This window comes from Megalops cyprinoides, chromosome 21 (assembly GCF_013368585.1).
Source record: "Megalops cyprinoides isolate fMegCyp1 chromosome 21, fMegCyp1.pri, whole genome shotgun sequence".
In the NCBI taxonomy this organism is placed as follows: Eukaryota; Metazoa; Chordata; class Actinopteri; order Elopiformes; family Megalopidae; genus Megalops; species Megalops cyprinoides.
This window is the reverse complement of record NC_050603.1, coordinates 15325892-15470070: the sequence shown is the minus strand read 5'-3', so window position 1 is coordinate 15470070 and position 144179 is coordinate 15325892. Positions and strand designations below refer to the sequence as shown.

Here is a 144179-nt window from a genome sequence, read left to right as displayed (position 1 = left end):
GAGAAAAAGAGCATTTGAAAACCAAACAGGCTTATAAAAACTTGACCTGGGAGTCTCTGGGAAAACCGGATGAATCGGCCCCTGGCGGGGCAGTGTTCCTCCTCTCATGTGTTCTCCAGAGGTGCAATGCCAGATTCATTTCAACACACGCCACCATGTCACCCATGTCTGTACACTGTTGTAAACCAGCTCAGGCCAGCTGAATGCTGATAGCTCGCAACAAGAGATGAGGCATCATGGCAGCCTTCCTGGTCACAAACAGGAGGACTGGGAAAAGGTTTCAAGATTCACGTTAGCAACATAAACGCACACTGACAGCTCTGGAGTCAAGAGAAAACGTTGAGAAATGTTGAGCTGAAGGGCACCCCGGACTGCCTTCTGAGGAGAAAAAAAAAAAAAAAAACACTAAAGGTTTAACTTTAAAGTAGCACACAGTGTCTATGTCTGTTTGTCTGTAATCAAAGCTAAAATTATTTGACTTTTTTTATTTTTTTATTTCTTTCTGTTTGTTTGTTTTTTGAAATGGTCATTGAGTCTCTGAAAATTAGCCCTGGAAAAATGTTTAGTGACTTAAACCAGACAAAAAACAAACTGATAGTCCTTACAATGCAGATTTTTTTTTTTTTTATATGTAGGTATACTATAATGCTCCATGCAAAAAACAAATATGCGTTGGTGTTTGTTCAAAGGAAGATAGATATCTATACAGTTTATGATAATAAATAGTATCCCTTCCCAAGGCTTTGCTATGAAATGAAACATTTTAATTTACTCCCCTTGTGTAGTACTATCTTCTGGTTTATTACATAAATCCCTTGTTTCTTGCCTATCCCCTCTATTAGAGGGGAGTGAATGATGTTACTATAGGCAGTCAGCGACAAAGGTTAGTCAAGTGTGCAATGTTGATAATAAAGTTTTTCATGACATGAATTCAAAGATTTTGTCAGTCAGAATAATGATTATATGACTTTGTATTGGAATAAAAGATGTGGAGAAAGGATAATACATATGCTTACATGATCCTAGGATACACGGATACAGACCTCTGCATGTCTTTTCTCTCCGGTTAGTGGTAGCATACTAGCACGGCTGCTGCCCTCTAGATGCCAAGTTAGGAGACGCTGTCTTTCACAATGGCAAGCGCTTATCCGACCAGGTCAGATTCATTTCAATGAACATCTTCAAAAGCATCTTTTTATTTCATATTTATAACTGCGACCACAGTGGCTATTGAATGAATGCAACTTGTGAATGCAGATGTACACATTATTTTACTGTTCACATAACATTCTCACTTGTAAAATATTTAAGATCAGATATGGCTGTAAACTGTGTCATACACAAAAATACTTGTCAATAAATACGTTCCAGCAGTCCATTGACACACATTCACACAACTGGAGTGTTATAGCAATCCTGTAAAGTTTCATTTTCTGAGAGTACAAAGAATACAAATCAAAGGTTCAGAAATGAATACTCTCCTCCTGAATGGCATTGTGCATTAAAAGATTATCCGAGCGACACCAACCATGGTGCACCTCCCATGTGAACGGCCCTTTGTAGGCCTTTTAAAGGCTGTTTATTTATTAACGGCTTTGGCTTAGTGTTCATGCATAGCTCCACTCACCAATGCCAATATAATGTGTTTGTATCTAATGTTGTGGGGCAGAGGTGGAGCAGTTCATATGATTTCATGTATATTCATTACTGACAGATGCGCTCAAGGTTGGTGTTATTGTTACCTTTTTTCCTTCTTGTCTTTTTTCCTTCGTTGTCTTTTTTCCCTTCCATCCTTGTTTTGTTTGTGACTGTTGTATATTAAGTTGCTATGTTATGCTTCCTGCTTGTAATGTATTTTAATTTTTAATGTGCTTCCTGCCCAAAGACTGCAGAAGCAAATTAACTACAATTATTGCAATTATTGCAAATTGCAACTAATGTGTTGTGCATGGTCCCTGCTAAATAAGCTAATAAACTAAGGTAAACTAAGCTGAAAAGCCTTCGCTGCAAAAAAGAAATGAAGTGCAAGTTGTAATGTTATCACTGCTGTGACAAAACGTAACAAAACAAAGTAGCATGGGCCATGCATGTCTAACTGAAACTTCAGTTTTACTGGCTTTTTTATAATACTCCATACTGTTACAATTACAACATAAAATTGGACGCATATGATGACTACTGTTCTCTTCTACTTATGAGAACTGTGAAAGTTACTTTCATACAGATCACTTCAAATGAAAATTGTGTACCGGCTTTGAAATTTGCTGAAGCGTGTTGTCTGTGTTTCTGAAAACCAAATGTTATTATATGCCCCTGTCATTGTCTGAACAAAGGGCAAGATCAGAAGAAACCACTGAGTCACCCGCCTTTAAAAAATGACAGACCTACACATTTAGCTGTTTATGATTTGAATTCAGTCTCTCTAAAACACCAAACAATTGCTACAAGGACCGGCCATTTTCATTTTTTAATGGTGAGTGGGTTCGATGTTTGGATCCAATCCTGCCCTAATTTTCACATAGATTTTCTTGATTCAATTCCATGCAAACAAATGGTTGTTTCATACTTCCATGTACCTGTCTATATATGGGGGAAGGCGAGAGTAATCAATCTTCCTCAGCTCGAGGTGGGCTGGAAGTGTTGGTGCATAGCTGCCATGGGATTATAAAACAAGGAAATTGAATGTGATATTTGATTGACATTGACAGCTTCACTGCACTGCATAACTCCCAGTCATTCGAGCTCACACCCGCACACACAGACACACACACACACACACACACACTCACACACACACAGAGCCGCACACCTTACACAGGTGAGGGAACTTCTTAAAGAATATTCTTCTCTTTTAAAATAACTCTCCAAAGACCCTAAATGGCTTCAGCACAAAATGGGTCAAATAGCTTCCCCCTCAAAACTATTGCACGAAACACCACAACACCACCGGGCAAATAAACGTTTATCACATTATCACAAAAACATACTGCTGTGTTCTCTTTTACCTCTATTGTTACAGATGCACCTGTTATCATAATAATCTTCAATGGAGCAATCAAAGAGTAATGGAAGTGCAGCTTTCGTTTGCATAATTGAAATGAAAGAAATGTGGGATTACGTTATGACTATGCAAAATAATATTTGATAATCTGATATTTTTACCTGCAAGCAATCTTAGGTGCTTTCCTTAAAGAAATTTGATCGCAGTAATTAGTAGTTACTACTAATTAATAATTAATAATAATTAGTAGTTACTAGAAATTAGTAATTACTGATCAAAGTAGATATCACACAATGTAATCTCGATTGGAATAAAATCAAACTTCCCACTCCCCATCACCCACAAAATTGATATTAGTAGCCATTCCTAATTATTTTGCGCTTAAGATGGCTAAAAGGGCAAATGAAGACATCGGCCACTGGATACTCCACTCTCCTCTCAGCTGAAATCCTGCCAGGACTGCAAGCCTAATACAAGAACAGCCTCTCCAGCTAAAAGTCCTCAAAAGCCTACTGGTAAGCCGGAGCTCGGGGCAAACAAAATTGATGTCAAACAGAGGGCAATAGCTGTGATTTATAGCGTTAAGAGTGGACTGTGAGCTCCTTGGGGGCCCCCCCACAATTACCCAAATGTGTTGGCTGTTATTTGTCCACCCTTTACAAGTGGCGGCCATGTTTAAGCAGTCTTAACTGCACTTCTTCGGCATGCCTCACCCACCTAAGGGACCATTAATCACTGGCCAGTTTGGAAAATCAAGGAGGCCGACTGACAATGTGATTATAAGGTCAGGGGCTCAACAGACGTGCTTAGCCAATCCCCGGACCCGGATGTGATATATGCTTTTCTTCCTCTCGTCAGGCCATTCATCATCATTCTCAGCGCAGAGGTATAATGGGGCACGCAGGGAGAGTGACTGAATGTTAAACAATGTGCAACGTAAAAAACGAGATATAGAGCTGGGGCCGGCCAAATCCCAGTCCACTTTTAGCTGGGTCATTAATGCCGCCCGGTCCTGTTTGTCCTGTCACTTATACGCCTTTTCCCATCGTGGAGCTGCCACGCTGAAACCTGGCTGGCTCGGTTGGTTTTCCATTGTAGTGCCTGGGCTGTAATATGTCATAGACATTTCCGTAAAAGGACATACTGAGACTATACTATCATACATACGGGGTAAAGGGTTGTCATCATAATTCATGATTATGATTCATAATTCTTAATCCTTCTCTTTTTAATGAATATGGAAGAATTGCTATTGTTTGCCATAACAGAGACCCTTGGCAATTGCAGATATGAGATTTGTTTTGAACATTTGTACCAGGCAGTTGTTACCAGGAGCTGGTTCTATACTGAAGAAGTGCTTGTTTTGTGTTAAGGACAAATCTCTTTTGCACAAGTTATCATGATTGGTTTGGTTCAGTATTTGTTTATTCCTCTTGGATTTTTGGAATATATTCCCTAGAAATGGTGACAGTCTCCTGTGTTTTTTATTATTACTTGGTCAGTAGTTTATGTATGCACAAGTGTACAGCTACCTATTTTTATGATAAATGTTAAGTTTGTGTACTGTAGCTATTGATAGCCACTGCATTCATGCACCAATACAGAAGACCAAGTATGAGTGGGGAAAAAATGCCTGTTACAGGGTAATCTGAATAGATGTCCAATACGTTAAATTAACTGACAGCTACACGTCAACTGACAGCTACATATTTGCAGAATATCAGCAAATTCTTCCTTTACTCTTTCTCAAAAGCTGTGGGGCTAACCAGTGCAATGTCACCAGGCCCTTTTCCAACCCTGGATCTAGTTCTACAGTGGAGACAGGGTAATAGTTATCCATCCTTGACTTTCTTCCTCAGGTTGTGTCAGTTCAGTTGCAGGAGCAAAGCCTGGTGGTGCTGGTCAGTGGTATTCTGGGTAATGAGGTACTCATTCTGATTCAAAGGGATCTGGTGGTCTAAACTGGAATGTGGAAGCCTTGCTTGAATACATCACAAATATTCATATATGAAAATAAGATCAGTTCAGGCAGCAGCTCCAAAGGCTAACGGTATGGCTGACTACATAAGAGAGAGCCTGATATAGGTTTAGAAGAGAGTACATATAAAGCTGATACCGGGTAAACTGTGACTAAGAAATGTAATGATGTGTAATGATTAAGTTACTCACAGACTAAGTAGTGAAAGAAAATAATTATTAGTCCACAAATATAATAGCATTGATAGCCCCTTATTTTATGCATTTTATGATGAAACTGCAATATGCACTTTTGTCATGTTATTGTCTGCCGTGTGATGTGATTCTTTTGAACCAGACAACCCCACTGTCAGTGCTCTCTCCTGAGAGAAAATTCAATTCACTTAACAACAAGCCATTTTATGAAGATTGAACTACCTACTATTAATTCCTCATCATAAGCTTCAGTAGAGCAGAGAATCATGTACATTGAAAGATTATTTTATAATTTGTATTGGACAATTTTGCATAAGTGTCCCCAGGTGAAAAAAATTGCAATATTAATGAAATAAAGGCTATGTTGCACATAAAAAGAAGTCTGGTGGACTATAGAGGTTGGCTTCCACTATGAGACAACTGATTGGTTTACTAATGAACTACAAGCTGATGGTTTTAAGCTTTGTGAGAATATTTCTGCCCAATTCTGTAAATCTTTTCAAGGGCTTATTATTTAAGTGACTCTTTTGTTGCTGTCTTTTGCACAGAAACTGATCACATGCCACCCATTCGCATTGTCTGGACTTCTTATTCATATATTGTTATTTATTATGAATTTCTTATCAATAATAAAAATTTATCAATATATTTTAATTAAATTGTACATTTTTTAAAAAATCAAAATTATTGTCACAGAGCTAGTTGTTGCAACCTAGTCGTTGAATGAATGGGCCGTCCTGATGGTGATACATATAACAGAACTGACTGACAGGACTGGCAGCCGCACATGGGCGCAGTCAATTTGAACTCATGGATAGCAACTGGCATAGCAAAAAGTCACACCAGACTCTCACCTGCTTTACTTTTGCAGCTAGATATTTTACAGCTGTTTTTTTTTTCATTTTCCCTTGTCTTTCATTCTCTATCTCGCTCTGTCCTTGTGCCGGTGAGGCAGTCCTGTGTGAACCATATTCATATTTTGCTTGACTGTCAGTGTTGTAGTATTTGACCAATGAAAACTATTTGATCGATTAATCACTGATGTTCATACACAGGGCAGAATTAATCAGACAATGTTAAAAACTCTGGAAATAGAAACATTTCGGAAATCATTTGGATTTGCAAACTTCAGTGTAAAAACAACCAGTGCTGTTACTGAAATCATAATTGTTGTCAATTACATAGTTGTTGTTCATCATCAAATGCCTTTCTTACATCTCCCATTGTCTTAAATGGATTCTGATCTAGCTCCTGCTGTCATATTGTTGGGGTACGCCCTGAGCTAGCCTTTCCACCACATCTCAGATGGTGTGAGCTTGAAGTAAAACTTCCACCTGCACTGTGCCAACACACTGCTGCGCAAATATTACAATTCCTGTAATTTTGAAAATTCTATAACATTCACTCATCAGCCTCCAATGCTGGGTGTAGCACTAGAGCAACCAGGACAAAAATTGCAAATCCGCCACTGTTGCCACTGTTGTCAGTCTGTTCTGATTGTGCTGACCTCAGATTACCCAAAGCAATTGTGCTGTGCATGCTCACCAACTGTGCTGCAGTTGTGGACCATCAAAACTGGTAGCTTAACACAATACTACAAAAGTAACATACAAATATATACACATACACACACACCAACATACACAGAGACACAAAAGTCCTTGATCCATGATGTTTTATGACATCATAGCTTGGTACCATAAGGACCGTGGTACCTGATTAGATTGGAGTGAAATTGGAAAATGTGTATCTAGAGAGACAGAGAGAGATATTACATTGTAAGAAAATAATAAATACAGATTCTACCACATAAAGGTAACAGTTTTGGTGTCGCATGCCATTGCAATAAAAAGGTGACTCCACTGCAAGCCTTACTGCAAAGGGGACTCTTCAAAGCAAAATCGTTTCCTCGCGCAAAAGAGTCATTGCATTTTTGTCTCTGCTCCACAGAGCATGGAGAAAATTAACTTTCCGCCCACCTCATTTTTCTCCTGAACATGAAATAATGATTTCCTGCCAGTATAATTACAAAGCCAACATCTGATAGAGTCAGCATCCTTCAGGAGGGGAGGGGCCAGGGACCATCCCTGTGTGTGAGCATTAGACCTCATTACCAGCTTGACTGCAAAATTATTACATCTTGTAATGGGGTGGTGAGGTTTATATACAGATTGCCTGGGCTCTCGGTAATATTGTAATTACAGGCTTCATTGATTTGTCACTTATCACAATGTGCAGGGGGGGAGGCACAAAAAAAAAAAAGCACATGCAGACGAAATACCCTTTCATTAAGATGTAACTCTATCAATGGAGGGGACGAGAGAATGGCCCCCTCAACCCAAAGGGCCAAACCGGGCTGTTTGTGCAGGGGGCCCCGTGTATTACAAGGTGACAAATGGGATTTCATTCATTTAACCTCTCCAATCTATTATGGTGAAAATCTATAAACGGGCCATCCGTTTTATGATCCCGGAGTCGACGCATCAATTATCTATAGGCTAACTGATTGTTAAAACACCCATGTGTTAGGGTGAAACCGTTGATTTAATTTGCCTCATGTTGCCTAACAATTCATACCACGGAAAGGAAGGAAGAAAAGGGCACATTCAATGTACTTGAGCTGGAGCTTGAGCTGGGTGTATATGAAAGCTTTATTATATTTCCATTGCAAGCTTACAGTTTACAAAACAAGATTAGGAACTGTTCTACACGGGCATTGAAGTGTAATTGGTCCCAAAATACAGAAATCCACATTTATGTAGAGTTGTAATTTTAGATCAGAACTGCACAATTCATTTTTCCCTTACACTGAAAAATTCACATGCAAAAAACCAGAATGAACAATGATCACAGTAAGACAACTGATCACAAACCAGGAGAAGCAAGGCAGTGAATACGTATTGTGTGAATACGTTCACACAATATAATAAGCCCGTTCATGTTAATTGCATTCCATAAAGCATGAATTCCCTTACTACCCCAGACAGAATAGGAATATTGTTGTGAATTATTGGGTAGGTTGTAATTGTGTAGTTCTGATGGTGATGATGATGACGATGATGATGGTGATGATGATGATAAGGGATTATTATTGTGTATTTCTGAATGGCCATCAACATGATGTTCCCTTCCTTTGTATTTGTTTCCATCTATTCATCAGGTTACCAATGGAAAGGGGTAGTGGAATACATAGCAAAGAGCGGTAGATTGGTAGCTGTGCTCAAATTAGGAAGTGTGTTTCCCTTAAAACCATCAGTTGCCTTTTTTTCCAGATTTTTCACTGTTAGCTGTTTTTCTACTTTTAAATGTACATTGCATTCATTATTCAACTTATTTGTGCAGTAGACATACTACAGCTTAAATTTTACATGTTATCAGTTGCAACTGCTAGATAATTTACTGAAGCAATTCAGGGTAAATTCTTTGCTCAAGGGAACTACAGCAGTTTAACACACAGTCTTCACTGGGGGAGAAATTAGTATTGAAAAACACAAAAACGACTTATACTGCATTATGCAGGTCATCCTTATTTTTAGAGGCCTAGTTATACTGTTACACATTGCTACCTGATAATTAAATATGACTTGCTATTTAAAATAGATGGGGAATAAGCAGTGAGCAGGTGGAAATTGAGTAATAACTTTAAGTGTAAGGAAAAGGAAATCATTGTTTTTATGCACTTCTTGTATGTTGGTATTTGTTGTCAGATTCTAACATTGATATTTACAGTAACATTCAGATTACAGTCCATAGAGCCTGTGAAAATGATGAAATACTGCATATTGTGTCTGTTGCTTCCTTAAACTGTGGAAATACCTTGTGGAAGACCCCCCCACCCACCCACCTACCTACCCAAACGTCAACCATCATTTTGGTCATAATCTTTCCGCCATCTTTGCTGTCCATATGGACACCTACAATTTTCCCAGAATCTGACATATGAGCATGGGCTTCTGTCCTTATGCAAAGACAATCATTTCAGCCCAGCCCATGAGTGAATTCCCCTGTCTCCCACAGTCAATAATCTGGTATTTAAGTAAAACGCTGCACGTTAACCCGGGCCAGCTTGCGGCTCTGCCCCCTCATTGATCAGATAAAAAGCTGAGAGATATTTTATTACAAAATGACACAGACGTTTAAGTGTCCTTTCTGTCGGTAATGGGATCAGAGTGGGCACGGCGTAACAAGGCAACGTGTCTCCCAGAGGAACCATAGAAGAGAATTACTCAGTAGTGGCTTTCGCTGGAATGGGTCCCTGAAAGTGAGCTCCTTTACCCTTGCAGTCAAATTTAATTAGAAAAGGCTGCCAGTCACAGAACTGCCAATACCGACACAGCAGAAATTGTGCCCAGGCCTTTTGCAAGCATTGCTCATTGTTGTGCTGTAGTGATTATGACCTGGCTTTAAATCTTGGGAAAACACCACAATTAGTTTTTACCATTGAAGTCTCAATAACAGGACAAATGAAGATTTTTGAGCATTTGAGTTTCTTCAGTCAGTATCACATGAATGACATCTGATATCTTGTATAAATGTGATCATTTATACATGCAGTATATATGACAGAAAAAAAAATGTTACATTAAAGTAAAGGTTTTGAGTTCACACTGAGAAAGAGACACTTCTTTAGTCTCAGATATCACTGAACAACACTGTTCAGTAGGCTAGTATTGTTTGCTCTATGAAGAAGCTCAGCTGAAGAAGCTGAAAGAGAATCTGAAATTTTATTGAAAATAGTGCAAATGAATAATCAGCTTATATAATCACATGATCCCAGTAAGAAGGCACAGAGGATGATATGCAATCACAGTAAAAAAAAATCATGCTTGTGTCATTGCATGCAGTAAACAGCCTCCCAATATTCCTGTTAATCTATAGCAAGTCTTGATTGATGTGTGTTGTTCATTAATCAATGGAAATAGGAATAAGTGAATCTATAGAGCATGTGGCAGCAGGCTTTGCAAGTTGTCTACAGTTGTCCAAACTATTTTAAAGTCATTAGTGTCAATATCTGTGCATGTGGAGTGAAATGGAATCTGAAACATAAAGAGCGACTTGGGAATTGCAGTCTTGGTGGGCAATCTGCTTCAAAGACCAGGGCTAGGGGGGGAGGATGGGTGCAGGTGCAGTTTTAGGGGCCAGGGCCAGTCAGATGGTGACATCACAGAGAGAAGGAGAGCATCTGGGTAGAGGCCCAACAGCATTTGGGGAATCTGTCCCATAAACAGAGACTTGGGCCATGTGGGTGACTGTCTGCCTGGGGCTCATTTGTGATTTTGGGGTCTGGGCATGGGTGGTCGGATAGTACAATTGAAGGAGAGAGGCCTCCCACCGCACAGTGGAGTTAAAGATGTAGACCAACTCACTTTAGTTTTGCTTTAAGTTTGTATAACAAAATTCACTTTACACAACTCGCATAACATTTTGAATTTGATGGCAACAGACTTTAATGAAAAATGCTGATGATATGCTTTAGTTTACAAGCTAACAATAAACGAAATGGGAAGTGAATACAGTCTACTGTGTAGACAAGATAAGACGGTGTGAGTGTGTGTATGTGCACACAATATTATAAATGTTCATTTGCCTGGTGGTGTAATGCTGTCTTGTGCAGTAGTGTGTGTGCGCATGTGTGTGTGTGTCCGTAGAGGGTGACAGGGTCTTCGAGGTGTAGGCCAGCTGGACGGTCAGATTGCAAGAGTGAGGGTGAAACGAGACGAGACTCGGAACGCCTGACACAGCTGTCATCACCCAGGGAAGTCACCCTGATGCCTGACACTGAGGGTGACATATGTGCCAAAGGAAAGGGTGGGGGGTGGGGGGGGGGGGGGGGGGGGGCAGGGTGCTGCCACCGCCCATTACTCCTTTACATTATTGATTATGATCTGACCCAACGGCACCGACAGCTGCCGCGACCCCGGCCTCCGTCCCCCTGCTTGGTTAAAGCCAGCCCTTCCGCAGACGCATTCTTTCAGCCCAAGTCAAAACTGTTATGGCAAACGAAATCTGTAATGCTCAGCACTCCTTAACTAAAGAGGAAGACACTGTTTAAAAGAATGAGGTGTGCCTGATATATGCTTGCCAAGCAAGGCTAGTGCAAGTCATTTTTACACTTTTCCCCCTCTGACATACATCAAAAGGAGTCTGGATCCAGTGTGGATTTAGCAAAGACTATGTAATATTGTATTAATTATCATTTTCATTTCATCATTTCATAACTTGAATGGATACACTTATGTTCTATTGTGCTGCAAGTCACTCTGGATAAGAGCATCTGCTAAATGCATGTAATATGATGTAATGTAATGTACTTTTCACTGTTTTGTAAAAGCACACCGGCTTTTAAAATTGATTAAAATGTCTAAGTATCTACCTAAACAACGAGTTTGTTAAAGCATTTCTGTAGGAAATGTGTATGTAAGTAGTCAATCAAAGTATGTACTACTTGTATAGATAGTTTGCTATATACTGATAGCTGACAATGTATACTTTATATACCTTTTAAATCAGACTCAAGAGTATTCAATAATAACTTCAGACATAACATAACACACTTCGCCGGAGCTATTATTTAAATTCTGACAAAAGTGTCTGAGAAATGGGTGTGTCTGATCATAATGAATTAAAAGATGCATTCATTCTAATCCATCATTCATATCATATTTTTTTTAAAAAAAGGGTTGTCTCTCTTTGTCTGCAGCCAGCGTGAGCCAGACAGCTGGTGGGCAGCTGACTCCCGTTTCGGGCTCGGAGATGACACGCATGTCACCGAGCCTCTGTTCCAGCTGCAGTGCGTGTGACCAGGGGGCCGGCGGTACAGTCATTGTCCGGGCCGGACGGAAAATGTACAATGTATTCAGTCCAACAGCTTACAAAGCCCTGTTCGCTCTGAGAAACAAGTTTATGCAAGTACAGCGTGCCATTTTCTTTTAGTTTCTCATACAATGGTTTCCTTTAGTTTTCATGACAATACCAGCGCTGTACAATACAAAGAAGTGAGAAAGGTATCCAGAGTAATCCCAGAAAAAGACAAAACTGTTAAAGCTGAATGATGAAAGGTGAGTCTGTGCTGATTTAAACAGAAATAGGTGAAAAGAGCAGACAAAGGAAACCCCTAGATCCTTCTTCTTCTTCATCCTATTATTATTATTATTATTATTATTGATTAAATAATTAAAATTGGAACAAAAAAGTTGATCTCTAAAGCCCTCCTGTGTTTAATAAACTCAGGAAAGAAACAGTCTCTCATAGTATTTTCAATAACAATAACAACCAGCAGGTGGCACCTGTTCAACTCAGAAAACTGTGGCTCTCTTGTGAAATATTTATGACCACTTCTGGATCCAGAAATTGTCACCTAAGTGAGTGAGGGCTGAGACCATTCTCCCCTGCATAATGCATTCTCACCTGAAGTTTAGAAAATAGAACAGAACAAGAGTTTGTTGTCATCACCACAATTTCTAAATATAGCAACACAACAAGAACAATGAAAACAGCAACAACAATAATAATCATCATCATAATCTTTACCATCACATACAGTAAATTTTAGGTCAACTGCTATTTCTTTTTGGATCCAAAGTATTTTCCAGCTTTGTCCCTTTTTAAACCCACAGTCATCATGGTTTTAAGTATGCTTGGTATCAAATTTAGCAAATGATCCTTATTATATTCATTCATTTAGAAATCCTTGTGCATGCTCTGTGTGAAATGTCTGTAGGACAATGCGTGGCGTAGTGGTATGGTATGTCAAGAGTTTCTCTGGGAGCCACAAAAGAACTCTGGCTTAGATCTCAGTTCTTTGTAAATTATTGAATTACTGTTACCTGCACAAGCTCTTTCTGAATAATTAACCAAATTTAATGCTACCTCAATGCACCACTGTCTATACCATATTTAGTCACATCACAGCTGTTTGAGTTAATACATTTTACGTAGGTTAAAATAAGCATTTTATATGTATTACATTAAAGCGCCTAAGTCCCGTTGTATATTTAGAGCATGGCCTTTAAACACTCTTTTCATCAGTGAGTTTCATGCTACCAATGCATTGATAACCAATTAAAAGTAATTTGTCAGTAATAATCTCAAGTGTATACATATTGATTGATTATCAATTCAAAGTAATTTACCAGTCGATGTTTATCCCCAGTACATATAGATTAACTGTAATTTTAAAATCTATATAGATTTCCATCCGTCTGGGTGTGTTTTTCATAGTGACACCGCGCTGTCTCCCCCAACTGTTCAGATGTCAGGATCTTGGGGACACGACTGTATATATATATATATATATATATATATATATATATATACATATATATATATATATCACACTGTATATATATATATATCTCACATTTGTGTGTGTGTGTGTGTGTGTGTGTGTGTGTGTGTGTGTATAGGTCACAATATTTTCTCCAAAACTGTGAGTACCAAAGGCATAGTCAATACACCAAATTATGGAATTGGGGAACTCATCTCTCATCATCATGTAATTGATTCTCTGCAAATTGCATGATCACATTCAATTTAATTTAGTGTACCTATTCCATGAAATGCACTGTGCAGAGACGGCCTCATGAATGTAATATCATTTGCAATCAGCATATTTTAGAAGAAGAAGACCAGCTTTAAACAGAAGGGGATATTGCAGTTAAGTGAAGTGTAGCCTCTGTGAATGTCAGTGTTAGTTTGGTGCCCCACAGCAAAGCATGGAACATAGAAAGCCACGTTAGCATTGTGCCTGTAGCCCTGTGCATTGCTCCACTATATAATGAGCTCTAATTAACATTGTCTGAAACAAGATATATTTATCAGTTACATTGACCCAACCTCTCCCTCTCTGAATGTAAATTCTCTCCACACAAAATACAAGCAACACATGCTGTAGGATTTATGTAACCTCCAGTAAGTATAAATGAGTATTAGCACAGCAAAACAGCACTTAGACTCTGAATCTCTTCCTGGATTTTGTGATACAAGATGGAGCACATCTGTTGTCCCCTTAAAAACTATGTTTGATTGTGAAGGCACAAGCCTGTCATTGACTTGCTCCCATTTATTACAGATTTTTATTTTGCCACCACACAGTATGATGGAAATGTCAAGAAGCTCATGATCAAGTATTAAACACAATTTAACATCAAGCTGAGCACTATGAACACTTTTTTCAATGGACAGTATGCATACCATTCTGACTTATCTCACCATATCAACAAATAACGTTCTCAGGGGTCGCTGTAACATTAGGGCAACATAATGAAAACGTTCCGAGAGGGTTACGCTTTAACTGGGAATCTCGAATCCTCGGGTTGCATATGCTTCGGGGGAAAGCAGTTATGATGTAAAATAGAGCAGCAGACCACTTTAAAAAGTAAAGGGGGTTAAAACGTTTTTCAGTCAATAAATGTCCCTCAGGAGATATGAGTGGGTATGGCAGAATAATGCATGGCTGGTGAGGATTTAATGAACTGGAAAGGATGAGAGGGGGACTACAGCTCGCGTCCCTGAGATCCTGACATCCGTACAGTCGGGGGAGACAGCTCTGCGTTACCCTCTGTGGTGTCACCGTGGAAAACAAACCCAGACGGATGGAAATAAACTCAGATAAAAGGTTATCTTTCCTACCAAAAGACAAGTCCATCAGAAATCCCTGATTTCAAACAAAGTGACAAACCCAGTTCAGTTTTCAGATAATAGCTCAAACCTGATTAAACTATCCTGAAGCCTAACTGAAATGAAGGCAGCAAACGTGTCGGCTCCCATTCCACCAATTATGAACCAAGGACGACAAAGCCAGAACCGTTTCCCTTCATGTTTCCGGTGCATTCCCTTTCAGAGCAACGCTCTTGACTGCCCCTGACCACTGACAGGTCCAGCCAATCAGGGGAGACTAAGAGGTACCAAATTTCTTTAACAAAATGGTGAATAATTTACTGGTTAAGAAAACACATTGCTGTCTCTGGAGAAATGCCTGCTCCAATGTTGCTGAATGTACGTAGTATTGATCTGTCCTCAGATTAGCAAGGTAAAATATGCCCCTGTTTCTTGCAATCAATGTAAAATACCCATTCGCTTGAAACTGTCACACATTACTACACAGCATTCTGTCTACTACTCACACAGTATTTAAACTCTCGATTTATTGAGGTGATTCATTAAACTGAAACTCCTGTAACAGAAACAAACAAGTTTTTTTTTTTTTTTGCCTCCACCAGGTTCTCGTTATGATAGTGGAAAAGCCCCTTTGTGGTTCCCCGGAAACAACACAGTGAAACAATGCCTAGAGAGTAAGGCAGCACATCCAGAACCTCAGCTCCAGCTCCAGACTCTGCATCTCAGTCATAAAAAATCCCCAGAATTGAGCTGGGCTTCACCCATCTGATGCCATTTCCCCTCCTTCTGCATTGCCACAGGGTGCTCATGATGTCACAGAATTGGCTGCGTCTCAGTGAGGAGATGGGCTAAGAATGCCTTTTACAGCCTCACGGTGTCATGATGCCCTTTGACCTCTACGTACAGATCAGTGGTCATAATGTAACTCCCATAATGTAACTCCATGTGTCTCTGTAAGAAGCTGATTATTTTACTTTATCAATGTCGTCATGATGATGATGATGATGATGATTCCCTGCTGCAGCACTGCTGCTGTACCCTTGGGCGAGGGACCTTAACTCACAATTTCCTCGGTAAAGATCCAGCTGTATAACTGGATAACGTTATTGTAACCTATGTAAGTCACTCTGGATAAGAGTGTCTGCTGAATGAAAATAATGTAGTGTAATTTGTGTCTACCCACCAAAATAAAGACTGCTGAACCCTAGTGAAACTGAAATAGCCTCTTAAAAAATTATCTCTTCTCAATAAGCCTGTTCCACCGTATGTCATATCATTGATTTGAAGATATGTTTTAAACGCATGCACTGGTGCATCCATTGTTGGCTGGGTCCCAGTGAGGGCTGCACCAGTGTGTCAGAGTGTGCTTTCAGACTGACTGATTTATTCACAGCCTAACCTCCACCCCCATTTCTCTTACTGTTTTATCGAACAAAATGTACAAAAACAAAAACATCCATTCAATCAATTGAGCCATCTGAGGTCAATTGCTGCTGTTTGTTACTTGATGAGAGGATTGTTTCTCATAGGTGCAGCTAGCTACAGCCATTAGAATGTGTGTTCTGTTGGAATGGTTCAACACTAAAGTGTCTGAGAATGTAAGCTATCCAGTTAGGTCTTTCCTGTGACTGTTATCCTTTTGTAACCTATAATGATTAAGGTTTCTCCAAATTTGCATGACAAGCATCACTGCAGTCTCAAAACAATTTAACAGTTGGATAGCTATTGAGCTAAACCAGAATAAAATGACATAAATAACCTAATAATCACTTAAATGCGAGCATGTATTGCTGCTAATGTTCCTATCATCAGTTCTCTCAATAGCTATCAAACTATGGAAAATATTTTACTGAGTCTGCAGAGTCACCTAGACTAGAACTTTCAAATGTTCAAATGTCCAAATTATTGTTCAGATGTTCATGAAGACATCACAGTTTCTTTCACGAGTGTTTCTCACTTTTTGGTAGCTTGTATAAAATGCAATTAATAAAACATATAGCTAGCTAACAGAAAGAACCATTGTACTAAACAAGCCTTGCCTTGAGGTCAGATTTTAAACTGCCTGCTAATGATCTCATCCATTGCAAAAAATTAAAAATGCTGCTGCAGAGTTATATTGTTGATTGACAACTTGCGTGACCAATTGGATTTTCATAAGCTATTTCTTCACTGAGTTTTTTAATTAGGGATGGCAAATTAGGTGAGAACAAATAGATGTGCTGGCAATATACTGATCTAAAGTTAGTGGTTAAATTCTGGTAGCATGGTTTAATCTGTCTCTTGATCATGGTGGTTTCATATGTGATTGAATTTTATGCCTCAGTCATAGGATGTGATTCCCAACAGGAACAGAGTTGTGTGTGATTTGATGAACCTCAATTCCAATTTAGCCTCCAACCAATAGCTCAACAACTTAATTTCCTTTGGTGCAATTTTAGCCAGCCATTGGCTAATGAGCTACACCTGTCCAATTAGGCCTGCTTAAATACAGGTGTGTTTCTAATAGATCCTGTGTGTTTATGCTGGGTTCAAACAGAATGGCTGCTGATATTTTGGCTGTGTTTTGGCACATTTTTTGTATGAATTGTAAAATAGTCATAGGTTTTAAAACGTATTGTCAATCTAAATGTGGAAACTAGACATGGAAAAAAGACGAGTGTGACAGTTCTTGTGTGGGCTTCCATGTGATACACTGAATTTCATGTGTGTGTTGTTTTTTTTGTGTCTGTGTGCGTGTGCGTGTGTGTGTGTGTGTGTGTGTGTGTGTGTGGGGGGGGGGGGGGTTATTTAGTAGTACTTTGGGTTGTCACCTTGGGACTCCTCTCCTCTTTTTTTATTTTATTTTTCTCTGAGAGCAGTTTGAGAAAATCTCAACAGACCTTTGATACAATTACTGTGGCTTCCCCTCTCCATCTAGCCCTCTCCTGGCCCAGCTACTCCGAACCTGAGGGAATACTGTGGTCCATCTAGCGGGAGACTTGGTCGGCCAGGCGTTAAATGCAGGGCCTCTTCGCACACTTTCCACTGCACAGACTGCACCGGGGGGACCTGCGTTGTGCCTTTTCACACACCCTCCCTCCCCGGTCAAGGGGCTCCTGTGCCCCAGAAAGAAGTGCGGCAAAAAGCAGTGTAGGACCTGGCCTACGGTGGCCTTCCACTCAGACAGAGCACCTGTTCTGCCTGGTGCTTTTGGTGATGAGGTGGGGGGAGGGGGGGTGACTATAAGGGAATGTGCTTTCGCTTCATGGATTTAGAACAGTATTGTCATGGGAATCCCCCTCTGAGGGGAAAGCTGCAAAAGGTGAAAACCATGAAGGAGAGAGAAATTATGTCCAACTTTTTTTCCCCCAATCTGTTTTCATTTTCTAAAACCAGTTTTTATTCTTTTACAAAATAATTCACTTTTAATACAGTACCTTTTTGTTTAGTGACTATCCAGTTTGGCTGCATTTGGCATCTGGCAAATTCTACGATAAAAACTGGGGTCCTTGATCAAAGTTATTTTATCAAACAAAGGTGTAGTGGTGTTGACAGTGTGGTAGAGTGACAAGGAAAAGGGCTTGTAACCAAAAGGTTGCCAGTTCATTTTTCCAGCTTGCCACTGCTGTAGGACTCTTGGTCAAGGAACACAACCAGAATAGCCCAAGCAGGTTTTCAGCTGTATAAATGAATAACTTCAAAATGATAAACTATATAGATAGCTCTGGATGACAGCATCTGCTAAGCAACCGTAGTGTAACATATGTTGAAAAGCTTACGTGCTGATGTAATCTTTGCTGTGTGAATGAAATGCTTGCATAAAAATGTGATGTTTCAATACTTTGCAAGGGTCATCTGAATTATACCCATGAACTCCATCAGTAATTCAGTTCAAAGCTAAAGATTCGGAGAGGACGCATCTGCAGTCTGTTGAGACCACAGATTCCATTACAGCGCTATCTTATACATTGCTCAAAGGCTGAATAGACACAGGTAATTGCCTGCATATATCTAACAAGGACATTTGAGGGTGTTGTGTCCCACAAAATGCTACATAGATCTTTACATAATCCGCATGGCTCATCACTCACTGTGCCCACCACAGCAGCCTATCCACATCAGATAGATATCAGCCCATCAGCGACAACAGGGCCTTATGTCAAATGAGGCAGTGGCAATGGTCAGCCTCCAGGTGCCACTCAGCAGGTAGGACCAGGTCTCAAACACTGCGTACCCACCCAAACATGGTGCCTCGTGACTGCTCATCAGACACCAGCCCATGGAGCAAGCCACGGCCGTCAAAAAGTATCAGCCAGAAACCTACCCTCATCAAGCCCCTTACGCATGCAACCGACCTCACGGCATTTCCTCAGAAATGTCTATCTGCCGTAAAATCATAATCCCTCTCTGCTCATTTCCGTCCCTGTTTTTACCTTTAAAAAGGGGCAGGAACACCGAAAAGTCATTATTTTCACCCCACTTCAATATTCAACAATGTATTTATGTATTAATATGTATGTAGCGGAGCCGGAGTGCGTTAGGCCATGATTACCTTTCTGAAGCAGCCCTGCCACTTACGATCATTTATTCATAATGCAAGGGCGGAAACACAAATGCACCTTATTGTCTCGTCTCTGCATCTTATTTTACCCATGAAACGGCAAATGGGCCTCCCCCTAATGAAAGAGCCTTGTTGATATCGCGGAGGGCTGGGTCGGCCGATGCGGACGGGCGCAGCCTGTGGAAAGGCAATCACAAGTCCCTTCAATCACAGAGGAAGGAAACAAGGATCCTTCGGAGCATTTCGTACCTGAGAGTATCAGAACTATACAATTTTAATACCTGCTTAACATGCAGATGCTTTCCCCTGCCTCTCGGCTTTCCTTATTCCCGCATAAAAAAGGTGGGTAAAACCGGACCGTCTCTGGCAGCTCCGAGCATGACATGCTTTCTTTCCCCCGAGACGGACGTCTCCATACTTTTTGAAGAAGATTGCATCAGAAAGCCGAAATCGTTCTCATAATGAGACTGAAATCTCTTCCTCTCCCTTTTTTTTTTCTTTTTTTTTTTAGCAGTACTCATGCACATGACCCAGTTGGAGAAAAGAAATGCTAATGCATAGTTGTTGCTTGGACTATATAACTTGAAAGAAGTGCATGACCCTGTGAAAGGTTATCGAAACTGCATAGTGATCCACGTGTCCATGACTGCCCCTCTGGGTGCCATGCAGAGGGTATTGGGTGGTACAGTGTTACAGCGTTCTGCAGTACTGTGCGTACCAAGTTCCTTCATACCCATATCATTGGCTTGTAATAATCGCGCATGTACTTGACAAAGCCACTTAATCCGGCACAAAGTATAGGAATGCTCTACAGATGTTTCTACACTGTGGTCCTTGTGCACCATGCCCTCTGTAGCACTTAACACAGCTACTCCTACACACATACACATCCTCATGCCTCCCCACTCACACCTTGCATGCTCTTATTTCTCTTCCGTCCCTGGGTGTCTGCCTGTCTGTAGCGAAGGGCGAGAGCAGTCACCCCACCCGGCCTCAAACCCGGGTCTACGGGGTACTAAACATGCGACTTTGACCATGACGCCAAAGAGCCAGGTTCATTGGTATGGCAGGCAGAGCGCATACTCACCTGTAGTGACGGCACTCCATCACACTGTCTGTGTGTCTTTCTGTCTCTCACTTTCTAACCCGCTGCAAGAGCTGTAATATTTTCATCTCTGCCCATTAGTTGGAAAACTGAGCTGTAGTCTGCTGTGTGAACAGTTGTCTCTCACCACTCTCTGTCACTATTTGTGCAGTAATCAAGGCCGGGCTGAACCCAGATCAGTCTTGAGACATTTGCGGTGGTGAGTCAACCATTTTCTGAAAACAGGCAAAGACTTGGGGTGAAGTCATTATTCCTATCGTTTTCTTATTTAAAGCGTTAAACGTGCAGCCATTTATCTAGTTTTCTAGGTTGTACTGGAATTTCCTTTTTTCTCTCAACTATAAATTTTACAATGTTTGATAATCAACACTAAACATATTTATTCTCCTGGTAAACTTTTTGTTGAGATGCATAAATGTATGTATGTATACATAGTCTACATCTGCTACAAAAACATATGTAAGTATGTATACTAATATAATTGAAAGAGAAAAATATGTGTTAAATTATTATTAGTATATCATGCATATAATAAGACATTATATAAAAATATATACTGATAAAACAATATTATACTGTAGTGAGGCCACTTCCATGTGCACGACCAGTGTAATTTGACTATGGAAACGAACATAAAGCAGCCCAGCAGTAAGTTGGTGGCAGAACAACGCTCTTCTTGGAGGAAGAATCGTGCTCCTTGTTCTCTGTCCAGCCAGGCAGACATCTATCGGCAAACCCAGCTCCTTGCAGAAGCATAATAAGATACCAGTTGCATCGAGCTTTGTGCAGAGTAAATAGATGCATACCGTGTAGGAGTAACAGACTACAACAGCATAGGCACAGGATTGGAAACCACTCCTTTTAGGCACTGTCCACTGGTTTCTATCTATTGTCATATGTCTGAGGACCACCTCAGTTAAGAATCTATTCAGGGTTAATGCACTGATCTTATCTATCAATAATGCATGTTAAGTGAATTGCAACACTGTGGAACAAAAAAAAATATATATAAATGCCGCTTTGGATCTAAACATCACTTAAGTATCTCCTGCCTTGAGGGATACACATTGATCCTTTGGGGAAGGAATTGTTTCTTGATGTTACAATCACTTTGATCTTTTTAGAATTTAACTTTTTCAGCTACCAGAATTCAAATTAAATTTGTTACCCTGAAATATGAGTGAAATGCACATTTTCCCTAATGCTTTGCAGAATGGGAATATTTCATTACCAAGCGTTTGCTAATCTGCGTCCATTTGAGGACACTGATATAAAATATAAAAACAAGAAAGCAACTAGCACTACCTTGCAGTTCCTCAAAGGTTCATGAAAACAGAATGGTAAGGATGAAAACTTTAGCAAGACTTTGAGGACGACTGATTGGGGAGAGGAAAAAAAAATACTGTTAACCCCGATGTGTTTCCAAGTTGCATGATATCAGGGTTACCTGGCACTGATGTTACCGTGATGAAGGCTTCTAGCCAAACATGTATGAAAATACTTATTTAACTCTTTCACTTCTACCGTCCTCCAACTGTTGCTGACCATTATCCCTTTGGCAATGAAAACGTATTCATCAGCACAGGTTTACTTCAGTTCATTTCATCCACAAGCCTCTCAGCTGAAGTTTTCATTTCAATAGCCCAATGAACAATATGTATCACTTTTACCTATGTGCAGACATCCAAAACATTAATCAATGCAAGTTTAGAATGCTGTATATGAAAACATTGTGCAATACAGGCTAAAGAAAGAAGAGGACTTTTATATCCCTGTGGGGCAAACTTTTATCAAGCAGCAAGACAATTCACAGTCCAAAACATTCCAAAGCTAAACATATGAATTAAGATTAAACAAAATTTAAAAAAAAAAACATTACATCCATATTTAATGTCCAATTTTAGCTTTTATCTGTCATTACCATTGTATTTCGCAACAGAATGTGTTCACGTGAAACTAGTTTCAAATTGTGTTCATGGAGTCAGTGATACTCAACACCTCCATCAGATTATTTAAAAACGAATTGTATTTAATTACATTTAAGGATAAAGCAGTGGTCAAAAAAATATTATGATATTTTAAACAAAATTATAAATTACTTTGATAGCAGGCACATAAAATCCATGATTTCTTCAAGCCCTGTTTTTCTTGATTTTCTTGTTTATCCATCTCTAAAGCAAATTCATAAAACTATTGTGTGACTGTGTAAGGAGTGACAAAAAGTAAATAAATAAATGCATAAATAAATAAATAAACAGTAAATAAAATCCTCAGTCAAGAGACAAAAATGTTGATGAACTTGAAGTGAAATGTAAACCAAAAAAAAAAAAAAAAACCAAAATAAGTTATCTAAGGAAATCAATGGCAATAAGAAGGTATCCAACAAAGTGTGTATGTGAACATGTGTGAAAATTTAAGACAAAGATTAGCCAAAACTTCCATGAATCTTTCATTGTTTGGAAATTAAAAATAATTTGGGTAAAAATAGTAATAATTAATCAAATAAATACTGATTTTGTAAAGCAACATTAACTTGAATCCACTGAATAACTGGGCCTGTGAAAATTGCCTTAATTGGAACTAAGAAACTGAATCACTGAATTTGACTAAATTTGACTGTAAGGCCAACAGACCCAAAATATGTCAAAATGAATTGCAAGAGTTAGAAAAGATTAGAAAAACGTGTTGGATTAATTGGGAGAAGACAAGTGCAAAATCAATTTTCTAAGCTTTGTGGCCTATCTGACAGTACCTTCTGTTGGGTACACAGTCATTGTACAGGAGAGACATTATATGTAGTGATGGCTCTTTCCACTGATATTGATTTGTGTGTTTGTGTGTGTGTGTGTGTGTATGTGCATATTATTATTTACATACACAATCAAGGTCACATCTCATTTATGACCCCAAAGACTTAAAAAACAGAAGAAACCTAAATTAATTTGAACAATTTCCCTCTCTATTACTTACTGGTACATATGTGCCCATTTGTTTGGTCAGTTAACTTTTACTGGTCCTAAATTGTCAACAACATGTAACATACAAGTTAAATTAGTTGAGGGGGGGGGCAAATCCTTTAATTTGTCAGTGAAAGTCGTTACAGTATGCATGGGCCAACGTTTTGTTGGATGATCTCTAGATGGGCCTCCTCATCAATCACCCTCAATCGTGTCAAAGTGGGCAACCTCGTCTCGTGCGGGGCAGTCTTCCAGCTGAGAGGAGAGGGAATACATCATCATTAATTTGCGGGTGACCCTGGGGCTGTTCACACGTCTGAAGCCAGAATTCTCCCTACAAGTCAGCCTGACAAAGACGCCTATCATCAACCAGACGAAGTCAGCGCTAGTTCATTACATACATTACAGACTCGATTGACTTCCGATGACATTTGACGTTTTAGCTTTAATTACTTTTACACCCATTTATACCTCGTGCTGCAGTTTCATAGACCCTAGAGACTCTCCTGTGACACATAAATTGAGTTCAGCAACTAAATAAACCCTTGCTGGACGATACCTCTGTGTAACTTTATTTATTTCTAATGTATTTGTGCCTGTTAAGGGTCCAACTGTAAAAACAACATGCTCTCAGTTACCCTCTGAAATGGGCATGACGCTGCATGTTTTACACGTGTTTTCATTTTTTAAGTTGTAGGCCTGCAACTTTAAAAGGCTGGTTTATATAGTTACGAAACTGTGAAACCTTCCTCCAGTTCCCAATAACATCTCTTTTTTCTCCCCGATTTACGCACGTTGAAGTAACACTCCAGTCATTTTGAGTGAGATTCATCTGACGTCAGAGATGCTTTAAAACACCGTGTGTCTAAGAAAATGTGGTTAATAGCACCTTTTTCTAAAGCAATATATGTAGCCTAACCTGTTATGAACATCAATGTCTTTCATATGGAACAAAAAAAAACTAAATAATTGCGCACATATCAATGATTAAACGGTACTTTTTTCCTTTTGAAAATCGCTGGGGAAGCAACTGATGGAATTAAACATGGGACTCTCTTTCGTCCTATAAGGATCTGGGAGCCTGTTCTTACCAATCAATTGGCAGGCAACAGTAAAACACAGGAAGGTGGCAGTAGAGCGGAGACCTGCGGTCTCGCATTATTTCTGGATATCGGGATCTCTCGACAATGTCATATCCGCAGCTGGGATATCATTACTCGTCTGCACCCCAGGTAAGACTGGCTTTATTGATTGTCAAATGGTTTATATCGTATTAATTTTGGGAATGTGCATTATAGAGTGCACAGTACTTCAAGGCAAGTTCAAAAGTAGAGAGAACGATATCCGCAAAATATCTTTACTGTACATATGATTTTAATAAGAGTAAGTTTGCCCTTCCGCTTTCTAGCAAAGATAACCCGCAAGATGTAGATTACGAATTTTTACCTTGATGTGGATTTTCAAGATTAGTTACTAAGAATTTGTTTCATGTTTATCAGATCATAAATCATACCGTCAACGTGTTCCCTTTAAACGTGCGAGTCGTTGCAAAGAGGAATTACATATGAAGCTATGTTTAACTCTTTACGTCAACATAGAATCTCTTTTGTGCCATTGTTTCATGTGTACTGTATTATCCACCTTTTCAAGATAAAAAAAAAGCTATCCATGTAGATTTTTTTGCATCCATTACAAATTTCACCACGAATATTAAGGACAATGTGTTATTTTGTGTCCTCGTCAGTTCCTAATGGCCACCAATTCTTTGACGACTTGCTACGAATCAAGTGGCAGAACTCTTGCGGACACCGGGGTAGTTGCCTCGTCCCAAACGCCGGTGTATTGTCCTGTTTACGAGAGTCGTCTACTCGCAACCGCCAGACACGAGCTGAACCCTGCAGCCACTATGGGCGTCTATGGGAATCCGTACCCCAGCAGCCAGTGCTATGGAAACTATGTTACCTATGGCGCCGACGCATCTGCTTTTTATTCCCTGGTAAGCATTACCTGTTAGTTTTCTTGATAATGGAACAAGGGCTTTTTAGAGGCTACACCCCGATAAGGCGCTGATAAATGTTCTCAGTGTGAGTGATAAACTAATTTGGATGGACTTTAACGGCAATTATATGTATGCCATTATATTTTGGAAGCAAGTTGACATATTAATATTGGCTGGGATACAGCTTACATCCGACTGCATCAAATACAAATTTATTATGAAGTAATATAACGAATACCATCGGAATTTTGAGGGGTATTTTGAATCAAAATGAATGAGTCAAAATGAATGTGAGAAAATCATGTTATTGGATTAATCTGGTGTCTTTCCAGTAATACACTTTTTTCCTTTTGATTGTGTTCATAAAGTGTTCTAGGGCACACGCAAACACATCCTTCCAACACATGAAAAATTGGATGCACTGTGATTTTCGTTTTTTATTTATCCTAGCTGAAATAAATAAAAACACCCGGAAAGTCTCTAAAACTGACATTGCGATTTTATGCATTTATGCATCTATTTTGAGTGCTTTGAGTGAATCACCTTCCCCTATATGTCACTTGATGCAACTTATCCATTGGGCAACTTATCCATTAAACACCAACGCATTTAACTGTCTTTAATCGCATTTTAAGATGGCTGTTCTGAAAGCTTCAAAAGCGCTGGTTGCTGTATTAAGTGACAATCAATACAAATTAGTGCACGGGACAAAACGCCGTTCATTATTTCCATGGCCTCACTCTATATGTGGTCTTTTACAGAGTGCATTTGACACGAAGGATGGAACAGCGCCTGCGCATGCGGGGATCACACAATCTACGGCTTACTATCCCTATGAAGCTACCTTGGGGCAATATCAGTATGACAGGTATGGATTGATAAAATAACTATCTCACATCATATCTGATACAGATACCATTTTTCAGGTAGGATCAATATCAAAAATGAGTAGTATGTGCAAATGTCAAAACATACCAAAAGTCCTTAAAAAGGTATAAACAATTTAAAGAATATACAAATATGTACAGTACTCTTGTAAACACCTTAACAAATGTAATGACTTTTCATTGACTTTTTTTTCTTGTATCTTACGAGTTTATAGCAACACGGCTTGGTCATCATTATTTTTGAGGCCTGCTGTTTTGAGATGGTATCCTATACGTATAAAATTAGTAATCACAATGTAGCAATGTAACTCTTTGTGTCATTTTTGTTTTGCATTGAAAACTTTAATAAGGTTATTCACTCGGACCATATACTGAGCTGATAGGCTCGGAAACTATTGTCTAAAGAAATATAAATGGAATATTTTTTGATGTTCCTCAGTTTGAGCTCAATATTACATATGAATACTTCACATAAATTGTTGTAAATGAAGAAATTGCAAATGACAGTCTTCCTCAGCTTGACATTAAAATTGTGAATAAGCCTGAAACATTATTATTATAAATACGATGATAGATACCTTTCAAACAGACACTGCTTTCTGCACACATCACCAATTTAATGGCTCTGTTTGATTTTCGAGGACACTTACTAGTAAATATCATTAATAAACACTACATTCCATTCAAGTCAGTTTCCAGCGAATGACGGAAGAAGTCATAAATGTACAGAGTAATAAAACCCAAGACAACAGAAGCTAAGCATTCAAAGTGCACATCACAGTGCGATGATGGTACTGTCTTATTACAATCGTTACTGTATCTTCGATAACGTCTGATTCATCAAATTGATCTCAACATTACTGTTTGCATTGTTAGATACGGGTCTATGGATGGAGGAACACGGAGAAAAAACGCCACCCGCGAAACAACAAGTACTTTAAAAGCCTGGCTGCAGGAGCACAAGAAAAACCCCTATCCCACCAAAGGAGAAAAAATCATGCTGGCTATCATCACTAAGATGACCCTCACGCAGGTCTCCACCTGGTTCGCCAATGCCAGACGGAGACTCAAAAAGGAGAACAAGATGACGTGGCCTCCGCGCACCAAAAGTTCTGAAGAGAAGAGTTATGACGACGCGGACGAAGAGGGTTCTGAAGAACAACCAATTAAAAGCGAAATGAAAGACCATGGTTTGTTGTAGCTACCTGTCATTATATTCATCGAAACGAACACCTCCCTCTGTTTTGTGTTTAAAGCGATTTATAAGCACTTATGTCGCCCTGAGTATGTATATTACCCAGAGGCCTGTTGTTACATTGAAGAAACACGTACGTCCACATTACAATGCTATTCATTGTTGAGTGATTAAGTGTTCCCCAACGATTTGCTAATTTAAGCAGTGGCTGTTATTTGTCTGTAGCTATGCATAGCTTCTACAGCAATGATTAAATTCGCGCTTCATCTTGTTTATCTTAAGATGTCGCATTCACCTGAACGCAGATTTTACTGAAAACGTGACCACTTATATTGTGTAACCTTTCTTTTCAGATGACCGATGTAAGAAAGACAAAGATCCGCAGTTAAGTGATCTAGAGGATATCGATTCGATTGAGTCGGAGAGCTCTGAATGCGATCTGAAGTCACGCTTTCATATGAACACCCATATGTGGACGGCGGATTGTCGGAATGACCACTCCAAAGAAACACCTTTGAATATTTCCGTGCCAGTTTCTCTTGGATGTGACGAGGAGTTGTCCAAGAGCTGCCTGAGAGCGGCTCCGGAGGATTGTGAACACAGTGGGACCAAGGGCAGGCCAGCAAAAGCCTTCTACCAACAAGGTCACCAAATATCAGAAAACAAACCAAAAATATGGTCGCTTGCGCAAACCGCTACGTCTTTGAACCAAGCCGAGTATCCTTCGTGCATGCACAAAAGTCAGCTGACTGTACCCGCCTCTCCAGGTTTTTCGTCTCCTGTGGTGACGGACAGACAACAGGACTCACCCGTTGCTACCCTTCGAAACTGGGTGGACGGGGTTTTCCACGACCCCCTCTTTCGACACAACACTTTGAATCAGGCACTGGCCAACACTACCGTGCCTTGGGCCGCGACCAAAGGTGCCATACTGGAGACAAGTGCCCTTGGGCGTTCAGTTGGAAACAGCGGAATCAAGGAGCACATAACTAATTTACAGCATAAAGACTCAGAGAAAGACAACATGGCATTCCCTAAAACGGGAAACAAAACGTTCTGCTCTTAACAAGCCAAAATTTCACCTCACACAGCGCTGGACATGGCCACGAGATGTACTGTTGTATTCTGTACTATGTATTGTAACATGACTCACTAATGTTGGAGCACACGTTACTGCGTCTACAGCTTATCATCAGATACCAATGCCGCCAAGTTAAACTGGCATTTCACTCTTGAGACTCTTAGTCAGGGTCAACGTGAAGGGTATTACTTTCTTTTTCAAACGCACGTAAAATTTACATAGAGGTTTAAATGAAAGTTTACAACTGTGGGAAGGCATGTTTTTTTTTTCTTTGAAGCTCTGTCACATGTTGCCAATGACAAAGTGCGTATCACTGCTGTAAAATATCACACGAATGCACAAGTTTCCTAAAATTGGAAGGACGTGTCTATAATTTGTACGCTGAAATAAATTGGAACTTTTGGGAAAAACGTCTGCTGTGTGATTGCGTTGCACGAATTCGGTGTCCTTGGTGCTGAAATGTCCGGGGCCATTAGGGGGATTACTTCATCAATAGAAGCTCCGTCATATGTACATGGGGGTAAAGCAAAGATTTTCTGGTAATTTTCTTAAATTAATTGAACTGTCTAACATATTGGACTTGGTTTGGGAAGGAGTGACATTTGCCTTCAAAAGTGGCGTGATGTTGACCAGGCCTTCAGGTTTAAAAAGTTCTGGAGGGTTAACTGAATCATTACCATTTATGAATATTCGCAACATTATTCTCTTCCACATCAATGATAAGTAGTCGTAAATAGTTGTGCATCTGAGTGTCGGTTTTTGATCTTGCATGTTCAGATGCACAATTTTACGCAATCAACAGAGAAATCATTACGTCTCTGTGGGAAATGTTTCATATGCACATGCTAATTTTTTTTCAAACAGTGACGAGTAATCACTGTCATGAATTAATGGCGAGAAAGTAAATATATTCAAGATAGAAGAGTAGCATAATATCATCTTATTATGCGCACTGGAAACGACTTGCAATTGGCCTGGATACTTCAATCATATTTCATGCCACTATATTCATTTTTATATACATCCATGATATTATTATTGAAATGTCTAAACCCCCTCACGCCAGCAACTGTCAAAACGCTAAGACAGGCTCCCCAGTACCTGAAATGTACATCAGGCAAGATCATTGGAAGCGAAATTTTGACACGGACCCCTCAATTTCCAAAGGCTCTTGAGTTAGGGAGACTGTTTCAGATGAGCCACGTCTTTAGCTGAAAAGGGCAACGGGTCTCAAAATTGTTACCAATAAAAGGGCAAAAATTAGCCGTCACGAGTGCAGTATTTGACAGTAATGGCGAAAAGTCTACTCTCCAGGGAGAAAGGTTTCCGGGAGAGGCAAAGCGCTGATGAATTTTAATATGGCAGCCAAAAGAATCAGATATCGTCAGAGGAATTAATACAAAACACGCGATTGTTGAATATAAGCAAACTAAATAGCCACTGAAACAACTTAAAGTTGTACAGTGTGTATGACCATGATATGGAAAATGAGATCAGAAATCTGACAAGGCTTGACTTTCAAGCCTTGACGAAATTAAAACGTTAAAATGTTCTGCCTTAAACAAATCTGCGTTCAGAGTTTTATAATGTTGGATGTAGTATGTAGCCTAGTTGAAAGCCGATACGAAAACGAAAATATAGGCCTATGTGTAGCATATCTGTTGCTGAAATGCTAAAGACATGTAGCTGCCATGAGAACCTAAAATTGTTTCACTTTTTCAGGTGTGGGAGAGGTTTTTTGCTTGTGTTGTACTCTACCTCAGTTTTAAGCCGCTTTGGATAAAAGCGTCTGCCAAATTAATAAATGTAAACGTGAATGTAACACTGAAAGAAACGGCAATGCCTTCTGGTTTTATTAAACACTAAACAGATATAAAAGGATCATAGACAACGATAGACTAACATGAGGTAAAGGTTGATCGTTCCTTATAGTGTGATGGATAACTACATGCACTCGATAACATCTGGATAGCCTTATCTATGGGAAGTGGCATTAACAAAACTAGTCTAAAACTGGATCCACCGGCAAGTAACATTACAGATCGACTGCAAACACACATAAGCCGATTGAAAATGAAGTAAACGTGGTTGGAAGAAGTGGGGAGGGAGAGAGAGAGCGAGCAAGCGAGAGAGTTACTAAATTACTTAGATGGGGGGAAGGGGGGGGACTTTAAACAGGAAAAAATAATTCAGCCATGACAAATTCAAACACACAGAGGAGGGCATGTTAAATTAACAGCGCTTTTTACATTGAGCCCAAATAAAACTGTAATCAGTGAGGCGTTACTTTTCATTAAGTGAATTTGACAGGGCCGACAAGGGACCAGGCCGAGGAAATAAACTACGCTCAAACCGGGAGTCATGAGATAATTCCTCAAGCTCCATTAACAATGCTTAGCCGCGGGAAATGGGCCCCTAAAAACATCTACAAATCTAAAAGCTTTATCGACCTGGTCGTCTTTTAATGACGGTTCTGCTTTTTTGACTTAAGGGAAGGAAACGTCCCGTAGAGGTAATAGCCTTCGACACAACACCTTTAAAGTGGAAAGCAGAGCAGCAGAGACTTTTAAACGTTACCTTAAGGTCTCTATTTAAGTTGTCAGGATGTCGAGACATCTCAAGAATTATTTCAAATAAAAATGTAGCCCCTCTGGAGAATATAGACAAAATATTTTCTGTTTGATTTTGTTACATAAGCAATATGGCTAGTATCGATTGGAAAAAAAAAAACTTTATATAGTGGAAAAATTCTCGGTGTTAAAAGTAATAGATGTCATATTCTGTGCATAGTATTGGGTACTACGACCATGTATTCATACAAAATGTATTTCCTGTCTGCTTATATGAGGTGGGGGTCCCCCTTAGAAAAACAGCAATTAATGCGGTATTTATGATGAAACTGGAGAGGGACCACTTAAAAAGGAACGGTGTCATCCCTGTAAATAAATGACCGAAGGGTTGGTTTTCTAGAAGGAGAGAATTTTTAAAGATTTATTTATTTATTTATTGGTTGGAACAATTATTTATTCCTCCCTTTCAACATGGGAAGAGGTGAATTAGTTAATGTTCAAACGTCCTGTTATTGCATGCATTGATGAGACGGAGTTATCCGTTAATATTAGAAAGGTTTTAATCCTGTAACAGCAGCAGACTACACATATAAAACTCACGGGCCGTCTTGCACAAGAGATTTTTACATGATTTTGCATGTCTACCGAACTAACAGAGATGCTAGTAACCCTAACAAACCAGAGTATTGTAAATGATACATAGTACTGTTAGAATGTCAAGTTACACATAACTTAATCACAACATCGTGGATAGCGTTGTTATATGATTTTTACTTGTTTTATATATTATTTATTCCAGCTACCACAATCGCGCGAGGCCATGTTCTGCCAGCACGTCCGAAATGAAAAGTCAAAGAAAAAAGAGAAAAAAAGGAAAACATCCATAGACATAAAGAAAGCGGGGAAAAAAAAAGTTAGAGTCTGGGATGTAGGGAACGTTAAGTTTTAATAAGAACTGAGGAGAAATCTGCCAGTGCCTTGAATGAACAATTTCTTGCTAAATAATTTAAGATAAATTCATACGAGAAATAAATTCTCATTCAACTTTATAAATAAGTTACGTTTAAGAATATAAATAACGCACGTGGCTTTCTCTTAAAGTTTACTTTCTCCGGCACATTCCTTAAATAGAAAATGAGAACACGCTTTGTAGCAATGGATAATTGTAGTGAGCAGTAAATCAACAACAACAACAACAACAACAATAATAATAATAATAATAATAATAATAATAATAATAATAATAATAATACATGTAGATGAGAGAACCTTTTGTCACCTCTTTTTAAATGAATGCAATGGGCACACATTGATTTTCATCTAGTTATCATTCAGTTATTTCTGTGAATCAACTACATTGTTAAATCACTGAAAACATACAAGAGACAAACATTGCCTAACCTTCTTGGCGATCTGAAACACGTATAAATGCATTCTGTTAGGGTGATATAATGGACAGAAATTCAAGAAAAAGAGGGCACTATAGGTTAGACTTTTTTCATATCTGTAGAATTTGTGATGCATCCCATATGTGTTCTATTTTGTGCCATTGAAGTGCAGGTACTATTTGTACACATATGTAACTGCATGCATCATATTTAAAATGGCAGTACAGAAAACCTTTCCATCAAAATGAACCCATACAATATCTATATATCAGATTTTTGGATTCTTTTTTTTCCACTGCTATTTTTCTTCACCAAGTTGCATAAAAATTACAATTTGATTATACAGGTTCGTAACGTCAGATTAATACTAAGAGAATGACTCATGAACACCAACAAAAATATCCCTCTTGCTGACAAATGATTATCTAAACTCCCATACCTTTATTTGCTCTGAGGTGACTGTGGATATAGCTGTGCAGATATGAGCTGCCTTTTGCAAAGTGGAGTTAACGGAATGAGTGCCATCTGTCTGCACTCGGAGCTGCGTGGGACATCCTGACCGGGCCCTGCCCAGTTCCACACACTATAAACCCTATCTGTGCAGGCCACTGAAACTTCCACTAGTGTCCCAGAAGAGGTCAAAGCCTTTAAAGTGTACTTCCACTCAATTCACTGCGAATGTTGTACTTGTAAACAATTTGACCCAGAAAAATCAGTTAAACAAAAGTATGAAATGAAACCAAGCCAAATTGATGCATCCCTAATATAAGATAATGAGACTCATGGCAAGGTAAAAACCTCAGATGGAAGAATATAAAGAAACTTTAGAGGCAAGATTCAAGACCATATTCAAGTGCTAGCTATATAATAGAATGATGGTCATGATGATGACAACGATGATGGTGGTAATGATGATTATAATTTGTAGTCATCAACAGCAACAACAGAAACAGCATCAAAAATAATACAGAATAAATGAATGCATTTATTTCTTGGCTGTATTGTTTTCAAATGAAATTTGCGATCATCAAAGTCTAAAAATACCCAGAGTTGCCGAGCAAAGCCTGACGCAGTTACACCGAAGAGGGACCTGAGTTGTTTTAATAATGATACTGTATAGCAGTTATAGCGGTTATGTGCCAGAGGCAGCATTTTGCAGGGACTTTGGAAGGGTTCTAGCTTGACTGTTTCAACTGTCATCTTAGCAGTAGGCCACCTCACTATTGTACAATTCAAACTACTGAAATAGTTTGACAAAAGCTCTCTTTTTCCACTGGCTGAGAGAGTAAAGGTAAAACCCCAGAGACAAACAGCTGCAGATGAACAGGAAAACATTTTGTATTTACTGAGATCATACGTTATTTTCCATATTGTAAAAAAACAACACATTTGGTGAAATCAGAGTAAAACCCCACCCATTGCCTGCACTATTACAACCACTCTGGAAAATATACATACACTAAAGCTCTTTCCCTTTGTTGACTGCTTCAGAGCAGTGGTCCCTTGTGTCAGATAGTTTCCGTGAGTGTTACCCTGCACGGTTACAGTAATTACTGAAGCTCTGACTAGATATTTTAACATGGTTCTAACAACAGAGTTAACACAGAATGCCTCCCTCATTCCTTGTAGTGTAATTATGTCCCGATGTTATGCAAGCACTGGGAAATGTTGACATTGTGTTTGTTTTACTCTGAAGGATATATCTGGCGCTGACAACAAAATCCAGGAATCTAGGGAACTCAAAGCATGACTGCAACGATACTGTAAAAGTGTACCTTGGCATCTTCTGTGGAAAACGACATGCAGTTTGCCTATCGCTCTACATCAAACAGATTTATTTGATTAGGGGTTTAATATGTATATTTAAATTTATGAATGTGGATCATTGACTTATGTATGAATTGGTAAGTTTCATCCAATGAGCCCCCACAAAAGTGCATGACATATTCTATGAAACACTTAAAAATAATTGTAGTTGCATGTGAAGTGCAATATTGGCAAACTTTTTTATGCACTTTGAAAATCAGTGTTGGTAATAAAGCAACACCAACAGTGTAATATCGTGTTATAGTTAAATTTACACTTAGGTTACTCATTAATTATTAATAATTCTCTAAAATTTAAGAGTTTCATGTACTGACAGGGAAATTATATCACAGTTTATCATGCTTGCATTTTGTCTTATTTAATTATGTGCGCTTTAGTGAGCAACAGCTTTGACATATGGTAATCTGGTCCTAGATAAATGCACCTGAAGTAACACGCTTAGATTTAGATAGCTAGTTCATGAATGTTGAACGGTCAAGTGAGGCAGGCTTTGAGAAAACAGGCTTTCTGCTCTATCTGCAGCATATATTGCGAAAACATTGTAGCTTCAGTCTGTCAGTTCACATCTTTGGACTTTTGAGAGGCAGAATATTAAGCTGAGTGATTCTGATGGTAGAGCTACAGCAGGTGCTTCACGACGCTACTCAATCAAGCAAAAAGCTGCCTGGCCCACATTTGGCGTTACATTCTCTCACCTTAAGTGAAGAGGAATTTATTCGATCGAAATTCTGATGAAGTGTCCATGCGTAAACTGTCTTCTTGAAAGATAGCAATTTCTGCTCTAGTGCCCGCTCCTCTCTTGCGTTTGAGGGATCCAGCAAGGGGACAAATGACAACAACAATAACAACATAACAGTTAAAGCGGCATTTTTATGGCTTGGCCCGCAGGCAGGAGTGAGTCACTTCTTCATGCGCCAGGAGGTGGCACGGAGGCAAAGTGGACAGTGCTCAGCTGACTGCCATCTCCTCATTAAGGCACCGACCCCGTTCAGCGCTCCCCCACTCTGCCGCCCTCCTCCTCCAATGCCCCTGTATCATGTCAGGAACACTTACACGCTCCCCACCCATCCGAGCGCGTTAACATTCATGCCAGCCTCCCCCACGTGACCGCGGTCACGCTTCCGTGGACACACGCGGCTCGGCGTGTACCAGGAAAGAAAATGCAATCAGCTGAAAATTAAAGGTCACATCTCCAGTGCCAGACACTTCAGGAAAATGGGGGGTAATTGGTGACCGAGAGAGCTAATATTTTGGCGGGCCTTGAAAGGCGTGATGGGCTGAATATGAGCCGTGAGGTGGGTTATTAAAGTCTCTGAGGTTTTAATGTGTGGCTGGATGGAAGGTAAGGTGAGAAAGAGGGATGAGCTGGCAAAGGAAAATTAATAATGTAATTCATCAGATGCATCCGCTATTATCAAGATAATCCTGAGAAAAATGATGCTAAAGTTGACTTAGATTTTTGATGCGCTCCATTCTTTTATATAGCTTATGTGTAGCCTACTACTTTACACTTACCAGCAATTATAAAGATATTGGTTCATTTGTGTTTTTTTGATGTTATAGTAATAGTAAGGAGGATGAGAAGGATTATGATAGTGACAGATATAACTATAATGGTGGCATGCTTCTAAACTGTATTATCATTTTTGCAGATGATAATGATCATCACCGCATCTGATTTAGCTCATGGTGCATCAGACAAATGCAATTAAAATATTTTGTTTTCACAAAAAAGGTTGACTATAACATGACAATGAAAGCAGGCTGCACATGCCCGCAAACACCAGGGAAGCCACATTTCCGTGTTTGCAATGTTTAATATGATTCTTACCGAGTGTTCATATTTGGAGGATGCCGGAATTGACAATGGCAAAATAAGGCTAGTGATATTAAAACTGGTAAAAACCTTCCTATCAGGTTATGGCTACTGTTTTTGGCTAGACATGCTCTGGCCACAGGCAGCCACATTGGCTGCTGTGTTGGTTTACATTGGTACAAAACTAACCCATGTTTAATCTTCTTATCTCAGTCATTCTCAATATAGCAATATTTACTTTAATCGAGCTAAAGAGAATATATATCTCTCTTTCTCATCTCTTTCTCCCCCAGATCCTGTCACCGTAACAGTTAAAGCGGTGACTTTATGGCTGGGCTGTGCGCAGAGTGAGCTAGCTCTTTATGCAGGTTGGCGAGGTGGAGTCGTCTGATGAAGCTCATGCACATGGCCGGACACAGGGGCCTGCAGGAGCGCGGGTGGAAAATGACACGTCGTTATCCACTTGTATCCTCACAGAGCAGGGACTTGGAATTGGCCATATGTCTGGGTTTTCACCAATTAAGCCACCCTGGCCACTGGTAGGGTTTGTGTGTTGTCCCCGTTGGGGCTGCAACGCTTACTGTGATACGGGCTGTGACACGGACCATTGTCTAATGAAGAGTTTCTCAAACCTTGCCGTGGGGGCGCGCCGAGTAAACCGCCTTTTCCCCCAACTGAGCTCTTTATTAGCTGGGCTTGATTGAGCCGTTGATTGGGAACTGATCAAGGTTTGACATCACTCGACAGGAATCTGCAGTTGCTCCTTTTCAAGAGAAAAGTGCAGTTGGTGGGGATGTTTGTTCTTGCAAAGAGACACAAACATAGGTTATTTATTTATCTGAGGTCATCAATTTCACCCTGTGAAGCATCGGTTTGGACGTTGGGTAAAACACTGCTGTTATCATTCACATAAATGCTGCATTACGGTTGTAGTGAGTTCATTATATTCTCTCAAAATCAAGGGGGAAATGCCCCTCCCAACGCCCCCCTAAAGCTAAACCCATGCATATGCATGTTGATAAACTTATACATTAGCCTTCATTTTACTTGATTAAGGTGAGAAATACTTGTGATGAGCCATATTTTCAGATTCAGGCACACCACTGTGACAGCAAACCTAAAGTGAGGCTGAGTGAGAAACACAGGAATGATTAGGCACTTGGGGCTCTGACGTTGGCTGCCCGCTTGCACTCTCCAGTTCAATATGGTGTGCCAGTGATGTTGAAGACAATTTCAATAAAAAAAATCTCATAATTAAGTGCATCTGGGAATCCCAAAAAGGACCCAACACTCAGTGCTGTATATGGGTTGTGCCACACAAACCTATAACTTTGCAGATGGCATGGCTGCTATCCCAATGCGTTTGAAAAGTTTATGTTGTAGTGGTAATGCAGCCCCAAATACTGATTGTCTACAGTGTACTTTGTGATGTTTATCAATGAAGTACTGTTTTTCAAGTTACCAAAACTCCCACATATATTAATCTGTTTCAATGAACCACAACCCCGGGAAACACATACCAATAACATTGTTATAACGTAATTAACCTCTAACAGTAGGTTAGACTACCTTGTTTCTCCAAGATAATTACGGACATTAATTCTAATTGAACCGTGATTTCTTATTCACTGCCTATCAATCACACCGCTAGTTCATGGTGTCAAAATGCTTTTAACATGGACTTTGAAGTTTATGAAATTATAATAATGATCAAAGCTGTCTACTGGAAAAAAAGGAATTCCATTTAATATTAAATGAAAAAATGTTTTCATTTTAACCAACCTGGTTCAGCGAAGCCAGCACATTAAGACACATGGCAAAAACAGGACTATTTTAATATTTAATCAAAATATTTTCTTTTTATTCAAAGCATTTGCAGTGAAAAATTCTTGAACTAGCCTACTGTCTGCGGAGTACATACCTTACATATGCCTAACCGGACAATAGACCTGACAATAAAGTTGATTGTTTTCTTTTAATTACACACACCAAAGATAACCATGCATTGAATTTTATAGACATCAAACTGACACTCGGTGCTTCCCCACAGCCAATTACATCAGCCTGGTTGCTTCTTCCCCCTGAAAACATCCAGCTGGATTCACTGCACGCACCAGTAGGGACCTGGCCTGCTTGTGCGTATGGAGCAATTTTGGCATAGTCAACTCAACAGCGAAAGGAGCTGATAAAATATATATGATCTCCCTCAAACATGAATTGTTCCATCCTAGAATTCCTTTCCAGGCTGAATCCTGTCTGATATATTCCAAAGTTAGCTGCAGAGACCGCAAACTTTATTGTTCTAAACTGTGGGCTGTCATTTTTGTACTGTTCATGCTATGTTTCATGGGGGGCTCTCAAGATACGCTTGCTGCTTAGAAAACAATTAGATTATCATTAAATTCCAGAAGTAAAAGCAGGACAGATAAACAACTCAAGTCAGAGTGTAATCTGTGACTGTGATGCAAGATACTGTACCTATGATGTAGATGTCAAAATCCTCAAAATAACATGCATACGTTTAGATTACGAAATGTAAAACAATTAAATGTCTGGATCTTGGTTTTATTTCTGTTTGATTTCTATAAGACTTGCGTGACTTTATCGGTGATTTCATTTCAGTTGTGTTTTAACGCATGTTGGTATGCAGAGAAGAAGTATGGTTTGCTGGGGGTATATGGTTAAGTAGTTCACATTGTGTGTATAGACTGCACACTGCCATCACAAACAAGATAATTAACTACTGCAGTGGACTGGACAGAGCAGCTGTGTCTGTCAGGTAACTGAGCTGAGATTTCATAGGTGTGAACTCTAAAGGCAGCTGATGCCAAGGCAAGAAGTGTTTGCAACCAACCTGAGGTGCAAGCCATGCATGAAGGTCATTTCAGCAGCTATTGTTGTATACAGTATATTTGCCTAACTTTTCATGGGAAGACGCAAGCCCAACTCACCACAATCTTAGAACTGACAGCATGCTGGCAATATATGCCCCACAGGACAAAGCCAAACATTCAACCTTTGTATTGATTCATTTTTTCCTTGAAATTTACATTTTTAATATAAAATACATTGTTTAACTTCAGTGCTTACTTGTGTTATCGAAAATATACTCATTGTGCAAATTGATTTATAGACAGATAAATATATTGATAATGAACAGGCAGGTTTGAAATAAGTAGTTTGCTAATTAACTACTCCATATTATATGTTCCATTAAGCAGCATTGTGAACTTCTTTGGAAGCATATGCAAAAATATGGTTTGGCTCTCAGTGGCCCTCAATAAGATCAACAGTGACCTCTTTCTTTCAAAATGGGAATAACGTGATTGGAGGATGGGTGCTCCATCCATCCCGTTTAGGGCTATCTATGTGATTAAACTGTAGAACCGAGACATTTCAGTAATTCCTGTGGAATGTGGGGCTGTATTTTCTTATGTGATGGTACAATAGAGTATCAGCTTTCAAAGTCACCCCATTTACAGTCCTTGAGCCATACAGTTGTAGTCTATCAAAGGGCTATCATCAATCATAATACCTGTCACCATGATGTTTTGTTCAATGCACTCATGTTGATTTCATGATATTAAAGCCTGTCACCGTCATATGATTGTGACTGGTATGTTTTCTAGCAAAGTGTGAGGACAACTCTGTCACTCTGGTCCAATGATTCACACTCACGCATCACACATATCACATTTTGTGATTTTTATTAGGCCAGTCATGTTTTAAAGTCTAGGTGAGCACTCTCTTTCTTGAACACGACTTCGAGAGGAAGATTCCTGCCGCTTAGGTTTGCAAACACTGAAACGCTGAAAGTGATGTTTCCTAAATTGGTGAGGGTTCACTTTTTCCCATCTGTCCTAATGCGCTCCCAGGCATCGCTTGTCAGAGTCACGCTGAGCACACCAGACAGGGGAGCATCAACAGTACAATGTATGCGAGTTCTGCAAGGCTGGCGGGGGTCTCTGCCCTGTGGCACCGGTAAGCTGAGCTCCGATTGGGAGCCAGGCTGGCGCGGACTGTTAAGGGTCTGCTGGGCTGGTTTAATAAGGGAGGCCTCATATGAGTTTAAAAACCTGCCATCGGTGATGATGCCAGTCTGTCAAAAGAGGAAAATTCATATTTTTTTTTACCTGATCCAAAGAGCAATAGTGTGCACATTTTCCCCACCTTGTCAATCAGCTGTATTATTATATTTCAGCTTTCAAATAGCTACTTTTTAGTTGTGGGCAGCATGCAAGTGTTGTAAATGACATTCCAGTGTGTGTTCCATATTTTATTCATTTGAACCCCCACCCCAGCCTATCTCCCCCCTCTTTAAAGACCAGGATAGAAGCCTTCCCTTTGTAAGTTATACATAAATACACCAGCGAGCTACTATAACAACAGTAGAGCTTCTAATTGCCTTTTTTCAAATGCACTCTGCACTTAGTACCCGCATCTGACTATGTGGGCATGCAATAAACAACTGATTGCAGTCTGTTATCCAGGCTGTAAGAACTTTTGTGACACCACACAAACTGTCACAAATGAGAATATTTGTGGAAATTTTATTTTGTATAGCTTACAGGAGTGGGTGGGATTTTATCAGGCGCTGGCTAAGGTTAATGCCCAGAGGTTCTTCATACAGTGTTTAAATCAATAATCACTGACACCACTAAAAGCACATCAACTGTCTCCATCTTGAACCCAGTATGGAATAACAAAGGGAAGTTATTCAAATGGATCAGAGTGAATTGTTTTTTTTTTTCTTGTTACATGTGTGTTGGTCTACAGAAAAAAAAAAGAAAAAAAGAAAACTGCCACCGTCTTTTAATAATCACAGCATTCAAACCGCATTAAGATGAATTCATAATCCTTACTGCCACTGGTGCCCAAAAGCCATTTTTTTCCTTTGTGTTTATTTATTGTTATTTTCTGAGTTGGTTGTGATATCCGTTGTTATTTTAGATTGAAACAGTCGTTCAAAACTGAGACTGCAGCCAAAGCATTTCTGAAGTATATCCAATAATGCTATTGATATTAATCTTCAAGGAAGCAAGAACTGTTAAAAAACGAACAAGAGAGAGCCTGTCACCTTGGGCACACAGGGCATATGTGACAGGCATAGAATGAACCCGAGTAGGGCTGGGGGAGGGGGGGGGGCTGTCATGTTCATGAATATTATAATGGTGATGGTCTATTCCATAGGTTCCGTGCCTCACATGGCTCGGCTCACGGGTGCATCGACATGACAAGAGCGTAATGACATTCTATTTGGCTCATCACAAATGCCGAGAAAAGGCTGGCAAAATCTGGCACCGCTAGTGAGCCATTAACCTTTTGTCTGCACATCATTAAATGATCCTATTTCCAGCAGCTCTGAGTCTTGGACTGATTTAGAAAGGGTTTAATGAGCTCGGTGATATTCAAGCTGAAGTAATCCGCAGCTCAGGAACAGATGTTAGGTGTCCATTTGAACAAGGCACTTTACTTCTACTGTGCATGTATAAAAAATCCATCTTTAAAAGAGGTTTATAATGGAAGTGAGCGTATACTGTTTACTTCCAAGTGCCCCGTTATAAGGACAAAAACAAGCAAAAACAACGAAATAATGTAATGAATGTTCAGTCTCTGTAAACTGGAGTCATTTGCTAATCCTTAGTTTTGTGGTCACTTAGTTGTCAGAGGAACTGTCACATATTTGATAGCCACGTGAACATTTTATGCTGAGATTTATCTAAATGGAATGTTAGCCACACCGTAGGTTATTGCACCATGAAAAAGGCAAGTTTTTATGGCAACCCTAATAAAACTATGGCAAAGTTTTATTATGGTTAAATGTTCTTCAATAGGAAACATAGAAAGCCAACATTATTTTTAGAATTAATTGAAAAGTGAAATGTGATTGTCATGTCTATTCACTTTGTACTGTAAATCAAGGCACATCATTTACAGAATGTTTCCTGCTGCCGGCTACATTTTTCATTTGGAGTGCCTTTTTTCTGACATGCTAACTGCTCTTTATGCTTGTGTGTGTACTTGTAGCAGGCTAATTCACTCTGAGTTTGGAGATGATTTCAACATTGTTATGATTTGCTGAAGTGCTATGGCTGAGAGCATGCCAGAAGGCAAAGCATTAAAGTACATCTTTTGCAAATGTGACACCACACCACTACCTTTATCCCACTACTACAAGGATAGAGACAATTGCAATATAGACTACTTTATGAGTTCATATGAGTTAAGGGTATTGTAGTTCCCAACTCAATTTCACTTTCGTTGAGAGTTCAGCTCCAACTGGAAACTTACTTCAAGCCTTTGTATCTCCTCAAAGCCGTGCTTGTTAGCCAATATTCCATATGCTTCCCCAAACCCAGATCGATCTTCACAATGTGACAATGCTGAGATAAGCAAGTGTTCATTTTGTAGCATGAAATGCTACTGATTTCTGTGCTTAGTATATTTATACAGATGCATACCCCAAATTCCACTTTATCTTTTTTCCTCTTGTTCAACTCAACTACTCGTGAACGCCAACTGAACGTGAGGTTCCCCCGCCGTGACAACCTCTCCACCTGTGTGGGTCAATCCTCCGATGCACACACAAGCCAAAGCCACTACTTTTCACACTACAAGTTCCATGTGCAGTAGGAGAGAGACACTGCGCAGAGGGCAAGGCAGATCCCCATCACACTATCCAAGTAACTTGCAGGTGCCTTAGAAAGTCGCAGGATAACCCAGAACGACCCACCCGAACCTCTCCCAGGCAGAGTGAAGCCAATTTGTTCCACCGCTGTGGGCTCCTGCTCTTTGTCAGCAGGTAACGTTAGACCAAACCCCAGCTACAGAGCTCAGCCCGCACTAAGAATAAACGTCTTTACCTTGTGAACCACTCTGGAGTTCATTATTATCAAGTTTTTTCTTCGGTGCATTTTGTACTTCTAAACATGACGATGAAACAACAGATTGAAGAGGAAAAAATAATTTATTATCCAGATGAAGAATCAACTACAGACAAGGTGGACAGAAACAGTGCTTCAGTGGTGATGCTTCTGCTGGAACTGCAGGCCACAGTAACCGCATGTGCCCGTTTTGGTCTCTTTATCCTAAACACAGTAAAGAAAATGCATAAGTTAATGAATTTCAGCCAAATTATATATATATGCCATTACTGACTGAACACACCTTAAGAAAGAGGTGGCTATAGTAGCCATTACTAATACACACCACATCATTCATTTCCATTCTAGAATAGAAAGCAATGGTTTTATTGTTGACATTTGTATTGTGGCATCAGGGGAAAACATACAGCAGCCACAGTGCAACTCTTTACATTTTAAATAGGCTCTACTATACACAGAATCTGATAATGTTCAATGTGCCCCACATATTTTACAATTCAGGGTATACTTTCTGTTTTTATAGAGCTGAATGGCCACGCAATTCTGGCAAATCAATTTTAATGGGAAAAAACAACAAAGACATTTTAAATATTGGTGAAATAAAGTCGCTACGGTCCTCTTCCTTTGGTTTATTCATATAACATTAAAGACATGTTCTTATAAAAAGGTGGGCACACAACATAATGCCTGCTTACACACTTCTATATGTGATGGTCACATCTCATGTAATGCAGTGTCCTTCACCTATAATTGCCTAGCTCCTTTAGACGTATAATTATGCACATCATCCTCAATGACAGCTGTTTCATTAATTTATACTCCAATTAATTTCTTAGATGACACCACTATTTACATGCTGGGTATACAAATATCCAGGGTGGCCAATATTACACATCTATAGAGCCAGATACTAAACTGTGCAAGGAAACTAATACACAGCAGTAAATTCTACAGCACATTTCATGAAAGCTTTACTACCAGATTGATGTAGACTTTGGGATGACCGAGAGCTCCTCCACCTCCATCACATGACACTATCCTGGTCTCCACAGTGCTCACTGGCTCCTCCGCCACCATCTTAATGGCAAAGTTCTCATTCACCTGCAATCAATTGGTCATTCGTCAGAACTACAAAATTACAAGTATCTTGGACTCATGCAAACTGCTACCCATCTGCAACAGCATTAGAATGAATCACTTACAACTAGATGGAACATGTGTCCAATACCTCGTTTCCTAAACCAAGCATATACTTCATCATGTAGTTAGCCAGCTAGGTCAAACATAAACATAAACAAAACACTTCACGTTACCTCTTTTGGTCTGTTCACAAATCTCATTCTCCTCACGTCTTGTTCGTCGTACACCTGCAACGAAGGACAGTATTTATTTAGATTGCTAGTTCGTTCTCAGGGCAAAATATAGTTAGCTGGCTATCTCGCTGGTCAGTTCTGCAATAGGTCACTCCATTCGAATTGATACTCGACTTCCAAAGCCAATTCATGACAACCTTGGATGGATCACCATCATTATATGCATTCTGATTGTCATTTTACGTTTACATGCGTTATTAAGAAAAAAAGAGTTTATTAGTGTTTCCCGTTACTGTAGCTGGCTGGCTAACTAGCTAAACTAGCAACATAACATGGCCTTACGACCTGCAAGTGCGACAGAGCATTTTTCTAACTGATCTGCATATCGTTTACCTGTCCGGTGTGCGTGATCTTCTCACCGGTACTAGACACCTGAGCACCATACTGATGAACAGAAACTGACAACAACCTCAGTGGTGCCAGAAGTGTCCTCGCATTTTTACCGAAGGACAGCAGCCTACCGGCGGGGGCGGCCATTTTTTTCTGAAATCGTAAACCCAGCGTGCATTGCAAAAGACTCCCTTTGACAACAGATTAAACGGCTTCTGGGTCCTAGTGCCTCCATTGTGCCTCCATTTCCCGATGAAGTTAATTAGTAAACCTCCTTCACCACCTTACGCTATTATCAACATTTAAATGTATCTTAACCTACACGATGAAACAGCCACTCAAAATAAGTATTAAAACCATGTAGGTGTATTTTATACTATGAATAAGTGACCGTTATGGACAGGGCCGTACGCGCAAGCACCAGGACCCAGCGGAACGCTTACGTAGCGACGTCGGTGACATTCAAAGGCACCATATGCAGGCTGGAAGCAAGAACGGTTGAATTTTGTCCGTTTTGAAACATTTACGGGTTGTTAGCAAGGTACTCGTCTCGTAATCTTGTGTACTAAATTATCCTCCCAAGGTCTGTGTGAATTTATGTACATTCGACCAGATGTTCTGAAGTGGGTGTTATAACAAGCTAGTAGGCGACACAACTAAGAGGGAAGAATTGGGCCTAGACGTATGCAGATAGCAGGCTGCTACCTCGGCATAAGCTCACTTAACGTTGCTAGCGACTGTGCATTTGTGGCAAGGCTATTTGCTACTTATTTTCAGGTTAGCTTTGCAGTTCATTTAGTTAGATTGTGAATGGCGATCTTAATAAATATTAGTTAACATCTTAGTAGAAGTCAGAAGGGCAATGTTCCATTTTTTTCTGCGTAACATTAAATGGACAACTCGCTAGCAGCCTGGGCTATCACAATGTTTTCTGAGAAGCATCACATTTTATTTGCAGGTTGCGGTAAGAAATATAATGTAGATTTTCTGTTAGTGATTACGCCTTGCACATGTATATCACAGTCTTGTTTGTGCTCGCAGGTGAAGTCACAATGACATCCGTCTTACTGACTGGTTTGGTCAGCACCGTCACACGACAGCTTCGCCACCTGAGAATGTGTACGGCTGGCCATGCATCACCAGCCACAGGTGTATACAGGTGCCTGTCCTCCGTCATAACTACGCAGGCGAGAACGTTCCTGCCACCTGCAATTCACCAACAGACCTGCATGCCATTGCTTGGACAGTGCCACCAGCTTCCATGTGTACAGCCGTTTGCCGGAATGAAAACAAAGACTGCATTAAAAAGACGATGCAAGGACTGTTTCTTTGTGCGCCGAAGGGGACGGTTATTTGTTTTCTGCAAAACCAACCCGAGGCACAAGCAACGGCAAGGATGAACTGGGGGGAGAGATGTCTGTAATTCCGAAAACTGTGTCCTACATTTGATCAGGTTGTTGCACCCCAATAAAATATATCAGAAAGTACAATTTCATGTCTTATTTGCTTATAAAGCAACTTCTGACTATCTGATACGTTTGTGTGTGTGTGTGTGGGGGGGGACCATGTCCATGTATATAAAATGTTAAGACATGTCTGAGTATTTCCTTCTCGAGGTTAAAACCGTCTTGTGGTTCTAGCACAGTGTGAAATTAAGCAGCTAGAAAGTTGTTGAATTTTAATTATCTTACAGAGACAATTTGTCTTCTCTGGAGTTACATTATGAATGACGACAGTACACATCTGTTTTAGAACCATGCTATTAAATCCCTACTTCAGGTAAATGGATCATTATCCCACAGTAACAACATATGTTGGAGCATCTCGCCATTATTATTCACACATATATAATTGCTTTTAACCATGTGGCTTGTGTTGTAGATGTCTGAATTTTTATGCCAGCCAAAATGTAATCAGAAATGAAACTGATGGTGAGAATTAATTTCCTCCCCAAAACATACCAAAGACAAAAAACAGCACACTATTTTCTTCCAAAACAAATGTATTCTGGCAGTGCACACAGGACAAAGCTTCAGTCTCTGGAACATTGTCAGGGCAAATTTGCATCATAGACCCACTTGTAACAGTAGGTTTGAAGCACCTGAATGCAAATGTGTTTCTCAAATTATTAGGTCAGCGCATTTTATTCAAGAATAAAGGCTGAGCTGTTCTTAAGGCTGAAGTTTACATAAGTGAACTGAAACCAAGCCAAATCCACACAGTTTTGTTTAGATATAAATCAGAATCTATTTGCACAATTCAGTGATCCAAGGAGATTACCATAACACCAAAGGATAATGTTACCTGCAGGAGTGCTGTTCATTGAAAATAATCACCACTTAAATTTCTTTCCTTACATTTGCATGTTTGTGAAAATAAGAACAGTTCATCAGCACGGACAGATGGAGTCCCCAGTCACAGATTTTATTTATGAGTGCCAACATCAGTTTGAGTAAAGAACTGCTATTGTAGATTACAGCAGAGCATGTCTGCCTATTTAAATTAGAGAGCTAAGCTAGTGTAATGTGGAGCATGCACTCCATTGTGGGGATGAATTGTTCTGTGCCTTCAGCCTGTTCATTTCACTCTGTATGCCAGGGTAAATTGCCTGTTTTCCTCTGTTTAAATGACAGCTGAATGATACAATTCCAGAATGTCTCATAGGTTCTTTGAGACTTTAAGCTTATTATAAATAAAGCTTATTTTTAAATAATATGCTGTTGTTAATGTTTAATGTTAAACCTGATTAACATTTTATGTACACTCACCTAAACAAATAAAATGTATATATTCCTATTCTTCTCAGTCCTGGTATTGTTGATGTTGTGGTTATTATTGCTGTTAATGTGTTGATTATTTGAAAATGCTAGTGTCTTTGTTTTTTGTGTTTAAATAGCACCACCACATAGCAAAAAAAAAAAAGTAAATTTTGCAGTTGTATTGGATTCTCATCATGGTAGCTCTTTCACTTATACTGTATATAGAAAGGGTATTGACCACAAAATATGCTCAAAGAAAGGTTTGTGGATAGCTTCGTACTCAAATTCATGTTGTGCTCACTCACTGATACAGCGCATTGTAATGCATTTACCTTGGCGAGTACATGGAATGATGTGGTCTTGTTTAGTTATGCCAGATAGAATTGTGTGGGAAGAGGTGAGGGTATAGGAGAGTTCAATAACAATAGCGGGTAAGAGGTGGTAATGCATTAAATATTTATATGGGGCACACCTTTATAGGGTACAATTACATTTGTGAATAACAGTTTCTTTGGCAATGAAAGACTTGCTTTGCACAGAAAGTCCAAGCATCTTGCAAATAAAAGACCTTTGTGAATGAAACGTGAGCCCTGATGGCAGCACAGCATAAATACTTTAATAAACTGCCTTTTGTTCCCGGTACCACACATTTCCAAACGCATGAAATATAGATTCGTGTTTGTAATGGTCCTTCGTGCAGCAGTCTACGGGGACGGCGCTGTTCTCTGGATGAGACGAAGTACATTGGAAGGGTTTCTGTGGGGAATTGAGCGGTACAAAGAAAACACATTTAATGTGACACTCCTGTCCTGATGATCTCCCCGGTTATCTTTCTTTGAACGCCACATGAGCAAACCCGCATAAGTCTTTTGCACTGCTCGCTGAAGCAGGTCTTTCCTTTGCACAAGGAAAATAATCAGCAGTAGGGCTAAGAGTAGCATGATATGCAGATGCCAGTATTTACCGCAGAAAGATTGCCACTGCCAAATTGATGTTATTAACCAATAAAGCAGTGTTACCCACACGAAACCCCTCTTTCCCCAATCCCTCAACCCCACAAGAGCTTGAAAGATTATATAGAGACACTATTTGGATTCTGTCTATCATTTCTTAGGTAACTGATGAATATAATAGATTCAACCATTTCAATATGTTACATAAGATAATCTTACCTGACAGCTACATTTTGAAATAATGTCTATGAATACAGGGTTTTATTTGTTGTGCAGGGTCTTTAAATGAGGAGGAATTCACACTATTCTCTGTGAAACAAGACTTTGCCACAGTCATACTGTATGAAGAGTACTTACTCTTAGATATGTGCAACCATGACCACTCTTGGTTGGACTGGTCCAAATCGGAACATTTTGCAAAATATTCAGCCCACGAAAGCAATTCGGAAGTTATTACCCTATTACTCTGTCTCTGTAGATTTTCTAAAACATTTGAATGGCCCTCTTGATATTTATTCAACTTCTGCCGGGGCTTTGTAATTAAACATGAACATACGCTTTACCTCATTTCGTTTTCCTGCTTATATTCCATTCATTCAATGTAAACTGTGATTGCAAATTAAAAGACTTCAGATTAAAATCATCATGTTTACATCAACAATGGGAGTTCCCTCTAACACAGGCAGTATTGTCACCCACCCCAGACAGGCACAGATGAGAGGAATGTGACATAGCAAGTCCTGCTGCTATCAGGGACGCGCCTGGACTTTTTCACACGGAGGTGCTAACACACAGGATGGTTTCGCTCATGTCCATATCAGGCATTTAGGCAATCTCTGCATATTTCCTATCATGCATCATGAGCGGTCACCAGCTCTTTCATCACCTGACAAGACCTGTGAGCGAAAGAGAGTGAAGGAGCGATCTCCGCTCCAGACTGTTTTCTATCATTGTGGTTATAGTTAGCTGCAAAATTAATTCATTCCACCTGAACCGTTTTGCACCAAACCACATCTAAGCTGAATATGGAATTATGAACATGAAAATTGCTGAATTGGACTGATTGAAATGATGTACAAAAAAGAAGGAAAACCCCTTAGTTCAAATAAAGTGCACAATGCCATTAGATTTAACAGAGGCATAGGTCTAATCAAATTACTGTCTCTCAGGGAATGTTAGAGGCCATAAATACTTAGAGGGCTTAGATCGAGGTCCTGCTTTCAGTTCAGGGCAAATGCATCTACGATATCCCTCTGGTCATTAGAGCCCTTGCCATTTTTTTCCTCAGGTCTTAAGGAGTCTTGGTGCCCACTGGCTCTGCTTTCAACTCGCTGTGGGGCTATGAAACTTTTCAGAAGCTCTTAGGTGCAACATGACTGACAACAGGCCCTGGAGATGGGAAGGAAGTTAATGCGACTGCTGATATCTGGAGCTTTTAAAGATTGTGACGAGACCCCCGAGTGAGGGTGGCAATCCACACAGAGCAGGCTGATAGGGTCTCTATGGCGATAATCTCCTTATCCCCAGAGCGGTGTGTAAACCCTGGATCTGTCTGTCCTGACTCGCCACTGTCAGCAGAGGCACATGGGATGGACAACGGCACACTGAAACATTCCAACTGGCAGTATTAGAGCGTCTCAGCTGCCTCTGACAACGTCGACTGTGGAATTGCCTGAAAAACCGTCACCTTGCGCCATCTAGTGGAGAAAGTGATGCTGTGCCGGATATTCAGCTGACGTTTCTCCTAGGGCAAGAACCAAAAACAGTGGCTGCTTCTGTTAGTGTGGTAGAGAGGATGGTAATGTATATCTGTGGGTGCCCTGTTCCATCTGGTATCTTCACTGCAAAAACCAGGGAACAATAGTGACTGCTGTTTCTAAAAATTGCTTATAATGTACAGTGAGGGATCTGTATTATAACCTAAATATTTCAGTATTTGTTCCAATAGCAGACGATGTGGAATTGTAGGGGTTGGCTGTCTCTCAGATGTAAATACAGATAAAGTTGAAGCAAATATTACATATGTTTTTAAAATACAAATGCATTCAGAATACAAATGCATTTCCTATGCCTCTTCCACATACACAAACGACAATGGAAGTAATCTATAAAATTCTAATATTATTCTTATATGTAACAGATGCAGTAGTACTACCTTCCATCCATCCCCTATCCATCTGTACATACCTGTAAGCTGCAGATTTCATTAATGTAGTGGATTTTGTGAAGAACTTTGGCAAATTTTTTCAAAAATTTTGCCACAAATGCGCCACCCATTGTTAATAGTATGTATTGCACCAAGATTATGATTTTCAGTGTATTGCATTATTATTATTATTATTATTATTATTATTATATTGATCCTTAATAGAGCTGCTGGCAGCGCATTTCATTAATAGGTCTTAACTCATTTATTGAGTAGAAATTGACAGGACTGCATATGTTGATACTACTTTACAGCATTCTTGTCTCAAAAAGCTAGTTTTATAATTTGATTCTCTTAACATTCTTGAATGTATCGTATGGCCGTCAGCCACATAATGTTTTTGCATTTTCAACATGTGTTTTCAATAAATCCATCTGTAGATAAAATGAGAGAATTCAATCACATTGAGATCTTAATCATTGTCACCATGGATTCAATGTTTTACTATTTCAGAAATGACATGTATTTGCTTCATATATGTAAGGCATAATCCATATCATGCCATGTCATATGCATTAATTAATCACTGAAATCGAAGTCCCTTTCTTTCAATTGTCCATTAACACAAAAACTGCAGCTCTCTTTGAATCCCTTGTAATGGATAACCTGAGATTCCAAATAAGTATGGGTCAATAGGCCCCTCTTTATCTGGCTTTGTGGAGCTGAAGTGGGTCTGTGCTCACTGTCAGCTGCCACTGTGACCTGCCATCTCTGCGGAGCTGATAATCTCCTCTTGATCCCCCGCTGTCGTCTGTCTGTGGTTTACCTCACACCATCTCTGCCCTGGCTACTTGCCCCTGCTGTTAACCTTTGAAGAGCCGCTGTTGAGTGAGTTGGGGTGGGGATGGCGCATGCCTCTCTGCTCCCTCACCAGTTTATCTCCTCCCCCGATCACCCTGAGACTGTGATGAGAGTTAAAAAAAAAGTCTTGGAGTCCTGAACCCTCACAATTACAGGTGGTATCTGTAACTCTGAATGGTCTGTTTGTTTAACTTTGAGCGGGGAGACAAGTTTGTCCTTATTCACTGTAACAGTGGTACTGTAGGGGTGGTCCAACACCAAGCAAAACTTCTTAAATCTGTCATGTTAATATTTGTAGAGATTTATTAATTGCTAGTTACCAAGCTAACGTTTATGTGTAATAAAAATAATGGGCCTGTATTTTTTCCCCATTGGCTGAAATAGCATCACATGTACATCCTTATTGGTCGTACGCTTAAGAATATAAAAAGTACACATGTTTTAACACTCGGACTGTCATGTAGAGATGCTATTCAGTCAGGTAGTACTGGCTGTAGTGTTGTAGAAAGCAAACATGATTGGCAATGTGGTGGAGTGCTGATCTTGTAATCAGAGGGTTGCAGGTTTGAATGCACCTGTGGGGCACTGCAGCTGTATTCTTGAGCCAGGTATTCGACATAAAATATATATATTCAATATAAAATACATAAACAAATATATAGGTTGACATATAATAAGATTTCCCCTCTGAAACAGGGCACAAAGATCTCCAAAACTGAAAGAGAATTTTTGCTTTCCTAAAATTCCCAGTGCTTCCTGCCTTAAAATGTCACATGGGGTGATTTAATACTGACATTAGTTACAATCGATGAAGCAGAGCAAATGTTAAAACATGTTGCCCTGAGGCTATACTGAAATTGTACAAGAAAGGGGAAATGGTGTCTGTACTGAAAACATGCAGTGGGGCTCTGTTTCCATTGTGTCTTTAAATTGCATTTTCTTCCATTTTCATTTCAAGTGCTATTGACACTGAGGGTGGGGAAACACTTCACCGGCTCTTCTATACATTAGAAAATAGCACTTCCATTCCTGCCAGCCGCAAATGTCAAGACCTGATCCAGTCTGCCCAAAGGGGCGAGAATAGTTACAGTTCCACAAGTTCCAGAAAGATGTGGACATGTGACTGCTTTGACAAGTTATAATAACAAATGAAGACATTGATAACACATGTAGACACATGTACACACGTGCACACACACACACAACACACAGCACACACACACACACACACACACACGCACACACACACACACAAAGATGTGTATATACAAGTCGTAAAATTCTGAACACTGACACAAGGAACAATACAGAATTCATTGAAATATACTAAAGGTCAATTCAAGTTTTTTTTTACTGTAAAGGATGAGACAAAATAATAAATACAATACAATACAATATAATAATAAATAAAACAAAAAGATTCCACTTTCTGTAAAATGAATGTAAAATATATTTATGAAACTGCATTAGAATTTATGTGTTTTGGTAAAGCCAAAGGTAATTAATGTCTATTTAATTTGATGTTTTCCTTATGAACCTTGATGAAAAATCATAAAATCATTCATTTGTTTAAAATTGAGCAAGAGGGTGTGTGTGTTGTTGGGCTGTATATACCGAAACTGATTACACAAATTACTCTAGCAAATAACTTATGAACAACAATACCTTATTACTCATAGAAGATAATATTTAAAGGCCATGGAGTTATACAGAAAAACACTCATTTACAGCAACTAATTGACATTCCACTAGGTGTCAGGCTTTAGTCACAGCAACTGAAGTGACCACGTGAATCGGTTTTGCACAATAACGCCTGCAACCACAAGGTGGAACTAACCCACTGCAGTTGGGGTTCTACAGCATATCGTTCTCCCTTGGTTTGATGAAGGCATTACCAATCAAATGCAGAGACTGAACAATTGTCACTGTCCATGGTACAGTGAGCATGTCAAATCACATGATCCACTTCAAGGACCAAAAGCCAAGGACCAAATAAATGTGGATACTTGTAAAATGTAAATATTACCTTAAACTCTAAATGTGTAACCCCTTGTCTTGAGAAGAGGTTACACATCAAGCAGTCCTGACACCTACTTTAAGCACTGGTAAAGCAGTGATACATTCCTGCAACATTGCTGTGACATTACAACAGCGGGGCCACAGTGCTACAGTGTCACAGCAATGTAATGTGAGTGTATGTGTTACCTGGAATTGCGCCCTGGAAATTATGCGACATGCACCACATGCTTATAGCTGCTCCGGCACCATGAATAAAACATGCAGCTGCCGTCATCAGACATCAGGTGTCAGACGTCAGACTGCGGAGTATCAATTCCTTCCATCTAAAAAAAAGAAAAAAAAAACACTGTCACCTTGCCCACACTTCCAACTCATGTGACAAAAAGGAGTCTGGCCTCCTGTTGCATCTCCCGTAGAATTCCACATGTATACAGGGACTTCTACCAAGGAAAAAGATCATATATGCCAGTGTTTCTCAATCCTACTCCCGGAGGCCCACTGTCCTGCATATCTTTTATCTGTCCTTGCTCTACCTACCTGACTGAACTCATCAGTGGCACTTTTGATTAGCTGAGCACACCTGATTTATTCAAGAGCATGCACACTAATTTCAATCAGGTGTGTTTGGAGCAAGGATAGATAGAAAATATGCAGGACAGTGGGCCTCCAGGAGTAGGATTGAAAAACACTGATGATATGCTATGTTAAATTTGACATAGCTCTCAATGTGTGTGTGTAACAAGACACAAAGGTTGAGAGTTGCTCATCCTGTAGCTCTTCTGCTATTTTAAACACTGACTTTTTATTTTTAATAAATTTGGTAATATTTAATCACAATTGATTCCTTACTACTAACAGCTTCAGAATATGGGACAACCAGCTGCCTTTCAGGCCAATGCACACTCTTCCCCCCGCACAGCACAATGAACTCAGAGTGTAGCTGTAGCTCATTTATGACACATTTAATCATGGAAATAAATCTGGTTGGGTTTTATTGCACAGACTGTAAAGCACACCAACAGCCAAATCACAGATAAACATTCCTCATGCCAGGCTCTCAAATGTCACATCGATAAATGGCCTTCGCTTGCGCCCAGCATGGGCTAGCTCCTCCTCCTTAGCGAAACGAGCCGAGAGGTTGCACAAGTGACAGTCACACAGTGAATGCTATCAGTGAAGAGGCCACCTGGGGATTTCCTCCTGGGTCATATCATGAGCACTGCGTGTCTACAGTGCTTTCAGGAGAATTTGCAAGGCAAATGAAGGCAGAAAAATGGTCAGCATCAAACCATGCAAGCAATGTGTCCGCTCAGGCCAACAACCTCTATGGCAGTTGGCTCAACACAGCATTCCTGCATCATTCAGAATGAAACACAAGACAATTTTTTAGATATGTTTACCATATATAAAAATGAGTTATGTTTCATAACATAAGTAAAGACATGTAACAGGTGGGATAGAGAGATGATGACCAGAAACCACACATCATATATAAATCACAACATATATAAATAATGAAATTATTTACATAATTATATATTATAACATTCAGTTCTGTTTGTGTTTCACATCTTAAAATAATTCACGCAATAGAAAAATGCTACAGCCATGGCATATCTTTTTTGTACAGACCTGTACATGCAGGCATGAGGGAGATGAGGAAGATGCTTCCATGCATTGCATGGAAACTCCCCCCTGCGCATCATGGCCACGTGAATTCCCTTATGCGAGTAGAGGTCAACAATGAGGAAGTACAATAATACAGTACGTAAGTGGTTGCCATGGAAGCAGAGGCTAAGCAAAGAGCACATTTTCCTCTCTCATCCTCCCCCGCTTTAATGATTTTCTATTTTTGTGATAAACATTTTTTTTGAAGTGCTGTCAGCATTTGGGCATTGAGCAACGTAAGTGTTGATGCTTAGATTGATTGAATGTGTGGTATTGTTAGCACATGAACATACCAACAGCTTTTCTTGGAGCAGATACATGTCATACTTTACTTTGAAATATTGCATTTTATTTAATTCTGCACATGAATGTCAGTAAAAACAAAGCATGTTGATAAATCTATGGAGACATTTGGTTATCACCGTATCACCGTATATAATATACATGTGGTTTGCACTTTGATAACTACTGTCACAATCTGAACTATATCTAAAGTCAAAAACAGCCGCAACTTACAAAAACCTAGGAACACTGTGAATCTGTGAGACCTTACACGTGTGTCCGGAAAAATGGGGGTAATTGGTCTGCTAATTTTAAACAACAACATAGCTAAAATATAAGGTTGTTGCAGCTGCAGCATTGCAATGAAGTGTGAATACCAGGCATCGGTTTTAAATGAGAAGGTGAAATCCGGTCACGTGGAGTAGAGCTCTCCATTTGATTTATGTGTCCCCTGCCAGCAGCAGCGGCCATAAATGTGCACGTATGGTTTCAGGGGACTGTTACCTTCTCACTCTGTTCCTTAAACCATGCATTATCTGCTCCCAAAGCAGGGCATAAATGCCACGTTCACATGCACAAAAGCAGGGTCTCTGCGCCCCTCCAGGTAATACATCAGATGGGGGGAGAAACGAAATGCACTTCGGAGAGTGTGTGCTTGATTGGACCACAAAGGAGGCATTTGCTGTTGATGGCACTGCAGAACCTACAGTCCGTGTTTTGACTGAAGATGACACAGAGGAGGGATTATCTCTAGACATGTTTTTTTTTTTTTAAAGTATCCTCCGGGGCTAATTTTCTCAGGTAGTGCATGTGCTCACATCTAACTTAAGAAATGCAAATTGTCATAAGCGTGGTTCCCTGAGCACCATTGCGCTTTTTCAGGTCACCTCCTGGCTGGTCCACCATTTCAGGAAGCCCTCTTCACAGTTCTCTTCAGGAGAGAGATTTGCTTGAGGTGGTGGCTGAAGATTGCAGAAGAGTGTTTTGTGAGAGAAAAAAAGTCATCCGTCCATTACCACAGCAGGAGACCAATAAGTTACAATATTTACTTTTGTGACTTTGCATTTAATCAGCAATTCATCACATTCTTTCATTTCTTCACTTTTCATTTGGCAAGTACAGTACTGTTATTTGCATACCAAGAAAATCAAATAGATAAATCTCTTTTGTGCATAACTGCAATGTAGATTACTTAATAATCAGATATTGACAATGGCTATCAGCCACTGGACAGCATATTGTGTTTGTGCTAGAAATCAATTGCCTAGAGAGAATACTGAAACCAGGTATTCTTCCAAGCTCTGCATATGGTCCAACAACTCATGCTTTTTAGAAATGCTGAGAATGGACTTTATCAGGACTTGTAAACAAAAAAGAGTTTTGTCACCTTGAAAAATTAAATAAACCAAAGTCACACTGCATAATCATAATGTAACTGAAGATTTCTCAGGTTGTTATAAAGATGATTCCTTTTTTGGTTAGCTTCCTCCTTTACTAAAAGAGAAATCAATTGTGAGATGTAATGCAATATTGACTGACCAAATTGTTGAAAAAACGCATTACCCACATAAAGGTGTTATGTCAACATACAAACCCCAGGTCAATACCCATCTTGTTTGTACAAGTATCTCTGGCCAGATTATCTCACTGAAAAAAGCATGCTCTGGTGCTTCAGTGAGAATACGATTTGCTGTTTTTTTATTGGCTGCATTGATTTTCAGTCTCAGTCTCTGCAATACTGTCTTTAAGATTTAACTGATCTGTCTAGGATTAGAATGAGATGTGTATTCAGATGATATAAACTCAGATTTCTACAAAGTAAAAATATATAGTATATATTAAGAAAAAATCTTAAATTCTTAAAAGATATTTCATATTTCATTTTATAGTATCTTAGTTTCAACTTTTATAAGTAAATTATAATGACTACATCCTTTACACATTCAATGTAGTTAAATGTAAAGTCTTGCATGTGGGAAATAAGAACCTTAGACAAGACTACTTCATGGGCAGAAAAAAAATAGAATGTGCTCAATTTGAAAAAGACTTGGGAGTAATAATTGACCCAAGTTCAACAGGATCTAGGCAGTGTGCTGTAGCAGTAAAAAAAAAAAGCCAACAGGATGTTGGGATATATAGCAAAAAGTAATGATTATAAATCTAAAGTGGTTATATTGAAATTAGACAATACTTTAGTCAGACCTCACTTGGAATATTGTGTGCAGTTCTGTGCACTGCACTATAAGAAAAACGTTGAGGCTTTTGAAAAAGTTCAAAGAATGGCAACTAAATTAGTTCCTGGCATGAAATATAAAAGCTATGAGGAAAGACTCAAGTTACTTAACCTATTTAGACTTAGCGAGAGGAGACTTAGGGGTGATTTAATAGAGGTTTTTAAGTTCCTAAAAGGACTCAATAAGGTTAACTATAATACATTTTTAGATTGAGTTCAGCCTATAGAACAAGGGGACATAAATGGAAACTAGTGAAGAGCAAGTTCCGCACTGATATAAGGAAGTACTGTTTTACACAAAGTGTTATCAATACATGGAATAGGTTGCCAGGTCACGTAGTTGAGGCAGAGACCCTTGCTGTGTTCAAGTCCAGACTTGATGCAGTTTTGGAATCTCTTTAATTGTAATGGCGAGCTTAGTTGGGCCAAACGGCCTGCTCTCATCATAATATGTTCTTATGTTCTTTATCATTTGCACAGAGGTAATTTAAACTTAAACACTAGTCTTCCCCATAAGCCCTATTTATAAACTGACATTAGAATAATTTATGGGCTCCTGTTTCCTGTCCACATTACAAAGCACTTGACAAAGTTATTTCTACAGAGGGAACTGAAAAGCCAAAAAAACACATGCCAATGGGGGGATATCTGGAAGTGTATTCCCTGACCCCAGGAAGGTGGTCAAGAGACTCCTGGAAAACAATGGAAAAGGAAAGAAACGGTGGAAGAGAAACATCAGTGCTAGTACAGGAAAATATTCATCAGTTCTGCTGCACACTCCACTTCGTCTTGTGACAAGTAAATGGCAGCTGTTGCGTTTGCCAAATGGAGAAAAAAACTAGATAGACGTGGACCCTCCCACTTCAGACAACCTACTCATCGAAGTGTTAAAGCAGCTACAGTTTTCTACAAAATTATGAACGCAGAAATTCTTTAAGTATTTATAGATCTTTATAATTGCTTTACAACTACAGTATGACTCTGGTAATTGTATGTGATGTTATTAAGTCATACCTACTACAGAGTATGTCCTTTGCTGGCATAGCCCATGGTCTAGGCTCCAGGGAAATCATACTAGATAGGTTACAGGGCTAGAAATGTGTTGGTTTGTTCCCCCTCCGCAGGGCTGTCTGATAGCGGAGACACAAGTGAATCAAGACTTTTTCTGGATTGTAAGGATAACACTGAGCACAGGGGATGATGCTGCAGTGATATTCAATTCAACAACATTCAATATACCATCCTGCTACAGTCTGCACAGCTCTATATAAAGCTGCCTGTTGAAAGTGCAGATCCCCGATTTGTATTTCTCCGGCAGAGCTTGCCAGATACGTGAGGTCCACATCTGCCGCCAGTGGATTGCGAAGAATGCCTGCTTCAAAGCGCTTAAGTCATATTCCCCAGCTATCTCCTCCCCGGGCTGCATAAATTCAGCACATTTCCTCTGAAAGATATGCCGGTACAAATACCACTGCTGGGAATGAATCAGAGACAGGAGCGAGAATGAGTAAAAGGATCTCACTCCTGCATGTGAAGAAAAGCTTGAAGAACATTTAGCACGCAGATATCTCCTTCTAATATTCATAAATAGCAGACGACATCAGACCAAAAGCTGATAGATGTAAATCTCAGTTATTTCATCAATGATTTCTGCTACTTTATAGAATGACACGTGCTTGCAGTGAGTCAATGCTTTGCGATACACGCATATTTGATGGAGTAGAGTATTTATGCTACAGGCACTATTCCATTCAGATCTATCTGAAGTCAAGCTTCAGTGTTGGTCAATGTATTGCTTCAGTTTGTAATAAGATGGTAATTCATTCATTAAAGTCCACTGGTGCCCTTGACAGTGAATGGCCGGGTCCCAAACACCCCCCTCATTCATTATGTTTGACTCACTTTGAGAGTTGAAAGTGTCACCACTTCCATATTAAGGGCTGTTTCAATACCTTATAATGGAAATATGAGCAAGGTGAGGGGCTTATTTTGGTGTCAGCTGCCCCGCCCGTTCTAGCCAGTCTGCAAATACCCAGGCACTCAGAATCTTGCAATGTCAAAGACAAGACAGAAATGACACAGGAATAAAGGAATATACTTTGTCTAGAGGTTACTGAGTTATTAAATCGCTTACCATTGTCTACTGTGTTATTTGTGTAAGTTGTAATGCATGTACATGGTTTGGAAATGAATTTGTATAAAGATAGGTGCCGAAAGTGGCTGGCGGACAAGCTGCAGACAAAACCCATTTCCACTGTGGATAGACCTTGCTTGTTATGCAAACCCATCAGCCTTAAAATGCAATCATTTAAATGTAAATATCTGCAACCATAGGGGTCGATGAAGCCATCTGCAAGCTGATCTGGTGGAAGCAGCAAATCGCAGAGAAAGCTGCACTAGAATGCAAATGCTATAGCAGCTGCTGACTAAACAGTGAGCTGCAAATCTGTCTGCAAATGGAAAATGTTGCTCTTGGGCTGATGCCGCAAACTGGCAATGTAAAACAAACAAAAAAAAAAGTGTCCCAGACTTTTATACTTTTTGTCCCTCCCTGTCCCCTTCACCATTGTCAACTCAGGTGTGTCAACTCAGGAGTGGGGGCATGGGGGTCTAAATGGTTATAAGAAGCTGTTTATATCCAAGAATGCTGCATAACTGAAATGTTTGAATGTCCACACAACCAAAAACAACCATAAACAATTCAGACATAGTGTAAGGAATGTAGGCACAAATTAAAGGGCGGATCAAATGGCACAGGAAATAGCTGCCTTCTGAATGGAAAGGCACTTATCTCTGACCTCATTTTTGGCAGGACTTGAGAAGCACCCTTATGATAATTCATGTTATTTATTTGTTTTGTGCATCTAAAAAACATCTGATGACAGAAAGGGGGGAGTGTGTAGGAAAGCATTTTGAGCTTTCATAAAAATATGGTTGGTGGAGTAACTCCAATTTTTTTGAAGAATTATGATGGGAGTCCGCAGAATATCACAATCAACCATAAATTTGAATGTCTACTCTCCTTGGAATACTAATATCATTACTTACTTTTCCAAATTCACAAGAGTTGGTTGCCATTTTCAACATGAGAAGCACTTACTTTTTTCTTAAAAGACCTACAGATGACACTTACCCAAGGGGGAGAGATACTGGATGCAGATTATTTTGGTGATGCATAGATAGAGTGCAGGATAGAACACCAGACAAGATAAACACTGCATCTATTTATTTTATTCATGTTTGTGATCACCCTCATTGCTAGAAGCTGGAAAACAGACACAGTCTGATACTCAGGAAATGACATGTCAAAGAGAAATGAACTAGCTTTGAAATATAAAGTTGAAAAATCTTGTTTAATAATAAGACATACATACCATGTGAACATCCCCTAGCTAAATCAATCAGTTTTGAAATGCATTCGAATTTCACATATGCATTTGCATTTTATATTACTCTTCCTACAGATGAGTAACAAATTCCAACACAACTGAGATGGAAATGTCAAGCAGTCAAGTATAACAGCTCTCACCAACCATTTCTACAGACAGTCACCAGTTTCTCTGACAGAAGAGCGATTTTGTTCAGCCAAACACTAGGGGTAAGATGTAAACGTTTTGGACATTTAATTTTACTGGTGCATTTAACGTTATCATTAATTACTACAACTTCCATGTATGATGATAAGTTACAACGTTTTAATTTGCTTCATCGATCCTTCGTTGTTGAGGCTGGCATAGAGATTACAAATTCAATCCAGGAGGTGGCGTTGTTTCCATACATGTCCGCTACAGGTTGCCGCCGGAGATGATGGTTTAATGGTGATTTCGGGGGCCTAGATGTCCTTACTGAAAACATTTCTGGGTGATGCTGTTGGTCTGCCAGTTGACACTCGCGCTTTAAGACGAAAACGGACGTAACAAAGTATGCTTGCATGGATAAAAACGCGAGATTTAGCTTCCCGAGATCTGCGCTCCTGAACGTATTGTCACTTGGAATCATCTGCTGGTTATTGAATCAGGTAATGCAGTCCAGCAAGAACCACTGGCAAAATATCGGGTGACGATAAAAAAAAATAAATAAATAACAGATTACTCAATATGTGTCACTGAACATGGCAGGAATGCAATAACTGTTGTATCGGTGCGATCGTGCTGAGGTTACAATTGAGTGACTAAAATGGACTGTACAGTCATCGAAAAACTTCCATTTTTGTGACTAAAGCTTGACGTCAGTTAATTCATGTACCATTCGTAGGATACATGCTGACAGCTGATATTGAGTACGGTGTGTCTGCCTTCTTCCATCATTTCAACTGAGCAGGGAAAGAACTAGTTTTCTGTTGCTTATTTGCTGTAGCCGTCCGATGGCCATGCATCTATTATCAGTCCATGGTACTGTACAGTATCAAGCAGCCGCTCACCTCTAGTGATGTCAGCGTGGAGAGCAGAGAACGCATGCGTGGTTGAGGAACATTAGTGGATCCTGTTTGTCTTCAGCCCAACGCATCCAACGCGGACCATTTTAGCGTTAGCGGAAAACTATCGCCGAATTCAAATCGCTGGATGATCCTCGCTTGATCACACCAGTTCTCGCCGACAAAACGGCTGGAGAACGACCAAACAGAAAATTGCGCAAAGAGAGAATAATTGCGCGGTGGAGACAGCAGTAAACCGCCACAGCTTGTGTTCTGTTCCCCTTTCTTTTTTACTACTAAATTTCCTCGGGTGTGAAGATGAGGTTGACCAACAGCAGACGGTGCTCAACTGTGGATGGGGATGGGAAGGAGCTGGCTCCCCCGTTTAGAAACCCCTTTGTGCATGACTTGCGATTCACCCCGCTACAGAAAGTCAAGGTAAGCACACAACTCCTTTAGATTAACATAATGCGCGCAAAGACCTAGCTATCGACATTTCCCCGTTACAAATGTGTTACCACTTCGCTAACTAGCTAGTCAGCCTTGAAGCTGCGTATGGACAGTATAATTCTGAAGTGAGTTCTCTAAAAACAGCCAGCTTTCTTATAATGGATTGAATCAAAGCTAAACAGTCATTCGTAACATTCTTTGTCATCGTATGTTATATAGGCTTGCTAGTTAATTTGCGAATTAGTTGGCTGGCACAGCTACTGTGTTGCACAGCTTCATAGATAACGGGAATCGCAGCCACTACCTAGCTAGGAACATGGTCGCTTGGGCCTTCGGTGCTTAATATCCAAGCTAGCCAGCCAGCTACGTGCGCTAAACGCCATGTGGATTAGACAAGATGTGCATACAAACAGTATGCTTGGTGTAAAGTAGCACAATTTCGATGTCAAAATGGCCATAGCTGTGTCTCGCCACAGAAACGCATCAAGGCAGATCGCTTGCCCTAAACGGGACGCTCGGTAATGCTGTTGTGAGGGCAACGTGTGTTACAGGAGACTTGTATGATGCGTGTGTCGATGTGCCTTCCTTCCGCGGATATCTGGAGATTAGGAAGGACGGTGAGGGAAACGGCTTTACAACTTTACAGTTTCCTTGCTGTTTCGTTGCATAATATCCCTATAGCAGTGACCACCTGTATACCCGCTGATCCGTCATTTTAGCTGAAGAAGTAACTACCACAGTTGTTGACACTCGCCACCCTGTTGATACACAAAGCTAGGAGGAAAAGTGTACACTAATATGTTGCTTTAGAGGAGTGCTGCATTTACACGTGAGCGTCCATTACAAAATGGATGTAGGGTGTCGAGTACAGATTTACGAGATTACCCCTTCCACGCCCCCCGGTGTTACCGTGTATCTTATGGACGTATTGTTCTGTTTTTAGTTTAAAGAAGGAGTACGGAAAACATATGAATGTTTTCAACATTGAGTTTGGTGATTCACGCTTGAAAACGTTTAATTCGAGAGTCTTACTTTCATACACTACATTTTTTGTACGACTGTACATTAAGAAGCCATTCTCGTATAACGTATCGATATGCATTTGTCAGTCGAATTTGGGAAGTCAGTGGTGATTGGCTCGCGATTAGTGATGCGTTTCCTCTTATGTCTGCTTTGTAAATGACAATTTTTGAAAAAAAAATTGGTCTAGATTTGCTTAAATCTGTAGAGTCCCATGTTTTACATCGAGTGTACAGTAAACAGTATACAGTAAATCTATCTCTTGTGGCAACATTGTCAAATGACCTGTGATATTTCCATTGAGAAATGTCTTCAAGGCCAAGTTGTTATAGTTGACAATTTGACACACTGATGTTAGCCTCAATATGGTATTCATTGTGGTTGGTGTGTTATATACGCACACGTGTGTGTGTGTTTGTGTGTGTGTGTGTGTGTCTGTTTGTCTGTCTGTGTATGTCTATTTTTGCATTTGCTAAAGCAAACCAATTCAGTGAAGTGTTGTGTTCTTTTAAAAGTTTTAGAGACAAAAATATTTTCATAATCATTTTGATCTATTTGCATACTTTTGTAAAACTTGATTTTGTAGGTTACCTGTGAAATAGAATTGGACACTTTCTGAAACCTTTTGAACTACTTAAGTGTTGCCGTATTTGTGATCTGTGCTCTGGCTTCTGTAAATAAATCACGACACCATTTAAACTCGATATCAGATGCTGAGCTATAGGTTCTTCCTAATGCATGCAAGACCCCTGTGGGACAGAACAATAAATGTTCCAGGCAGATTTTTTGTAGACACTATACTCAGTTTTGATAGCTATCCTTTTACATGCTTAAACACAGCCCCTCTTTGGAATGTTGAAGATCATGAAAAAAATCAGTGTGCTGCTTCAGCTGAGAGAATGTATTTATTTGCTGTTACCACAACCTATACTTAGAATCCTGAAATTCCTCACTCGTTTCCTAGTGCTATATTGTGAAGACAACAAACAGCCATCCATTATTTTCAGTTTTACAGATAATGGGTTTGGATATTTCAGATTTTGTAGGTTTTGAATTTCATCAGATAGTGTGTTTAAAATGCCCCTCTTTTAGGATGTTACTTGTTTGACACCATTGTTCCACTCTTAATGACTGATGGCTTTTTTTCAGGGCCAAACAGCAGTAACCTGTTGACCTATATCTGTCCTCATTTCCATATCTGTAAGCAAGGAGTGACCTCTTTGACTGACCAGTCATGGCTGATATGCCCTGTAAGTGCTTCCTGCTGTTGGCCTGCAGTCTCTGCTCTTCAGATGCAGATATGAGATCCACTCCTCGCTATTTACAATTCAAATCAGTTACACGCGGTCGTTCACAGTCCTTTGACTTGTGAAGTAACGGCAGGATCCTTTGATACCCTTTCCATTGTATCAGTTCATTAAATTTCAGTTTGATGCTTGTTGCATGCCTCCTCAGCCCTGGCAGTGTTGAGGATAACTTGCATATTGCATTGTTTAATTGCATTGTTGATGCCCTTATGCTGAAGGAATTGCCATAGCTTAGCTTACCTTTTTACACATTGCTCATTAGTACAGCAGGACATTTTTCTCGAGTTGTTGAAGTATTCTCACACAAGGGTACCGTGTCAGTGCTGCATCCAAGATTAGAAACCACGACCTGGTTACAGGTCATGTTCCCTTACCGTTTTGCTGAAATGGTGCCTTTGCATCACTGCAGGATAAAAAAAGAGATTCAGTTAATTGTTCCTTTTTCAAAACCTGAAAAATACCTTTAAATCAGCTCTGCGGGTGTGGCTTTCAAGGCATGCATATTTTAAGATGTCAACCTCCACATTTCTGGTGGAATGTATGGGTGGTATTCATTAGTTTACATGTCAGACATTGCCATTTTAAGAAGATGAACAGGAAGTCATTTGCATTTTAAATGCAATTAGTTGCCCTGCTATCAATACAAGGCCGCCGGGATTGGTTACAGCAGGCTCCTCCTCCACTATGAAGGTGTCTAACAATCTATCAGCGTCTGTAAACACTGGTTTTAACAGACTGCCACTTCCCCAGGAACCAATTGGTTCCTCTTAGCACAGCACAATGGTGTGTATATCTATGTGCTCCATGACCAGCTGTACACGGATGCTTCCTCTTCACAAAAAGCTTTTCTAGCCATACTATTCACTGACTTACAGTAGGCAGACATCCTGCTTTGTCTGTTTCTGCAAAGAGCTTCACAGAAAGCCTGAGTGGTAAAGCATGATGCCACTGTTTTGCTGTAAATGTGTAATTGAAATCAGTCACTAGGTAATAAAAAAAAAAAGAGAACCCCAGTTTTAGTATACTCAATTTTAATTGTGTTGGATGCCAACATAGCACACTTGCCAAGGAATGATCTTACTATGGTTGTAAACCAAAAATATTTGTATTTATGAATGACAGACTGATGCTTTAATATTGCTGATTTTTAGTACTGGTCACAGTTCTACTTGGTTGTGTATGAATTCTGACATTCCTCTATACAAAAGGAAGCAGTGTGGTGCAGTGGTAAGAAGGAGGGCTCGTAACTTGGCAGTTGCCGTTTTTGATTCCCAGGTGGGGCTACGCTGTTGTGCCATTGGTCAAGGTACCTAACGTGAGTTGCCTTAGTGTATCTAGCTGTGTAATGGATGAACTGTAAAATATGTTACTCATTCCTGATAAGAGCATCTGCTCAGCACCTGTAATGGAGGTGTCTGTATGCTCTTGGTAAGATGATGTAATGCAATATAGGCACACTAGGGTAGCTTGCACCCTAGTGTGCAAGCTACCCTGAATGACTTTTTAAAATGACTTTTAAAGTACATTTATATGAACATAAAATGGTTCCTGCTTGGTGTGTTTATTTCCCCTCTGGATTTTTCACTCAAGAAAAAAAAAATAATGCTTTAGGGAGATATGTCAGTTTTTACTGTTAAGTAACACTGACAATTTAGACAGAACATCAGCCAAATGCGTTATCAACCGAATGAGGACAATCATTTCAGTTTCTGGTGGTGCATTAGAACCACCTTCTTAGCATGGTTACAGGTTTATGGTACACATTAGTAGGGCGGCCCCCTGAAAGTCGATGAGTTGAATCATCTGTTGGAGCCCCGTCAGTCAACTGAGATTCTTCAAGTCAAGCAGTGTTTTTTTCAGTCATTGTGCATTAAACAGGATAAAACAGATAGAAGCTTACAAAAATGCACAGGGACAACATTTCAATGAGGAATCATAAATATATTTTTATATACTAGCAAGGCTAGCTGGCATGCTTGCTAAATAAAAAAAATCCATGTGACAACATGCACTGGTGGTTAAGTGACGAGAGAAGCTGAAACCTGTGGTGGAGTGGTTGGTAAACTAGGCTAGCTATAACCATGTCTCAGAAGAAGTCTAAAGTATAGCGGCATTTCGAACATTTTCGACAACCCTAACAAAGTTAAATGCAAACTCTGTATGCAAGAATTTTCTCATCATTCAACAACATTGAACATAGCAAACCGGGTAAACGGGTAAGTTGCATAGCTCGGGGGCCATTCTGCAATTATCTGGGCAGATTTTCTATACATATAATGCAGGCAATAAGTCCATTTACAAGGCTAATTTAACCATTTCGCACTTAACTAATCCTTTATGCTATGCAGCGTACGCGGTAGGTTACATGGTTCCGTTTATGTTTTCATTAGCGTTATTAAGCTTCTCATAGTTTTCAGTTAGCATTTGCTATATTTTTAATGTTAAATCGCTGTTTCCTCAAAGCTAAAATTAGCTAGAATTTTTCCAGTCTAGTTTTCTAATCACCCTGGTTTTAGCATACATGCTAAACGGCTAATCACACTGGTGTGACCGTATGCGCGAGAGGATTAAATGTTCAAAAATATGTTCCCATGACTCTGTTGCATTTGACTATGTTAATGTGGTCGAAATCATCACTGAAACTCATGCCAGTGGATTTTCTGATTGCCAGATAGGCTGTATGAAAAAAAAGGAACGAATAGTCGAATCTTCGCATTAAACAGACAAATCCGATTCGACTGACAAAATTCTGAGTCGTGAGCCCTACACATTAGAGGGTACAGTACATCAAATTAGCCTGTACACTTTTACCCACTCTTACCCAGTTAACTCTGTCATCAACTACTGTCTGAAATACCCATTAAAACCGTCAGTGTTCAGGACTCAGTAACCTAATCAGGGTGTCCTACTGGATTTTTTACTTGGGTTAAGAAACAAACAAATAAGCCAAAAATCTCTTGTGTCTGTGGGTGTTGTTTACCTCAGTAATTTGTTTGTGCCAATTTTCTCTTCATTTGTAAATTTGATCCAACGTCCAACGTAGATGGGAGGAGGCATATTGGTGGAGCAGATTTGGTCCACTATCTCAGGCAGCAGAGTGCTCAGTCAGAGTGAAATATGTGTGGTAAGTGTCCAATAAGGACGAAGGTGAGTGGAGCTATAAGTGTTACCCAGACAAGATGTGTGAATTAGAAGAATGAGTAGCCCCATGTAGTTAGTCAGAGACTAACTGAATAGAATTTGGATATGAATATAAATATAGTACCTGTTTGAGGTTTCAGTGTCAGTTTTAATCCACTGATTGGTAGTTAAGATGGGAAGTACTGGTTATCAGGAGAACCCCAGCCCCCCAAAGGAAATGAGTCTTAGTGATGTCTTCTGTTTCCTCCATCTCCCTCTCATCTGCCTTCTCTTTATCCTGTTTCCTCTATGTTCACCTCCTCCTCATCCTCATCTCCCCTCTACACACCTTCCTTCATCTCTTCTTACCCACATTTGCACGGAAAGGCTCTTGTGGTTTTTCCGCCAGCACATTGTATGCCGTGTCACATGTCACTAACCTACATCTTTCACTATGGAAAACCGAGCCGCTGTTAGAACAAGAAAGGGGCTTTGCAAAGGCTGATGGGTAAGCAAAATGGAGATTGGTGCACATGAATATGGAAGTACCTTATGTCACACCTCCCTGGCCTCTTTGGTAGGGGGAAAAGTGCTTTTGCTTGCAGCCTGCAGTGCGACACTGAAGAAGAAAATACATTTTGATATGCTGATCAGCATTTACTGTATGGAGTATTGAGCAAAGTAAAAGAAAAAAGAACTCCCAGATTCCCAAAGTGACCTTTTGGCTCCTCTGCCAAAATCAAAGTTGGGCAAGATGCCCGTTACACAGTAGATGATAGAACTAGCTGTCGCCTAGTAGATCTTGGAACTATATGTCCTTCACAGGTAGTTTCTTGGTATTACATGTCAGCTAGTGTTGTGTTCCCTGCACTCTTGCTAAGAACTCCAGTGACCTGGAGTAGTTCTCCTCTCAATCTAATTTTTGTAAAACTCACAAGACTTTATCCCAAATACTCTACAGTTTCTAGCGTATCATTTTCTTCCTAGAGAAAGATTCTCCAATGTCATAGAATGCAAACTGATCTCTCAGCACCCATTCAAGGACAGACAATGAGGTCTACTAGTTGGGAGACACAATACACATGTAATAATTCAGCCAATTCCACATGCAAAGTCATTGCTGAGATTAAACTGTTTTGCTGCATCCCCAGATCAAAGTGCACGTGAGTGGAATGAAATGCCAAAACCTGTTATTGTGCAATTAAAGAGTAGTGTGAAATGGAGAGAATGATGTGAAATTATTGTAGGAAGTGTGTTGAGAGAACATATGAAAGGGTATTTTGTGGAGAACCTTCTAAGCTCGGTGATATATCCTGAATTATTTCACTCTTGTAGTATAAAACGGTTGTAGGCACCTGTCATCTTGCTTGCATGCAATGCCAGAATCTGCGCTGTAACAATTTAATGAAACAGCTGTTCCTATCATTGCTGTTCCTCCACATAATGTTGATTCACAAGTTGACATGTATCAATACTTACAAATCCAGGCCTGCTATATTTGTCTGTATATTGATGCTGATCTTCTGAAAGGCTTGCTTTTAGCATTAAGAGCAGACTTAAGAAATCAATGGGACAGGAGAAATGCACAGTGACTTACAATCGGAAGTACGGGGGATCATTTGAGTTGCATGGACAAGTGAGAGATCAGCTAGGCTAAATCATAATCAGATTACACCAAATCATAAGTGCAAAGTGATAAAACAAGCAACTGTTGGCCTATACAAGAAACGGTTTTATGCTGGTTTTAATGAGTTTGTTAGAAAGATAACAGTATAAGCATTTACTCCTAATTTTTGAAACTTAAACTTTGAAGCAATATTGCCTCAACCCATAACAGGCTAAAATGAGACCCCTTAGTGCAACATTTAGAGTACCTCTTGCATCTGTGTCATCCATGTATATCACAGTGGACACTGATTTTGATGTCAGTGTAGCTGATAATATCCCTGGAGTGTTACTTCACAACACTGCCCTGCCAGCTTTGGCTGGCTGTTCACATATTTCTGCAGCTAATTATGGCTTTACTGGTGAAATTAATTAGTTTGTACACCTAAAGAGCAAAGATATAACTTGCTACTCCGAAGTTGAAAACAAATGGTTTACTGGGCTTAAAGATGGTTGGGAAATGAAGTGAGGTGGTATTAACCAGATTCATCTTTGCTTATACCTGTACCAGCCTGTCTGTTTCTTTGCTATATTTGTCCTTCAGGACAGGGCTTTGGTGTTGAAGCAATAATAAGTCATGAAATTCATTGAATGGATTGCCTCAACGGCGGTGTGTAGGCAGTAGTGTTTTTACTTATGAGCATAGGCAGGCAATGGCACTCTCTCCAGGTGTTTGACTACAGCAGGTAAAATAGTGTGAAACCTTCGCACAGCTACCATTCGCCATTCACAACTGTATTTCAAAGCAAAGTTTCCTGTCCGAACTGAATATGAAGAATGAATATGACCGCTGTACTTGATGTGGTCTTGGCAGAGCATCGCCTCAGCAGGGAGTCCATCATATGTAAACGTCTTGCACTCTGAGGGGGAACTGAAAGTCAACACTGATTTGCAGCCAAGCAGCTAAATGTACAGTGAATTTAAACACGATTAGAAAGCAAAGGATTCAGTTGAAACGGAAGCCGTGCAGTGTGTCGGGATCTGATAAGCTTTCTTCTCGGCTCTGTGTTTACTTGTGAAGTGTTTTGTTCATCCTCAGCCTACTGCTACTGGGTTATTTGTTAAGTCCTTAGTTGTACCGAGCGCTACTCTTCGATGCAGCCTTTGACCAAGTCATTTTCTGAGCTCGACTTCTTCTTGTGTGAGTGCATTCCTCCATTCTGCAGTATCTTGCTGCTGTCTTGTTTCATTGCCTGAGAAATTAAACAAGTCACAGCATGCAAGTAAATCCCAGTAAAACTAACCTGATTGATGGACTGATAATGCCTAAATAGACTGGTGGAATACAGTGTACTAACTGCCTAATAACAATCAAATTTTCAGTGCTGTGTCAGCACTACTTTTTTATTGTTGCATTTTTTTGAGCATAATGGCAGTCTCTTTTTAACTATCTCACTTCTTCTGGTTTCTACTTTTCTGTGTGTTGACAGTTATTGGAAGGTAACACTATCAGAGCCCGGAGGGAAACAGACGTCAAATCGGGCAGCGGAATGAAATGTTCTCCTCGCATTGGAAACAGAGGGAAAGGACAAATCTCCCTGAAACTGTCAGACTCAGAACTTATTTCTGTTATCTTTATTTTACAATTAAATTCTTTATTAATTATAAATATGAATTAAGTAACATGTCGGAATAGCTAAGGACCTGCAGATTCGCTAACAGCAAAAGGCTTATGGGAACTAGCAACAGTGACATAAGGATATTTATCTAATTTTTGGCGTAAAGGGGCTTCAGTTTCACTGACCTAGCATCTCTGTGGCTGTAGCAGAGTGGTGCAGAATAGCATGTGACCACTCGCTTAATCTGTACTTCAGAACTCCGTTTGTGGCCACATGGCTAAACTGTGCATCCTCAGACTCAAATTAAAAGTTCAGGAGAGGATTTCATCAATTATTCGAACAAACAGGCTGTAGCCGTGCATTGTACCCTAAAATGTTAGGGACTTCTGTGCACTCTGTGTGTTTCCAAAGGCCTTTCATCGATTTTTGTTTTTCGCAAGCGAAATTCCATCGCGCAGCCTAAGGACAAATCGGTGATTTCCAGCCTTTGTTTCCAGAGAGCCTGCCCTGCCAGTGCGGATTTGGACGGCGCAGGAGATGGGAGTAATGGAGCAGAAGGCCGGGGTGTGGCAGGCCGGATGCCCTGCCCCTCTCCGCACGCCTCATGGCCCCCCTGGCCCCCCTGGCCCCGACCTCCCATGTATCATCTGCGGCTCCGCCGTGCTAAAGTGCGGGTCATCAGAAAGTCATTTGAGTGCCCCGCTGTGAGAAATGGCAGTGCAGTGGGAGAGGACATGCTGCTCTTTCTGACGACTGAAATATTTTCTGCCGTGCAAAAGCTGTGGTTTGCCAACGAATTTAATGAGTGGAAAACGGGGGCAGTAACGAGCCCACCATGAAGTTGCACTCCAGAAAAAGAAAAAAAAAAATATTGGTATATTAAGATGTTAGGGAACCACATTATGCTATGTTATGTGGGGTATTTTTCATCTTGTGCCAATCAATTAATCAATAAATCAACCAATCAGTGTTTGTTTGCTGAAAATATATTCAGCCTTAATAATATGAAAAAGAAAGAATAAACTTAGTCAATGTAAGCAAACTATACCAAGATCAAGAAGCCATGATACTGTAAGAATAAAATGCATCACATGTCACCTTCTTCAATTCCTATTGGTTCCCTTTCCCTTCTGGGTATTGCTATTCATGTTTCAAAACAGGCCTTTGAAATCCCTGTTGTAAACAGGTGGCTTAATTGGTTTGGTTTACCCGGAGAGGAATGAAGTTTATTATTTGCATAGCTGGGAGGGGATGGAGGTTCTGGCAGGTTTGGTCGGTATGTGTCGACATCTAGGCCTGTCAAGGTTCTGTCTCACCTCGGTGCAGTCAGTGGTGAAGCGGATTTCCCTTCTCTTGAGATGGATTTGAACGGAAAGTACAGTGAAGGAGCCCAGGGGGAATCCCTGTGACAGCGTGTGTGACGCATTCGTCATCCCCTCTGGCGCTCGCACAGATTGATTAAGCCCCTGTTAGGAGTCGGGCTGTCTGTGAATAGTAAATTATTGAACATAAAACCGCTTCTGCTGCACCCTGCATTACATCAGCTCTGGCCGCAGCTTCCAACCACAGCACTCGACAGACTCGAGGGAAGCTGAGGATGACGCGCTATTGGATTCCTATAATCTCCTCTTAGCCCGAGTGCTGTAGCAGTTTTTATTAGAGGTGCATGTCACAAAAACCGAAGCAACTGCTTGTCTTGGTGTCCGGAAACATGCTGGATACTTGGATAGCATATGTTGGTTACTGCCTTTGCCAGAGTGAATAAATATTTTGCGAGTTGGGCTGTAATACCTTGCATTCATGTGGGCGCCCAGTTAACTGAGCCAAAGTGGCCATGCACAATTATGCATAAGCAATCGAGGGGAAACGGTGTAAACGAGCCAGTGGTAAATGTCAGGGATCTTTGTTAGGCACGCATGTGCTTGTTTTTCACTGGCCTGTTTTCGAAGCATTTCACAGTCCAGCAGTTTGCTTTATTATGCCTAGTTCTTGAGTTAACTACTCCTGCTGTTTTGATTTGTAACTGCTAAGGCTCTGACTTCTGAGAAGGATAGCTCAGTTAAGTGGTTTCATTGAAGTACGGTTCTAGTCATGCCCTTATCAGTGCTGTGCTTTAATTCAAACCAGTGATTCAGCCTGGGTTTCACTGCAATGCAGATTTGTGATTCTCAGTGAGAGTTCAGGGCTACATTACACTGCATACTGCATTTCTCTTCGTTAATTATACTCGTCACTTCTGCATTCATGAATGATGCTACCCATCAAGACTAGGGTCTGAGGGCCCAATGGCAGGTTTTGCTAGTTAACATACGGGCAGATAACATGTCTGAAAGATTCTCCACATCCATGGTTCTCCTAGTGCTTATGTAACAACAGGTCAGGCAAAATTTGTCGGTACGTGTCAATGTTTTAGAATGTTTTGATGATGAACCTGACTGACTGAGACTTGGTGGATTTCGAGGCCTTTCACAATTGTCCAGGTCTGTTGTAAACAATTTTATAACCTCTTGTATACCACGCATGCCTGAACTGAAAACAAAGCTTAACTTTTAAAGCCATGAAGTAAGTGCAGCCAGCAGCTAGTGTTCTCATGACTCAGCACATTTTCGCGTGACTGACCTTGAAAAAACGACAGAATACTGTCGTCTTTTGCACACGTATCCTGACTCCTGCAGCGTGTCAGTGTGCATTTTTTGGTGAATTTAACTTGTAAATTTGCTAAGATATACTACAGCGGAACCAAGGAAAGTGAAATTGTGGCATCCATATCACATTGTAGCCCACGGGCAGTATCTGTTGCTGTTCCCTGAATGGGGAGAGTCAGAATCTGTTTGCTCGCTCTCCCTCCCTCTCCCTCCCTCCCCTTCCCCTCTCTCTACTTCTCTTTCACTTCTGTTTTGCTCACTCTGTCTGTGCAGAGAGGCTATTTACATACAAAACAAAGAGCTGGTTTTGCTGAGCCAGTTTTGTGCTGTTTCCTCTAGAAGCTTGGCATAGCCTAAATGTTTAGGGAGAGTTATGTGACCTCTCTTAATAAATATTCCAACCCCATCCCTAGAGTGAATAAGTAAAACAAAATAACAAAGTGTGAAAATAACAAAAAATCTTAGAAATGCCAGAAATGGGGGGAAAACGCATACAGGGTGATTTTACTGACGTTCTACTTACCTGACATGGTTTGCATTCATTTTATCTAGAGTTTGTTTTAGTATTGTTCTCTGTGTTGGCATACTCCTCTTCAGAAAGCCCTTCTAAAGCAAATGATGAAATGATGATTATGACATATCAATAGGAGTTATTTCGGGCAAAACAACCCTGCTATTAACAATATACTAGTATATAGTATACAGCATGTGATATTCTTCAGTGATATTTGTGATACTTTCCCTTGTCTGAAAGGCACTCAAAGTTCACTGTAACGTTTTTTTTTCATGTTTTGAATCTTTGGTTATGAATATTTCAGGATATCTATAATGTATTGTGTTTAACGCTAGATGTGGAACTGGTTAATACTGGATGAAATATAATGCATTCAGATTTAGAGATGCTCTGGGGTTCCAGTGATTCCCAGGGGAGACCACAGAATTCTCTACAGATTTTGAAAGGGGGGTTTGGGGTATAAATGTGCATGTAGATAAGGGTAGTCACTCATACTTGCTCTCAGCTAGTTTTAAAAATTTTAACGACGGACGCTCTAATATGCTTCGGTTTGGAACACTGCTCCATTGTTGAACGGTCAGGCTTAATGGGGCTCAGATAGGAGACCACACAGCTGGTGGGGCAGGAACTTCTCCTTAGTGAGTAGTAGCAGGGGGGACTAGGGCAGGGTAATGAGCAGTTTGCTGTTGCAGGTTGACTTCATTCCTCCCACAAGCCTGACAGCTGGGTTTGGTTGCAGGGCACCGGGCTGTATAGAGGGCGTGTCCCCAGTGCTGGACGACTTCACTCAGAGCCTTTTCACACGTGGCATTGTGGCCTTAAGTAGACTGTCACCCTCTGATCTGTCTCTTAGAATGAGATTGGGTTTTGTTTGTTTTCCAGTAGGTTAAATCCTATCCTCTTGCTATCCTAGAGATAAATGGCATAGCTCCTGTTTTTAACAACAGATTCCAATATGAAAGTACACAACTTAAAATTGTTTATTGTCATTGCGACAAGATCTCGCAAAGGGTATGGTGGTTATTTTGTTGGAAAAACTAGGACCATCAAAAATGCAGGATTATCAGATACAGCTCTGCTTTGTATATACTCTGTTCCATACGACTGTACCAGCACAGTTCAGCTAGATAACATCGCGCCCCCATGCAGCCAGGGCCAAATAACAGGAACTGTCATTTAAAAAATCATGCCATTCAAAATGCCCTTATTACTACTTACTAATTGTTCACTAGCATAAAAATCCAGTGTATTACACGTCCAGCAAGATTTTTCAGACACTTAAGTTGTAACGCGTTTTAACAGTATTGGGGAAATGAGATAAGAAAGCAGTGCTACAGGAGTGAATTTTTGTTTGGTGGATTTATTGGAGGGTCACAAAGGCAACATCTACCTACAAGAACCTCCTGGCCAGCGTGTTTGCTATAGAGAGATATTACAGAGCCTTCTCTGGCACAGACTGAGCAGTTGACTGCCTCTGATTCGCTCTGGTTTCACATTAGGCCAGAGTGTCCACTTCCTACAACCGAGAGCAAACGGATGAGCATTCAAATGCAGTGGGTGTGCGTGAAAGGGCTCGAATTACCACTCACCACCACCACCCACTCGCTGGTCAGCCCCACCCCCCCCCCCCCACCCTTTCAGACACGATTGACGTCAAGCGTTCTCATGGTTCTTTGCATCCGTGGATAACGCCATTTGACATTTGCAAAACAACAGGGTGTTTACATTCCGTTAGCGAAGAGTTAAAAAGGGCATGTCGGTGATTGCCTCAGTCATGCGTGCCAAGTTCGGTCATGTGTCTGTGTTTGAAACTGGATCTCATAAGCATTGATATCCTGACATCTTGCTAGGGTCATGTTTAAAAAATTAAACCGCAACACATTTACATTTACATTTACTCATTTGGCAGACACTTTTATCCAAAGCAATTTGTGTTGTGAGTACAACACAAGCAAAAAGCCATGTGAGGAGACAACAATATTATAAGCGCTGCATGACCGGGTTTCAATAGCTGGCCAGGTAAGGTACAAGTTAGATGGTAGAGATACGAGTGCTTGAAACCATTAGAATAGAATTTTTTTAAAACAGGAAAAAGAAGTTTAAGACATAAGAAATTGCTGTAAGTGGTAGTGTTTCAGGTGATCGGGTGAGCGTGGAAGAGCTGGTTGTCTCCAGATCATTATATTGGCCTGCTCTACACATCCTTATGGGCAAACATCGGTACTGTGTTTGGATGAAATCCGGTTATTAAACAGACACAGAGGAATGCATGTTGATTCATCACTGCCTTGTATTTAATCCCTTCCCCTGTCGCTGTTAGCTTAATCCAGTTATTCCTAGAGCGTCGCGTCTGTGTCCAGTCACCGCCGCACATTCACATGAGATCTGAAGGATTTGTCATGTCCGCCACAGGGCAGTGCGTTACATTGCATTGCATTACTGGCGTTTAGCAGAAGCTCGTATCCAGAGCAACTTACATCGGTTATAGTTTTTTTTTTACAAAGGTACCCATACATACTGATAGATATTTACTAAGGCAATTGTGGGTTAAGTACTTTGCCCAAGGGTACAGCAGCAGTGCCCCAGCGGGGAATCAAACCGGCAACCTTTCGATTACGAGTCCTGCGTCCTAACCACTATACTGCATTGTGGCCCCTGCAGACAGACTCGCGCAGTGCAGGCCGCGGAGCTCCGGGCAGGAGTGTGTCGTACACGCCGGAACATTTCGCCACAGCACAGACCGTCAGGCCGAATCCAGCCCCCCTTTCCAGTGTGAGCATCCGCGAGCAGGTGGGCGGGCGTGAGAGCGGTGTCAGCGCCCAGGAATTCCGATCCCCGCTAGCACAGCCACCGGCAGGCCCCCGACCAGGTGTCTGCGGTTTCTGACATTCCCGTCCCCCTCTTCTCCCAGACTCTGGAGGCTTCGCGTATCAGCATCCAGTAGATACAGAGCGCATTCCTAAAAAAAGAGGTCACCTCTGTGCCAGGAGCGGGCCGAAACTCCTCGTAATGCAAACGCGCCCCTGTCTACACTTACTGCCCTTGCCTGATATGTGTTAGAGATCACTTCTGTAGGCTTCTCGAAGGGAAAAAATAAGCCTAACTTGACTTTTGATGAATTAGTTGTGATATGGATCTATTCCGTGAGTCAGGAAAAAAAAAAATAGCTTAGTTGTCACCCATCCGTCATGATTTGGCTGTGCCAAGGGTTGTAATGAACAGGCTTGGTATGTGCGGGGTATAAATCATTTAGCTGACTCTAGATCAGCCAGTCAGCCAGCCTGCTCTATCACGAGCTGAGGAAAAGCACGCTGGGTAAAAAAAGGGTGATGGTTCACTGTTGGTTTGCTGCTACTTCACTGCTATTTTTGTCTGTGTGCGAGGTGGAGCACCTGTGTAAGGAACGCTACGGCTTTGCTGTTCACACGCGACATGCACAAGAATAGGCCTCAAGTGCTGTTATGCGGCAGTGCTCATGCCAAGTCACAGGACCAAGCAGTGACAGAGTGGCCTTGGTGTCACAGTGCAGGTAGTCGTATTGCAGCATAGTATTTAGGGAATTGGGCTCTTAACTTCAAGGCTGCATTTTGAAATCCCAAATGAAACACTGCCATTGCAGGTTTTAGTAGCCAGATGTTAGCATATTTTATCCATTCAGGTAAAACATGTGGGGCTATGTAAGTCACCCTGGCTTGGGAAGTAAGTTGTTATCCATACTCTGATCAGTGACATGATTTGTAATTGTACAGCTGTGCTACTGCTTCTCAGATTGAACAGCTAGAAGTATGCATCCAAATATTTACCAATTATAATCACAGAATAATGACCATGCTGTAAAATTACAGAGTCTCATAAAATGACTGTAATACAAGAGGATGTATATGATAAAAAACGTAGGGAAAAAACTTCATTCACAGCAAAAGGTAATGCAACAAATGGTATTGCATCTGTAGAGTAGTGGGCACGTGGGTGAATGCAAGCTGTGTAACATAAAATAGCTGGCTTACAGTATGCATGCTGTGAAATGTTTGTAGCTTTTCGAGAACTGCTGTTTAATGGTATTTCTTGAAGAGTCTACCCGTCTCCAGTATAAGAGAGATAGAGAAGCTGTATACCGTAAACTGTAACAACAGATACACATTGTTAAACATCTGTCACTCATAATAAAGTAAATGCACGAAGTTTGCAAGCTTAAGAGTGCTCAGGGTGCTGAGTTACAGACTCAAGTCTTTTATTGTCCCTACATCTAGCTATATTGTACCAAATGCAGACATTCAGTAGTTTAAGTATACTAGCAAAATTTGTTTTAAATTGGAGGACTGGGGTTCAGTATCCTTCTTTGTAGCTGCTGTGTTGTAATTTCTGCCCAAATACTGAACGCTTTCTCAATTTTCAGCTGAAACCCCTTCTTGTCTGTCCTAGTTTTATAGCACAAATGTTGCTGGCATGCTTCAGTGATGTCTTCAGTTTTTCTGCTTGATTTACACTGCTTTTCGATGTTGATGGCGCTAACTCGTACAAGCATTTTTCAGTTTTATTTTGTTGGATCAAAATCACGTCCTTACTGCACATTGTTGTTGCACATTGTTTTTCTGTAGTGGTATTATATGATGTGTGATGCGTTTTGGAGTCACAGATCGTTAGGCCTGGCAGTGTTGTTTTTGTCTAACAGCACATGGTCTCATGAAAACGGGGGCAAATAAAGACGTGATGAGTCTCAAGGCGTTAGAGAAACCGAAAGGAAGATTGTGCTGTACATGTCTTCCTTCGCCTCTATTTCTGTCTCCCTCACCCTCTCTCTCTCCCTCTCTGTCTACCTCTCCTTCTCTCTCTTTCTGTCTACCTCTCCCTCTGTCTCTCCCTCCCTCTCCCTGCCTCTCTATCTCTCTCTCTCTCTCTCTCTCTCTCTCTCTCTCCTTCCCTCCTTCTCTCCCTCTGTTTTGCTTGTCCATCTCTTTGCCAGTGGAGTGGCAGTCAGGTGGTCTGGTCCCAAGAGAAGCCCCTCCCCCCTCCACCCCAGCCAGCTCCTGGAAGGTTTAATCTTCCTGTCAGCGCCACTGAAGGTGCAGACAGCTGGGCCAAATAAATAAATAAACAGGAACACTGGCTTCGGAGGATCCGTTGCCAGTCCGCTGAATGGACTCATCACGGAGTGAGCTTGGAAGGGAAAAAAATGTTCCCATCTGAATACTTAGTGCATAAATGTCTTGTGTTTTACCTAGTGAAGTTGGAATTATTCAAAGGGGTCTCTTATATGAAGTAGACCAAATCAGTCCAGTGTCAGTCTCTAAAGGGAAGCAGCCAAGTAATTGTATTTCTAGGATTTAAAGAGTACTTTGAAACTGGTAGCTGTTCAGCTGTATTTAAACAGGCTTGCATGTCTGTTTGTTCCCTGCATATGAGGCGTCATGCTAACATATACATCTGCTAAGTGACTGTCAATTTTTCACACTCATTCACTTGATCCTCCCCCATTATTAATAGACTCGGTGGTTCAAAAAGGGCATGTTTCCTTCCTGTTGCCCTTTGTGACATATCTTTCTGTTTAATTAACCAGCAAATTAGTCAGCCTGTGCTGTGGTCTGCAGCCATGGAGTGCACAGAAGATTTAACTGCTGCTCCTTCCCAATACCCCTATCTCAGAGCACTGGAAGTGTATCCAGTGGGATCGATATTCACTCTATGCCTGTGACCGCTCAAGCCTCAAAGCCACATAACCTGTGTCTGTCAGAGGCCTGTCCCACGGAAATGTATGATATAAGGTCTGGGTCTGACAGCTGTTTTCCATGAAAAATAAATCACACTTCCAGGGAAGAGTTGCAGCGCTGCAGTCTTTCAGGAAACGTCTGTGTGCATTAGAATCTCCTTCTTTCACTCTCTTTTGTTTTTATGAATTAGCATTAGATTAATCCCAAAAGCCTGTTTTCTGTTTTCAGAATTAAATAACATTGCATTAATAATGCATAACTACGATCAGACATGTGGAAATCTGTTTGTGGTAGTCCTTTGCTTGACTGTATTTTTGTATTTTTTTTTTTTTTTTTATGTTTTGGCTCATAACAGTCGGAGCATAAACTGATAATGTAAAATTAGACTTGGAAACCATATATAGACACACAGATGAAAACTTTATTCGTTTAACATGAAAAATATACCTTCTTGACGTGTTATTCTTTATCTCAGTCAGGCAGTGGGTGTGCCTTTTTTAATTTTTTACATCTGTATTGTCAGAACAATTGGCACTGATTGCCTTGTTCATTATTTTCAGCGTGGTCGTTCACAGCGGCAGACGAAACCACCCCTTCGATCTCATGATCGCGTGCACTAAACCCACACTCTCGAACTGGAGCCCTTTCAACAAGCCTCTGAACCCTCTCAGCGCTGATCTCAGATCAGAGAGCCCCTCACAGTCCTGCAGCCCGGCTCAGCGGGGGACCGCAATTGAGCCGCGCTGAAATTTCCGATTGGTCGCCGCTCGCCACACGTGCAGGATGTTTACCACTGTGCTCGGTTCCTGCCGGAGGCCGATTCGAGGGCCGCTCTCTGTAAGCTCGGCCAGCGCTTAATTACCACCTCTCATCCCCCCCCCCCCCCCCCCCCCCCCTTTTGAATGGCGGCCCCTCTGATGTAACAGGATAGCCGTCACGTCGTCATGTGTAATTCCCCTGCGTGTAGGGCTTTGAGCTGGGGAGGGCCACCGCAGAAGTTCAGGTCAAGAGATTGAGGTATCGTAATTAGTTATGTAACATTACTACCATCCGTTGAGCGGGCCCACAAACCTATTTGTTACTGCCATCTGGAGATCTGGGGAGTCCCAGCTTACTGAGTAGGACATTTTACGGAGCTGAAGGCTGCAGCTGGTAGTTGTGACCGTAAGTTCATGTCCCAGTACTGAACAGGAATGAGGCTGATAATGTGGCATTTCCTATCTCAGACACTTGAGTAGCTGGGAATTACAGAGGTTGCATTGACTCTACCTGAGTAAACTGCAGCGCATGCATGTATTTAGCTGTTACATTAGCAATGATATCACCAAAGAGATCAAGCTCTCCAGGTTTCCTCCAGCTGCTTAAAGCTGCTGCTTGCTGATAAAGCTGTATGGAACACTGCTCATACATTCCTCAGTATTTGTGAGTGAACAGGCTTAAAATGTATGACTGGTATGTGGTGGTTACAGCAGATCGGTACATTTTGACTGTGTGTAGAGGCAGAACCAATCAAGCAGCTGAAATGTCTTACTGCTAACGAATGTACGTACACACCAGCATTCACTGGGACTCTTTCGATTCAGTAATGCAGGGCAGAACTGTCAGCGTTAAGCCCTGAGAGATGCATATACAGTGCTATCTATATTTATTCAAACTCCTGGCCAAATTAAGGATATTGGATTTAAAAAATTGAATGTTCTTTGTTAATCTTCATGGCATTGCACAGAGAAAATTCACATTGTTCACAAATAATGGATTTTAATCCAGAAAACACACAGGTCACCTTTATTCACATATCTGTAATTAGTATATTGTAAATCCTCTTCTGGCATGGATTACACTGACTGCTACCTGTAGTGTTTTATGAGATTTTGGCACTTCTGAGTGGGGATTTTGACCATTCCCACTGGCAGAATTTCTCTAGGTCATTCAGATTTTTAGATTTTTATTCATGAGCTGCTTTCTTAACTTCAGACTACAAATATTGATTGGATTGAGGTCCGGATATAGAGATGATGAATTGATAATAGTTGTTTTGGTGTGTAGTTAACCATTTCCTTTTGAATTTATCCATTTGGGTAAATACTTTGGATCATTTCCATACTAGAATTTAAGCCAAGTTTGCGCTTCTTGGCAGAGGGAAACAGGTTTTTGGCCAGAATGACCTGGTATGTGTTGGATTTCATAGATGTACATTCTCTCTCTGGCAGGGTTGGCATCATACGAGTTGGCCTAAAATTTGTCAATAACTGGAAAGCAAATTCAGCATTTCCAGAATTCCTTCATAGCTCTTTTCCAACTTTTGGAGGTTAATGAGCATTTGACTGCAGTCTTCAGAGAGCTCTCTGACCTTCATTACGATAATACAGTCAACTGATTAATCTCCTCTGTGTGCTACCTCCTTTTACACCACAAGGAAACAAGAAGCCTTTGTGTACTTCCAGAAGCTTCCATTTAATTTGCAATGTGCAGAATGTTGGTGGTAGATTTGTTATGTTGTTTTCTGGTTAGCAGTTTCCTGTCAGATAATTTTGTCTCTCTTCACCCTCTTTTAATCTCTGTATAATAACTACATGACATATAACCATGAGACCAGAGCCAGAAGGCCTGACACAGCCATGTCATGAACAGAGACAGCTCCCTGTATATTTGCCCAGTGGTGATTGTGCTGAGGGTTGTGGGTCATGACTTTGTTCAGAGGAGGTTACGCAGAGGAAGATGTGATGTTTGGCCACAGAGATTTTCTGTTCTTTTGTATATTTGTGTTTTTTCCCTCAAATCAAGATCTCCTTAGACTACTAATCTACAGTTTAGGTAGTATTTAAAGAAAAGATTTTTTTGAAACGTGTAAACAGATTAGACAATGCTGTAGTAAGACCATAAATGCTTATATGTGTGTTTTTTTTTTCCTCATGGACCGTGGCTCTCAAAAAATTAAAGATAGTTAATTGTTATTTGAGTTCTGTGAAGAGTGAAATCTGAGTTTATTGTCCATTTGTCGAAATATGGCCAGGATTCACTGCTAATCTGTCAGACAGGTAAAGGTGATCTTTCTTAAGGCTTTTTTTTCCCCCTGTGTACACATATTGTAAGTGATTTTTTTGCCATTTCTATCTAAATGCCTTGAAATCCTCTTTATACCTGTAGACGTGTCACTGCCTAGGGAACTCATTGTACTTGTCAAGCTCCTCACTCAAGAGTGACTCACCAAAACCAAGTCTTTGTTCCCATGAGCTGGTAGGAGACAAGTAAGGACACAGCAGCAGGCTACTGAGAGCTGTTACGTTGCCACGCAGTTGGCCATTTAATGCTCATCTAATAAAAAGTGTGATATAGGGGAAGCAAACTACTAAGTACTGGGTACTGGGCCCTGACTGGTTTTCTGAAAATGGCACTTCCTTGATAAAATTACTGAAGATAACAGTCTTTCACTTTATTGACCAGTGTAGAGTAGTTTGACCTGATGTTACAAGGAAAATGATTGCGCTAAGCTACCGTCTCACATTAAAACATTGTGCCCACTTTCAACCATTGTGTATATTCGATCACTTTCAGCGTTCTGCCGGTCACTGTCTAAGTAAAAGACTGTTCAGCTACACTGGAGAAGGAGCAAACTTGGCTAGCTCTCCTCATCCAGGGCTTTAGGGCATTAAAGGATTTAAGGCCCATCACAGCGAGGCAAAAATTCAGTCTTCATCAGATGTTCTTAATCGTCCCCCACCCCCCACCCCCCATCTCTTTGTTTTGCAGATTGCCGTCATGTCGGTGACGCTGTTCCCCATCCGCCTTTTTTTCGCCGCGTTCATGATGTTGCTGGCCTGGCCCTTCGCCTTCGTGGCCACCGTGGGGCGCTCCGAGCAGGTGGTGGAGCCGCTGTGCTGGTGGAGAAGGTAAGCATGACAAACAGTCCTTCCCTAAAGACCTGTCCTGGAAGGCCAGAAGCTCTGTAAGCTTCCCCTTCCAGCCTGGCTCAGTTCAACCAATCTGGCCTCCTGCCCCAGCGCTGAGGGTGTTATTGGTTTAAATAGACCTGGGAAACCTGCTGGATTGCGGCCTTCTGAAGCTGGATTTGAGCAGCCTGGGCTAAACTTATATGTTCAAACCGGCATGGAGACCATTCTATGTCACAGCTTTTAGCTCAGCGAGACCCAGCTTTGTTTATAACATTACTAAAATGGTTATGGTGCTATAGTTGTACCATTACCTTTTCATAAAGAAGAATATACTAAATGCCATCCGAATGCATAGAATATCATTTACTGCTAATAACAGTAAAAACAAACATTTACATTAACACCATTGCAACAGGTTTTTGTCAGATCTCCACTGGTGAACATTACCAGTGATATCCACATTGCAGTTAGTACATTGCCAAATCATTCCCTCAGAGTTATGTGCCACGCTTCGATTTTCCAACACACCCAGCAGTCTAAAACACCCTCTCAAGCAGTAATCAATGTGTGACCAGATGCATAAAGCCCATAGTATGCTTAAAATGTACATTTCTGTGGCAAATTGACTTTTAATAATACACAGTGAAAATGGCAGTATTTCCAAGCTGAACATTTAAACTGCATTTAAGGCAGGCAGCGCTGGTGATCCACCCTAACATAAACTGCAGCATTATCTTTTTAGACTCATTACATGAATGAGTGAGACTCTCCCAGCTGGAAGAGGACGGTATAGTGTTGCTCCGATGTTGCAGAGAGGTTGTCAGAACATTGTCTGCGTTATTCAAAGACAAAGACGCGGCGGGTCCCCTCCCATCCGTGTAATCTCATCCTCTGACCCTTTTTTGTTAACGATTCTATTCACCTGGGCCTCCGCCGTCACCTGATGCTGCAGCTGCGGAGACAGAATGAGCACATTGCCGGGCCACGGAGCAGCGGGGCGGGGGCGTTGCACTGGCTCCCAAACCTCCTGCTTGGCAGGCACGAGCGCACACAGACGCGCACCCATTCTTACACACACACACACACACACACACACACTCGCATGCCGGCGTTCAGCTGCGCGAAAACCGCGAGACAGCAGACGCCGACCGACGGAACCCCCGAGGGACCGATGGAAACGGTGAACCCAGCTACCATCTGATAGGTCCTGCTGTCCCGCTGTCCCGTCCGCACCGCAAAAACCACACCCACCATCTGCCACCGGGCTGCAGCGCTGTAGCTATCGGTTTCCCCATGCCTTTTCGAGTGTGCGCTGTGAGAGAGAGTGTTGGAAGGAGGGGGGGGGGGCAGAGGCGGGGCGGGGCGAGCCAGCTTGCTGAAACAGACACCTGGGTACACCCCAGTGCTCAGGGCACGCTTCCCAGAAACCTGTCTCCTGACGTGTTGTTTAACCCATTGAGCACTGTGTTCACGTCTCTGGCCCAGAGACAGCGGGTGCGTGGATTTCTGTCATTCAGAAGGTAATCTAGAAATATGCGCTTACATGCCAAACAAAGCCTCAGTTGCCTCACTTGTGAGTTGCTTTGGATAAAAATGTCTGGCAAATGAATAAATGTAAATGTAAATGCAAAGAGAAATCCCTGTTTTGCCTCTCGCCCATCCCCCACCCCCACCCTTTTTGCAGGTTGGTGGACCTGGCGCTCAAAGCCATAATGCGGGCGATGTGGTTCGCCGGCGGCTTCCACTGGATCACGGTGAAGGGGCGGCAGGCCCTGCCCTCCGAGGCGCCCATTCTCACCCTGGCGCCTCACTCCTCCTACTTCGACGCCATCCCCGTCACCATGACGATGGCGTCCATCGTGATGAAGGCCGAGAGCAAGGACATCCCGGTGTGGGGCAGTAAGTGGCTCTTTCCCTCCATTCACATTGTCTGCGTCCTGTCCTCTGATGCTGGCAGTCTTGACTGTTTGAATGCTGAATTGCTGCAGCCATACTGAGAACTATAACTAGAGCTATGAAAACAGAACCATGGAATTGGCTTAAAATGAATGAAGATGGTCACACCAGTGATAAGTATACAAATTATCTCAATCGATTATTGCCTGTCGATCCAAGTAACACCCAGTGCAATTTTTAACGCTGAAGTTGAAGTTGCTGTTTGAAGTTTGAAGGTATATCTTATTAGTTGCCCTATACCCTGTAGTTGTACAAATTGGATAGTACTGTGTCCTCAAACAGACCTTGCTCTCAGCTGAGAACTACTGTCTCATTGTGGAACTGTACACATCCTGTCCCCGTACTGTCACTATACTTACTGTATGCACTTTTGTACGTCGCTTTGGATAAAAGCTTCTGCTAAATAAATAAATGTAAATGTAAAGCAGAATGCTCGTGAAAAGGTTTGCACCAGTGAGTCATATTTTAGCACACAGCAGCAGTTTTGACAGAGATGGATCATAACAAATTGATTGACAAGTGTATTAAATGGGGAGGAAAATTTCTCTAGTGCATCTGCTAGTAAGCTATCAAATGTTATGATTTAGTAGTGAAGGGAGAGCGAAGCTTCACAAACCTCATAAAAGATGGAGATATCACATGCACATGCTGTCAGTCATAGACTTGTTTGAACAAATAATAAGCCTTTGCTCTCTGTACTAGAGCACTGTTGCTGGTTGAAGTGTGAGTCACTGTGACGGCTCCGGACGTTTTGGAATTTGTTTGGCCCGTCTCTCCCCTCATTTGGAGCGTGACATTTCAGACCGCCCAGAACTCCCCTTGTGTTCCTTCTACTCCATGCACCTGGAGTGTGACCTTATTGCTAGCTGTTGAAGGCTGCTAACCCACGAGGACATGTCTTAGCCACGACTTTCCACAGACTCCTTAGAATGGATCTATGTTTGCACTTCAGAATTGGCTGGCTGGAGGAGCAACATTGTAGTGTTTCACATTTGTTCCCTGTGATGTGTTATTGATCACAGATAATGTACTATAGAACACACAGTACGCTAGGCTAAAGGTATCTGAGTGAAACTTCAACTTGTCTTACTGCCTCCCCCTCTTTTGTGAACCCCCCCTCTGCTCACTCTGACCTTTTGACACGAGGTGGTTTTGACTGAAAATAGCATGCTTGCATGAACAGTATGTCATGTGGGCCAGTCAGGTCTGAGGATTTCTCAGGCTCTGCTCTGGCAGTAGAACAATACCGCTTTGAAATGCTTTCCCGAATAGGTTGCACTTGTGGAATGCCTCCCGAAATGGGAAGTTTCTGAGCCCTCAGAAAATTGGTTTTATCTCGTACTTGCAGTTTCTGCCTCATTCTTGTGCGATGAATGCGATCTGGCACGAACTGAAAGGTGGAACAAAACGTGTTAAAACAGAACTCATGCCCACCAGGAGTTCTGGAGTTCAAGCAACAGCACAGCCTTGTTATACCAATTCAGCACTACCAACTTAATTGTCTTAAGCGGTAGTGGCACAACAATAGAACAAGCTTTCACTTAGCTCTAGTGCTATAGTCCTCTGTTTTTAAGTTAGCCCTTTTATTGTGTTGCTTCTTGGCATTCATTACTCTTACGCAGAATGGTTTCTCAGCTAGACGTGCCCACCTAAACTGATTAACAGCTGTGGTCTCAAAACGCACAAAAAAATGTACTTTAGAGTGAGAATGTCAAATATTAGATTTGTCGGTGCGGCCAGTCTCACAAATCCAGTGTTTCCCACTCAAGTTTGCACATCTGGTGCACACTTCAAATGACTCTGTGGGAAAGTAAGTACGTAAAGTACGAAAGTGAGGTGATAGCAGTGAAAATCTTGGTGTTTCACAACCCTGCTGTGTATACTGTACTTTGCACACAAGGGTAAACCAGTTGTTAGAATCCCATCATTTTGGAATAATTTTTGAATTTTTAAAAAGTACATTGTATGCAGTAAACAAATATTTTGGTGATAAAAAAGAACTTTGCATCTCAGACAGTGAATCCCAGCACGTACAGTGAATATTTTATATGAGTCATTATTTCAACATTACGCCATGCAGGCTTCTCAGTGGCTGAAAGTCACCTTTTTATGGCTGTTTGGTTTTGATTCAGTATGGGCTTTTACAGGGTGAGGCACTCTGTCACCTGCAGAGTAATAACTCCCTGAGTAAAAGTGCTTTATTCCTCTATATTTAGTGTCTTCTGTCAGAGAGATTCATGGAGGTCCAACATTATTTACCTCTACCTCTCGCTTGAAGTCTTTTTAATGATGTCATCATGTTTTATGGTGATCTCCCATAAATTAGGGGTACACTTTTTTCCTTTTAAGTTTTTTTTTTTTTTTTTTTTAAATGAGCCTAACTTTTATGTAGCCTACCACACTTTCATGGACAGCCTCTCATACCACTTCTTAGATGATGCCTAGAGTTCAAGGCACTTTATTCCACTGTATTTTTTCTGTTTTTCTGTAACCGGTGTTTTCGTATATGAAAGTGCGTGATTAGCTTTGCGCAACTGTCATCCATAAATGCAAAAGGTATACACTGAATATATTAGGCATAGACAACATTAATGATCACAGCTACAGGGGTCCGCACCCCTGGGTGTGACATCACTGCTGCTGGGGTGTTTAGCAAAGACATTGCTAAACCCCTAATGAATCTCACTGTACAGTGTTAACACAGCTCCTGTTCATCATGTAAAGACCTATTCCACAAAACTGAAGAGAAAACTGACAGGTTTCTATATTTTAAATATTGTAAATTATTATATTATAAAATTATCACATATAGACTTCATAATATGAATCATTTTATGCATCTAAATGCATGTCTGTCTGCCAGTATATGTTATATGTGTAGCAACAGATCTCACACAAGCACCGGCAGTGTGAATACTTTTCCGTGCCAGTTTCTACCATGGAAATGATGAGAGATTTACCTTGTGCTCACTTTGGTACATAGTGGTTTTGATAGCTTGATTGAGTCTTGCCTGACTGTCAGCCCTCACAGAAAGAGGCTGGGATGTTACTGTGCATTGTTTTCAGTTCAGAGGGCTTTCTTGTTGGACCATTCCATGAGATAAATTGTTTATTTAAGGAAATACAATGTTCAGTACACCATTGCTTATGAGTCGTGTAAGACCATCAGTACCTTTAACATGTGAACGTATTGTTCTTCTTAATTCTGAATGTGAACACCACCAGATTCATTCATCTTCATTTTTTTCCTTCTCGGGTCAGGGAAAAAAAAAACAGTATGGGTTGGGAGATTTTTTTTTTTTTTTGAAGTCAATTTAAAACACACTTTTGCTCAATGTTTAAATATGAATTTACCTTAAAGCTATATCAGGAAGTAACATTAAGTAAATGTGTCTTGCATGTAGATTACTTTAAAGAAAATCAGGTCTTATCCCAGCTCAGCCATGCACTTTTTGTTTTCCTATATGTTTACAATTATAAGGTACATGTGAAATGGCACAAGAGAGCTGCTTACTTTGAAGACTGCACTAATAAATGTCATTGGTATAAACCAAACCACACCTGAGCTTTTGTGGACCTCTCCCAGCAGTTTTTAGCCTGGAAAGGAGCCCTGACAAAGACCTTTTTGCTGATTGTCTGATGGCCCCGCCCCTCTCTGCTTTCTTTCAGCACTGATCAAGTTCATCCGCCCTGTGTTTGTGTCACGGTCGGACCAGGATTCCCGCAGGAAGACCGTGGAGGAGATCAAGCGGCGGGCGCACTCGGGAGGGGAGTGGCCTCAGGTAGCGGCCCCGCACACACCAGGCACACGTGGAAACAGCTTGTTAGCATTTCATGCTAACCGAAATGCTGAAAATATAATCATAATCAAACCTGAGCAGCCATGGATAGCAAACTGTTTGCTTCTTCTTGGTTCCAAGTTCATACAATATATAGTAGTGTCTAAGTGTAATTAATGGAACACGACCAAAATGGCTTCAGTGCTTGATAGATGAGTGCAATAATGAACCTTTTTAATGGCTCCACCCAGCTGTTTTGATTTAGTAAATCGTAATTTGTTCTGGTTATTGCTATTATTACCCTATAAACCAAATTTCAGAGCAATGTATGCACTGGTCCGTTTGCCTGTTAAATAAATCAGAAGGTCAGCATCTTTGCCCTTGTCAGCAAAGGTGTTTTTGGTGAGAAACAGTAAAACAAAGCAAGCAGCTTATAGCACAGCAAATGTACACAGTGCTGAAATGTAAGTAATCTCCACTGAGTGATGGAAGACGTCATTTTTCTTTGTTGTGGCAAGTCACCGATACTGCAAACAGCAGTTAAATTGCATCTAAATATCGAGCGTTGTGTTTGTTTCAGATAATGATATTCCCAGAGGGGACATGCACCAACAGATCCTGTCTGATCACATTTAAGCCTGGTATGTATTTACTGCCAACTTTCTGCTGATGCTCTCCACTTGCCAGTGCAAGAACCATCGGAGTCCTCTCAGCTGAACTCAGGCAGAAACAATCTGAGTGTGTGTGTGTGTACCCATGTGAATGTGTGCATGTTAATGACAGAACGTGTGAGGCTGTGAATGATTGCGCATGTGTGTATAATTTCCGGTCTGTATATTACCTTGAAAGTCTACATGAGGATGGCTGTGTGTGTGTGTGTGTGCGTGCGTGCGTGCGAGCGAGCGCGCGCGTTTCTATGAGTTTTATGTTTGTTTTGGATGGCTGTTTGTTAGCACTGTATGGGTATTTCTATATGTTTGTGCATTTCTGTATTTTTTGACTGCACTATGGGTTACTGACCCAGAGAACAGACCAATGAGGTGATCAGAGTTCAGTCAGAACCTTCTTGTCTTCAGTGTTGGCTTGTTTGCGCTGTCCTGCCTGCCTGATCCCAGCTCAGGACTCCGTCCCTCTGCTCACTGTTGTTACTCTTTGGGATTGGGATCATTTCCTTTCCCTGCCGTTACAGCAGAGCTCATAACTAGAGTGGAAAAATCAGCTCCCCCTCCCACCTCTGGGCTTCTCTGCTTTCAGCTAGATTTTTTTTACTGCGTTATAATAAAACTGTGGGCTGGCTGCTTCTTTCACTGGGCATCTGTTCGATTTTCCCTGTTGTTAAATTTATACTTCTCCGTACTTATCTGTACTTATCCTTCCTTCGTTTGATGGATTGGCCGGCTCAGCAGTACCGCATTTAATGTAAATGTACTGTAGTTTGTGGAATTTGAAGAGTGCACTTGTGAGAAGGCACAAGTATGGGAAAACATGCTGCTGTATAGTGAATTTTTACCTTAAGGACTCCTTTCATCTTTACTCGTATGGTTTGTTTGGATGAACAAACTGAACGATCTGCTTTTAAGCCCCATTCAAACTCTTCATTTTTCAGTCCTGTGGTGAGTTGTGTTTGTAACTCGTTGTTGAGCACATCTGTGCAGCAGTGTGTAGATGCTGTTTCTGCACGGCTTCCAAGTGTGTGGCAGCCTGTAGGTCACTATGGCACAGTCCCACATCCCCTCCAATGGATTCTTCTCTGAGATCATATTAATCCTCATAAACACAGCCACTCAATTTACCCATAAACCCCCGGTGCCCGGCGAGTCATCAGAACCCTGGAGGAATCAGAGCGTGTTCCTCGTTTATCAAGTCCCTTGTGACACCTTGTGAGAGCTCTTTGACGCCCTGTGATGCTCCTGGGCCCTTACTGCAGGAGAAGTGCCTGTTGTCTTTGTATCGTATGTTTAGAATGTGTGGAATATATGTTATTTTGTGGCTGTTTTCTCAGTATAATATTTTTCAGTCGTCAGCTATGAAATTGCATTATAAAGTGGCAACACTCGTCCATCACCAGGAACTAATTTCGTTTGGGGGATGATTTTTTTTCTGTGAATGAGGAACTTGGCTAAAGGTTGCCAGGTTTCTTCATTTCTTCATTTCAGTTGCAAGCAGGGACACAGAGGTATTAGCAGTCACATTGCATAGCATTACATTGCGTTACATTCATTTAGCAGACACTCCCATCCGGTGCAACTTCCAGCACTAAAGAAGTGCTGCACAGAGCTATGCTCAGTTTGTGGATGTGAGGTTCTCGAATGCTTCTTTTTTGAAGAGGTTTTGTACAATGCCTGTTATTGCTTGCAGAAATCTTGAAACAGGGAACCTGAGTCCTCTGGAATTGAGGAGGAAGACTGGCACCTCTCCCAAACGAAAGTTTGTCCAAGAGGTGTATACGTTGGCTGTATTTTCATACCCTACATCTATGCTACAAGCACTATTCAAGTCATTAAGGGGTGGGCCTGTGGGCGGGTCTTTAAGTATTGTCAGAGGTGCACAGGTAACATCATATCCTATAGGTAGGTTAAATCATGGCATGATTGTGACCCGTAAGCAAGAGGCGAGTTGGGTCAGGCTAGGTCAAGGTAGCAGTGCCGCTAGGGTTAAAATCTGTGAGGAATGAGAACAGGAATCGGACCAAGCTGGTTGATGTAGCAGACAGGGAGTCACCAGACAACAGGGGGGCGGTGTAGAAAATACCATTGAGTATAAGGGGATGTGATTTTTATTGTATTCCATTACCTGTTGGTTTGGAAGCCTAGTTGGGAGACAGTTTGGCTGCTTGGAAGACTCATAAGGCAACTGTGATGGTGTGGGATTAGAGATCCTTGTACCCTCACCCTGTGCCCTACACTGTGATCCATATCTGCATGGCTTAGGAGTTCTGCTCTGTTCTGCTCTGTTCTTTCTGAGTACAGTGTAAGGAGACGCCAAACAGAGATGTAGTATCCTCACTTCGAACAGAGTCAAAATACAGGGATCAGATCACCTTGTAATCCAAATTGGAAAGCGTTACATTCCGTTTTACAGATATATGCTTTAAAATGGAAGGTGAGTAGACTTTACAGAATAGGAACATCCAAGATTCATGAATCACGTGGTGGAAATGTGATTAAAGCCTGCGGTTCTCTGGGCTAATTAACAAGGGACAGAGCACTCGAACCTGTGTGCTAACAGCTGTGGTCGCACAGAGAGTGAATAGAGGTAAATGTGTAATTCCCTCAATACCTATACCTCTGAATGAATTTCTGTGTGGAAAATGTGGAGTCTCTGTGTAATCCCCTCCTCTCCGAAGTGGTCCTCCGTGGCTAATTCTGGCTGACACCGACAGAGACTCCTTCTTCCTCAGGCCACGCAGAGCATCTTCAGGTGGCTAAGAGCCCTCCCTTAAGCCCCTCATTTCTCCCAGGATCAAGGTTTATTTGGGGGGAAAATGACAGCTTTTCTTTCTCTGGATTAAGGATGCCTAAGACGTTAAGCCATCTCTGCTGCTCTTCCTCAGAGCTCCACCACTCTCGGGAATTACTTTCCCTAAACTTTAAAAAAGCGTTATGGAAACACATTTTTACCCCTTGTTGTAAATGTAAGCAGTGTGGATTGTCAATTTTCTAATGTAAGATTGTACTCAAAAGATAGTATGATGAAAAATAAGAGCGCAGACCTTCGTGTGATCTTAAATATTTGAATTTGAAATCATTCAGAAATGATAATTGTCTGTAGTGACACTTCTACTTTCTTGAACTGCTGTAATTCTCTTCCTGTTTAATTGGAATCTGCTTGTGAACAGCAAATTAGGGAAAATCAATGCCTTCTCTGTTTTGTACGAGTGGCAAAGTATCTTTCTTAAGGGCTCCGAGTCACAGCATGCATAGTGGTTTCTGCCAGTGGGTGACACAGAAGAACCTGTTGGTGTGAAGTCCTGGTTGTAAGGATAGGAGAACAGTTACCACTTTCCATCAGCTCTTTGATACATTAGAATCTCTTGCAGATGATACAGTACGGTGGCATCTGCAACCAGTATGGCAAAATGTTAAATGTCTCTGTGTAGGTTTGTACTCAGGACCAGTAGTACAGTGTAGTAGTACAGTGAACCATTTCTATCATAAGAATGCCACACATTTTCTCAGATTAGACATCCTCAAGCTTTTTTGGGTGCCAAGTTACCATTTAACACACGAGATCTATGGCTGTAGAATTTCTGCTGACAATATGGTAGAACATGTTGGTTTGTGGGTACGTTAGTGTACTATCAACAATACCTACCTCCTACCTCCTATCCTATATACTTTCCTATCAGTAGGCATTAAATATTGAAATTAATTCAAGCAAACATAAATTGTCAGTATTCCCACTTTTGTTCCAGTGGTGCAGTCTCTGCATCAGTATGTACAAATAGAATGATCAGTTGCTATTTGTAAGCATTGTGTATTTTTAAGGACTGTACAGTGGTACTTCACAGTGGAATCGTCTGTGTAGAATCCACTCACGGCGACTGTGGAACAGTGAACTGGAGCACTTTGCCCTTCTGGGCAAATGCTCTCTCCCTCTCCAGTGATGTCATAGCATGTGAAATAAGGTCAGAGAGGTGAACATCTGAAAAGACACTCTTTTAAAGCAGAAAGCACATCCAGGCCCGTGAGCCTTTTAAACCTGTCCTTCAGCCGACCTACGTAGCCGCAGACCTACGGGAAAGAACTTGGCTGTGATTATCAAGGCGCCTTGTTTGTTTTCTGATTGAAGTTTCAGTATGGCTGAGTCAAAGTCAAAGATCATCAGTTTATTGCTGTGCATTCTAAGAATGATAAATGTTTGACTAGGTTTCCTTTTTAGACATCCTGAGTAGTACAGAAGACTAACTCTGAGTGCTGAAGGTGGCAGTTTAGCCTAGTGGTGAGGGAGCAGGGCTTATAACTGAAAGGTTGCTGGTGTGATTCCCTGCTGGGGCACTGCTGCTGTACCCTTGGGCAAGGTACTTAACCCACCATTGCCTCAGTAAATATCCAGCTGTATTCAGCTGTATGAATGGATAACATGTAAAAACTGTCACTGATGTACGTCTCTCTGGATAAAAGTGCCTGCTAAATGCCAATAATGTAATTCCTTTGCAACACAGATGATGTTTGTCGTGCTATTTGTAGTTGTCACCCTGAGGAACATGCCTTCATGCAGGTGTTTTTTTTTTTTTTTTCTTCATTCTGTCTTTATGAAGACCCTTATGACTCAAGTTGCTCGATGCACTTCACCTGATTGCAGTGTTTAGACATTTGGCTATAGTTTGATCACACCATCATGAGGCAATTATGATGAGAACAGGTGAACATCTCCCCAACTCACAGGCATATGGTATGTTCAGTATGTACTGTATGGAGTGGTGTGCGTGAAGGCATTCCTGGCTGATAACGCTGTTAATGTCTTTATTTTTCGTCCTCAGGAGCCTTCATTCCGGCTGTGCCGGTACAGCCTGTGGTGCTTCGCTACCCCAACGAAATGGTAAGTCCCCACACCCTCCATCCTACCCACAATGCCGTGGAGGGCATGCCTTATTTATGTAGGATAGTAGATATTCCCACCCATCTACATTTACGTCCCCTGTAGGACAGACGTCACCCCTTAATGTAAGTAAGTGTTGCATTCAGGGCCTGTGGACTGGTTCTGCTTTCCCGAGGCGTCATTACCTCACTTCACCTCTGTGCAGGATGAATAATGCATCCAAGCAGATAGGGTTTCACTTCCTCGAAATCCTCCTGTGCGTGTGGGCTCTTGCCAGTGAAGTGTGGCTCCGCAGACACGCAGTCGCAGCTCTGGCCCCATCTGTGTTATTGCTCAACCCTTACTGTGTCACTACTCTGACTCTGACTCCTGACTTTGTTACTGCTCTGACTCTGTGTGTCACTGCGCTGACCCTGTCTGTGTGTCACTGCTCTGACCCTGTCTGTGTATCACTGCTCTGACCCTGTCTGTATCACTGCTCTGACCCTGTCTGTATCACTGCTCTGACCCTGTCTGTGTATCACTGCTCTGACCCTGTCTGTGTATTGTTGCTCTGATCCTGTCTGTATCACTGCTCTGACCCTGTCTGTGTATTGTTGCTCTGATCCTGTCTGTATCACTGCTCTGACCCTGTCTGTGTATCAGCTCTGACCCTGTCTGTGTATCACTGCTCTGACCCTGTCTCTATCACTGCTCTGACCCTGTCTGTGTATCAGCACTGACCCTGTCTGTGTATCACTGCTCTGACCCTGTCTGTGTATTGTTGCTCTGATCCTGTCTGTATCACTGCTCTGACCCTGTCTGTGTATTGTTGCTCTGATCCTGTCTGTATCACTGCTCTGACCCTGTCTGTATCATTGCTCTGAGCCTGTCTGTGTCACCGCTCTGACCCTGACTCTACGTTAGCTCTCTGATGCGATCTGTATTACTACTCTTACTGTCGTGATGTGTGCTGCTGCTGTGACCTTGACCCTGATGGCCCTGTTTGTGGCCTGGTGGCACTCTCACCGTTTATTTGTTGTCTCTTTAGCACCTATGAAGTTAACATTGAATTAGTTGTAGCCATAGCTCCATACCCAGATATTCACAACCTGTTTACAAAATAACTCTCTCTTATCTGATGAAAGGTGCAAAATTCACAACCAGATATTCCAGCAAATATGATATTGTTTCAAGAAAATATGTTTTGACCTCAAGAAAATGTCTTTTTCAATGTATAAATACAAGACATTATAACACTGCTGTTGTACAATAAAAAGTAAAAACATAGTACTAAGGAAAAAGAACATATGATTGTACAGGTGTCCCTGAGTTCCTTTGTAAGTTTTTCTTGTTTTTCCCCTCCCATGGCAGGATACAATCACATGGACATGGCAAGGCCCTGGAGCGTAAGTACTTTTCCTGTTTTAAATGCTGTTAAGCTCAGAGCAAAAGTCCCTATCAATGACCTCAGGGATCTTTTTAATAATGTACCTGCTCACTGGACACCAAGAGGAGGACAGGCATTCAGTTATAGCTTCCTCATCTGATAACGCTAGCACAAAAACACCACACAGAATGGCTGTCATGGCTGGAAGTCTCAGCTCTGTGAGGCATGTGTCAGGGGAAGGAAACCCAGCCCCCCTCAAACAGTGTGCTACTGTAAGCCCGGCCCCCGTGGAAGGACCAACCAGTGGGTCGGGACGCAGTTTGTTTTTCTTAAGAACGTCACGCTTCACCGGCAGGGAACCCCTGGCTCTTTTCCCGGAGATTGCGCTGAATTGAAGGTCACGACCCGACTGCAAATATACATGGCAAAAAAAAACAAAAAAAAAACTATGGAACCATTTTCTCAGGGCTGGTTGCAACCAGCGTTTGAGACACTAATTATTTTCGTCAGGCCTTATCTGCGCAGCTGAGTGTTTTTGTCACTTTCCTGCGTCTGTTGCTGTCATTGCTGCAGTTGGATTATCAGTGTTTGTTGTACTACAGCTTCTCACAGTCTGCTTGATAATCTTTCTCTCCCTCTTGATCTCTCGCTCAATCTCACTCAGTCTCTCTCTCCATATCTGGTGTCTCTCCTTTTGGAAAATGAACCACATTTTAAAGTGTGTTTTCTTTTTATTTAGGTTCAAAATACTGTGGCTCACGCTTTGTCAGCTGCACAACGTGGTGGAAATAGAGGTGAGATTGGCCTGCCATTCTTACTCCAGTTGACAGTGTTGCAAGTGGATGATTGTGGCTGTCTGTGATGGGCAGAGAGTGGGAGTGTTTTGATTTGCATAGTTTTACATTTGCTGTCTCCGGTGTGTTATTCTGAGAAACGAACAGAAAATGTGTGCATTATGTTGTACAGAAGGTACAGGATTACCTGTCAGTTATGTGGGAGGCTAATATGTTTGTTTGGTGTGATGGTTTCTGATTCTATCATTCATACAGCACAAACAACACCAATGGATTATGTAGAATGCTTAAAAATGTTAGATTTATGTTTAGATGTATGGCCTTATATTTTTAAAGGTTATGGTTAAGTGGTGCCACATTGTAGGGCAAAAAAGGGATGTCATTTTCTTTCTTTTCTGTTTGTTTGGCCATAGTTCCTACCTATCTACACCCCGTCTGAAGAGGAGAAAAAGAACCCTGCTCTGTTTGCAAACAACGTGAGGCGTCTGATGGCCAAGTGAGTCCTGGAAGAGCCCCGGTGCCATGTTTGACGTCTCACACTGGTAGAGATGTATACCTGCAGAAGGCTACCTAATCACTCGGCCATACTGTAACTTCTCTAAGCTGCTCATCCAGTGCATAAATATACAGTCAATTATTATGGTGCACAAAATGGCATGGGCAGGCATCTGTGTGTGTGTGTGTGTGAGAGAGAGAGATTGAATGCCTGTTTGTGTGAGAGAGATTGAGTGCTTGTGTGTGTGTGTGTGTGTGTGTGTGTGTGTGTGTGTGAGAGAGAGAGAGAAGGAGGTCTTGCTCAGGCCCCTCGGAGTCTGTCCTAATTGAGTTCTGGCCGTGCTTCGTGACAGGGCTCTGGAGGTTCCTGTCACAGATTACTCGTTTGAGGACTGCCAGCTCACCATGGCCGAGGGCCAGCTGCGTCTCCCTGTCGACACGTGTCTCCTGGAGTTCGCCAAGCTCGTCCGCAGATTGGGGTGAGTGGGCGGGGAAGCCGAATGCCCCGCCTCTGCCGAAGTCACACAGCACGGACGAGCGCTTGATATCACATACTCATCAGTGTGGCAGCGTAATTGATCAAAATCACACCCACTCCAGAATGACACAATTAAAGCAAATAGAATATCCAATACATAATAGCAGCCCTATCATGTTTGTGCTGACTAATGTGATCTCCCCAACACCCCCCAAGCACCCTTTAATTAGATCTAAATTAAAATGAGTGAACTGAAGCATAGGTTTTGTTTGGCTTTTATTAAAGTACAGAATTGATTTCTGATGGCAGAAATCCCAGTTTATTTTTAATTATGCCTATAAGTTCACATAAAGGTTATAACATCGCCATCTAGTGGCCGAGGATCAAAGGCGCAAGCAGTGAATTAAGGGTGGATTACAAGCCCTAAAAAGCTTAACCCTAAACATTTAAATAGCCAGATAAGCTCTGAAAAGTAGCATTGAGTTAGTTTGTCTAAGGAGACCACAGCAGGAAAAGCTAATAATGTCACCTGTGTGCGTAGACGTGGATATACCGGCTGTCATGAAGTCAGTAAGCATTCCTGACTGATTTCTATGTTCACGACCAGTGGAATTCTTGCCATGCCTCAGAGGCCGTGAGTGACGGGTGTTCCCGCCGTGACCTAAAGGGAGCTTTTCGTTGCAGTTTGAAACCGAGGAAAAGCGAGGATGCCCTGCAGGAGCATGGGAGTAGGGCAAGGAAGCTGCGGGGTGAGAAGATGACCCTGGAGGGCTTCGCCCAGTATCTCAACCTCACCGCGTCAGACACACTCAGAGACATGTTCTCTCTGTTTGACGAGGTGCGCCTTAATCCGCATTAATGCAGGCACCGGCCCACCCTTCACACAAATTGTGTTTGTGTAGTTTGTTCAGTATTGATTTTGAACCATTATTGTATTAATGTTACTGTCCGGCTATGCCCTCAGCCTACTTGTAATTTGCTAGTAAAATTCAATTTTCTTTTTTTTCCGTAAGGGGGATGAATGTGTTCTGAGTCACATGCAAACAGTATACAATTAACATACAAGGCATGATTTCCATTTGTCCATTTTTACCTCTAAAATGTTTGAAAAGCAAAAGTAGAGAGTACCATGTGGTCATTGTCTAAATATTTGACCCAGGCCCTCAGTGACTTATTGATTTTATTGACTCGCAATATATTTAGGTCTAAAGCATTGAATACCTATACTATCTATCCATCTATCTAATCTCTGTCTGCATGCCTGTCTCTCTCTCCCTTTCACACTCACTCTCTTTCTCTCTCTCTATATATAGGCCTATATATATAATATATACAAGCTCTTCCCTTATGCCATTTTTCCATATTAGTGCCAACTGATCATTTGTGCATTGACCTTCTTTGTTGTAATCTTGCGCCGTTTTTTTTTTAAGCACGAGGACGGCACAATGGACATCAGAGAGTATGTGATCGCCTTATCCGTTGTATGCAGACCCTCAAAAACTCTGGAGACAATAAAACTGGCCTTCACAGTAAGTGTCCAGCTCACTCCACCGGGGAGAGTAGCTGTAGCTGGGATCATTCCACAAGTTGCCATATAGCTGCTCAGTCAGCGCACTGATACACCCTCAGTGCATTCCCATGTCTTCAAAAAGTGGCTTACTCTGCCATATTCATACACTCTGTCATATTATGTCACATTGCACAAGTTAACTCGTGGTAGGGCTTGAATAGTGTTATGATCACGCTTACTGGTTTAGGAGTGTTAGCCTGGTCTGACACTGTTGCTCATTCAACTTGAATGGATACACTTCTGTTCTATTGTGCTGGAAGTCGCTCTGGAGTGGCTGTTAAATGAATGTAATGTTATGTGATATTCAGGTGTGTTTTAAACTGTTTTCATGGGGAGGTTTAGACCTGACCTAGAGCCACTGTGTTAGTTATGGTGTCCAAGCAGAAATGTGTGTGTGTGTGTCATCAGATGTTCGAGGCAGAGGAAGATGGGGCCATCGTGGAGGATGAGCTGGCCTGCATATTGAAAACGGCCCTCGGAGTCCCGGAGCTGAATGTAACAGATCTGTTCTGTGCTGTCGACATCAATGACAAAGGAAAGATCACCTTTGGTAAGCAAGGAACTGATAGAACTCCCTTAGCTCCCTTTCTACACAGGCTTGTAGTAATGACTGTTTCCAAAACAGTGGTTTTATTCATTAGGTACTTACTGCTAAGTCTGCTGTCAGAGGAATTCTCACATCTTTCTACATCAACAGTCTTATAGGTTCATATCACATATTCTGATTTTGGATAATACTTCTTTATTTTTGTAGAATGTTTTCTTTTTGTTAATGATCTGACTAGATGAAAGTGCTCTTCTTATTTTATGATTATGATTATGATGGTCATAACAAGGGCAATTTTAATATTAATAAGTGTAATGAAAGTAATTGAACTTTCATTGTCCTTGTAAACACCATGAATTATTCCCCCCTTGTCACGTGACAGAGGCCCTCAGAAGCTTTGCGGAGCAGCACCCGGACTTCGCCGAGCAGTACCTGTACCCCCACCAGGCGGGCTTCCGGAACGGCGCGCGGACCCCCTCCACCGCCGTGTCCAACGGCTTCTGCACGGACTTCACCCCCGACGAGCACATCAGCCTGGGGGACGCGGCGCGGAAGAAAGCCGACTAAACACCCGTCGGCGGGGAGTGGCCAGGCTAGAGGGAACGTGGCCTGCGCTGAAGGTGTGGCTTGCAGACGGTTTAGCCAATCGGGATCATGCTTACCCCCCCCCCCCCCCAACCCTTTCCTCCGACCCCCAACTACCCCACTGCCCTGACTTCTATTTATTACTGTTTTCAGAACAATTCCTTTTGTAAATGTGTGTTTATTCATTTTTTTTGTTTTGTTTGCAAAAGGAACTTAAGACACTATGGCTGAATGTGCTTTGTGTAGTAGAATTCCAGAAAGAGATACCAAGTCATTTTTTTTTTGTTTCGTTGCTCCTGTTCATTTCATTGCCATTTTGGCAAAAGGTGGAACACACTGAATGCATGTTTTTTTTAAAGCCAATCAATCAAACAGGAAGAATAGCTCCACTCGGATTAGGTCAACTGTAAGCGCGTTAGCCGCATCGTCATTCTGAGAGGTGACTGTAGTTAGCTTGTCTGTATTTTTGCCTGTAGATGCCTTTGTGTTGAGATGCTTTAAGGCTCTTTGAAACAGTGCTAGGTGAGGGATCACATTCCTGAATCCACTTCCTGAATGATCCTTATGCACGGGCGACAAACACAGGATTTGGCTGTGTGAGTTTTGACTAAATTTCAGCCATGGGTCGGATGCTGGCGACGTGGGGATGAACATAAACATTGACTGAGAATAGAATGAGTCTTAGCTCAGGGGATCACCAGTAAGGCTAAAATAAAGCCATAACATTGCATTGATAAGTTCACATACCCTGGGCTCCTATGCTGTTCTCCATTAGTCCTGGTACATTCTCCTCATGTTGCGCTAACAGGAAGTGCAATTACTTGCTCCCATGACATCACCAACCTAACCTGACCAACCATGAAATCGCATGCTTTCATGATAAACCTGGCATTTTCCATTTTCCATGAATGGTTCTGTTCAGTCTAACTGAGGTGCACTTTGTAGCTCCCTCAGATTGAAAAATAAGATAAATTTTTTTTACACATTTTCTTAAATGTACTTAAATGTGAACGCTTAAGTGTTTGTCTCATTCCTGAGAACAAAGTGCACTGTGGTTCAGGAAAAATCAGGAAAAATAGGCCCAAATGATACAAATATATATATATTTTTTTTCCCCCCAGTGACAGTTGGGGACCAAAAACTACTGACTAAATGAATGAGCAAACAGATACAGGCCAATATTTAGGCAGTTATACAGCGGTGTTTCATCTCAAACCATCATAAATATTTTTGCAGTGATTAATTATTCAAATCTGTCTATAGATTTTATCAATGGAATATGTGTGCTGTCCACTTAAGAGTTCAGCACACGCAAAATTGACTGATCATGAATTAGTTTTGTATTACTGTAGGTTATACACAAAAATACAAATACAAGTCTTGGTATTTTTCTTGAACTTTTAAGAGATTTGTAAAAGACCCCTCTGAATGAACACACAAAGGCCAAGAAAAGTACAGAGAAAAGTACAAAGTTTCTATTAAAATGTCTTCCATTTTAGTGTTTAGATTTAGATTTCTGAAGTAACACTGATCTTTGTATGTGAACAGTGGGGAACAGGCCTGAGACTTTGGCTTTTTAGTAAAATTTATGAATTAAGTGTTAATGGACAGCTTTGCACCTTTGTTTAGGTTAGCACCTTTTTTAATGCACACAATGCTTTATTTTAAACCTTATGTGGTTAGCCCCTTGATCAAATGGGTCATTTTTGTGAATTGTTCTGTATGAACATTCTCCCAAATTTATAAATACATTTGTTAGAATTTGTTAGGACATTTTTGTATTTGTGACATAGAATTGTGAATGATTAAAATGCACATTTTAAAAACAATTCAGCAAAATTCTGTTCTCAATAAACTGATTGTCATAATGGTACAGTCTCTGCCCATAAATGATATCATATCATAATGAAAATGGAGAAAAATGTCAATTTCATTTTTCTGGCATTTGACTTCGACATTTATAGATGGTTAATGAACTTAGTAATCAAAAGTATATATGAATATTTTATATAAGAATGAGCTCCCAACTATTTAGAATGTTAGCAGACTCATTTTCTTTTTCTAAAAAAGAAAAGTACATTTTGGTGTTTTGAGTTTAAGGCACAAATCTGTGGATAGCTGAACCTCCACTTTAAATTTAAATCAGAGATGTTTATATAGGGTGTCAATCAGAATGTATTTAGCAGTAACTAGTTTCCCTGAACTCTTTTTCATGGAGATATAATTTTGTTCAGTTAATATAAGTTTAAGCTATCACCCAAGAAGATATTTGCAATACAGCTACAAAATGCAAAAAAAAAACAAAAAACAAAAACCTTTTAATGTCCTCCATAAGCAATGGTATGGGATTCAAACTCAAATCTGGTATGATGGGAAACGCACAAACTACAAGTCTGGTGAACCAGCCATTGAATGTGCCTGATTGTGACTTGGCCATGAAAACCACACTCAATGAGATCTATGCCACAGATTATCATTGTCATTAGAATAAGAATGGCCAAGTTGGTTTTCTTCTCAAGTGAGGCTTTTCTGAATTCATGTCCCATTTTGGGCTTAACTAAACTGGCTTGTTGTTCACATACATGTGTTTCATGATATATTCATAAAACAGCATTGGAGTGGGTAGTATGTTGTGCATGCTAACATGCTTCAGCTTCATGTTGTAAATAGGACTGAACCTATAAAAGCTTGTAGCACCGCTGGCTAGTCCCATGAGTGCTTAGTTACAGAACCCTTGACACGCAGCCAATAGACTCAATGCACCATTTCAACGCGCCTTATTTACACTAGGGCATAACAGTGAAATTCTGTTTTTGCATTGGCACCCCCAGCTCCTCTTGTTTGTAAAGGTATCCTTTTAAAATGGAGTGATGTGTATTTTGAACATTCCAGATGCAGGACATTTTGTGAATTTTGATGTGCATGAATGGATCTTTATGTGATTTGATTTTTTTTCCTCCCACTGCCATGGCAGCAGAGATCTGGAGTGGAAACAGCGACTAGCCGATCTGTATTGCTCCTTGGAATATACTGTATAATTCCCTATGTGCAATATGGAAGAACTTTTCGCCTTTTTTGGCACAGTCAACCATATTAACTGTACTGTTCCAATCAATGTTTTCCTTCTTGCTGGTGTTGTCATTCCTGTGCATAGTAATGCCGCTGATTGAGTTCGTTGATTTCAGCAATGCTACTACAGATCACCAATCTCCATCAAAGTGTCTGAGTGAAGCTAATACTGTGAAATATTGGATAAATGTTTACCATTGCTACCAGTGATTTGGTAAACTTTACAAATATTTTTTTTCCCCCAAATAATTTGATCTTAATGTCTTTTTTTTTAATAAACTGGAAAAATGGTTGTTTCAAAACTGAAAAAAATATTTAAAACACTTGCTTTCCTACAACATGTGACTTTTATTACCATAAAAGGGAATGTAACATACATGCAATTGGTGTCAGTCACAATCAGTGCCCAAGAGGGGGGGTAATGGACATGCGTAAATAGCATTGCAAAAATATTCGCTTTTCAGTCTGTCAGGCCACTTGTACATTGAACACTTTCGTGTTCCTTTGATTTGACGCGTACGGTCAGTTTAGCCTGCAGGGCGTTTTCTTGCCCAAAGAGAAAGGGTGAACTAAATGATTGTCTGTGTTCGGTGTCTCTGTCCTTGAGGTGTAGTTCCTCTGCCTATGAAGGGACAGGACTCTGGGACCCTACAGGTTGTGACTCTCCACTCTTGCCTCTTGCCCTGCCATCCATACCAGTAGTGTGTACCGTGCTGACACTTTGGACTTCTATTTCTAGAGCTCTGTTTCTTGCTGTTTTTCTTCCCTGTGAAATGTGACATAGAATGTTATCTAGCATGTGAAGGTCTAGGATTACTCTAGATAAATCCAAAAATGAATTGTGTACTGCATTCATTGAATATGTGAACTGTCTGAATCTCAATCGTTTTTGAAAGGAGATGGACTGTTTCTCCTGTTTTTTTTTTCTCTTTTCTTTTTTTTATTGTTGTAACAACCTTGGTAGTCTTTTATCCGGTATACATTTAATTTTCTATTTTTTTTATTTAATGCTTTGTCTCAGGATTTTATTAACGCGAGTTGTCACAGGAGGAAAGCAGTTTTAAAATATACTTGGAGTCGGTGGTCTAGCTCATCGGGTGCAAGCACAACATGGCTTAAGGAACGTTTTCTCTGACTTGAACGGTAGTGTCGTGCTTTGCTTATAGCTGCAACGCACAATGACAAAGACAAAACATACTCCTCTTCACAAATCCTCCATCGGGGGATAACTCTTACAAGTAATGCAAGTGAAGCAAAACCAGCACAAAGATGCGCAATGTGTGAGGTGATTCATTTGAAAACGGTCAGCTGCAAGAGACCCCTTGTTTATCATGATCAGTATTACTGCTTAGTCTTCCTGGTTGATTTGCAAATGGAATTCAGACAATTATCAAATCATATTTGATAGGGTATCAAGAGTGATGGGGAGGGACGCTTTAAGGATTTATGTGTTTACAAATCTGCTGGCTGATTTTTATTTTCTTCCCTCATTTTTTATTATTTATTTTTTTTATATAATTATGGGCAGGGGCCACAAAACGGAAGCTGTTTTCTGCTTTCACATCTGTGTGGGTGTGAGTGATCGTGGGTGGCGTTGATTCTCGTTCCCGCAAACATGAGGTCCAAAAATAATGGAGTTTGCCCCGTGTTTTGAGTGTATTTCTCTCCACGGGAGGGGTGGGGTGGGGTGGGGGGGAGGGGGGTTGAATTGTGAGGTGGGTCCGCTAAAAGACAACAACAGGCGTTCGAACCGTCAGCCGAACGCTTTCATCTGTGGCGTCTCTCTTCCGGTCATATACCTCATGAGAAGGAGCTCTCGTTCTTGCTGTTTTTAAAAAGGTTTATAAAAAAAGGAAAGCATCTTATTTATTCTACTGTTGCCTGCTTCCTGACTTGTCTACAGTAGGCCGAACTGAAGACGAAAGACTTCTTGTTGGCTCCAGCTCCTTGGGAGTGATCTTAGTCTTTCTGATGGTTCACGCTGAGGACCACGTCGCACAATTTGCTGTTATTCTCCTTTTTTTTCCCCAGAATTATATTTTTTGATGTAATGAAATGGGCTCTTCAACAAAAAATATGATTTGATATGTTTTTCTTACCTAAAAAAAAGAGGAAAAAAATAATGTATTTCTCATGTTTTTAAGTGATCCCTCGCACCCCTCTAAACGTATTGTTTGTTTAGGGTTTGAGGTACCAGGAATGATTCGAGACATGAGCATTTTCTATTGTTTTCTAGGTATGGTGATATCAAATTATAGTTTTTTGATGAATTCTTAAGAGTCATTGCTGAAGCTACCTTGAATTGTCTGAAGAGGACTGCTATGATTTAACTTGTTATTGTGAAACTTATAATAAAGGAAGCAAACATTTATTCATCTGGTGTATTTTTTTCCCCATCATGAGTGCTGCATCTTCCTGTATGTGCTGCAGGCTTGTGCAAACAGATATTTCAATGATTGGAGAAGGAGCACAATGCTAATATTCTGATCTGATTCTCATCAGATTCTGATCCTGAAGAAATGATTACACCTCAGAATCAGAATGATTAAGGTTTTCTTCTTTTCATTATTATTATTGTTACAATTATTATTACGATTATTATTATTATGATTATCATTATTATTATTATTATTATTATTGTAAAAGTTGTAATATTGGTATTAGTATTTATTTTACATATTTATTCTTTTAGTACATCTTCTCAAGGGTGGCTAACATAACTTGCAAATTGCATATATTCAATTCATACTACTCGTTCATCAATCATTTGAGGACCGTGCCTGAGGGGACAACAGCACTGCCCTGAACCTGCAACATTGTGGTTGCAAGGCCTTTTCCTAAACAGCCACGCCACACTGCCAACCTGTTCAGGTTTGCTGGCAATACTGTGTGGGAGTAGATAAATGGCTTTTAGTGTTAAAAGCACATACGTATTTGGTGTCAATAAGGCATCTGGCAAGCGTCCCACTCACTAGTTAATTTAAGGGAGATTTTTAGGAACCCTCCCACACATGTTCAGTTGGCTCACCAGGTGTATAATACAGATGGAAAAAAGAGCATTAGCGGTGTTTCCTAGGAGCATATATCTAATTCAACAGGATTGCCGTGTTACCATTGATTTACTGTGAAAGACTGTGTCGATTGCTGTGTCTGCGGGGTCCGGGTGGGCCAAGCCTCCTACCCCTCTTCAGGATACTGAGGTGACACTGCGCAGTGATGAAGTGGCCGTTCCGTGACGAGTTCACAGCAGCAGCAGGACAGAAAATCTTTACGGCCGCCAAGGTCACCGGGGAGCGGCAAATTGCCTCTGCAAGCACCCCGCCGTCATGTGGGGCCATGCGATCCTAAAGGCTATACTCTGTCATCCCCCCCAGGCCCCTGATGATATCTAACCAGCAGAACCCACAGCATCTATCCAACAGCTCAATAGCCTTGCGTCTACCACAGAACTATTTAACACATGCTTGTGTTCTATTATAGGCTGTTGGTCCTGCGGCTGATGTGTTGCAGTTCGGTGTTGCTTGGTTTTCTGATGCACTGAACACTTGCAAAAAAAAATCACCATGGTACTCTGGTTTTGAGCTTCACAAGGTACACCTTACCCAATTAAAGCCCAAAAGCAAGGGAGGGGTAGAAGTCAGAAAGCATCAGCAGTCTGGTTGAAGATGAGCGTCCAGTCAGCGTCTCGCTGTCCACACGTCCCTTGACATCTCAATCTCGAAATGGGTCTTTGATCCACCTGGGTATACGAGACAGTTCACTGGTATGGCGTGAGACACAAAAGAGTGTTTGTGATTTTCAGCTTATTCAAAGCCAGATGCCTGAAGAAAGAAGAAATATACAGCCATTTCCACATGTTGATTTATACTGAAAGCTTTGTAGCTATGTATTAAATACACTCATGCGCTGTGTTCCTGCGCCACCTTCTGGTCCACGAGAAACACTGTATGTGTGCGTGTGAGGAATGTGTGCATGTGAGGAATGTGTGCATGAAGGAAGCCAGCCATTGGCTAAAGAATCAAACCAATCAACCAATGTACAATCAACCATGCTTAAATACAGGTGTGGAGTAGCAGCAGTAGATTGTGTGAGAGAGTGTGTGAGTGAGAAAGCGAGATAGAGGCATAGCGTCATTGCTTGGTTAGTTTCCTGACCTATGTTTGCCTTTTAAAAGGAATTTACTAGGTTTTTTTTTTGTTTTTGTTCTCATACTGTGTATGTGGGTGGTGTGGTTAGCACCATTATAGTTAGCTTATTGAATGGATTCTAAAGTCAAGAATTATCAGAGATCTTGGGCTTAGTTAAATTTACCTGAACTGAGCCATTGTTCCTGACTTTGGAAGCATTAGGAAGTGTGCACAGAAAGCACACATTAAAATCAAAGAACATGAAATTAAACCACATTCAGCAGCATGTCTGTTGCCTTTGTGCTGAGCGCAGCCATCATGAATATTAACAGCTATTTTCTACTGTTTCTAATGCCAGTAGTCTCATGTCAGACCTTCAAGCACTGTGGTAACCCACACACATAACTTCAGTTACAAATATATGTAACTGCCATGTTTTTCCAATGTGGATACAATATACACTATATGGCCAAGTATGTGGACACCCCCTCCTAATTATTGAGTTCAGGTGTTTCAGCCACACCAATTAACAGGTGCATAAAATCAAGCACATAGCCATGCAATCTCCATAGACAAACCTTGGAAGTAGAATGGGTCGTACTGGAGAGCTCAGTGACTTTAAACGTGGCACTGTCATAGGATGCCATCTTTGCCACAAGTCAGTTCATGAAATTTCTGCCCTGCTAGATCTTCCCAAGTCAACTAAGTGCTATTGTCAGGTGGAAGCATCTAGGAGCAACAACAGCTCAGGCACGAAGTGGTAGACCACACAAAATTACAGAGCAGGGCTGCCGAGTGCTGAAGCACGTAGCACGTAAAAACCGCCTATCCTCTGTTGAATCACTCACTACAGAGTTCCAAATTGTCTCTGGCTGCAATATCAGCGCAGATGTGCTGATACTGTGCATCGGGAGCTTCATGAAATGGGTTTCCATGGCCGAGCAGCTGCACATAAGCCCAACATCACTATGCGTGATGCCAGGCGATGTCTGGAGTGGTGCAAAGCATGCTGCCACTGGACTCTGGAGCAGTGGAAATGTGTTCTGATGAATCACGCTTCACTATCTGGCAGTGTGATGGGTAAATCTGGGTTTGGCGGTTGCCAGGAGAGCACTACCTACCGGAAAGCACAGTGCCTACTGTAAAGTTTGGTGGAGGAGGGATTATGGTCTGGGGCTGTTTTTCAGGGTTTGGGCTAGGCCCCTTAATTCCAGTGAAGGGTAACATTAATGCTACAGCATACAAAACATTTTAGAGAATTGTATGCTTCCAACTTTGTGGCAACAGTTTGGGGAAGGCCCTTTCCTGTTCCAGCATGACTGTGCCCCTATGCACAAAGCAACGTCCATAAAGACATGGCTTGATGAGTTTGGTGTGGAGGAACTCCAGTGGCATACACAGAGCCCTGACCTCAACCCCATTGAACACCTTTGGGATGAATTAGAACGCCAATTGTGAGCCCGGCCTTCTCGTCCAACATCAGTACCTGACCTCACAAATGCCCTTTTGGCTGAATGGGCACAGATTCCCACAGACACACTCTAAAATCTTGTGGAAAGCCTTCCCAGAAGAGTGGAGGCTGTTATAGCTGGAATGGGATGTCCAATAAGCTCATATAGGTGTGATGGTCAGGTGTCCACATAATTTTGGCCATATAGTGTATGTAGCTGTGACTTTTTTCACCACCAACATATTTGACTTCATTTTTAGTCAGAACGGTTAACCAGACTGTGAAGAAGAGACTCAAAATGTAATGCCTTTATTTAAATGTTAAAGTTGACTGAATGAGGGGTGTGTACACGATAGTCAAATTCCATTTTGTACAGTTGTACAATATTTGTTCTATACCTATTTGAGCAATATCTCAAACTGATTGAGTTTTCTGTCTTAAATGAACACTGCAAATATCTCAACTAAAGCAACAAGTTTTGTCTATATGGTGATGTTAACTGGGCAAGTGGATTGTGCTCAGTTGTGGTGATCTGATTTTGCCACCAGGTGTTGTTCATGAACTTGCTGTAGATGGTGTGTAGTTAAATCTGTTTCTGTTCAGTCTTGGATTGCTATTCTTCCGCTGTAAACATTAGAGTGCCACCTTGTGGCATTAAGATGTCAAAATAGTGGATAAAGGTAATTCAGGAAAACAATTGGACAACTTCAACTTACACTAATGTAAAGTAAAAAAAAAAAAAAGGTAATTTGCTCCCCTGAGTTAATTCTAGTGTCTTGCAGAGCAATTTTAAATTGGCAGATGTCTGCCAGTATAAATTTAAAATCTTTTACTGAAACAAAAAAAGCCAATATTTTGGACAGTCCTTATCAGAACATGCAAGTTTAAAAGTTGTTATAAACATCTCCTTCCAAGGAGCTGTCAGTTATCAACCAATTAGAGTCATAAAGACAGCTGTTTTGCACCATCTGTCAATATCAGTGTTATACATGGCCTATGTCCATTACTGTCACTGTCTGAAAATACAAGTTATGCGTTTTCAGTTCTAATACAGATACAAATACAAGTTATGAAGAGGGCTACAGCACCACTAAATGAATGACTACAATCAATCAGCATTGTAAGTGACGGGCTGCCTGTTATTACCCACCTGGAGCAATCAGACACTGAAGATACCAATGTCCAAGTGTTGCTAATACACGTCTTGGTAGTTAACAGTTAATCGGTGAGTCCCACAGTATTTAACAGTAGATACGTTAGTTGACTGGAATGACTGCATCCTCTTTACAGCGCAGTGTTCCTCTCTCCCTCCCAGTATTCCTGCTGTAGGTGCTACTGTCTGTATGTGTAATGTTGATTTAATAACCACGATGTAATGATGTAATGCAGGGCAGCTTACATTGCATGGTCATTCATCTGGCTGCAAAGTAGCACCATCAGTCTAGGGCAAGCTGTGGTATAGATTTACACTCATCAGGGAGAGAATGCATTACATCACTATTTAGCTGTAGTTCAGGTTCTGGTGTGTGTGTGTGTGTGTGTGTGTGTGTGTGTGTGTGTGTATTGTACTAGGTTCCCTCAGATATGCAGGTGATGTTCAGGTATCCATTCACACCTCTACTATTTACATAAGCTTTTAGAGAAAATTCAATCCTGGTTACACAAAGGGCTGTGCACTAGCAACGTATATAATACTGTGTAAGTTCACTTGCCCTTTCCTTTTTTCCACTAGGTTTACCTGTAGTTATGTTATACTAAAAATCCAGTGAAAGGATAATCATGCTAAAGGTTACTTCCACTTTATTTTAGAATGCTCAATGCTCTATATCCATTGCTATTCAGCGCTATTGTTTATTTTTGCAGATGCTTATGTCTCCAGGGTGACCTAGAGTTTTCGTTCATGCAGGAACATACTGTATTTACTGAAGCAATTGGCTTGCTTAAGGGAGCTGCATCAATGGTCTCACTTAGAATCTGAAACTTTTTGGTTACAGGGCCAGTTCCTGAACCACGAACCCACACTGTGATTGCTAATTATTTTATCACAAGTGAACTGGGAGGGACCAGTTCCATTCATTGGCCATGGTACACCTGAAGGTAGTGGAAATGCTAAGGAAACAAAAGATAGAACACTGTGTGTGAAACAGACCAAAACGTTAGCTGACATGGCTACTTCTGAAGCCCCATGTAGGAATATTACAGGGAACTGAGGAGAACAGACTTAGTCATCACAATGTCTTGCCAGATGAATGTTTTATTCAAATGAAGTTCCTTATGACAAAATGCAATGAAGGTAGCAGCATCTGTCTGAGAACATAACAGACAGACGCTTGCATAACAGCCTGCAAAAAACCCCCATTGTCTAGCCTCCCTCTCCAATGCTCCTCCATATCTGGTCTATTCAGTTAATTTGCTTTGAAATGAATTTCATCACACATAAAAGTACAAAATAAATGTTTTTAATTTAATTCCCAAGGCCATGGTTCATTTTGTATTAGTTAAACAAAAAATCTTTTTTTTTTCTGCCAGAGAGTGGTGTATTCATAAAGAAACAAAAGCATGTTCAATTTTACTGTATTCATATGTTGCTTAAGACTTGGGGAAGGATGTTTTAAAGGGGCATGAAAAAGAATCAAGTAAAATATACAGTACATAAAGGGAGCATTCCATAGTGGAACAAAATTAAAATGGTTTGTTATTATCAATGAAAGAGCTTTGCCTAGATGGCTTTAATTAACTTGTAATCCCATTGTGCCCATAGAAACTTGATATTTGATACTCATAATACTGTTGGTAGCATAAGTTACCTGTGTGTTTTTTTTTTTTTTTTTTTATAATTATCATCAATAAAAGCATTAAAGAAAGCTGACAATTTATCAAATGTCCATAACAGCTGCCTATTGAATCAACGCCTGTCCAGGGTGCTAAACTGAGTTCGAAACTGCAAGGGTTCAGTCGCTGATGGAAATGATGGAGTGGGACCAATGAGAATAGATTTAGTCCTTTCACTTTTGGTCAGTTTGGCCTTTCCTATGAATAAAAAGCAAAACCACAAAAAATGTGGGTGAGTGCATTGTTTTGTTGACACAGTGCATGTCCTAAGACTAATCAGTAGGGGGCGATATTTACAAGGAGATTGAAATGAAATTCATTAAAAGTAAGATGGATGTTTCTTGTAAATGAGTTTCGATATGATAAATAACAATATGGATTCCATTTCATAATGACTTCAATAAAATTAATGTCTTGTATTTTGAGATGCTCTAATTCAATGCCGCAGTAATACATTCAATACTGGGGGAATTCTAAGGAAATAAATACCCCAATAGGTGCTTGCTCATTGTGTTTTTTTTTTTTTTTTTTTTTTTAACATAAGTATATTGACAAATTTTTAGCCAAACCTGAATCAGACATATAAAAGCTATACTGTGCTTGTTCAAGCACAGCCTATCCAAAAGCTACATCCACAATGTGTTATCTGATCTGACTGTTTCTAATCTCTAATTAATAAATAAATTAATTAATAAATTAATCTAATTACAGCATAATTAAGGTACTTCCATTAATGTACAGGACTGTTATTTGTTGTTGTTGCTGTTGATACAGATGGAGCTACACCAATGTCACTTAAAAATAAACACTTCAGATCTGCAAAAAAATATGGTCCCTAAAACCTATGACACAAGTGACTCTCATAGCTGTTTGTTCTGGGTTTTCCCTCTATCCCCAAAGCACACTTAATGTCTGTCAAAATAAGAGCATCCTTCAAGGGAGTATACACTGCTCCAGCCATTCAGACATTTTTCAAAATTAAGCACTGCACTTGAGCGTATGAAATGGCCTACGATGCACAATGCTTCAAAGTATCTTCAATACTCCGAGCCAAGAACATTATGGAAATTTCAATGCCGCCATGTTTTAGTTCTGCTTCATTTGTTCTGCCAGGGGGAATTTGATGTAAGCACGCCCTAATAACATGTATCATTGAATCCTCTGCTGAAATGCTCCCTTTACAATTCTCTCAATTTTCATAAATGCTGCCAAAACAGATGTTTCCCTTTTTAAGAGACCGAGGTGGCTAGGAATAAACAGCATGGGTCATTTCATTAATTCCAAGGACAAGAAACGAATCTGCTATTTACTGTGTCCTTGCATATGAAGGCAGCGCCGAATTGCTTTTAGGTTGTTAATATTGTTTTTAATGCACCAGTAAAAGAAAAGGGCACACATTCAAATTCCATTTGCATCAGCATTGTTATGATACAAAGGCTGCATTAAATATGCATCCTGTGGAAGTCATTTCTGATCTGCTGTAGGTGATCGGGCCCCAATGTTGCATTCCTTAAGCAACAAATTATTCAAATGTTTCATAAAATTGTTCAGAAATTAGAGGGGAAGGAACCTTGAATAATCTTCCAAACAGCCGAGGTTCAGATGGAGACATTATGCGAATGTAATGTGATTGTGCCAAGGCCCTGGAGGTGTATAGGAGTCAGGAAGGTGAGAACAGTCCCATGAATGCTGTCATAATGTTCCATTTCCCAGGGATGTGTGAATCAATACTGTCACCGAGTTTAATAATTGTGCTGTTTCTATCCATTTATGTTCTCTGGTATGCATAATAGGTTAATTTGGTCATGTGGAGCTCTGCCTGTTGTTGCAATAGGAGTAGGAAATATAGCCTAATAGTATACTTTTTATACAGGACAAACTTTCAAACCCTGTCTTTTCTGACTGGGTGATTGGTCATTAAAGTATAGTCTCTAACAAACCAAATGGTCTTCAAGGTGGAGGATAAGCTCCTAAGCATCCAATATGATAATCATCCACTTTTATTATGAATAGAGAGACTACAATAGTGCAATCAATATATGTGATGGTGTTAGAGGACTATAAATGGCATTTGATAAGTAAAAAATCAATGGCTATTAATTTTGTCTTTTGATGGTTAAGGAGACTGTGAGGATAACTGAAATCCGATATGATTTATCAAACTGCATGTATTCAGTACTGACATGCAAACCTGCAACCAAGTCCTATGGGCCTAGAACCTCCCCTCCTCATCTGGAGTGAACAGAAGTTCTTAGGTTATAAAGTTTTACATCTAAAATTCACAAAAATGCTTCTATTACAAGACCTGCATTTGTCTCTGTAAACAGTTGTGTCCATTGTTATTCTACATATACACAAAATGCATACAAACTGATCGCACACTTATACAAAAAGTCTCATATAAAACTGAAAAATGTCACTCTGTGTATCACGCCATGCAACTGTGGGACCTGTTCACCCATATGCTTGTCAGGAATGTTTCCCATGTGCCCAAGAGTTGATGTACATAAGGCTCCAATCGACACACTTGTTTATGTGTCTATATGTCACATAAGTCTAGCCTTACACTCATTCATACAAACATTCATCCCTCTAAACAAACTGATTTTGTGTAAAACATTTAAAGGGCTCTTTGGCATTCTCTAAATTCCACCAGTAGTGTGAGAAATGAAAAAGAAGGTGTAAAAAATCAGCTCACTCGATGGGCAGCAGACAGCACCAGTGCTATCAAAGAGAAGGAGAGAGTGAAGGCAGAAAAAAGCGGCAACTAGGACAATAAACAGGTGAAAAAGGGAGGTGATGGGAGGGGTCATGACCGCCTCAGACGCTACCTTTATGGGCCCTCTGTTTCCTGCCTCCTGCTGGGTTTGCTTGATGGTGCTGCCGAGTCTCCCGGTGCTGGAGATTGATCGTGAAGCTTCCCCCCCCAAAAAAAAGGCTGTAGGGTACAATCTCAGCAACCGGGAAGCGCTCATAAAGAGCCTGCAAGAGGGATGGAGAAGACAGAGATGGAATAGCAGAAAGGCCTGGAATGTCCCACTGACAGTACAGTCCTCTGTGTTGTTTGAAACTAGTATGTGTAGAGAGCTGACTACAGCAAAAAAAAAAAAAAAAAAAAAAAAAAAAAAAAAAACCTAGCCTGGGAGACATGTACTCTAAGTAAAATAATTTGATTTACTATTTTTCCAAGCTGTTGTCAGTTTGTAAAAATTCTTTGCACATCTTCAACATAGTGTTTGTTTGGAGGTTGGAGGTTGATTTTCTCCCTTGGGTCTGCGTGCAGAACCATACTGTTTAAGCCCATCTTTGCCTGACAAAGCCTCCACAGCTGAGCTGATGTTGTGGGCCTCCAGGCACCACATCCACTGACTGAAGCACTGACCACTGACTGAAGCACAGATAGGCACCAGACTGGGATGGCTTATTGGCAAGGGATGGATGATCTGTCTGTGTGGTGTGAGGTCTGGCTCGGTCTGCTCTCTGATCAACATTGAGTGGTAGTCTTAGGCAAATCATCTTGTTGATGACTAGCTTTAGAGGGAGTGGAGGGTGAAAGGTGGATGGGACATTAATGTGGGACTGTACGGAAGAGGAGTTTTGGAACCAGGGCATCTATGCCCCTTTGTACAGGCTAGAAAGCTCTTTTCTCACACATAACTATCTGATTACTTAAATACACCGGGAGTCATGCATAAAAGCTCCTCCCCAGTGGGTGGTTTGTACATGGTGGTGATTTCTTTGTTTAGAGCTAAAAAGTGCTTGAGAAAATGTTCATCAAGGATGAGTTGCTGAAAGCCTTGTTCCCCTCTCATTATCCCTCTCTTGTTGTTAGATAAGTATTTGTGTGACTCCATTCACTCTAATGAATTTTTTTTGCTGGTAGTATGGTCTGTTTACATCAGACTGATGGGGCTTTGTGCTGACAGGGCATGGTCAAGAATATTCAGTCATGCGTGTAAATGTTCGATGCATATCATAAAATATTACATTTTAAAATCTGACCAGAGTTCTCCTTTGAGAAATGGAGAGTCAATTGGCTGTCCCTTGTAAAAAAGCAATCAAGAAAAAAGATACACTGGAACAATAACAGCTACGGCTGTGCATATTCAGCAAACCAAATGTATTTTTTTTTTTTTCATGAGGCCACGAATCTTAATTGAGCTGGAAAAAAAACTGTTGCCATGCAGGTTCGAACATGCGAGCCCCACACGGGCGGGCGCGCTCGTGAAACTGTCAACCCGTCACGCATTAACGGATAAACAGAACCGAAAAACCAGTGATCAATGTTCCATCTGTTAATCGTGCCATCAGCGAGCCGAACGGACCGGTTTTACAAGCGAGGGGCGAGATTAAAGTTTACCTTTTCATCTCGTAAAGTCAGATGCTTCCTTCGGGAATTAGCTAACCAAAGTGTCTCCACGATGTCCCCTGGTTGTGTTAAAAAAAAAAAAAAGAGCGTAAACATGCCGCTCTCCCAGTTGTATCCCCCGCCATGCAGCCTGCTCCTGAGGAGAAATCAAAAGAAGCTATTTGATGTAGTATTAAAAAAAAACAGCATCAAGTCAACGCAGTGGCTCAGTCAGTCATCCAGCTTTCTGTCGGTTCCATGTTTTAAAAGCATGATGTTTCACGACCCTCTGAAAGTGGCTTATTGGATTAGAGGGAGCGGTAATCTGACGAGGAGCACGCATGCCTCATGGTGATATGCGCAAAGGAAGCTCTTGTCTGTCGGCCCGTGTGTAGATTGTAGCTGGTGCCGCTGCGTTGACGCTTTCAGAGAAAAGCAAAGTAAACTACAGTGTTGGATCCCAGTGAGATCAGAAAGGGTGTCTGTCACAGCAAAGATCCTGAGCACCCAGGGAACACCGAACGCCAACCTCTCCGCTGATGGGGCTGCTCATGTTCTCCCCCTCGTCCTCCAAGCACTATCCCAACAGGCTGCTAATGGAGTCAGAGTGCCAGGCCCCAGGTGGAGCCGCATCACTTCACTGCATTTCCTCTCCGTCCTTCACTCAAATACCTGCTGCACAGTAAAAAGAGTCAATTTGTGGGGCTGAAGAGGAGAGGAATTAGAGCAGCTGCAATCAGGGGTGTCCTGTTGTCTCATTTTGTGCATTTTGAAAATAGCCCTGTGGTTCGGGCATCATCTGTGTAGACTGGAGTTACATAAATATCAATGACACTCTAGTGCTTTTAGTTCTCACATATATTTGGCATGGTGCACAGAGGAAGCCCAGAATTGGTATCAAATCAAAACACTGGGGACTGGGGCAATTACCTACATTTTTATTACTGCTGCTATGGGAAGACATATTTCTGGCAGTTCCCTGGTATTCTTAATACAGCATAGCCATGTATCACTTGAAGCAAAATATTTAACAAAATGAATGTAGTTAAAAGGCATGCATACATCCTTTGCAAATTTAAGAGCAACATGTAAAACTTAGCTATTGGCTGCGACTGGTAACACCAGTTATCCAGTCACAGAGGAACATGAATTCTTCCTTTTAGCTGGTCCAGCGACCTAAAATAGGGTAGGTTTTTGATGAACTTCTGTATTAGGGAACAAGCGTTTGTCTTTTGTCTATAGTGTGAGGTTGCTTTATTTTGTGAATTTGAAATGTCCATGTCAAATTACATGCCATACAAGGTTGAAAGACATTTGGTAACATAGGGACATTGCAGAGGCCAGTATAAGTCTGAGAAATTTATGACAATGCATATAATATGGTGTATTGTTTAGAAGTGACCAGCATTGCTTTAACTATAGCCTCACATCTAACCAGTACCACTGTGACATTCTGTTTAAACTGTATAGGTACAGAGTGATCTGGGGTAGACGAGCTGACTCAGCAAGACGCTGCTCTTTCTGTCTGAATCAATTTGCAGGAACAGCGTGTCCACAATGGAAAACTCGAGGTATGGGAGGTATGTCATGGGACTCAATATCTGATTATATCCTGAATTCCCATGATCAGTGTGCGATGTCCTGGAGGAGAACATGCTCAGCACACTTCACCCCTGTGCTTCAAGGACACAACACAAACATACACTGTCCTCTGGTTCATTTTAGGTGAGCAGAATGAGGCAAAGTTACTTTCTGCTTGATTTATAAGTATACGTCAGTACTGACCATTTCTAAGTGCCTTTTGGGTAAACTACTAAAATCATTCTGCTTTATTGTTTAATAGCTGTAGATGTTCCTCTCCAGGCCAATTTTCACAGTATCCTTTATATAGGACTGGATATTTACTAAAGAAAATCTGGCTCAGTACCTTTCACAAGGGTACTTTCACCCAGGATTTGAACATGCACCCTTGGTTACAACACCAGTTCAACCACAGGCCACTTTGAAACAGTCTGATATTACATACCAAGAAATTATATCCTGAACCGGTATCAGCTGCTTCATAATCAAGGTTCAGAGTCTACTTTAAATTCATGATATTGGCATTAGTAACACCCAACTGCATCACTGTAAAGCAAGAGGAATAGGAGACCCAATGCAGTGTGACTTTGTGCTGATAGAGAAGCTATGCTTGTACAGCTCTCATTACAGAGGGGGAATATTTCATTTACCTGTCTGTGAGGCCTTACATACAGACTTAGGCTCTGGGAAATTCGTATGTGGCAACATTCCTGTCAATAGTGCCTGGCCACCTGTCAATAAAATGAGGCCAACGGACTAACACTACAGTAGGAGTTAATGTCTGCATACCTGTAATACTATAGGTGCAGTTAAGATGTTTTTCTGTCACTAAACCAAAACTGATGTGCTTGTGCCTGTGTTGTTAAATGATGTTGCAGCAAAAGTAATTTGGGTGGCAGCGAGCACATGTTTAGCTTCAAAAGATACTCTGGATTAATTTCCATTTTAGAATATTGCTTTCTGGCATGGCTTTGACTGGTGGTGTTTTATGCAAATGGTGTTATCATTTTGAATTCTGATTAATATTTTCAAATAACTCAGAAATGACTGCAAGGATGAAGGAGAATTAGTCTATTCCACATTTTAAGAATGGTGAGACATTGAATATGTGTGGATTCACCACAATAAATACATTCTACATTTACATTAAGAAGAAGAAAGGTGCATTTTTGCTGATTCAGATTCAGAACAGTCCTATGAACACAATATATTGCGTGTTTTATGCGAAAGCCTGTGAACTATCATTATAAGATAAATTGGTGATTTAAATTGCTTTTTTTGAGTGTTCAGACCATTAAATGCAGCTAGAATGTTGCGGAAATGTATATATTTTTGAGATATCAGACTGAAAATGACAGTATTTGATGCTAAAGCAAAGGGTATAGTTTGAACTGTTTCATGTCATGGGCAGATAGGGAGTCTGCAATTTCCATGGCAGCAGACACAAAAATACATTGAATTTGTTAGTGAAGAGATAATTACTTAATAAATTGGCCATTAGGATATGCTACAGATGGCACTCTCTCTGGAAATTGTATTTCAGAGAAACAAACATAAAACAGCCAGTCATTCTCACTGCCAAAAGTAATCCGTTGGATTTAATGAAGGCAAGAGATTTGTCATTTTGTACCTTGATTTAGCATTTTTATTAGACAGCCCCAGTTCTAAATTACATTAAAAATGTTTATAGTTTCCAGCTTGCGCTTGTGTTTGATTACATTTAATATATGCAACTGATTTCCATGGTAAAAGAAAGATCAAGGGAGCCTGTTAGTGCCATGACATTCCATCTCAGCTGTCAAACGTCCAGCGTTGCAGGAGAACTGCATTAACAGCCTTGGCATAAAGTTGTGGGGGTTAAGGGAACTTTTGGAGAACGGGAGGAAAGGGAATAGCTTTGAAGAGTTATTTCTTTGATTGATGTACATAATATATACATTTTAAATTGTCATTCAAATGTGTAAGCTCAAAAGCTTACTTACATGAGAACATTACATAAATGTTTAAATATGAGATTTTAAAATAAATCGTAAAAAGTAACTTAAGTCTTCAGAAATAGCATAGATATTATAACAGCTTCTGTTACCTTTAGTCCAATATTTCCATTTTACCAATGAATTTTACTGAGCCACACTTCTGCCCAAAACAGAAATAATGAGCAGCCAGGCAACTTAAAACCAATATTAAGCCATAAGAAAAAGTAACACTTGAAAAATATGTCACCATAAATTTGGCAATGATTTTCACACATCACACAGCTTTTTGCCAAAGATTGACTCAGAAGTCACATAGTCACTATCAAATAGGAAGAATGGTTTGTACTGTTCGGCTTCACAAAAGAAACAACTATGTCCTTTGATGGATGCACAAGGGTTGCAGACAGCCCCCAGCACAAAGAACTACCTGCAATTGCACTGCCTCACTCTGTATCATGCAGACTGATGAGTGGAAAGCTGGTACAAACCACAGGTGGGTAATTGCACCTCTCAGTGAAATATATATATTGAATATAATGTATTAATAATGTCTATTATATGTGCCACTCAGTCAAATATATATTACATATAATGCATTGAGTGTATTATGTGTGTTATTTACTTGGGTGTCTTCTATTTAGATGTATTAAAACAACTTTAATGATTAGGTGACAATGAAAAAACAGATTTTGACAATGAAAAAAGAGATTTTTTTCTATCTCCAGATGGTGATGATGCTCATAACCTTTGACTCAATGAATTCTCACCCTTTCAAATTCAGAGTGTTATGTACAGCAAGCCAGAAGACAATTCAAAACAATGATGAAATGAATCCATGGAGCATCAAGTAGAAAAGCTGGATCTATGCTGGGTGTCTGATTATAGTGGAGAAGAACTGCAGTTCTGAAACACCCCGGACTTCATCATTCTATAGAATTCTATCAGTTTTAAATGAAACAGCTCTATGCAGCTGGACTCTGTGCGCATCACAGAGATGCCTATGTATAGGCATCAGTGTAATCCTGTTGCCCTAACGCTGTAGACTGGCATTTCTCATGGCCAATGACATGGCGTTTGACACCAGGACTGTGTAGCTGAAGCTGAAGGGATTATTTCAATATCTATTTAGTGGAGCATCTCTGAAGCCGCATTATGATGGATGAGCTGGGTTCGCAGGACTCCTATTTTCTCTGCAGCCTGGAAGCTGCTGTTGTATATTTGCCACTAAAAGCGGAAGGAGATTTGCTCAGCATGGTTTTGGAACAAAGATGACTAGAAGCCTCTACAATTGGAGAGTGGAAGCACAGCGAGTGGGCTGGCAGTTTGTCAGTCACCCAGAGAGCTGCAACACGTACGGCCCTTATGTACCAGCCTGGAAACTCTTCCCCTTTTCCCCATTTCCAGTACCATAAGGCACAACTAAAAGCCTGAAACTTTCAAACAATATTATTACTTTTCAAATATTTGCCTCCTGTTGCAGCTTCCTGCTGCAGCTGTAAAGGTTTCACATTTACAACTTTAATGTGAGGAAGAAGCAGGCATCAGACACATTATATTTGCATGTTTAGAAACCAGAAGGGAAGGGAATACTAGCATAGCTGTTAGAGGAGTGGTTGTACACATTCCATTTTTCGGTGGAGGGTGGGGTGAGAGACTAAGGTTGCACTCTTGAACAAGAAATTTTGCAGTAACAATCCTACTGTCTTGAATGGATAAAGACAAGGGCCACAGCATCCAGACTGACCATTCCTCTGTGAAGAATGGGCATTTCTGAGTGTAGGCCATTATAAGTATTATGTTTGAGCTTATCCTTCAAACTGTTGATTTACATTCTGATACAGCGATGTTGATATGGTTGAAATACCCTCCACTGACTTGGTGACTGGGGATAAACGCTCGACAATGCTGCTGTAATATTATACCACTGTAATACCTTTTCAACACTTTTAGAGAAAGTCGAAGACCATCTTTAGACTCAGGAAGGAAGGCATTCTTTCTCACGTGTAGAAACTCTTTCTTATAACTGCCATGTTGACTGGCATCCAGCCTAAACCATTCAGCTCTTTTTGACAAAATATTTTATATGCTAGGTACTATGGTGATGAGCCTGGGAAAAGAGATGTGATGCACCCTAATTATGTATGCTTGTTTGCTTTCTGCCAAGTATCATATAACCTGTTGTAAGTAAGCCCAATCTGATTCTTATATGAGGATTTCTTTATTCCTAGAGTCTTTAAGCAAACCTACTACAGGAAGGATTCTGTCCCAGTCTTTATGATCACTATACACAGTTTATTCTTAGATCAGGGTTTCTTTAAGGTGGAGTAAACTATATAAAATATAGGGCTTCTCATGCATTAAAACCACATAAACAGGACTGTATAAAATATAGCGCTTCTCATGCGTTAAAACCACATAAACAGGACATTCCCAAGCACAGTCTTTCAACAGCATGCTGTTGGAATGTCGGAAAGTCATTATTTTAACTACGTGCCAGCCTTGCGACTTCTCTCCGACATCATCTCTCAGTCAGGCATAACACGCCACATTGCCACATTGCCACGTTGCGGATGTACGAAAGCGTTTGCAGCGGTAACGCGAAACAGTGTTAACGAGCAGTGGGTGAGAAACACTTGTGAGATTTTTTTTTTTTTTTTTTGACACTTTCCCGCGAGAGCAAATTGAGTCATGCCGAGCACTGGTATTTGGCACCAGCGCCAACGGAGTGTGCAGGTCTTATTATACAGTTCCATGTCTGGCCCATTTTCAATTACCCTCTCTGCCGGTTTCACTGTCTTCAGAAACTAAATGCCCAAATGTCGATGAATTCTGCTGGCCCACAAAACAGAAAACGTGTCACCTTCCTTTCAAAACAAATTTGATGCTGAAAATTTATTATGCGTATATGGGTGTGCATTTTTAAACAGTCCTCCACCATCCATCAAAATGACATAAGCTATTCATTAACTCAAATGTCGTATAACTATGTAAAGTTTTACTTTACATCAGTTTGTCTTATCAGGGGCAGACTGATACGTTCTTGTTCCAGCCATAAATAAGTTCTTATCAAAGCAGCCTCTCACCAGCTTGGATGTACTTAATCAGCCTACTGTACTGTGCAGAACCATTCGTTTTATTCAGTAAGCATACTGCAGTATGTCAGGAAACTCACTCACTGTTACAAGCATTTGTGTGTGTGTGTGTGCGTGTGGGTGTGTGTCTGCTTTACCGTGCAGAATTAGTGGTGTCATTCAACAGATATACAACATGATATAAAATCGCTTGTCACAAGTGTGCGTGTGTGTGTGCGTGTGTGTGTGTGTGTGTGTGTGTGTGTGTGTGGCACATTTTCAGTTCAGATGACATTATAATCCATAAGCTAAACAGGGACAAGAGTGCTGAAGAGACCTACGCTTAAGCAAGCATCTGAGTCCAATGCATCCAAGGAACACAGAGTTCTGAGAGGTGGGAGTGTCAGCGCACACACAGTTGTGGAGGGAAAGTCAAGAGCCAATTATGAATGGACTTGCTTGAGAAAAAATACCCGAATCATACATTGCAGTAGATACATTTTAGATTTATAGATACTTTAAACCGGAGTGAAAACAAAAAGAGTGTGGCAGCATTCTGGGAATTTTTTTCACTTCCTTAATGAGCAAGAAGTCAGAGAGTCTTGATGTCTAAGTAGAAAAACAGGGTGGCTGCAGATAGACCACACACAGAGGGAGCAGAGAAGTGAAGCACGGTAATTGATTGTCGACAGCCCCTCTGCAGTGTTTTAACCTGTGTATGGGCGGGTGACTCATCAAAGGCCAGGCGCTCTCACCACTGAGTCATCACGTCATGTTCCCAATGTGTTTTCAAGCTCCGTTTGGAGCTGCCAGGACCTGGACGCTGACGGGCACACAAAACAAGAAATCGCAACAGTTCTCCAGGATGGGTACTGTTATGACACATGCATGCATTATATACATACATACATAACTTCATTTTTGTGTCTTTAAAAATGAATGGTCCAAAGTTTATTAAAGGTGTGAATAAGGTTTTGACACTTTGGGGTGTGTAATTGTCAAACAAAAAATTCTAGATTACATCAGTAGAATTTTAATATTAAAGCTATAAAAATATAGTTACTACAGTCAGCCTGGTCAACAATTGAATAAATATGAGTCCAAATATGCATTCAATATTCAGGTACATTTTGGTTTGTTTTGGCATCATTGCCAGGTCCTACCATATGCATGAATGCGTTATGCATGAACATTCTTTGTGAAATTATCGATTTGCTTCAATGGAAATGAACTTAAATTGTACATCCTCAGGCAAGAACATATGGACACAGAACAAGAAATCACATAACTTGAGTGTGCAGATTCTTTTTAATGTTATTAATATCATTAAATCCATTGAAAAATAAAAAAAAGCTGTCTTAGGTTACATATCTGAAAGAAAATATTGATTCAGCATTTTTTAAAATAATTTTTATCATTTGCATTTGTCACAATAAATAATGTGTGATTTTCCATGAACCATTTTATGTTCATTGTACAGATCACCCACAATTCAAAATGGCTGTCCTCTCAAATGTGTTTCAAAGGTGCAAGATACCATCAATTTAGATTACAATGCATTTCATTATTTCCTTTACATTATTTGGATGGGCACACAATGACCTATTTTATCCCTAGGCATTTCATTCCTGACATTTCAAATTTGTAATTTTTGTCCATAATTTACCTTTTATAGTGATAATAATATTACAGTAATAATATTACACAATTATTTTTGTTGAATTTTTTTTTCATCATTTTTATTTTTTTATCAGGGGTGTTTTGACAGCCCTACTTTCTGATTATTAAAAGTAGAATTATAAAATAATGGAAGTAGAATTATATTTGTCAAGGGATGAAGGATGGGTAGATTTGCCCAAGTCAGCTTACATGGTTATACAGCATGATGTATTAAAATTTGCAGTTCTAAATAGCAATGTCATTGAAAGAAAACAAAAACTGAATTGTTCCTAGCCTTATTTGTGAAATTCTATGTTTGCTAATGCAGTCACATTTTATTGAATGATCTGTGGATGACCTGAGTCTGTGCATGATTGTGATTGTGAATGTTGTGTGGCATTTTCACAATATGCATTCAATAATGTAAGAGATGTGTGGGATGTGTGTATGTGTGGTATCCTAAAAGCCAGGGATGTTTAAGAACTGACAAAAATGGGATATAACAATGAAATTAATTTGTAAGAGGGCTGTAGAGTATATTTAAAGAATGGTCTTCTGCTGCACCTGCCTTTCGTTTAACCAAGTGTATATTGGGTATGTTACTGTATAAAACATACTGCAATTAAATGAATCCGTTTGTAAAGTTATGTGACATATTAACACACATTTATAAGTAACCCTTTTTTGCACAGTATTCAGTGATATTATAAATCTAATCTGTACTCAAACAACTGACATTAATAGCACAAATCTACCTTCTACCTTCACAATGAGACAAAGAACAAAACTGTTTCATTATAAAACTGAATAAAAGATTTACATAAGGGATCTGACAACATGTTAAAGGTAACAGGTCATTACTTCAACTTTTGAAAGTATTTTGAATTGAACTCATTAAAACAAACAATGCTGTGTTTCAGCAGTGTCCAGAACTAAAATAAATGTATTCTAAAAGTAACCCGTGGTCCATGAGAGGAAATTCTCCATATCAAGTAGATGTAGAAGTGGGCTATTTTGTGTTGGTATAAAATTTAGTCACAGGAAGAATTTCGGTACTATACATAACAAATGCAGGAAACTGTTTACTCTGTTTGCTAGGAAATATATTTTTTATGCATAAAACACAACAAATTGTTTCTAATGTGATGGTTGTTGTGTTGCTGCATGTTAACTTGTGCCCATTACATTAGGCGGGACAGTAAAGAAATTTTTGTTAACCACTGTAGCATTCAGACCTATATCACACTCTGGATTGCATCCATTGATTTTGTTTTGCGAATCACTCGTGCGCCAGCAGGCAAACTGACAAGGAAATAACTGAATAAAGAAGTGCGATCTGGCCTGGATGCAGCACAGCAAGTGTGATAATGTTTTCCAGAAATCAATATGCCATTTATCAGGTGCCTCTGGCAATGGTGTTAAATTGATTACGGAGATAAATACAAAAATAAAAACTTTTTCCTACATTCCCATAAATTTAAAACATGGTGATTTTTTCCAACTTTAATGTTGAGCTTATCTTGGAGAACTCAGCTGCTCAAACTGTCTGCAATTTTTCTGTCAGACATCACATCACCTCAAGTACAGAGGGAGACTACCTGAGACCTGACAAGCCAGAGAGGCATTGATAGTGGGAATTAGAATCCACCAAAATTGAGGCTTTTAAAAAGTGTTACAGCTATTCAACACATTGCACACGATCAAGTTGACTCTGCTTCAAGTGTCCTGGAAACAGAAAAAAAAGAAAAATAACAATATGACTGGGAGGTCTGTGCTTTGACGCTGAAAACTACCTACAGCATTATAGTGATAGAAATTAATTAGGTAGTAATTGAACAGCATTGGACAGCAATTTGTTTTATCCTTTCTATCCAATGTTATCCAATTAGTATTCATTGGAGGGTCTAGCCTTGAAATAAGGGCCACGCTGCATCTCAGTATTTTGCCTAATCGCGTAAGCTGACCTTAAAGGTGAGGAGAGGACAAATGTCACACGGAATTAACGGCTAAGCGAGCCATCGGGTCTCAAGAGGTGGGCTGGACGTTCTGCACCTTGGACAGCGTTACAGGTATCTTACTCTCGCCCGGAGTAGGTGCTTTCGTGATGGGGAGGATGGCGGACTGCAGCTCCGCTATCCTCTCCTTGAACTTGTGCTGCAGGCGTGCCTCCTCCTTGGAGTGGTCTGCGGCGAAGGCGGACAGGAGGAGGCCCGCGGCCATCAGGATGCCGCCCGCGCAGAAGAGGGCGGCGCCGGCCAGCTTGCTGAGGTGCAGCCCCTGGTTGAAGCGCACGGCGCGGCTGTCCACGAACACCAGCTCGCCCTCCCCGAAGGCCTCAATCTTGGAGGGGACAGCGTAGCCGACGGTCAGCGCGATCAGCCCGGACGTCAGGATCACGGTCCCGAACGCGAGAGAGACCTGAGTGAGGGCGGGGAAACCCGAGTGAGGACGTGAGAGGAGATGGAAACGGGATTATAGATTTAAAAACAAACAAAACAAAAAAAAACAACCGAGTCATTATACAGTTTGACTGTGCTAACTGAGTCTAAGACTACAGATGTTATATCCAGGACTGTGGTGATTAGGTATCAGTATCAGATTAGATCAAAGATTGTCATTAAAGATCATTATAAGATCAAATCAAGAATATTATAAGATATGGATAGGATATTGCTTAATGCCCTTATAGGATATTGCTTTATATCATTCACTGAAATTGCCGTCACAACTGATGATAAACACTTAATCTTCATATATACATCTTGAAATTTATTGAGGCAGCAGTACAACTGCAACCTTTGGGTTGGAAGCCCTGCTCCTCACCACTACCACACTACTGCTCAATTAAATTACTATGAGCCCTTAGGAGTAAAGAGGATCAAATCAACTAAACTACATTTGGAGTTTGCATCCACATTTCAAAGCATTAAGGATAATGTAAACATTTGAAATAGCCTGCATTGTAAGATTGTTCTCGGTGTATAAGACTATGGTAACACATTTTGCGTGGTGATGTGGATTTGTCTTTCCCAGAGTCCACCGCAGCCAGCCGTCGGCTCCTCCCACCTTCCAGAAGACAGAGCTCCACCTGCTCGGCGATCTCTGAATCTGAAAATCCTCATCGCGCTCCCAGATGGAGGCGGTGCACTCCTCGTAGAAGTGGTGCAGGTAGGAGCGGACGCCGTATCGCTGGTGGCCGCCGTTGACCGCGCCCTGTCTCTGCTCCGTGTGCCCCGATCCACAGATATCTGAGCACGAGGCCATCCTTCACATCTGCAACACACAGGAGGAGCAGCTGTGCAGTCACATCCTCTCCCACTGAACTCTGCTTTAACCAGAGGCCATTAGACTAATCCAGTCCCTTTCGCCATGCCAAATAAAGAGCCCATGTCCCTGAAACTGGTTCTTGTCATTTACTGTTTGGTACCTACATTCTTCCTCATGTGTAGGACAAGCCGTATTATTTCCTTTGCCTTTATCCATTTTCAAACGTGCCTTTTGGTGTGCAAGCCAAGTATTCACGGGAACGCAACCATTGATTCCATCCTGTAGCCTATGCAGGACCCGGACACGCAAAATCTCTCACAAATATGTCAACCATATCAAGCCTGAAGCATAAACACACTTCACACTGCATATCCCAAACCATACTACTCATTTAGCCCACCTAGTGTCACAGAGGGGGGGGGGGGGGGCGTCTATTTATGGCTGGGTTCCGTCCCCTGCGAGCTATTGGCCACCCACATATGAGTCAGCGATCAAATGCACAGCCTTGTGAACCACTGAGGCCTACTGGATAAGCACACCTGCGGTCAAGGGCTTTGTTTTTTTTTTTTTCTTCCTAACTTTACACACACAGAATGCTTATGCATGTTCCTTACTGGTGTAAATATTCATAAATATTGGGCCAAAACCCTTACACAGCTAATTAAGATATATATTTTTAATACATATACCCTAAGTAATTCAAACCTGTTTCTCAAGAGGGAACTCTTGGTTCAGTTTGCATATTGACAGTGTGGAACACAATGGAGACTAGTGAGTTCATGCAGGCTGACATGAATTACAACGCCACCTCTTGCATCACTGTGTGGTATCAGAACTGTCTTACAGGTTTTAATCTTTGGTTGGGCACTGCTATTGTACCCTTCAGCAAATGATTTACGTAGAGTTGCTTCAGATGAGCAACTGTGTAAACAGATAACACGTAAAAAATGTGAACTACGTGAGTCACGCTGGAGGAGACAAACTGCTGAGCACATTAATCACTGAAACACATTTGTAGTTAAGAATTAAAATTTAAATCTACACAACAAATATATAAAAAGTTTTAACTTCTAACAGCATTGGGTAAGCACTCTTCACATGTCTCACACAATGGAGGTCTGAATTTAGAGGAACGGGGCTTATATCCAAAGGGTTGTAGGATCAAAACAGGTGAGCATTGCTGTTATGTCCTTTAGTACGTAACTTCATCTGAATTGCTTCAGAGAAAAAAAAAACTGTATGAGGAGCAAATCTATCTAATGTAAGCCTGTCTGGGTCAAAACAGCTGCCACACAATTGAATAATGCAATGTAAATTCTCTGTCGACTGAATAATTTGATCATCCAAGATGGTGCATTCATAATTTTAAATTATACCAGCAGTTCATCAGTTCATCTCTTGAATCTCTCCGGAAAATGTTTTTTTTTTTCTTTTTTTTTCTCATTGAATACCAAGGTTACTCAAGGTCATTGTGCTGTACTGTTAGCAATGTTTAAGGAGGATGCTATCAGCCAAAACATCAGTATCCCTTAGAAATTGTGTTTTCCACATATGATCACAGCAGCTTTGTTACATATTTTGTATACTGCCAACAAATGGACTTAAAGTGCTCCTGACTCCTCTTCCTGCCATGTATTCCAGAGGGCCATGGACTGAATCAATGAGCCTGTCGGAAAACATTGTGTTCTGAAGATCTAATTATAATGAAATAGCTGCCTAACAGCCTATGAATCTTCAATGAACACTAACGTTCCAGATCGAAGTAAAAAGTAAACTGAGGTACATCCAATCCTGCCAACGTGCACCTAGAACACTGAAGGACAAATAGTGTATTTTCATTAATTAATCTGCAATCTTATTGCTTGTTTCGCGATTACTCCGGAGCATCTTAACACTTGTCACAAAAAAAGAGAAAGAATTAGACGTTGACAATGCCGTGACACATACGTCACAAGTGCGTACATCCACAGGACGTAGTCTATTGAATCACAGCACGTAGGCTATGTTTTATACAGGAAAACACGCTATTGTAAGGGTTTTAAAGGAAGATATCATCGAATTATCCACACCTTTAGAACATGGAATCAATATCAAAAACAAAGCGTCGTCATGATAAAAAAAATGGAGATACACTTCAGAAAGAACAACGAAGGATAATCATGCTATACATTAACATGTGATGTGACGTGCAAGGCCAGTTAATGTTTATCAATCAGGCACACAGATGGGATCTCATTCGGAGAGAGCGCTGTCCAGGGTCCTGGATCCACTGTCACAACTCATACATGTAGGACGAAGCTGATGACGCCAAAACCATCTCTCACAGCTCAGAACATAACAGCAGCCGTCCATAAGAAGTTGCAGTATAAGCCGCACTATTACTAACTTTGCATCGCCTCACTGTAAAAGCACAAAAGGCTAAATCATAATTATATTTATTGTCGAGCTCAGCTCAATCAAACAAACAAAGCTGTAGTTCTGACTGCTACACAGAAAATGCAATGCATGTTACTATTTATTTCGGATGATACGAACATCTCGCAATGTTTTGCAAACGGCTGCCACGTTGCAAATATGGAAATCGACCGCTGTCCACACGCATAAAAATGGCATACCATTCAAACAGTTTCAGTACACACCAGACAATATCACCTGACTGAAAAAAAGATAAATCGTATTAATCAAAGCCATTGCACAAGAAACGTAGCCTACTGAACACTATCAATTCACTTGAAGATAAACTCATCATCCCCGTAAATCGTGTAATTACAGTTTACTGAGAATAAAAATGAATGTCTTACCCAGCCCTGGAGAGTGATCGCGCGCTCCTGCTCCTTCACTTGGGTCCCATCACTCTGCCGCGTCTCCTCGTAGGCAAATCGATTATTTACGTTCACCGAGTCGCAAGCGCCCGTGCGCAGGCGCAATCTTCCAACGCCATCGAGAGAGCTGATGGCTCAGCCTCATGCTCCAGCAACAGCGCGATGGCTGCTTTCATCTACTTTAGTGGGCAGTGGTGACAAAATGTGAGAGCGGCATACTTGAGGATGCTGAAAAAGTTCCACAGGAGAGGAATTAAATACCTTATTTGAAGGTATTCATAAGGTTAAGTGTATCAACGACTCATTGTCTTGTTACCTGCTTGGAACATGTATCCATTAACTTAATTTTTAAAACGTACCACATTGTAAAGTGATACTTTGTCTTGATGTAATAAATGCATGCTGTAATACAAATAGCTAAATACATTCATTATGTACATTTCAGCATCTTTTACGGTAAAGATGACATAAGCTGTTTGTGAAAGATTTTGGAATTAGCCAATACATCCATTCAATGCTCAGTGCTCATATCTGTGGACAACATACAAGCTATTCACAATTAGTTTCACTTGTGTGACACATTCTTTTGATGTCAAGAGAAATCATAATTGTGTGGTCAGGCATCTGCCTTGCTTTGCTCACATCAGTTTTACTTTTCCTGGTTCTGGTTTCTGGAGTCTAGTGTTACTTTGTTTTGTTGGTGCCATAAAAAAAGAAAGGAAAAACTTCCATTAAATGCTAACACTCCACTTACTCCACCTGAATTTAAAGGCCTGTATTCATTATATCAGCTGTCTGCAGCCTCAGAGCTTTTTCCAGTTATGTGCTACATAAACAACAAGTCAAATAACAGCGACACTCTTTGAGGAAAATTGATCGATCAAGGCTACATCATTTTGCCAGCACTGGTGCTACTAGAAAATTGATGTATTCATATTTCAATATACATCATAACAATTTGTACCCTCAGAGTAAATGGGAAGATGACTTTGAGAACTGTTCATTCTAACAATGAACTTTGTTTTTATCATAAATTTTGATTCATAGATTCAGGATGATATTTCATATGGGTTCTCACACATGTACCTTCATTTTGGAAATCTATCCTTGTTAATTAAACAATCTCACATTGTCGCTTTCGCAAGCACACGAACTTCAGACAATCTGCGCTGTTTCGCGAGTATCATTTACTCCATTTACGTGATTGGTGTCAATTACTCTGTGAATTATTTGTTTTATTGTTAATCAAGGAGGATAAAGGGGAACAGGTTGAAAGTAATGACAGATTTAAAGGTAATGTTTCAGCCTCCCCTGTTTCCAGCTCACCAGCCGCCACTGATGTGATGTAGCAAAAATACATGACAAAAACAGATTTTTTTTAAACCTTAAACTTCTAAACTGTATGTCTGCCATCTTAAACAGGGTGTTTAGGCTTCAAAATTGTGATGCTACTTTTGGAATTTACGCTTTTAATACGCTTTTATGATAGCAGTAATTCAGTTAAACTAGTGACTGCAAAATGATAGGCAAGCATACAGAAAGGACAGGCATGCAATGAAATAGAACAACACTGCTAAGACCCCCATGATGGCGGACAATAACATCCGATTTCACTTTGACTGTCTCTGTTGTGAATGGAAAGGCTTAACAGGTCTCGGAAGTGAACTTGTGTTTTGTTTTATACTTGACTCTTGAAATTTCACAATACTGGCATAATGCAGGGGGTAGCTGCCTTCTTGCTTCTGTGTGTCAAATGTGGTACCTTATGTCGATATTAAGCTTGAGTTTATGATCCTCTTATAAGACACTGTAGTACTTGAATACATGCATAGCGCAGTGAAAGTAGAAGTTTCATTTTTGTACAATTTGCTGCAGCAGAAATACGATAACAGAGTGCTTTGGAATTCCAACCAGATTTTATGGCATGGGCTATTTTTAGATCTACCATTGACGCACTATGTGAGGCACCATTACTCACACTGTCTTTATATAGTCAGGAGGCAGGGGGTGGGGTTGGGGAGGGGGGGGTGCAGAGTACTCACGCCAGGGACTACACATTCCAGTTGACTGTAAGCCAAACAATTAAGCTTAACTCATTAAAGCCTGGACATTGTTGTGAGGGAGTTGTATTTGTATATACGACTCTCCAAGGAGAGTAGGAAATGTGTGTTAATTGGCAGCTTTGTGTGAGTGTGTGCATGCAGGCATACATGTGCCTGTGTGTTAGTTGCTTTAAGTGAATGTTAGGCCTGTACAGGCCCTTCGGTTTCTGTCGCAGTTTTGGATATTTCTGAACATGGGTCCACAAATTTCCCACTATGGAAAAATATCTACTGAGTTTGACTGCTCAAATATATACTACGTATGGACACTGATTAGATTTTAAAAAAATGACCAAAACTGAAGACCTCAGTTACATTTTTTTTTCATATTCTGATCTTCTATATCTGAATATATGTACACTGTTTGTACATTTTGCATGTACCCTGATAAAAGGTTAACTGTGTTTCTTCTCCAGTCCCCTGAAAGACTTTCGTTGGTATGCGTGTATAAATGTGACCTTATTCAATGACTCATCAAAATCTAGATTGTTCAAGATCTAGACTGTTTTTGTTAATTTTTCAGACACATTTATCCTGTAGGACTGCGTATGTTGATGCGTTCATACATCTTATTTCAAGAAAAAAAATGTCATGCCAGATACAGTAAACCATTTCATACAATGCAAAATTGTCTCTTAAACATTATTTTAATCAGACAGACGACACGGATTCTCTGAGGCACAATATGTCCAGTCCGGTGCAACCACACGGAGCACACCTCACGCTGAGATTTGTTAAACCAAGGCCTTGAGAATGCGTTTCTCATATTCATTCACCGCATGCAGTAGAGAAGACATTAGACAGAGGCTCCCGAGGCGCCTGACTGTTTTGCGGAAGCTGTATTTCTGAATTGGAGCATGAGTCATAGGAGTGACTCAGAGATCAACGCTGTCTGTGTGCTGTCGAAGACTTGCTCACATTTCAGTTTTGAGCAGTGAGAAGATAACTTACAGCAGAGCGGGAGAAACTGAATCAGAATTCATTAAGTTTCTCTTTTTTTGCACAATTTTCCTGCACTTCACTCAAGTCAGGCAGACCAGATAGGATTGTCTAGGGCTTAAGGTGGGTTGTGCTTCTCTGTCTGGAGTGTCAAAGGCTTCAGAAATCCACTTAGTTTAGAACTAAGAAAAAAGAATTTCTCAAAGGAGGCTCCAGGATTATTCTTGCATACTAATTGTGTTTGGATCGCTCATGTCATGCAGAACTTATTTTAGCTTCAATAATAGATGAGGAAATGAGTGTGGAGGCAAACCACCAGGGCCAGATCTCCTAGCAGAGTGCTTCAGAGATATTCATAAAATGAAGCAGAACAACCCGGGTTTTTCAGTGTAATTTGAACTAAGCCTGACATTCAAAACTGAATCAATCTATTTAACAAGCAGATAGGCAACTGCAAGGTATATCCTGTTCCATTTTAGAAACACAACAATAATGGTCCATTTTTCCTCACCTTAGACATTAGGTTGGGAGATTGATTTGAGCAGAACTTGAGTTGTTCGAGCAAGCCGCTGACAACTTGACCAGGGGCATATTTACCCAGTGGTGGCTGATGGTTTGGGACAGCTAATGCCATACCCCCCATCAGACAGAACCATTAGCCTGGCGAAAGAGCTGGAGGCACCAAAACAACGCATTCGCCTATCCCACTGAAGAGAGGCACCCTGGGTAGTTTAAATATGCCTGTCTGCCCATTTGCTGATTGGAAAGTGATTTATTGAGTGTGATGTGTTCATCAGCACAGCATGACAGAATTTCGGACACATCTTAGGCTGTGTGTAATGCATTCTGTCCAATGCAAAGGATTCTCCAAACAGTTCATAGCCTTTGAAAAATTCAGTGAGGTTCCACAACAAACTAAATGGGGAAATAGTTTCAAGAACTGCCTTTAAATGTTTATCATAAAACAAATATGGCTGACACATTTGGCAACATTTAAAGAATTCCAAATTTTACATCCCTATTATACACGGCATGCTAACTGTAAAGTGATCTGTGAATACCTTCCAATTGTATGTTGCGACATCATTGACTAAGATGATTCAAAAAATCACAAGGAATTTAAATACAGTGTAGTGTCTTTAAAATACTCAGAACGGCATCCCTCCTCCACCCCACCAATATTTTTCCTACAAGTTCACATGAGACAATTAAATTATGAAAGTGTTCCATGAGACAGTTAAATTCCTTTTTCCGCATTAAGAAAGAACGAAAAATGTCAATTACATTTTTTGTAATCTGCCACTAGTAATGTGCACATATTGCCTTTTCTGACACAAAGAAACTGCTTCGATCAGATTTCTGAATGCATCATGCTTTCCCTCCCCAGCTGTACTTTCGTGTGGCCCTGACAGCTTTCCCCCTTCCATTTTAGAAAAAAAATATTTACCACTATTTACAATGCCGATTACAAAGAAGACACACACTATTCACCAAACCCGTAGGAGAATCACTTCATTCCAACAAGGGCCAGGCTAACGTTAGCAGGCCAGATCTGGCCTTGCTCACTATTGTCCTTATCTCTTGGGAAATGCATCTGAAACCACTCTCACCAGGCCATTGTTTCAGAAGACATGCCTTTCTATGCTGCAATGACTCATTTTCAGGGGCAGATGAACTGAATGGATAAAGCTTTTCCCGTAATGGCTTTGTTCTGTTTGCTCTGGAGAGGAAAGGCATTTTCAATCCTATGTTTGCGCAAGCACAACAGTTGTGTAGTGTTAAACAGATTAGTGAAAACTCCAATGTTTAGTTACAATGTCTGTCCAAGTAAAACAAGAGAAATGTTTAGGGTTAACGCATTATGAGTCAAATGACCCTCAAATGTGAAGAATCTGAGAACAAGATTTATGATTCAAGGACATAAGATAGAACACAAAATATGTGTTGAGGTGTTGATGTGTTAACAGTTACATCATCAGTGCACAGCCAGCCAAGAAAAATGGTGACAAAACACAAGATGAAGCAATTCTAATCTTTTATGTGAAATAATCTCCAACATTCTTCTTTACCATTACTCCAAATACACACAAGTGTTGCATAGATATTGGCTTTGTGTTCTAGTAATTCCATCATGCTTTGAAACATGCAACATTACAGTATATAAAACCTCCTTAACAAACCAGATGGCACTGGAGCAAGCTCAGCATGACAAAATCACATTTGGAGCGTCTCTGCTGGAAATAACTGAACATGCACAGAATGCAAGAATCCTCTTTCTTCTTGCAAGATGAAGATATCAATAAAAAAACACAAATACAACAAAAATACCTCACAGAGATAGTAGGGTTGGCATGTGCTTAAGGGATTTGAAAGATGTCATTCTAATTTGCAAATAAATTTAATCGGTCATAGAAAATTTACACTAGTGTGTGAGCTCTGTGTCTTCTTTGGATCCATTTTCTATCTTGTGCCTGCCACACAATTCCTGACATGTCTTCCCCATTTTGTAAAAAAACAACAATTGACTGAACACATTGCAATGACAAATATGGATGACATCAATGTCATTATCAACATATATCGATGAATAAACTTGTCAATGTCATTCCAATTATTTTTCAACAAGTGGGAGCTTCCTTTGTTTTGCAATTTAAAAAATTTTCTCGGGATATACTAAGGCATGACAGAGTGATCTATGTTTCCTTTGATAAGTAAAGTATAAGTCCTTTGAAATATACACAGGGACTGCCGTTTCATCTCATAACAAATAAACACAGGCACAGCATCTATGGTCCCCTTTGACGGCATCTGAAGGCTGTTCTCTCAAAAAAGTTGGTAACTTTAACTTACAATGATCATTTAATCACCACATATGTCTAATTGGGGTTTCATATTGAAAAAAAAAACATGCTTGAAAATTTTTGGTACTTGAACCCTTGGGAATTTGAACATATCTAGTACCCACTTAGTACATGGAACTTACAGGGCAGATTCATACGTGCTACTATAGTATGTCCAGGTAAATATTACACTTTCTCACAAAGCATACTTTGCATGATCCACAGAATGAACCAAGACTTCTCACTACTGATTCCCAAGACCACAACAACACACAAAAGGAGTGGAGGTTGTCAAAGAATACAGGGCTGTTTTACAAATAAGCTGGGTTGCACCAGCACTAATGTAGCTTCTTTATGCAAAATCCATCTGAAATCTCATTAAATTAGGAAAGCACTTGCTTTTAGTATTGATGGAATTTGCAGAGTTTTAGGTTCTGTGTATTTTCATGTTTTTTTTTTTGTATTTTATTGAGACTGTGATTGAGTATGCATATAAATTAACAATAATGCACAGTAATACAACTGACAGCATGTAGCCATAGCAACTATTACAATAAATACAGAATCTGTTGAATGTCAGTGAACAAAATGATTTGTGAGATTCAACAAGATGCATTTAACTAAAGTGAAAATATCGTCATAACTGAGATTGCCATGGCAGCTTTTGCACCATATGTTTAATTTTATTTAATGACACACTCGGCTGTTTTTAACTAGAATGACTCATTAAGCTCAACAAGTTGCAACTTCAGTATATTGCAACCTGACAAACAGTGGTTTTGTGATGCTTGGATTGGACTTTTCCTCTTGGGTATTTCTGAATGAGTCAGTTTATGGTCAAATTCCATAACAAGTGTTTTATAAACTCTGACAGATAAAAAAAGTCTGATGGCGTACACTGAAAAATGTAGATCTATCACAGTCGTCTTTAATATCGGGACAATAATACTAGCTTAAGACAGGTGAAATAATATCCATTCAGCATTTGCAATGTTTGTGTGGAGGAGTGGGCTTGCAGTCATGCTTCTTGTTCTATTTCTACTTCTAAGGAATGTGGGCACTGCAGTATCACACTTAATATTATAATAAGCTTTATTTTATTGCACTTTTCATATAAACCTTTAGCATCCCAAACACAATCATGAAAAACAGTAATACAACAATGACAAATAAATAAAAATACATACTGTGTATACATAAAGGACCAACCATAATCATCTAAAAGGAAACAGAAACAAGTGAGGTTTTGCAGAGGTTTAAAATGTGCTACTGATATTGTTCCCCTACTCTGTATTAGTAGAGTGATTCAAGGTTTGGAGACATGCACACAAAAGGAAGCCCCTCCACTTGTCCACTTTATCTTTGGCTTATGAGGGTTTACTTCAGTAGATCTCTGAACCTGTTTGGGTTGGTATTCTATTAAATGGTCTTTAATGCACTTCAGTTCTTAACAATTCAATTCTTTGAAAACAGATAAAACAAACTTTAAAATAATTCTATAGTTCACAGGCAACACCAGCACAAACATCCAAGGTAATGTGGTACAGCGGTACTGTGTTCTCTTGTATTAGCTAGTCTGATATCCTAGCTGTTCCTTTTTGTACTTTTGTGGAAGACCCGTGAAGAGAACATTACGATAATGTAATATATTTCTAATCTATTTCTAACAAAAGCATGTATTAACCTTTTGGCATTGGTCTGGTCTGTTAGAGGAGTGCTGTTACTCTGCCCTTCTTCCATCTGAGAAATATTTTCACTCAGTTACATTTGGTACATGAGACCAAGAGCTCACATCAGCATCTCTAATTACAACTTTTCCAGTTGAAACCAAAGGTCCTACATTTTAAGCATTTTCTCTGTTTTCTTGATCCAGCCACAGGGAAATCAGTCTTGTCTTAGTGGAAAAGATTGTGGCATCCAAATTTTCATGTCTCCCACACATTGTTATAGGAAGCTATTAACATGGACATGTACAGTTGTGTATCATCAGCATAATTGTGGAAATCAACAGCATGTGGAGTAATGATAGACTTATGTTCCATGATGTGATGATATATTCTTCCATGATGTGATGGTATATTATTCCCCTCCAACTCACACACACACACACACACACACAAGCTGTGCCTAGTTGAAGGATGAGGGATTTCCATGGTAACAGTCATCAGATGGTCACCTTCAGGAAGTCCCCTCTGTGTACTGAATGATCATTAGATAATGAAACTTCCTGTAAAGACTGATAAAACAGACTTCATTATGCTGTTAGATGGTCTTGTCCTCTGACAATTCGTTCACAAATGACTAGTACAATGTATATGCATAGTGAGGGACAGGATATTCTGTTCAGTTTGTTTACATTTTCATTAACATGTATAGATATGATTTGTTGAAAAAATTGTGTGCGTATGTCTGTGTGTATGTGTGTGTGTGTGTGTGTGTGTGTGCACTGTGCATGCATGTGATATCTCTTTGTAGATACAGGGCTGGTGCTGTCAACACCATGAAATGCTGTTCTCTCATGACAAACAGCAGATCTCTGTGAGAGGATCCACAGGACGATTCCCAGTTGTCTCTCCCAGCTGTTGGTGAACTACTCCTGCAATCTGAGATTGTTACAAACATATCACAGCAAGCTACCTCTTTCCACTTGAAAATAAATCTCTTCTTCTTGGCAGTGTTTTTTTTCAATTCAGGAGAGAATGTGTTGGCCTCCCCAACAGTTGGGGAGAAGGCTGGACCTAATTTCCGCCCATTAAAGTGAGAGGCTTCAATTGTGAGAAAAAGGCTGGACTTTAACGGAAAAAAAGTACTGGATGCATCACATGTACAAGCACAGTGCAACCTATTGTGCTTTCAATATTGCCACCTAATGGACAATCTACAAATCAATACTGAGTTCTGATACCTAAACATCCATGAAACTGTATTTAAAGGTAATTCAGTAAATGTGAATAACACAGGATTTCTGATATCTGAATATGTTTGAAAATGGCACATACGCAATTGGCATGCAGATACCCTTACTTGCATCGCTTATATTTTACATGTCACAGGCAGAGGTGGAGATTCTCTGAAGCATTTACATTTATTCATTTGACAGATGCTTTTACCCATAGTGACTTACAAGCAAGGCAGAGCACAACACAAGCAAAAGCCATACATGGAGCCACAATATTAGAAGAGTTGCATGACCAAGTTTCAATAGATGGCCAGACAAGGTACAAGCTAACTGGCAGAAACAGTCTGAAGCTGGTAGAAACTGACTGAAGCAGTCACGGAGGGACTGTAGCTGAATGATTACAAGACTACTTCCCTAACCTCTGCACCACAGTCCACAGTAACACCGGTATATGTATTCATGTACCTATGTGTATGTACACACACACACACACACACACACACACACACACACACACACACACCCTACTAATGGTATGTTGCTTATCCTGCTTGTGTTTAGCATCAGGGCAGAGCCAGCATGTGGCCTTACTCTTTGATATAGGCATTCACAAACAAAAAGAGCACCTTCCATCCGCACATCATCCGCCATTATTAGATTTGTGATGTAATGGGAACTGAAATACCACAAATGGTATCATCTCAAAGGAAACAATCTCTGCAATCTTCAAATAAGGTCATCGTTGCTCTGAGTTGCAATCAAATCAAATGTTAATGTCCTTAACAGCCTAGAACCTAAGAACAATGTCGCCGTTGCTGTGCAGTGATGCAATCCGGGAACCGAAGGCTAGTTATTTTATTTGTCCGTCGCAAATGGGATGATGAGAACATTCAAGGGTTTTGCTAATAGCACTGGTGACAAGAAAGAAAGAAAATAATCACATTTGTATGTGCACTGCACTTACCTCATTTTAATATCAATGGTGAAAGATTTTTCTGAGTGTTGATCTGTCAACAGTGCAGACTGGTGAATGATAATCTAGGGCTGCTATTCATATTTTACTAATGCTTTTATCTGGCTAGGAAAATGCTAATAATGTGCAATGAATGTATGAATTATGATTTTTATACAACTCACTGAATTTATTTACTGAAGGCATATGAGTGCATGGACTGTATATCACTACATCATCTTTAGAAACAGCTCCATCATCTTGGATTATTAGAGCATCTTGCTGGATGTTGATCATTGTCTCTTTTAAGTGGTTCAAAGCACTAACAACTGCAACTGAACAACATCTAATGTGCGTCCTTGAGAGCATTCATTAGATGCAGAATTAGAGATAGCAGGATACTTGTTAAAATAAATCCTCTCCTCTTCCCCTCTGATGCATTTTGGCTTAAAATGGCTTCACCAAGGTCTGTGATGCGCATCAGTGGTGGTTGAGGTACATGGTAAAGTGCTTTTAAATCTTTGAAAAGATTGTATACAAATACAAAAAATGTATTATTCATTGTTCATGATTAAAAATTAAGTACACAAGACAGACTAGGACAGAATGGAAATATGAATTACCCCAAATTCTTTCTGCACCATGGAGCACCATAGTCTGGGAACGATTGTTGTATTATAGGGTACACTCCTCAAATGAATATATGCTTGAATAAAATAATGAAGAATAAAATCATCTGTACGTTAAGGATTCACAATATTCAAATATTGCTAAACAGTTTGGGTTAAAAAAACAGCCAAGGAACAATAAACCGTGAAAAAAGGTCACAGATCGAGATGTACAGTAATTAAATATAATAAGAGAGCAAAGGCATAAATGAGACGTCTGTCCAGATGGACATCTGAAAACACAGTGAACTGAAATGAAGCCTGTTAGTCATCAGCGCTGGCAGGAAGGCTGCCTTTAATGAGCGCCAATTAATAAAGACGGGGGATGAAAGAGGCACGCTTTAATGGAACCCTTTGCAGCTCCGCGCCGGCTTCCTTAATGCCGCTATTCAAACCGCGGTCACACAGTCCGCGGCTCTCTGCTGGGCTGCAGCTGCCGCACACAGCAAACGCAATTTACCGTTCACCAGATGTCAGCTCTCACTGACCTGAATGCTCCGAACACTGAGGGCCGCTAGGGAAGGCCAAAGATGGTTGATGATAATGACGTGCACATATACATACACACATACAAGGGGGCAGGCAAAATAATGGAAACGCTAACTGAAAAAGGGCTCGTATTCTGAAGTTAGTACACCGCCATTAAAAATAAGTCCACACGTGTTTCATATTTATGTCAATAGTAACTACCAATATGTTTTTGCTATAGAAGACGTTTTAAAAGCAACACTTCAACACGTGAATTTCTAAAGCATCATGAGAGATTTAACAGAATTTTAAAGATTTGTTGGTGGCAAAATTGCAGGCGTGTCAGCCACAGAAAAGGCAAAATTGTTTAATGTTTAATGTCAAGGGGAATAGGGTTGAAATTCATGACTGCACTATGCAAAACAAGAAAAACTGTCGAAACTCACCAACAGGGATAGACAATAAAAAAGAACTGAATCTACAACAAAACTCAACAAAAATTGTACATTGTCAGTTTCATTTGGAAACTGCTTAAGGCTAATATGCAGCAAAGCACAACTTAGTGTAATGAGTACAAAACCTGAACTTCTGAGCAATGGAAGAAAGTGATATAGTCAGATGAGTCATCCTTTACTCTTTTTTTAACATCTGGATGTGTTTATGTTTTGAGAAGGCCAAAGAACTGGAGGCTTTCCCTCTTGAAGGATGGTCCAATATCCCACTATAAACTAGTTAAAAACTTGTATAGCAGCATTCCAAGAAGGGCTGAAGCTGATCTGAACAGAAAGATAGGCCCAGCTCCTTATTAGTAATGAAATCTTCATACACAGTTGGGTGTTTCCATTATTTTTTTTGTACCACCAATATATATGTGTATATATATATATATATATAAATGTATTGTCTATGTGTATATTGCCACACTGGCCACATTTAATTACATGAGCACGTGTAATGTTAAGTTTCCCAGTAGTATGAGTCTTGATGGCATTAATCATGCCATCTAATTTCAACCAAATCCAAGCCTGTCCAGTCAAAGTCAATTGACCTTCTCAGGTTTATTTTTCATAAAACGTCTGCATGCATCTCTCATTGCTGAGTAAAGAACCATTCAACATGGAGGTGGCACAAATGCACAGGAGCATATTTGTCACATCATCAGCTAATCAGGGATTTCCTTTGTGAGTGGGAGTAACTTTGCATGTATGTGTCCAACATTTCTTGTTTCTTCTTAAAACATTCCTTGTCTCCACTTAAAATTGCACAGCATCAAAACAGATGAGGAAAATACTCAAAGAAGTTTGTACAATCAAAGTTTGAGCAAAGAAATTTTGCTTCATTAACAGTTTATTAACAGATGTTCAGTTAATTACTATGCTACTAGAGTACCATATTCTGCTATTTTATTTATCTCTGTAGATAAGTTGTGAAGTGATGAATATGAACATAAAAATAATTGTTGGCAATTCTGAGACACAATTAAATCTTACATGTGTACGTTTTGTGACCATTAAATTTTTTTGCCAAAAGTAAATGTGCCATAATATATTGCTCAATTAAATTTAATAGCAGAGTGTGACAATTTTATTTTGCTGCAAGGCATTTCAAATTGGCAATTGGAAGAAAAAAAAATATCACAGCTAGACGCCTTCAGGGTTGCACAAAAATAGCAGATAATGTCACTTCATTCATGCAAGCCCTGAAATAGCCATTTTAAATAGATTTTCAGACAGATGTACATTTCAAAACCCTTATGAATTATCGGTGGTCAAACCCACAGCACAAGCTTCTTTCAGGCTTTCATTTGGAGCACTTAAAGGAAGATTTGGACATTGCAGACGTCTGTGACCCCGCCATTTGCACTTGACATGCTGTCTGCCTGCTCTGCATTGAAGTGAAGGGACTGATTCAGCGCTGCCAGTACATAGTATGACAGGCAGATAAAATTAACCTGCAATGTGCAATGCCTGAATGCTTCTCTCTAATATGTTTCAATACCATTACCAATGCAGGAGGGACATTTGTAGAAGCGGAAT

General features: G+C 40.5%; 4 protein-coding genes across 4 annotated transcripts; 2 read left to right on the top strand and 2 right to left on the bottom strand.

Annotated features, from left to right (window-relative positions):
• The first annotated feature begins 24580 nt into the window (after positions 1-24580).
• On the top strand, positions 24581-28540 carry irx4b (iroquois homeobox 4b). Its single transcript, XM_036516210.1, has 5 exons — positions 24581-24625; positions 25138-25389; positions 26154-26260; positions 27156-27469; positions 27828-28540. Exons 1-5 carry the CDS (start codon positions 24581-24583, stop codon positions 28538-28540), a joined length of 1431 nt encoding a protein of 476 aa, XP_036372103.1.
• A 14597-nt stretch (positions 28541-43137) lies between these two features.
• Positions 43138-44901, bottom strand: ndufs6 (NADH:ubiquinone oxidoreductase subunit S6). The gene is made up of 4 exons (XM_036516276.1): positions 44747-44901; positions 44354-44407; positions 44019-44141; positions 43138-43244 (listed from the first exon to the last, which is right to left on the bottom strand). The coding sequence occupies exons 1-4, from the start codon at positions 44888-44890 to the stop codon at positions 43176-43178; spliced, it is 390 nt and encodes a 129-aa protein (XP_036372169.1). The 5' UTR covers positions 44891-44901; the 3' UTR covers positions 43138-43175.
• Positions 44902-62141: 17240 nt separating this feature from the next.
• Positions 62142-101152, top strand: lpcat1 (lysophosphatidylcholine acyltransferase 1). Its single transcript, XM_036515598.1, has 14 exons — positions 62142-62516; positions 83817-83956; positions 85644-85858; positions 89585-89697; positions 90275-90335; positions 95177-95235; positions 96589-96623; positions 97344-97398; positions 97812-97894; positions 98247-98372; positions 99056-99209; positions 99802-99900; positions 100350-100491; positions 100871-101152. Exons 1-14 carry the CDS (start codon positions 62397-62399, stop codon positions 101053-101055), a joined length of 1587 nt encoding a protein of 528 aa, XP_036371491.1. The 5' UTR covers positions 62142-62396; the 3' UTR covers positions 101056-101152.
• Positions 101153-125663: 24511 nt separating this feature from the next.
• Positions 125664-131349, bottom strand: nrsn1l (neurensin 1-like). Its single transcript, XM_036515786.1, has 3 exons — positions 131255-131349; positions 128253-128459; positions 125664-127604 (listed from the first exon to the last, which is right to left on the bottom strand). The coding sequence occupies exons 2-3, from the start codon at positions 128448-128450 to the stop codon at positions 127212-127214; spliced, it is 591 nt and encodes a 196-aa protein (XP_036371679.1). The 5' UTR covers positions 128451-128459; positions 131255-131349; the 3' UTR covers positions 125664-127211.
• Positions 131350-144179: the final 12830 nt, after the last annotated feature.

Coding starts and splice junctions, on each gene's coding strand:
- irx4b (XM_036516210.1), top strand. CDS start 24,581: ATGTCATATCCGCAGCTGGGATATCATTACTCGTCTGCACCCCAG. Junction 26,261..27,155: donor GGGCAATATCAGTATGACAG/GTATGGATTGAT, acceptor TTGCATTGTTAG/ATACGGGTCTATGGATGGAG. Junction 27,470..27,827: donor AAGCGAAATGAAAGACCATG/GTTTGTTGTAGC, acceptor CTTTCTTTTCAG/ATGACCGATGTAAGAAAGAC.
- ndufs6 (XM_036516276.1), bottom strand. CDS start 44,890: ATGGCCGCCCCCGCCGGTAGGCTGCTGTCCTTCGGTAAAAATGCGAGG. Junction 44,408..44,746: donor AGATCACGCACACCGGACAG/GTAAACGATATG, acceptor CCTTCGTTGCAG/GTGTACGACGAACAAGACGT. Junction 43,245..44,018: donor CCAAAGTCTACATCAATCTG/GTAGTAAAGCTT, acceptor TACTGTGTTTAG/GATAAAGAGACCAAAACGGG.
- lpcat1 (XM_036515598.1), top strand. CDS start 62,397: ATGAGGTTGACCAACAGCAGACGGTGCTCAACTGTGGATGGGGATGGG. Junction 95,236..96,588: donor TTCGCTACCCCAACGAAATG/GTAAGTCCCCAC, acceptor CTCCCATGGCAG/GATACAATCACATGGACATG. Junction 98,373..99,055: donor AAGCTCGTCCGCAGATTGGG/GTGAGTGGGCGG, acceptor TTTTCGTTGCAG/TTTGAAACCGAGGAAAAGCG.
- nrsn1l (XM_036515786.1), bottom strand. CDS start 128,450: ATGGCCTCGTGCTCAGATATCTGTGGATCGGGGCACACGGAGCAGAGA. Junction 127,605..128,252: donor GGAGCTCTGTCTTCTGGAAG/GTGGGAGGAGCC, acceptor GCCCTCACTCAG/GTCTCTCTCGCGTTCGGGAC.